General features: G+C 43.1%; 3 protein-coding genes across 3 annotated transcripts; 1 reads left to right on the plus strand and 2 right to left on the minus strand.

Annotated features, from left to right (window-relative positions):
* Positions 1-1,343: 1,343 nt before the first annotated feature.
* LOC133018728 (tripartite motif-containing protein 16-like) lies at positions 1,344-3,017 on the minus strand. Its single transcript, XM_061085160.1, has one exon. The coding sequence runs from the start codon at positions 3,015-3,017 to the stop codon at positions 1,344-1,346; it is 1,674 nt and encodes a 557-aa protein (XP_060941143.1).
* Positions 3,018-18,777: 15,760 nt separating this feature from the next.
* Positions 18,778-87,131, plus strand: adcy8 (adenylate cyclase 8 (brain)). The gene is made up of 18 exons (XM_061084488.1): positions 18,778-19,641; positions 45,113-45,262; positions 48,551-48,681; positions 49,091-49,202; positions 51,383-51,510; positions 55,774-55,932; positions 58,536-58,806; positions 67,246-67,443; positions 69,626-69,726; positions 70,183-70,384; positions 71,936-72,025; positions 73,359-73,531; positions 75,690-75,768; positions 78,520-78,678; positions 83,502-83,648; positions 85,164-85,256; positions 85,549-85,663; positions 86,632-87,131. The coding sequence occupies exons 1-18, from the start codon at positions 18,778-18,780 to the stop codon at positions 87,129-87,131; spliced, it is 3,672 nt and encodes a 1,223-aa protein (XP_060940471.1).
* A 4,999-nt stretch (positions 87,132-92,130) lies between these two features.
* On the minus strand, positions 92,131-98,222 carry LOC133018387 (perforin-1-like). Its single transcript, XM_061084747.1, has 5 exons — positions 98,114-98,222; positions 95,326-95,598; positions 94,921-95,192; positions 93,774-93,915; positions 92,131-93,636 (listed from the first exon to the last, which is right to left on the minus strand). The coding sequence occupies exons 2-5, from the start codon at positions 95,590-95,592 to the stop codon at positions 92,752-92,754; spliced, it is 1,566 nt and encodes a 521-aa protein (XP_060940730.1). The 5' UTR covers positions 95,593-95,598; positions 98,114-98,222; the 3' UTR covers positions 92,131-92,751.
* Between the last annotated feature and the right edge of the window lie 18,652 nt (positions 98,223-116,874).

A 116,874-nucleotide genomic window follows, 5' to 3' on the forward strand; every position in this document is an offset into this window, starting at 1 on the left:
AGCATCAGGATGAGATCCACTACAGTCCACAGTCATTGTCCACCGCCGCCAGTTAGAATCCATTATCAGCTGCCGCCTCGGTCGTGGTCCCTCATCATCCGATGCCAACGCGACAAAGGATCCTCCATTACCACTACGATCAGCTGGCACGATACAGAATCCACCGAACTGGATCCACCATTGCGACCTCTGACGCGCGATCCACAATCATAATCCATGGTGCGGCCACAGCTGTGGCCCTGCATCCGCGGGCGCTAAGGCACAGAAACTCCGGGGAAAGGGGTCAAGTTAGTAACATGTACTGATCAGATAAGAATTATCTTGATGTGATAAATATGGAGAAAAGGAAGGAGAAGCAGGAAAGAGAAGCTCCGTGTGTCTTGTGTCATAAATTCCCTGTGCGTCTTAGCATCATCAGGGGTTTTTGCCATTTAATCAATTTTGGAACATCGCACTAATTAGCTCTAACTATAAGCTTTATCAAAAAGGAAGGTTTTGAGTCTACTTTTAAACGAACAGAGCGTGTCTGCTTCCCTAACTGAAAGTGAGAGATTATTCCATAGCAGTGGGGCTTGATGGCTAAAAGCTCTGGCTCCTACTCTACTTTTAGAGACTTTAGGGACAACAAGTAAACCTGAGTTCTGGGATCGGAGTGCTCTAGTAGGTTGATATGGAACTAACATCTCTTTAAGGTAAAGAGGTGCCATATCATTAAGGGCCTTGAAGGTGAGGAGGAGAATTTTAAATTCTATTCTAGATTTAACAGGAAGCCAGTGTAGCGATGCTAATACTGGAGAAATGTGCTCTCTTTTCTTAGTTCTCGTCAGGACACGTGCTGCGGCATTTTGGACCAGCTGCAGAGTCTTTAACGACTTGCTGCTGGAGCCTGATAATAGTGAATTACAGTAGTCCAGTCTCGATATATGAAAAGACATATGTCCCTATATATTTTTGTAGATGTCGGCAAATCTTATTGCCCGGGGCTGCCCTTTAGGGGGCGCTAGTCAGTTATTTTGCCAGGCCCATTCCTTAAAACCATCTGAATGTCTGTGGGGGGGGGGGGAGGATCTTGAGGGAGATAGACCCATATACAATACAATACAATAGGGCCCCCCACCGCTTGGTTCTTGGGTTCTTTCAATCACATTCATGTCAGTGTAATTATAGATTTCTGTCTTTACAAAGTGAGAACTAAATATGTGTGATAAAGGAAGGTCAGTGTTTGATTGACAGCTGATCTCTGTGCGGAGCAGAAAAGTCACCATGACGAACTTTATTCAACAGAAAAAATAAGTTAAAGATTTAAACACAGAATCTAAATCACTGCTTTTATTGACTCAAGTCTATTTGAGTTTACAGAACTCAGCTGGGTCTCCAACATAATAAACCCTAACTCCAGCATAGAGAGGCTGAGTGAATGTGGTCTGGACTCTGCGGAGGAGAGTCATGGTGTCAGAGACGCTGTAGAAGGACAGAACACCTGCTCTGTGATCCAGGTACACTCCTACTCTGGAGGGCCAAGGACCTGACACTAGAGTCTTGATGTTGTTGTAACAAATGTAATAACTGTTTCCATTCCAATGGAATGAGCAAGATTTATCATTGTATCCAAATACACATTCATTTACGTTTCCTGCTCTGCTGATATTCTTGTATGTGACACCTACACCAACTTCTCTCCACCCGACTTTCATCTCCACCTCCCAGTAACAACGTCCAGTCAGACTCTCTCTACTCAGGACCTGACGCCAATAAGTGAATCTGTCTGGGTGATCAGAATAAGACTGATCTTCTCTCATACATGTTACTTTTCTGTTTCCCTTAAATGATATCAGACCTCTGCGAGCTGTGTTTGGATCCAGTGTGATTTCCTGTGAATATTTTAAGAAGTCAGCTCTGGTCTCTGGTTGTCGCAGTAAAACATCCACTTGAGACACAGTCTGTAAAATCTTTGTCCTTGTCTCACTCAGAATGTCCTGTAGTCGACCTCCGACCTGTGACACAGCTGCTGTCACGTCCTCAAAGTTCCTCAGAGGACGGATCCTGAAGCTGGATGAGTGTGTAGATTCACTGAGTGGTGCCAGTGAGGGGTAGTTGTGTAGAAGCTGGTTGTGATCCTCTGTGTCTGAGAGCTGCTTCAGTTCATGGTCTTTCCTCTTCAGCTCAGTGATCTCCTGCTCCAGTCTCTCCTGAAGCTCTCTGACACGTCTCACTTCAGTTTCCTGCTGGGATCTGATCTGCTGCTTCACATCAGAGCTTCTTTTCTCCATCAGACGGATCAGCTCAGTGAAGATCTCCTCACTGTCCTCCACTGCTTTATCAGCAGAGCCATTGACGGCCTCCTCCTCCTGTTGAAGCAGCTTCACGTCTTTCTCTGTGTCCTGGACTCTCTGCTGGATTGTTTGTCTCCTCAGCCCAAGCTCCCTCTGCCTCTCAGTCCTTTCTGCTGCAGCTGTCACTGTGTCGTGATCTTTATGTTTCTCCACAGAGCAGAGAGAACAGATACACTGCTGATCAGTGCGGCAGAACATCTCCATCACCTCGTCGTGACAAGAGCAGATGTTCTCCTGGAGCTTCTCCGAGGGCTCCACCAGCTTGTGCTTCTTCAGTGGAGGTGACTGAAGATGATGCTGGAGGTGTTTTTCACAATAAGAGGTCAAACAAACCAAACAGGACTTGAGAGCTTTCAGTTTTCTCCCAGTGCAGACATCACAGGCCACATCTTCAGGTCCAGCATAGCAGTGATCAGCAGGAGCAGCTTGGAGTCCAGTCTTCTTCAGCTCCTCCACTAAAGCAGCTAACATGGTGTTTTTCTCCAGGACAGGCCTCGGTGTGAAGGTCTGTCTACACTGAGGACAGCTGTAGCTTCCTCTCTCCTCCTCTTTGTCCCAGTGGGTGTTAATACAGCTCTTACAGTAGCTGTGTCCACAGACAGTAGTCACCGGATCCTTCAGTAGATCCAGACAGATCGGACAGCAGAACGTTTCTCTGCCAAGTTGATTTTCTTGCTGCGCCATTTCAGCTGCTGCCAGAGACTGTAGAACAGATTCACTTCCTCCGAACAGAAACAGATCTCTGCTCCTCCCTTTCTCCTTCACCTACTCTTCTTACCACGTTTTAACACACTATTGAAAAGAGCAACAGTCTGGTCCCTCAGCAGCTGCCGCCTTTATGTCAAACTGTTTAAAGGCAGCTACCTTTAGTGTAGCTGCCTTTAAACAGTGTGACATACTGTTGTATTTTTAGACTTTGATGCGAGCCAATTAATAGTGGATGGCAGGCCGCAGTTGGCCCGCGGGGCCGTAGTTTGGACACCCCTGGTCTTGGCCCTGAAAAAGCTGTAAATGGCCACCAAATCCAAAATGGTGGGCTTCCTGTTTGGTCTAGCATATGTATCCAAAAGACGTCTTTCTTTGTAATGTAAAGACACATGTCCCTATCGATTTTTGTAGATGTAGAGCAATCGTAGTGCCTGGGCTGCCCTTTCGGGGGCGCTAGTCAGTTATTTTGCCACATCCATTCCTTAAAACCATCTGAATATCTTCGGGGGGGGGGGGGGCTGTTAATACACACATGTAGTTTGAGGGAGATGGACCCATGAACACGGAAGTTACAGCAATTTTGTGTGTCATGGCGAGCTGATGAACTGTGATGCCACGCCATTAATAATGCGCTTTATGAAAAGTCACAGTAATCTTAAGTCTTCATTATCAATGTCTTGAGACCCATTTGATAGAGTTTGACATGGTTGAGGTCAATGGATGAGGAGGAACACATCCAAGTGTAAGACATGCAAAAAAAAAGACATTTCCTGTAGCCACCAGGGGGCGCTGTGATTTTAAGTCATGATTTCTGTGTAGATGTCATCAGGCCGGGACTCTTGTCCTACATGTCTAGTTTGGACTCGATTGAACCAAATATGTCCGAGATACAGAACCTCGTGTTTTGATGGCGTTTAATCAAACTTTGACGCCACGCCATGGTCACACGGTGTAATGAAAAATCGATCTCTAAATCAGTTTTTTTCTCCATCTTGTTGTGATGACACTCATTTAAATTTGAAGTCGATCTGATGAAAGCCCTGGGACAAGTACGTCAAAGTAAAAATGTGGAATATGGCCAAAATGGCCACTAAATAGAAAATGGCGGGCCTCTCGTGCCTGTTTTTCATAATGCCCCTTGAGACTTTTTTGTTTGTCTGGTCATGATACACGTAGGCGACGATTTTTGTGAAGATCGGTCAAAGGGAAACCTAAGGGCTACGTTCCAGGGGGCGCTGTTGAGCCATTTTGCCACGCCCAATTCAACTTACTCCAGAATACTAAAATATCCATAGACCTTGAATTTCCTGCAAAGTTTCATAACTTTTTGAGCATCTGAAAAACTCCCCCAAAGGGAAATAATAAAAATCCTTACAGTTTCAATAGGGCCTCTCACCATTCGGTGCACGGGCCCTAAATACAGACATGTCCATATCTACAGGTAGTTTACTGAAAGTCTCTGTTAATCTGTGCACATCACTTTCCTATTGATGCTGATTTCACATTATGCTTTTACATTCTTGTGCATGTTCTGTATTTTGTTAATCTGTTGACTTCTTTTATATGTTTATTCTCTTGTCTCCCTCTGACCTGTCTGCTGCTGTGACCAGGGGATTCAAAACAGTTTCATCTCATCTTATCTTTTCTTATCAGTGTGATAAAATTGACCTAAAATGACAGAAGCCATATTTGGGGAAATCAACAGCTCGTAGAGGTGAAGTGACGGAGGAGGAGTTAGAACCCGGTCTGCTCTCTGGCCTCCAGGACAGCGTCATGTTCAGAGGCTCCTCCCTCGGACCTGATTTGGTGAAGATCACCGGAGCAAACCGAAGCTCTTCCTGTTCGTGACGCTGCAATTGTGCTAAAAGCCTCTAAATCCGTCCGTCGTTAGCAAAGCTCTGAGCTCTTCTCTGATTGTTAATCCTGTCACAACAGGTTATATTTATATTTTGGGCAGAAATGTTCCTCGAGTTTATTGTGGAATATCCTCAAAAACTCAAAGAGCTTAGAATGGTCTGGACGGGCGTTGGAGGCGGATCTTCACCTGAGGAGGAGCCGAGGCCGAGCGGCTCCTTCACACACGACCTCGGGCTTCCTGCCTGAGTTAGTGAGCAACAACCAATCGATGCTGAGCACAAAGTGACACTTGATAGCATCAGTTCTGTGTTTTGCACTCGATCTCTGTCTCAGCAGATTACAGGCTGAGCTCTGATGAATGAAAACAGATTCTACTCACAGGGAACGGTTCCCTCTCCGCTCCGCAGCTGTGCCGGGTCGGAGTTATCGGGTTCAGTCTGTCGGTGGGAAGAACGTATCTCCTCATTTTCCAGTATCTCTGTTAAAGAAGAAAATCGCAGGTCACAGGCGACAGGGAAAGAAAAAGCACTAACGACTCTGAGGGTCGTCCAAGGTCGCCTGTTGATGACAACACAAATGGACTTCCTCTCAAAGCTCCTCTCGACACGACAGCGTTTACGACAAACTCCACATTCCTGTAAATACCTGAAGCAGTGAGTTTCTGATTCGATATGAAATTAAACAGACGGGAAATCAAAGAACTGTCGGGGAAGCTGAGCAGTTTCTGTTGCCAAGTTACGTGATTTCTTCAATGTTCGTAAGTTTATTAGAAGAAGTTTATTCTTTTTTTTAATGAACGTAAAGATTGTTCTTGTCAGCTGGAGTCTGGACGTGATTAGCTTAGCTTAGCATAACGAGCTTGTTGAGTCACATCTCCAGCAGATCACTGGAAACAGCTGATCGGGCTCCTCCTCCTCCTCCTCCTCCTCCTCCTCCTCCTCCTCCTCCTCCTCCTCCTCCTCCTCCTCCTCCTCCTCCTCCTCCTCCTCCTCCTCCTCCTCCTCCTCCTCCTCACTGCATCTCATTAAGCGAGTGACATTTGAAAGTCGTCTCCTGCTCTATCTCCTCCTCCTCCTCCTCCTCCTCCTCCTCCTCCTCCTCCTCCTCCTCCTCCTCCTCCTCCTCCTCCTCCTCCTCCTCCTCACTGCATCTCATTAAGCGAGTGACATTTGAAAGTCGTCTCCTGCTCTATCTCCTCCTCCTCCTCCTCCTCCTCCTCCTCCTCCTCCTCCTCCTCCTCCTCCTCCTCCTCCTCCTCCTCCTCCTCCTCCTCCTCCTCCTCCTCCTCCTCCTCCTCCTCCTCACTACATCTCATTAAACAAGTGACATTTGAAAGTCGTCTCCTGCTCTATCTCCTCCTCGTCTTCATCGGCTCCTCTCCCTCCTCGTGGCGCCCGGTTACCGACGGTTACCGGCCCCTGCCCCTCCCCTGGGTCTCCTCACGCCAGCCTCATGGGGAACGTTAGCGTTTCCTGTGATTGTGCGATCTGATGTATTCAGACGTCTCAGACCGTCTTGGGTCAGCGTGAGAATAATTTATCATTGATTGTGTGATCGATGGCTCCCGGGACGAGCCCCAGGGGGCGTGGCAGGTCGTTGAGGCGAGGGTCGAAGCCGTCACGCGGTTCGTAAACCCCCCCCCCCCCCCAGCCTCTGGGATGCATATCAAGCGTGACATTGAACCCGTCACATGTGAGTCTCTTCCTGCTCTGAGGGCGAGTGGATGATACAAAGAACTTGAGCTTTCTTCAAATGTTGAGTTCCCTTTGTATCCCGAGGTTCTGAGGGGGGGGGAGGACGACCTCTGACCTCGCTGGTCAAATCTGAATGTATGTTGTACTTCAGGAGGACAAATCTGAAGAAAAGTCTTTATGAAAAAGTGAAAATACCTGGAGTTTGTGAATCACTTTGTAATCTCGTTAAGAAAAGTGCAAGAAGTTTTAATATAGTTATCAAATATCATTATTTTATCTCCTCTTTAAAAGCAGAAAAAAGTCCAGTTCCAGTTGGACGATGCTTTAATCTGTAAATGAGTTTCTGCTGAAACGTTCACGTGATAAAAGACATAGAAGAAGAAGAGTCGTGACTCAAAGTGAACACGAGACGGAACCAGAGCAGAAACACTGGACCACGGAACAGGAAGTGTGTGAGAGTTGATTTTTAAGATGTGAACGTGATGTCTGAATTTCATCGGTTCTGTTTCTCATATTCAGACTCGGCCTCAGGTGTGAGAAATGAGTTCTCCCCAGGATCCATCTGATCGATGTCGTCTCCCGGCAGCTTCTTCACTCGGCTTCTGAAACAACATCGAGTTGAAGAATGTGCAGCAGGAAACATCAGCGCTGAGGACTTCAGCTCCGTGTCCTTCTCCTGCTCACACAAGCATTTTATCAAAGTGGAAGTTTGCTGATGTTCTGTGACGGCTGACCTTGACCTTGACCTTTCTGTAATTGGTCGTCGTGAAAAATGAGACGACAGCTATGAAGCCTTCACGTCTTCACATCAAATCACCATCAACACATGAAACTGTAACTGTTTCCTCTCGTTAACGAGGTCGTTCAGAATGTGTTAATTAAGATGAAATCTGAATGATTTTGGTCAAAACGTTTCTCCAGCTTCTCTAATGAGTTCGGTGTCGAATGAGCTGCAGAATGAACTCATGTTAAATTGATATTCAGGGTTCGTGATGTGATTCTGTGAAAGATTCAAACGTTACAGTTAAAACCAGCTGAGCTTTTCTCATCATATTGACGTGTCTCAATCTGAACATGAGAAACCCGACCAATCAGTGAACTCGTATTCATTCTGATGGGTCTGCACAGGGACTGATATCAACAACAATAATAATAATAATAATAATACTAACCCATTATCTGTATTGATTACACTGGGAGGGATCTGGAGCCAGTCCCAGCTCACACTGGTCACCAGTGGATCCTCAGGAACTGAAACAGACGATCGTCTCCTCCGTCCTTTCTGAGCATTTATTTCCTCTTCTGTGGTTTGTTTGTTGGGAGAGAAGCCGGCGGGTGTGGGGGGGGCTGGGAGGGGCTCAGACGTGGTCCCGCCGCCGTGTGGCCACTGACCCGTGACCTGCATCAGTAAACACATCATCCTCCATCAGCCTCCTGTCGCCTCGCCGCGCTCCAGCAGCTTCCTGCGAGACAGAACGCCAGAGACGAGACAGCAGAGCCACGTTAGTGCGATCACCTTTTTGTTCCATCAGGACAAACCAACCCCCCCCAACACACAAACACACACACACAAATACACACACACACACACACACAATCATATCATATTATTTTATCCCATTGTACAAAAGGGAAGCTATAATATCTGAGATCTGATTTCTCTCATCTTGTGCTATCGACGTGATCGTGGCGTGGAGCTGCGGCATCAAGGTCCCGCCCACACACAACCTCGACCAATCAGGAGTCAGTCTCAGCTGTCAATCATCACCTGTTTTTTCATATTATCAAATAACGAATTTCAAACCAAACTGATCAGAAACACTTGAACAAACATCAGAGAGAGAACGAGCTGAAATGACAGAAACCATCTTGTTTTGATTATTTCAGTTTGGTTCATGTCCCATCTGCTGACACGGAGGAGGCGGGGTTTATGACCTACACTGCAGCCAGCCACCAGGGGGCGCTCCAGATCACTGGGCTTCACTTGTGGGAGCTGCCATGTCGCCCATCTTTACTTTCAGTCGATGTGTTCACAGTACTTTATAATAACTGCTGTTTTCTCACGGATTCGTGATGATGATGATGATGAAGGAGGTGAAGATGAGGAGGGTTTCCTAGGTGAGGAGGAAGGTAGCTGTTCCCATCAGGTCCAAAATAAGTTACAGACAGACGGAGAGGAGCCGGGGATCGAACCATCGAGCTTCTGGGAAGTGGCCGACCCGCTTTACCTGTTAGTGGAACTCAGAGTGAAACTCTACCCGACTTGTTTGTCTCCTCACAGCTAACGAAGCATGAAGAGAAGATTCTAATGGAACTGATGATTCAAAGGGAACTAGGACAGAAACCCTGTGTGTGTGTGTGTGTCTGTCTGTGTCTGTGTGTGTGTGTGTGTGTGTGTGTGACTGCTGCAGGGTGCTGGTGAAGTGAAGCAGTGATGAACTCGGTGTGTTGGCAGCTGGTCCACACAGAGTTTACAGGTGTGACCTTGACGTGTTGCAGAGGACAGACTCACACAGCAGACACACAACTCATCCCCACAGCAGCTGGAGCCAGTGGATCAGAGCCTGTGTGTGTGTCTGTGTGTGTCTGTGTGTGTGTGTGTCTGTGTGTGTGAGAGCTTTAATTCTTGATAATCTAACATCCAGTCCCCAGTGTTCCCAGTGATGAATGATGATAGAATCCCAGTTGAAGCAGACTTGTTGTCCTGCTTCCTCCTGTGAGTCTCACAGTTTACTCGTCCTCGCTGCGTCTGATTGGCTCTCAGCTGCTCTGGCACGCCGCTCCTCCCGCAGCCCAAGCCGTTAATTATGGCGGCGGCCTCACAGCTTGGATAGCAGTGCTTTGGCGCCCGGCGCACGTCCCAGCTGTCAGTGTAATCACAGAGCACGAGGACCAGGACGCCGTCAGAGAAACATCCAGACGGGAAGTCCAGGCACCTGCTGCTGCTCCCGAGGATTTATTAAAACTCATCTTCGGCAAAATAAATGTGCTTTTCTGTCTTCTGCTCTTTTTGTGTTTCCAGATTTCAAGTCTCTGCAAACAAAGAAAACTTTTCACAGACGGAACAGTTGGATTTGCTCAACCTGATTTAGAGAAATCAAACTTCAGACTGGGACGATGCCTGATTCATTATTATTATTATTCTGAATCAGAATCAGAATCAGAAAGGATTTATTTCCAAGTAGGTTTACACCTACCTGGAATTTTCTTTGGTAAATAGGTGCATACATTTATCAAAATAAAGCATAAAGCACAATAAGTACTTCACATAAGAAAGAAATAACTGTATATAAAACAAAACAAAAATATATACAAGATATAAAAAGTTAAATAAAGAGTAAAATGCAAAACAGGAGAGAAATGTGGATGTGCAATATGCAATATACTGTTATGTGTGTTAGAATCAAATCAATTACGATAAAAGTCGTTAGTTATTGTGGGGAAGCAGAGAGGGATCATGGGAGTTGTAGTGTTTTCCTCGTGAGATTCCTTCAGTGTTGATGGATTTTTATTTGAATCCTCAGACGTCTCCTCCTCTGAAACAAACAAACCTGATTCAGTCCAGTAAGAACAGAGGTCAAAGAGGTCAAAGTCAATATGACCTTTATATATATATATAATATATTATTAATATTATTAATATATTTATATATATATATATAAAGGTCATATTCTGTTATTCTGTGTTTCTCTGACACGTAGCTGACGCTCTGCGTGTTTCTCTGAAAGCTGAAGATCCAAACGTCCAGGACTCAAATCCTTCAATCGAGTGAAAACCACCAAGATTCAAAGAGAGAATGGTAAAAGACCCAAGTGGAGGAGTGATCTGTCAGCTGACAGGAAACCATGCTCCTTGTTCTCTTCTTCTTCTGCTGCAGCTGCGACTCGAGACCACGACACTAAAATTAGCTCCGGACATCGTGTGAAATCAAACTGTGACTCTTCATCAGCAGAGAATCCTGTTTGTGTTTTGTAAATTGCTGTCGGTGTGTTTCAAAGATCGCCCAGTGTTCCTGTTGGGTTTTACACAGAGGCCCCCCCCCAACACACACACACACACACACAGACACACACATAAGGGCGTCTGTTTGACGGCTCATTAATGGACCTTTTCTGTTTGTGTTGATTTGACGTGTGTCACCCGCCGCCGCCACAGAGTCACGGCAAATCTGACATCCTGTCCAGGAGAGAGTGGAAATAGCTGCTCATTAACCACATGCACACACACACACACACACACACACACACACACACACACACACACACACACACACACACACAAGCAGTTGTATATGGTTTTAGTCGAGAACACATGAACACCTCCCCCCTACGCAAAATTTGAGTCCACACAGACATGACTCATCATTCAGCAGTGGGGAATCTTCACTCGGCTGTAAACACACACACACACAGACACACACACACACACACACACACACACACACCTCCATGACTTCAGTGGACGTTAACTTGATGTCCCGGAGATAGATCCTGACTTGACGACAGAAGTTTATGAAAACAAACCAACACATATTCAAAGAGGGAAAATCCCAGGTGATGAAATGAGAATTGTGACCGACTCAAGTTTCATTTACAAACAGAACCAGCAGCTCTTCAGAGTTCAGGTGGATCTGAAGGAGTTCTGTTGTTCGAGCAGCACGTGAAGCACAGCAGGAAAAGAGGTTTCTCTTGCCTAACAGAAAATATATTTTCCTACATTAATAATCAACCTTTATTTGAAGGTTTACGACTCTTTTACTGCATCTCACGGATAAAAACAAACCAGAAGCTCTCATGTTCGGTCTCTGCATTCACAAGTCCAGTAGTGATGCTGTTACACAAAGTTACACAAAGTTACACCAACACTTGTCGCCACAGGCAGCTCTACAGCACAAATGATACAAATCATGTGTAACTTCTGAGGTTTTTCTTCTTTGCTGCAGCAAACAGCAAAGAAGAAAAACCTCAGAAGAAAGTGTGAAACTAAACGATTATTCTTCCTTTTACTCGTCTACATTTTTCCTGGAAGTTTCCTTGAAACATTGATATGATTAAAGGAAGAATAACAGGAGGATTATTTTAGTTAAGCTGTTTAACTTGTTTAAAGAACTTTGTATTTTTTATAAATATGGTTTATGGTGTTTTAATGGGTTTGGGTGACACCTCTGTTCAAGTCTCTGTTCAACAGCGTCACAGTTTCCTGTATTTCACCCAAATATGTTCTGATGTGTCTGGTAGTGGTTTCACTGAAATTTATTGTGGTCTCCCCACTTTAATTAATGAAATCTAATCATTAATCATTCTGGCTGCAGTGGATCTGGAGAAGCTCGACTCAGCAGCTTTTAGATTAAAAGGAGGAAGTGCTGTCGACCAATCAGAGCACAGCGCTGCTCTGACTCATTCAGGAAAAAGCCTTTAAAGAAGAAGCTGGATTTAAACCTGCGTCGGGAGAACTTCCCCAAACACGTGTTCTGTTGTCACGACGACCAAACAGTGACCGTATCAAGGAGATCCCTCGTGTGTGTTGACATGAACAGTGATGTAGCCATCACGCACAGACACACACACACACACACACACACACACTCAGTCCACAGAAACACAATGGAAGCAGGCCTCTCTTCTCATGCAGCTTCTCTTCTCTGTTCCATCCACTGATGAGTTCTAATCCTTCAGGGAACAAACACTCAGTTTCCTTCTTGATTCTTAGCAGAAGAGTGTTTTCTGCAGAGCCCTGGTTTCTAACCCTGATGATCCCGAGCGGCAGAGAGAAGCACGAACCTGTGTAATAATTAACCTTTATTTGACCAGAAGAGGCTGAATGACCCTATTTCTCTTTTTCCACCGGGCATCAGGCCAGAACAACCACAGCTCCCACTGGAGATGCACTGGAGTGAATGAGCTGGAGATGTCCAGTTATAAATATTATAAATCACATATTTATTAAATTATTCACCTTCGTATGAGAAAGAGTTTGTTATTTTCTGTTTGTCAGCTCTGCTTATTTCTGTTTCATTTGGAAATACGACAGTGAACCTGGCATCTGTTCTGGGTGCAGAGCTGCAAGTCTGACATTTCCCTTTTCCAACAGGTCAGTTCCAGGCCGGTTCGGAGCCAGTGGCCGATCTGGAACCAGTTTGAGTTTCCACGGCCAAAGATCTGGCTGTTGGTCAAAAAAACTGGTTCCAGAGGCTGGACCAATAGGACCAAATCAAAACTTACCAGTTTAAAAATAAGGAGCTGGAATGAAGAGTTTCATGAAGGGTTCAATGAAGGGTTTAATTCCAGCTCTGTTACTTTGATAATTAATATTAAATAAAGTCTGATTCAGTGAGTTTCCTCTCGGAGCATCGAGACCTGAGCTCACTACGTCACCAGGAGATGTTTCACTTGTATGATGATGAAGAACAAACGGATGATGAAGTGACTCGTGTAGTTCTCGTTGGATGCGTCTCATCCCAGCAGAGCTAATAGTAAAATGTGAGATGTCAGATCAGTTGTTCTTCATTATTCTCTGTTTGTGGAGCGACTCCTGATGAAATCATCACCTCCGTCTGTTTCTCTGCTGCTCAGCGTCCGGCTTCAAACTGGGACAAAAACAAACAATATGACCGTGGATGATTGATTCACACGTAAATTTCCTTTGGATGTTCCTGATATGTAACATTCACAGGAACATGTGGTCCCTGTGACCTTGACCTTCGTTTGGTAAGGTCAGATTGACTTTGACCTCAAATCCTCGAAACTGAATCCGCTCCAGGACAAAGGAGACGTTACCTTCTTTACCTCCTTCCTCCTTCCTCCTTCCTCCTTCCTCCTTCCTCCTTCCTCCCTCTTCCTTCCCTCAGATGAAATATACAAACCAAGATACGAGATTATTTAATGAAACTAGAGTCGAATCAATCTTACTGAGACTTTTACTGCTGTATACGTTGTTTCAATGAATTCCTTATTCCGTATTTCCCCGATGTGAAAATCTCCTCCATGTGAACTGTGTCTGCAGTTCACCAGAATGGGATTTATCAGTTAAATTAAGTTAAATCTGGATAAATCACCAAGCTGCTCCCGACAGGATGAAACCACGAGCGCAGACAGATGAAGAGAATGAAAGCTCAGAACTTTCCCACGTCTCCCTCTATTATTCAAATTAAGGCCCATGTCAGCAGCTAGCTGTGGGCGTGGCCTGAGCCGAGACTGTAGCTTTGACACGCGGTCAGGTGACGGCTCGGGGGGGCACATTCGTCTCTCATTCTCTGTCATCTCTCTTCATCCAGACCTCAAATTACAGCGCTGGGGAATTGATGAGCTGTCGGCCTGAAATGAGACAGTTCGGGCAAAACGGCAAACGGCTTAATGTGCCAGGGGGGGGGGGTCGGACGCCACAGAACGTGTTCAGGGTTTAATGAGACCGGGGGGGCAAAGTGAATCACGGGTTTCACTCTTCATGCACAAACTACATTTCATCAGCGGCCAGGAAGTCACATCGATGAAATCTGCTGATTTGCTAAATGTTTGAATGTTTTAACTTTATCAACAGGAACAAGTGACAGAAGCTTTTACAAAAATGGGACAAAAAGAATCAGATCTATTGACACTGTTCTGTATTAATGCATCAATCATGTGATACTAACAGAATGCATGGTTCATGTTTGCATTATTAATATATAAGTAATATGTTTTTGAGTCCACAGGAAGGATTTCAATATAATTTGCATATTAAGTGTAAAATCCTGGATTAAATTAATATCTATATTATTTTTAATGAGTAAAGTTCCGCCACATGGTTTCTTTAATAACACCCGTGCAGTTTTATAATGATATGTGCAGATGTCATGTGACTGTAAACACATTTAATTATGCTCCGGACTCATTTATAGAAACTAACACTTCATTCTGTCGACTGCATAAATTATGGAGCTGTGAAAACGTCTTATAATCGTGATTGAGTTTTCACCTGGTGTGAAACGACAGGAACAGGAAGTGAGAAGATGCAGAGACGTAGTTTCATCTGCTCAGACTCCAGCTTCCTACATGTCTCCTTTGTGTTTTCATTCTTTCCCATCCCTCCACTCATAAGGACAAATAAAGAGCATTTTGAATAATAACCGTCTCTTCCCAGCGAGTCTCAGTTTGGAGACGATCTCAGTAATTCTCCTTCCTGGGAATCATCTGGAGAAACCAGGATCTGCGGTGGAGACACGGCAGAAGAACCGGGGGTAAAAATAGACTGAATAGCAATGAGGCGACTTTCCTCTCGCCTGGAGCCGTGCGTGAGTCAAAGTGGGGGGTTGCTCCTCCTCACCAGGACCTCCTGCACCTCCTGCAGCTCCTCCAGGTTTAGGAGGGAGTCGTTTCACCCGGTGGAACCCAGAGGGTCCGGCTCCTCGGCCTCCTCCTCCTCCTCCTCCTCCTCCTCCTCCTCCTCCTCCTCCTCCTCCTCCTCCTCCTCCTCCTCCTCCTCCTGCTGCTTCTCGGGGAAAAGCAAAGTGGGACAAGCCGCCCACACGCAGCCGAGGAGGAAGCAGCTGCCACCAAGAACAGTTCCTTCTCCAATATTCTGTCTGGATTTCTGGCATTTAGCTGCAGACTCTGAGTTAATCTGAATTAATCTCGCTTTAACGAGACCCCCCCCCCTTCCCCTTGGCAAGACAGTGAGCAGAGATGTGTGGAGGTTGATTGTGAAAACATCTCTGGGGAGCCCTAACCCTCCTGATGAATCTGAAGTTGACTGTTTGTGATTAACATGTGACGGCCTGCGAGCCTCAGATTAGATTCACGCTCGGGTTCTATCGCTGAGAATATGATTCACACTTTAGTTTGTGCGTTGACTGTGATGACGCTTTACACCCGAGGGCGACGGCAGGAGGAACCTTGAGTTTAAAGATTACCATCATCACTGGTGCTGAGTTAAAACGATAATATAGGAATACGATATACGTGAATAAATATCTTTAGCTTTATAGTTCAGGGTCGTCCACGTGGAAGAAGTTCACAGTGACTTCCAGAATAACCTGTTTATAAACATTGGATGAACTCTGTGGTTATAAAGGCTCATTCATGATGCATTCACACACTTCCACGTGAAGTTTACGTTGGGATGGTTGTTTTTGGGAAGCGTTTAGAACACGTGCACGAATACGAATGAAGAGAACGCTGCTATTGGCTGACGGTTTTCTACTTCCTCTTTGCTACAGGAAACAGGAACGACCTCTGAGCTGCAACACGACACAGTTTCTTAGACACGAGATCTGCCATCTTGTGCTTCTGACTTCATTTGTAGTCAGAGTCTAAATCAGGGGGCGGAGCTGACACTCATACTCGACCAATCACGAGTCGGTCTCAGCCGTCAATCATGACATTTTAGCCTGTTTTCATGTCATGTAAAACAAATAAAAACCAGACTGATCAGAAACATGAAGTCGTGAACAAAGTGTGATAAGAACTACCCTGAAATGTAAGAAACCACGTCCCATCAGGTAACACGGAGGAGGCAGGGTTCATGACCTGCACTGCAGCCAGCCACCAGGGGGCGTTGGAGCTGTCATGTCGTCCATCTTTATTCACAATCTCTCTCTCTCTTTCCGTCTTTGTGCCAAGACGATTTTCTCCGGAACATTCCTGAACACACACACAGGTGGAGCTGAACTCTCTTCTAACTGAGACTTCCTCAAGAGAACCGGTCATTTCTGTTCCACTCAACGTGGACCAGTGAGTGTGTGTGTGTCTGTGAGTGTGTGAGTGTGTGTGTGAGTGTGTGAGAGAGGGTGAGCGAGTGTGTGTGTGTGAGCTTTGCGGCACCAATGAGTCTACAGATGACTCATTTTCCTGCTGCACCAGCTGATGCCTGCTTGCCTCCTGCAGTCGCTCCCGTTATGAAACAGCCGATCTCAGAGTCGCACTCCGGACTCACACGTTACACACTCCGGACTCACACGTTACACACCACACACACCAGGAGGGAGACGCACAACAGGAAAACCACCCGAGTGTGTTATTCTAAGTGTTCTCTATTTACACTGCACAGACACACACTCGCCCACAGGTGATTGTTGAGCATGTGATAACAAGGCCTCAGGCGTGAATGTGCTTCTGCAGATGCTGGATCCCGGTCACAGGGATTCTACTCCAATTTTTATATAATAAAATAACCAATTAAAACCAAACAGATCAGAACTAAATGACAAACATTTATTTAACGTCTACTTTGATGGATTTATGACCTGTACCGCAGCCAGCCACCAGGGGGCGATAGAGATGCTTCACTTTTGGCCACTCAGCACATTGTTCAGTTCCGTTGAAGCCGCTAACTTCTTCTACACACGCTGACACTACGATGTCATGTGTCGATGTTCTTCAACAACACATGACATCATCACAAGGGATCGAAACTGACGCAGCAGAACCAGATATTACCCACAATGCAACTCAAGCGCGTTAACTGGTAGCAGCTAATGTGGCGTGGCGAGCGCAGTCTGCGGCGGAGACGAGGAGCAGCACACACACCCCCCCCCCCCGGGCTGTGTTTAGTTTTATTAACACCTTATGTCAGAAGTGAGTCGGACTCAGGTGACATCACTGAGGGTTTTGGGGGGGGGGGTGTCACATCTGGATTGGGGGGGGGGGAGGATATGATTTTATGATTCTGCATTATAATAAACAATAAGGAGCAAACCAGGACAAACCAGACAGTGGAAGTTTCATTGAGCTGCAGAAGAATGGAGGAGAAAGAGGAGGTGGGGGGGTAATATGAAGGGAAGGATAAATGCTGGATGGGGGAGGGGGGGGAGAGAGAGAGAGAGAGAGAGAAAGGAAGGGAGGAGAGAGGGGGGAGAAAATGGGGATAAACGGAGATAAGGGATGAGGAGACGGTTTAAGACACAGGGAGGAGAGAAGACACACACACACATGCACACACACATGCACACAGACACACGCACACACACACACACACACACACACACACACACAAGAACACACACACACAAACACAGATGCACACACACACATGCACACACACACGAACACACATGCACACACACGCACACACACATGCACACAGACACACGCACACACACATACACAAGAACACACACACACGAACACACATGCACACACACACAAGTGACGTCACACCGCCGTGTCTCTGAACGCGCTTCACACAACGAGGAGAAGAAGAGGAAGAGGAAGAGGAGGAGGCTCCGCTTGGGTGCGTGTGCGTGTTCGTGCGTGAGTGTGCGTACAGGACGTTAGTGTTGCCCCCCCCCCCCTTCACGCACACAGGTGTTGCGTGTCCGGTCCACGCTGCGGAGCTTCAACAACAACTTGATGCGACCCGGTGTTTCTCCCGCAGGCGCGCGTGCACGTGTGCGTGTGCGCTGAAGAACCCGGTCGAGCACGCGCATCTCTCTCTCTCTCTCCGCATCTTCCGGGATTCGTCCTCGCGTGGTGGACGTGACCGGAGCGCGGGAGAGTCTCCGTGATGCCGGAGTGACCGGAACCTGCTGCCGAGCCAGGGGGTCGCACCGGGAGAAGCCTCCGCAGGGGGTCGCACCGGGAGAAGCCTCCGCAGGGGGTCACACCGGGACCTGATGGAGCGGACCGGCGGCTCGCGGGTGGCTCGCGCCGCCCGGTGATCCGGGTCGGTGGACCGGGAGATGCTCCTCCACCCGGGACTGGTTCCGCACCGGGATGGATCCCGTGACCGTGACGCCCCGTGCGTCCCGAGAGAGAAGCACGCGCCCCCGGTTCCATGCGCACGAGAGGACGTCGTTCCCGGTAACCCGCTGAGCTAACCCCCCCACCCGGGAGGGAGGGAGGGAGGGACACACACAAACCGACACTACCGACACACACGAGACAGCACCGGGACCTGCACCGGGTAACGGAGAGCAGCACCAGGGACCAGGGGAGACCAGCACCGGGGACCAGCACCAGGGACCAGGGGAGACCAGCACCGGGGACCAGCACCGGGGACCAGAGGAGACCAGCACCGGGGACCAGAGGAGACCAGCGGCACCGGGGACCAGGGGAGACCAGCACCGGGTACCAGCGGCACAGGGGACCGGGGACCAGCACCGGGGACCAGGGACGACCAGCACCGGGGACTGGCACCGGGGACTGGCACCGGGGACCGGCACCGGGGACTGGCACCGGGGTCTGGCACCGGGGACCGGGGACCACCGGGCATGGAGCTGTCCGAGGTCCGGTGCTCCAGCGCCAGCGAGGAGCTGGGCACCGGGGGCCACCGGACACCGGGCGGCGGGTCGCGACCCAAGCGGCTCCTGTGGCAGAACGCGGTGCGGCACATCACCGAGCAGCGGTTCATCACCGAGCAGGGGGGGGTGCAGGACCCGGACCCGGGCCAGGACCCGGACCCGGGGTCCCGGAAGCAGTCCGCGGGGGGGGCGGCGGGGGACCGGCACAACGGCACCAAGGTGTTCCCGGCGGAGCGCGCCAGCAGCGACCTGGGCTTCCTGCAGATCGACCCCCCCCCGAGCAGCGCGTCCGACTTCTTCCTGAACCGGGGTCACGTGGTCCGCGGCGTCATCTTCCCCACGCTGCGGGACGCCTTCAAGTCCCGGGACCTGGAGCGGCTCTACCAGCGCTACTTCCTGGGCCAGCGCCGGAAGTCCGTGGTGGTGATGAACCTGCTGGACCTGGTGATGAAGCTCACGCTGCTGCTGCTGCACCTGGGCCTGGGCCACGCCCCCATGGACCCCATCAAGGGGGGGCTGCTGGGCTTCTTCACGGGCATCGAGGTGGTGATCTGCGCCCTGGTGGTCGTGCGGAAGGACACCACGTCGCACGGATACCTGCAGTACAGCGGCGTGGTCACGTGGGTGGCCATGGCCACGCAGATCCTGGCGGCCGGGTTGGGCTACGGGTTGCTAGGCGACGGGGTGGGCTACGTGCTCTTCACGCTGTTCGCCACCTACAGCATGCTTCCGCTTCCGCTGGCGTGGGCCATCGCCGCGGGCCTGTTCACTTCCGGCCTGCACGTGCTGGTGCAGCTGCTCGTCTCCCACAATGCACCGCTGTTCACCAACCAGGTAGGTCCCACAATGCACCGCGGTTCACCAACCAGGTAGGTGCGCACCTGGCTCGGTTCCTCCAGCCGCATGGTGAGGAGCCGCCAAGACTCTGCTTCCATACATCCAGCTCTCCTCTCCTCTCCTCTTCTCCTCATCCTCTACCTTCATTTCCTCATCATCTCCCTTCTTCTCCTCATCATCTCCCCTCTTCTCCTCATCTTCTACCTTCTTCTCCTCATCCTCTCCCTTCTTCTCCTCATCATCTCCCCTCTTCTCCTCATCTTCTACCTTCTTCTCCTCATCCTCTCCCTTCTTCTCCTCATCATCTCCCCTCTTCTCCTCCTCTCCTCTCCTCTTCTCCTCATCCTCTACCTTCATTTCCTCATCATCTCCCTTCTTCTCCTCATCATCTCCCCTCTTCTCCTCATCTTCTACCTTCTTCTCCTCATCCTCTCCCTTCTTCTCCTCATCATCTCCCCTCTTCTCCTCATCTTCTACCTTCTTCTCCTCATCCTCTCCCTTCTTCTCCTCATCATCTCCCCTCTTCTCCTCCTCTCCTCTCCTCTTCTCCTCATCCTCTACCTTCATTTCCTCATCATCTTCCTTCTTCTCCTCATCCTCTCCCTTCTTCTCCTCATCATCTCCCTTCTTCTCCTCATCATCTCCCTTCTTCTCCTCATCATCTTCCTTCTTCTCCTCATCATCTCCCTTCTTCTCCTCATCCTCTCCCTTCTTCTCCTTATCTTCTCCTCATCCTCTCCCTTATTCTCCTCATCATCTCCCTTCTTCTCCTCATCATCTCCCTTCTTCTCCTCATCAACTCCCCTCTTCTCCTCATCTTCTATCTTCTTTTCCTCATCATCTCCCTTCTTCTCCTCATCCTCTCCATTCTTCTCCTCATCTCTTCTCCTCATGCTCTCATTTCTTCTCCCCATCCATTCCCTTCTTCTCCTTATCTCCTCCTCATCCTCTCCCTTCTTCTCCTCATCCTCTCCATTCTTCTCCTCATCTCTTCTCCTCATGCTCTCATTTCTTCTCCTCATCCATTCCCTTCTTCTCCTCTCCTCATCTTCTCCTGTCCTTTCTCCTCTCCCTTCTCCCCCTCTCCTTCTTCTCCTCATCCTCTCCCCTCTCCTCCTCATCCTCCTCCTCCTCCTCCTCCTCCTCCTCCTCCTCCTCCTCCTCCTCTCCAGAAGCTTGCTCCTCAGGTCTGAGGAGATGCTCCTGGTAGAATCTGGTTTCCTCACTGTGATGTTCGGGTCTTGAACAAATCAGATGTTTCTGCCTTTGCTGTGAATCTGATGTTTATAAACCCTATTATCATCATTATTAAATATTCAAGCTTCAGTGATGAGATCATGTGACACCAGCCTGGTCTGAGGTTTCAGCACCAGGAGCTGTCCAGCACACACACACACACACACACACACACACACACACACACACACACACACACACACACACACTTCTCTTTAGCACCCTCTTCTGGTGAAGTTAATAAACCTTCCTTCTTGGCAGTTTTAACACATCCGGTGCTTTATGGTCTTTATTGCTTTATGTTTGACTCTAAATGATCATAATTCACTAAATGAACTTCAGCTGTTTGAAGAAGAGTTGAAACTAGAGACTGAGACATGAACTCCTGAATGTTTACTGTCGTTATAAAGTGAGAAGAAGAGTCACTTTCTATAGAAACTACCAGTGGAGTCGCCCCCTGCTGGTCATTGGAGAGAAGACGGGTTTCAGGCCGTGGCTTCACTTTCCAGACCCGGAGTCTCGGTCTATTTTAAATCATAGTCTGAAGTTTACTGCTTTTCGAGCAGATTTCAAACAATCTACAGAGGTGGTGTGTGTGCGTGTGTGTCTTCTACACAACAGACATCAACACGGACTGAACGTGTGTTGTTGACGTGTTGGACGAAGCATCGATTGTGCGTCTGTCCCCGGAGACGGATCCCTCGTGTTGAGGGTGAAGAACAGAGACCACATCTCGTTAAGATCCGTGAGACCAAGTGTGATTTGTGAATATGGACCACACGAATATAATATGATTGAAAGATAAGTTCTTTCAAGTTGTGAGAGAGAATTGCGTTGATGTCACTCGCTGCTATTTGTCGTTATTCAGTCATTACTGCGTAGAAAAATACGACAGCTGATCTTTTATTAATATTTCTGGAATGGTGCCTCAGTGGAAAATGTTTCAGCTTTGACACTGATATCGTGTTTAACTTCACATTTAGTTATTGTTTGGTCTGAAAAGTAGAAACTGATCCATAAGTCAAACACTATGGAATAACTCTGCAGCTCTTCTCGCTCTTGGTGTTGTGTGTCTCTACAAAGTGAATATCGTTGTTATTGTCGGAATGTGCGATCAACTGAGGAAAAAGAAACGAGATAAATCAACGATAGGAATATTTGTTATTCGCAGGAGGAAGAAGGAGACGACACACGGAGCTGATTCATAAACTGAAATGACCACGTGGAATTCAACAGCTTCACTCAGACAAAGAGACGTAATAAAACAGAATAATGAATAAATGATAATCTATCACAAATAAAGAGGCAGTGCTTCTCCTTCAGAGTAAACAAGCTGCTCACTGAGCTTCTGACTCATGGTTTATTTCCAGCCGGCTGATGTTGCTCCGAGTCGTGAGCGTTGTGACGTGCAGGAGAATCCTCCAACACTCCACTTCCTCGTGTGCAGCAGCAACACAAAAAAAACACAAAGAAACCGTGAAACGACAACCGAGCGCGACCACACAACTCCAACGCTGAGACGAACCGAGTCCCTCCCACGGTGTCACGCCCAATCCCATCATGCACCACTGCGAGGTCTCAGCTGACCCTCCGCCTGTGGACGTGAGGCAGCTGACTGTGGGTCGCTGTGTGTGTGACTGGTGTTGTGTAGCTCGGGGGGGGTTTCCCAGCTCCCCTCGTGTGTGGTTCAGCTGTGTCGCTCCGCCGGCAGCCGGTGACCCTCGGAGGAAAGGTCGGAGGTCGAGAGGTTTTAAAGAGGCGGCGGTTATCTGGATTCAGACGCTCGGCTCTGCAGCGGAGGATCGATTCAGGATTTTACAGATTCACTTGAAACTGTTTGAAAAATTTTCAGTCAACACTAGGGTTGACTGAAAAATTCAAACTCTTGTTTCTCTCTCTGTCCTGACTAGGGTTGCAAAATTCCGGGAATATTCAAAGTTGGAAACTTTCCACGGGAATTAACGGGAATATACGGGAATATACGGGAATATACATGAATATACGGGAATATACGGGAAAATACATGAATTAACGGGAATATACGGGAATATACGGGAATATACGGGAATTAACTGGAATAAACTGGAAATGTTGTGGGTAATTTATACTAACTGTATTTACCTTGTCATATACAGACATAAATATAAACATTTTGTTTTGTCATAGGCTGATTTGAGCCCTGAGGAAACTTTGGGCACTTGACTATATGCTTCTGCATCGTTGTGTCATTCTTAACATAGGTCTTTGCACAGTATTTGCAAATGTACACAGCCTTTCCTTCTACATTGGATGAGGTGAAATGTCTCCACACATGAGAGAGTGCACGTGGCATTGTTCTGTAGAATAAGATGAGAAAAAAGTTTGTAAAAAAACACTAATGCAATGCCAGAGATATAAATAGTTAGCCAAACAATTGGAATTCAACACAAAGTTGTCGTTTCTTTCATCATCAGCTCAGAATCTCCTTAGTCAGGTGTGTTTCCTCTGAGCAGTTTGTTTTCTCTCCTCTGGTGTCGAGGAGCGTTCATCCAAACTCGAGTGAGGAGATGGAGATGTTCAGAGACGCCTCCTCAAACTCTCCTTTCTTTTTTCTTTTTTTTTATACCTTATTTTTAAAGAAACAAAGATACAAAGAAACATAAATACATACAACGAACAAAAAAAAATTGGTCACCTATACATTTATACTGAAGGAGATAAATGTCAATTCCCACAGTAACAGATCAGTGATGATCCTGTGAGGTCACAAACAAACAAACACAATCCATTTTATGCCCAATACTGCAAATATTTGTCAAACTGTAGATTCAGCGAAAAAAATATTCTCTCCATATTTTGAATATCAGTTTCCATATCTATCCAGTCAGTCTCTGTTGGGGGTTCGGCCTGTAGACATCTTCCTGTTACAGCTTTCTTTCTTGCTGCTCATAGAATCTTTAACAATCCTCAGACTCTCCTGATGAATTCTGACAATTTCCGGAGACTTTATGAACCAAAATGGTTTCCAGAAGATTCCATATTTCACTGACATGTTGGAGTGTTTATAGTTTTTTGACGAGTCCATTAATGAGCTTCCACTCGTGCTGCGATGACTCTCAGCTCGTGTGGTTATTATAAGTATTCGCTGGGTGGTATTAAACCCTGTGGGTGGTGGGTGGGGGGGATTACTCTGACGTTGCGTGCTGGTATTAGTCGACCTGCAAAACGCTCGGAGATCAGCTCTTTACATGTTGTGTCTTTAATGCGGCTGCGGTGACATGCGAGCGCCTGTGTGCAGCTGGACGGACGCGGCGCTGGAGGCGGGATTAGAGCGGATCACCAAACGCTCCTGGGGTTAGAAGGACTGGACGCGCTGCTAATCCGCTCTTATTAATCGTGTTTGTTTAAGGATGTAGTGAACGTGTAATATACTGTTTATAATCACAGTGACACTGGATGTTCAGAGGTGGAGGCGGAGCCAGTAGGACGCACGCTGGTGCTTTGAATTGAAGTGTATTTCTGGTCGGCCGAGAGGTTGATGTGGTTGTAGAAGTTGATGATGAAGGAAAGGAACGTGGACCCAGTTCTTACAAGTATAATAATGTTTATTACACAGAAGTTTCACAGGTCAGGACGAGCTCTAGAACTCGGAGAAGTCACACAGCCAAACGGTGAAGTCTGACCGGCCGTGGTCAAACACACATTATATAGAGAGGTTAGCTCCGCCCATGGCTTCGGGTAATATGTCATCTCACCTAAGGCCTCCTAACAAGGACGTGTTTCTTACATGAAGATGAAAATACAATGGTCAAGGATCTTCCCTTCACCTCCATCCATTTGCTGGTCAAAGGTTATTCCCTAGGTCAAAGGTCCTTCCAAACAAGGAAATACCTACTTGAATAAACAACTGAAGGACTCTCTGAGAATGTCTGAGAGTCACGAGAATAGACATCATAAATATCAGCCTGTCATTATATTTAAACACATGCTAAAATCTTTAACTCAAGTGAATACACTACATAACCCCCCTTCGAGACTAAATAAAGTCTCGACAGAATCAAAAGAGTAAAACAGATAGGGGTATTATCATGACAAAAATAACAATCCGTCTACAGCATGATTTTAGCAACATAGCAACAGTTATGAAGTTTAGGAGTGAGAACAAAAAACCTGTCTGGCAGCTATCTTTCTTGAAATATCCATCAAACAATTTAGACTAGGGCTGGGCAAGTTAACTAGTTAATTTCGAGTTAACTCATCACTTATTTAACTCAGACAATTATTTTATCTGGCATTAACTCAGGTTTGATTATTTATTGTTTTATTGTGAAAGTCATGCTTTTATTTTTATTACTTTTTTTTTGAAAGTCTGTTGCTGACTGCTGCGGAACCGGAAAAAAGAAAATAATTGGCGGATAAACAACCATGGATAAGGCTACGGAGCTTTTACATGGTTTCATTTTAAAGTTCTTCCAGACGACGGAGTCGACAGAACCAAAGTAATTTGTAGCCACTGCCAAGGTGAATTTTCTTATCACCGGAGAACTTCCAGTCAAAAATATCACCTGAATGCAAAACATACAGTTGATATCAGCAAATCACTCAACGAAACAGTGAGTGGAGCGAGGCTTCGGCAGACTACGTTAGACGCAGGGAGGAGGATACATGTTTCATAACGAAGAGGATAACATTAATGCCCTGGCAGTGGCATTGACCTTTAATTTTATTTGCTTTGATAACATTGTTAAGTTGAGATTTACACTGAATATTTTATTTAACTGCTACTGTATTAAATGCTGATGTTAAAAGGGTTTGCACAACAAATGTTATGGCACTTTTGTTCATATGGCAGAACATTGAAAATAAAATTGCGCTATACACTACTTTTTAATTCATTATTGGATTTTGCGTATACAAATGCGATTAATCGTGATTAATCAGGGAAATCATGCGATTAATCGCGATTAAAACTTTTAATCGTTGCCCAGCCCTAATCTAGACAGGAAAATTCTCTCACGGCCCCTCTGCCTAGGCGACCATACATAGTACTCCTATACCGTTGAAATGAGGAAGTTTGGCAAATTGTGTAAGGAAATTATTCATGTGGAAGCTTCACATCCATGAAGCTCCACGTTATTTTAATATATCTTCAGAACCAGCGTTTATGCACCATAATCTGGATTTGATAAGGTGTTGTTAGACCCGACCTGCTGCTCCTGTGGCCTCGTGTGTCTGAACAATAACCAGAGCTCATCACTTCTGCTCCTCATCTGTTTGCTGTCATGTACTGATCCAACAATCTTTAATATAGAAGCTTGTTGGTTCAGAACATGACACCAAACAAACGAGGCTCATTGTTAAACCTCGTCGCACCTTGTTAAAGCCCTGGGAGGCATATTGTGATTTGTGAATATGGGATATTCATATAAAGCTTGATTGATGACACTGAGCTGTCAGGTTTGATTACTCCACTCAGCTCTTACACTTCCAGAAGGTTTATGGCACAGAATCAGTTGATCACATTCATTCTCATATTCACAAATCCCATCTTCTGCCCTGAACCCTCGAGTGAGAGAGAGAGAAAACTACAGAACAAAATCTGTAACACGTACAATATGATTTACAGCATTGATGAGACGTGTATCAGTGTTCTCAGGATTTGTACATGTATAAGAAAATGTGCTCCAGAGATGAAGGAGCAGCTCTCACCACAGATGTGTCACATGTGAGCAGGTTCATTGTAGATCTGATCCAGTTGTTATAATAATGCTCGATCAGCTGCAACATGATCACAATCACACGTTATTCTTTCTATAAGAACTCGTAATGTGTTGATTGATTTCAAGATGTTGGTCTGGTGAGGATGTGATTGGATCTGTAGACTGATCCTGTGTGTCTTCCCTCCTCCTCTTCCTCCTCCTCCTCTTCCTCACCATCCTCATCCATCTCCTCCTCCTCCTCCTCCTCCTCCTCCTCCTCCTCCTCCTCCTCCTCCTCCTCCTCCTCCTCCTCCTCCTCCTCCTCCTCCTCCTCCTCCTCCTCCTCCTCCTCCTCTTCCTCATCATCCTCATCCATCTCCTCCTCCTCCTCCTTCTCTTCCTCCTTGTTCTCTTCTCATCTTCTTATTGTCCTCGTGAACTCCATCTTCTCTCCTTTAAGACCCATTTACAGACTCCTCCTCCTCCTCCTCCTCCTCCTCCTCCTCCTCCTCCTCCTCCTCCTCCTCCTCCTCCTCCTCCTCCTCCTCCTCCTCCTCCTCTTCCTCGTCAGTCTGTGAGCCTCATTCTTCCTCCTCCTCCTCCTCCTCTTCACTTATCACCACATTAAGATCTGTATTAACCAGAAGAGTGAGTGAAGCTTTCATCTACAGTTTAAATTAATATAAAACCGTTGAAACTAAAAATCTGTGGTCAAGGTTAAATCAAGTTTATCTGTTTTAACTCCTCATTTAATTTCTCTCATTTCTCCTCCTCCTCCTCCTCCTCCTCCTCCTCCTCCTCCTCCTGGTTCTCTTCTCATTGTCCTCCTGAAGTGAGCATCCGCTGTGACAACTCCATCTTCTCTCCTTTAAGACCCATTTCCAGACTCCTCCACCTCCTCCTCCTCCTCCTCCTCCTCCTCCTCCTCCTCCTCCTCCTCCTCCTCCTCCTCCTCCTCCTCCTCCTCCTCCTCCTCCTCCTGGTTCTCTTCTCATTGTCCTCGTGAAGTAAACATCCGCTGTGAGAACTCCATCTTCTCTCCTTTAAGACCCATTTCCAGCCTCCTCCTCCTCCTCCTCCTCCTCCTCCTCCTCCTCCTCCTCCTCCTCCTCCTCCTCCTCCTCCTCCTCCTCCTCCTCCTCCTCCTCCTCCTCCCCTTCCTCCTCCCCCTCCTGCTCCTCCTCCTCCTCCTCCTCCTCCTCCTCCTCCTCCTCCTCCTCCTCCTCCTCCTCCTCCTCCTCCTCCTCCTCCTCCTCCTCCTCCTCCTCCTCCTCCTCCTTGTCACTCTATGATCCTAACTCTTCCTCTCCTCCTCAGAATAGCCTCCATCGACCCGGCTCTGTCTCTTCACAGCGTCTCGGCTCTGATATTGACCGTCGCTTTTTCCTTTAAAACCTTCAGACCAATACAATCACCCACCCCCCCTACCCCCCACCTCCCCCCCCCATCTTCTCTCTCTCTCTAAACAATGATCTCATCTCGACCGGCCGGGCGAACAGAACCGACTCTGAGGAGACGGGTCTGTATCGACTCCTCCTTTGTGCAGGAGTCACTTAGCCTTCTCACGTGCTGCTAAATAAACAGAGGCGTCAGTAAAGAGCAGATTAGAGTTGTGGGCAGTGGAGGAGTGTGTGTGTGTGTGTGTGTGTGTGTGTGTGTGTGTGTGTGTGTCAAATACTGTGAGTGTTTTGGTGTGAGGGGAGTGTTGTTGTGATGCTAAGAGCATTATAAAACCGTCAGTAGCACTATATCTTTCCCTCTGTTCACACACACACACACACACACACACACACACACACAGACACACACACACACACACAGACACACACACAGACACACACACACACACAGACACACACAGCGAGGGCTTTGCACCCCCCGATGAGCCGTTCTGCCAGCCTCCTCTTTCAAGGTCAAACTCAGCTTTACCTGGAGCGCCGGCTGCACCGAGGAGATAGAGGAGAGGGGGGGGGGGGGGGAGGGAAAGGGAAAGAGATGATTTCATGAGACGACTACATGTGTGTGTTCTGAACCTGCAGCCGCTGTGAGTGTGACCTGAAGAAAGTGTTCAGTGCATTTCACCGTTAGGAAGGCGAAGCTGGTTTCCAATCAGCAATCAGACGTCCTCTGTCTCTCCAGAGAAAGACAGAGGACGTCTGCATTTACATTTTAGAATATCTGGCATTTCTGTGAGAAGGGTTTTTCAGTGTGTGTCTGTAACGCTGGCTGATCATAAAGGGCTGATTGACAGGTTTATGGTTAAACTGTAAAATATCAAGTCAAGTCAAATGAGTTTGATAAAAACATCTGAGGAATCTCTGTTTCTAACGTCCAAAGAACGGGAGGAATAATGTTTACTAGGGGTGGGAATTGGCAAAAATGTGACGATTCAATAGTATTGCGATTCGATTCTGCGATATATTGCGATTCATGACCCCCATATTATTCAAAGGCATTACAAAAAATGAGGAAAATAAGACTGCTCACCTCACATCAAATCTCACATTTAATTCATTTAACATTGTCTTCTACACATTAACTGAAGTGCAAAAACTAAGAAAGGGTAGTGCCAAAACCTTTGTCCTTGAACATTCAGGACACAGGACCTTTGTAATTTTTGAATAGGAGACCTCTCACATGAACACTGAGCTCCCTACAATTATTTAAATACAATACAGTAACATCAAGCAGACATAATAGAGTAACATAAACCTGAGAATAATCATATAAATAAGAGTAACCTAGAGCTTCAATCAAATTGAGAAAAATAAACAAATGTGTTCTACTAGAGTCCAGTCCAGTTGGATGCAAGGTCATGACCCAAAATGTTAAATTCATTTGGGAATATTGACATTTTTGTTCAGAAAAAGGAGTTGGTCAACATGCTCAGATGTTAAAGTTCCTCTGGAACGTTACTATATCTCCTGCAGTGGAGAACATCCTTTCCTCAGACACACTAGGTATCTGTTAAACTCTGAAACTCTCCTCGTCATGCTTTGCCAGTCAGGGGCTGTTACATATATAATTGTAAATAAAGTATTAAAAAAATATATATATTTTTAAATATTGCAATACTTTGTGCTACAGTATCGATATAATCGCGGGCGCAAAATATCGCGATACTGAACAGAATCGATTTTTTCCCCCACAACTAATGTCTATATTTATCCGTTTCTGATTTGTTTTACCTTATTATCAGTATTTCCGCAACATCTTTGTGTTGGCTACGTTAAATAGGTAGAACACGCTCCATGTGGTGGGGGGGGGCAGTAGTTCACGGCGAGCAGGAGCAGATCCTCGTCGTGTCTCAGACTCCACGACGGACGGATTCCCTCACCCCCACAAAACCTTCCTCAACAAACACTTTAAGAGAACCGGAGATTCCTCCTCCGTGAGTCTGGACAGATCCCATTGGCCCACGCTCACTTGTTACCGGGCAGAAATTCTGCTTCCCTAAAACCCAGAGTAGCGTGACGGGCGGCCATGTTGCTCCTGAACGCTGTGACCTTCGAGTCCCGGTCGACATTGAGACGCAGCTTTCTCTCTGCAGCGTCTCTTCTGACTCCGTGAAGAATCCTCTCTGCAGGAGGAGGAGGACACGAGGAGGAGCGATGAAGCACTGACTCCATCCTCTTCCTCTACCTCTCGCTCACCCTCCTCCTCCTCACCCTCCTCCTCCTCACCCTCCTCCTCCTCCTCCTCCTCCTCCTTCTCGCCGGTTTCCTGCGGTTGATCTCGGACCATCTCCCTGTTTCCAGACACTGCACTCAGCCGCTCTTAATATTTAATGAAGCATCGGGACCATCAGCCGCAGCTTTCTGAGTTTTCCATTGACGTTTTTACGGCGTGACCTTTCAGCATTTCCCAAAATTGCTTCAGACTAAAAAAGCTTTTAGCGTCCTGCGTCTCTCTTTCCTGAACCTTGAAATCGGGGGAAGGAAACAAACACTTTTCATCCATTTATAAACCAGCAGGTGTTATTAGACCCAGACGAACAGCACGTGCTCCTGAAGAGTGTCTGCTCCACGGCCAGAGTGGAGAAGTGTGTAATTTAAACATTATGAGATTCACCAAAAAACTCTTAGAAATGTAGAATAATGTTCTGCTGGGTGGGAGTCGTACCCGGTTCCACCAAATATTAATTTTATATTCAGAAAACTTGAACAGTGAGAGAATCCGAGGTTTGTGTGAAACCGTCTCTCGTGTTAAAAACAATTCTCTCTAATGTTCCTGATTCAGAAGCTTCCATCATCTCGTCCTTGTTTCCTGATCTGCTCCTCCTCTCATCTCCTGCTGAGGCCGTTTCCTGTTCATAGAAACAAACTCGTTCTCATTCAAATCCTGATGAGATGAGATCGTCTGAATTAAAACTTCTCCATCACTTATCACCACATTAAGATCTGTGTTATTAACCAGAAGAGTGAGTGAAGCTTTCATCTACAGGTAAATATAAAACCATGGAAACTGAAACTCTGTGGTCAAGGTTAAATCAAGTTTATCTGTTTTAACTCCTCATTTCATTTCTCTCACTCCTCCTCCTCCTCCTCCTCCTCCTCCTCCTCCTCCTCCTCCTCCTCCTTCTCCTCCTCCTCCTCCTCCTCTTTCTCCTCCTCCTCCTCCTCCTGGTTCTCTTCTCATTGTCCTCGTGAAGTGAACATTCGCTGTGACAACTCCATCTTCTCTCCTTTAAGACCCATTTCCAGACTCCTCCTCCTCCTCCTCCTCCTCCTCCTCCTCCTCCTCCTCCTCCTCCTCCTCCTCCTCCTCCTCCTCTTCCTCCTCCTCCTCCTCCTCCTCCTCCTCCTCCTCCTCCTCCTCCTCCTCCTCCTCCTCTTCCTTGTTGTCTTCCTATCTTCTCATTGTCCTGAAACTTGGATTGAAACTGAAACTCTGTGGTCAAGGTTAAATCAAGTTTATCTGTTTTAACTCCTCATTTCATTTCTCTCACACCTCCTCCTCCTCCTCCTCCTCCTCCTCCTCCTCCTCCTCCTCTTCCTCCTCTTCCTCCTCTTCCTCTTTCTCTTCCTCCTCCTCCTCCTCCTCCTCCTCCTCCTCCTTCTCTTCCTCACACAAACACTGCTTCAGAGAGATGAGCTTCCTCAGTTTCCTCATGGAACATTTCTGCTGCAAAATTAAGGATTTGACTTGTAACAAAAACCGACAAATTAACAAAGTATTCTTTTCTTAATTTATCACATAAATCCATGTCTCAAAGTCCTGAAAATGTCCAGACCCACTTTCCGTACATGTTTCATATTTGGTGCTTCAGAAAGGAGGCGGAGGTTCAGTAGCAGCAGCTGTTGATGATGAGCTGTCGTGAATAAGCCTGATTCTACTTTGGAGGTCGTGACCCCAGAAGGTTGAAAATCGACCAGGAAAACTGATTTGAGGCAAAGTGAATTGATTCATGGATTTATGGTTATATTGAGGCAGCATCAAAGCAGTTATTGTTGTTCATATTTCCCCCTGATCCAACGTGCTTCATTAGACCAAACCTGATCACACACACTCAGAATGTGAATTATGTTTTAGTGGTAAAAGTTTCATATGCAGGTGACTGAACTTTATTTAATCATATAAAAATACAGCTTCATGTGGAAGGTTAAGGTTTTTTAAGAAATTCTAAAACTATGATATATAGGAGAGGATATAAAAACTATATTGCAATCAAAAACTGTAAAACACAGTGGAGTGTTTACTCGAGACTCGCACGTGTGAGTGTGAAGGATTGTGTGTCCGGCCTGTGATTGGCTGCTGACACGTCCAGGGCGAACCCCTTAAACATAAAACTATAAATACATAAGTATAAAATAATGATTTGCTGCTTCAGAGACACTAAAATACAAGGAAATAATGATAAATAAGTAATAAATGTGCCTAATTCAAAATGTTTTTGATTAAATAAACAAGCCGTTGTAATTCTAAATCTAAATCTCCCTTTGTTCTTTGCCTGGACCGTGGAAATCTGAAAAGCTTCGGGTTCAGAAGCCGGAGGAGTTTTGTTTTTGTGCAGAAAGTTGAGTTGAGAGGATTAAAGGATGAAAAACATCGGTGATAGAGGAAGAGAAACCATGAAGCTCCTCCCACTCGTTATTAACTAGATCTGAAATAGAATTTAAAGACAAACTGGAAACAAAGCGACCGGAGCTGATTAACCAGGTTTAAAACAACGCCGCTGAAGCTCCTCCTCCTTCTGCTCCTCCTCTTCCCCCTCGTCCTCTTCCTCCTTTTCCTCTTCCTCCTCCGTGTAGTGTTTCTTGTTTTTAGCTCTCGACCTGGCTGGAGGTCGGGTCAGGAGGTTAAAGGTCAAAGGTTGATTATCTCACACAAATAAGGTCCTTCTTAATGAATGGTGGTTGGGGGGGAGGGGGGGGGGCTGAGGGTCATGACTGCAGATCCACATGTTCAGAGATTCATCCATCTTCATCGAGTCAGGAGCTTCTCCCTCCTCCTCCTCTTCTTCCTCATCTCTTCCTCCTCCTCCTCTTCTTCCTCTCCCTCCTCTTCCTCTTCCTCTTCCTCTTCCTCTTCCTCTTCCTCTTCCTCCTCCTCCTTCTCCTCTTCCTCTTCCTCCTCCTCTTCCTCCTCCTCCTCCTCCTCCTCCTCCTCCTCCTCCTCCTCCTCCTCCTCCTCCTCCTCCTCCTCCTCTTCCTCCTCGTCCTCCTCTTCCTCCTCCTCCTCTTCCTCCTCCTCCTCCTCCTCCTCCTCCTCCTCCTCCTTTTCCTTTTCCTCCTCTTCCTCCTCACCTCAGTGAAGTAAAACTGATTCCAGGTCGAGTGTTTCATCAACAACACAAAGGTTAACGCAGCAGCTTTGATACACGACCAGTATTATTATTATTATTATTAATATTATTATTATTATTATTATTATTAATAATATTATTATCATTATCGTGTGAATGTTTCCGTGTGCAGACGCATCCGAGGGCAAACTGAGGTTTTCAGATCGGAGTCGAGGTGATTTCCGGATTATTCTTCACATTGAGGATGATTCAGACGGGATTACCCCCCCTCCCCCCTCACTCTTACACCCACCCCCCCCCACCTCCCGGCGGTATTCTATTCCCAGCACCGGGCCCCCCCCTCCCGCCCCCATCCTCTGCTCTGGGGTCAGCGTTTAATGAGATTATTCTGGATTACTGTTGATCTGTTTGGAATGTGGAGAAACAGCAGGTCCAGTGGAAAACGTCTGAATCCAACATGAGGGAGAATGTTTGACCACAGTTAGAAACTTTCCACTCGCGGGTTCTGGAGCTTTTTCTCTTTCCTGTTTGAAAAGTGTAAACAACACGAGGAACTTTACGCTGACTCGACAGAAAAAAATCCTTTCAGGAGTTCGCTGCGGTGTGATTGGCTGAGTTGTGCGACGGCCACCGGGGACAAACCTTCTGGAACAATCACACTTTAATTGAAGCTGTTAAATGTTTGTTGCGGCGCCTCGTATTGATTTCTCATCAGGAAGCGATTCTTGTGTGGGGGGGGTGCAGGCATCGGTCTGACCCTGAGTCTCCTGCAGCTGCAGCTCAGACTCCAGATCGACTGTGAGACACGACGGGAAACCGATGTTCGTCCTGAATCAACACACAACAAACACACAACAAACACACACATGACTCGTTCTAATGCACCGACGTGTTAATGTCCTATCGGAGCCCCGAGTGATAATTATCTGTACAAACCTGTTTCCTGTTTCTCCATCTCTCTTCACATCGTCGTCCTGGTTGTTGTGTGCGTGTTTTTTTTAGAATCAGAATCAGAATCAGAAGTATTTTATTGCCAAGTACGTTCACACATACAAGGAATTTGTTCTGGTTAATGGTGCAAACAATGAACATAGAAACATAAAAACGCAATAAATACAACATAAATAGGAGAGCAATAAAAAATAGGAAACCAATATATATTTACTCACTGTATACTTCTTATTTACTCATTTTTTACCAATATTTATACAAAGTAACATTAATTTTGACATAAACATTTCTGAATAAAAATATATAAAAGATATAAAAAGTGAAGTAAAAAGTGTAATGCTAAATGCACATAAGTCTTATACATAAGAAGCTGCTGTCATAATTCATCTTCATATTTTAAAAGCATTTCACACAGAGAGACGGTGATGTGCTGGTGAAACAATCAACTACAAACCAGAGAGTGTTGTGATAATCGGTTATTTAATCCTTTCAGTCAGTTGTAGAATCTAGTTAAGATGGTTTGATTTGATTATTTGTGTTTCTGATTTAAAAATATTATAATTTCACATTCACCAAACGATGGGCGTGTGGAATCAAAGCGAAGCTCACTTTTTTTATGACTGTGTGGCGAAAAAAAACGTACAATAAACATCGGTTTGGCAGATAAATTTAGAAACTTGAGTGAATTAAATGTCAAATCTTTATTTTTGTAAAAAGGCAGCTGAATACACACACGTCCAAACTAAATATAATCACTTCCTTCTGCTTTGGGCCTGATATCATATGTGTGATTATCTCATTCTATGGTTTTCAGATAAATAGAGAAGATAAATAAAGACTTAAATCTGTGGACAGTTCATATTTGTGGAGCAGAGAACAAATAAACTGAACAACGCTGATAATAAATAGTTTTTAATTAAAATCGTTCATTTAGAGAAACAGATTATAATCTTGCACTCGATTCAGTTAAATAACTTTTAAACAAAGAGGAAAATCTTTTCACTCCCTTTTGTTTCCAGAGGCTTTTAACACACGAGAGAAACTCTTTGTCACTTTGTCTTTATTTTGAAAAGCAGAGAACGTGCGGCACTTCCTGCAGAATCCAAACAGAGCAGTGTGACACTTGCTCACAATGAAACTGCCGAGCTGCCAGCGAGGTGTCCTCCGGGCCGAGTGCGAGTCGACACCCTGATACTACACAACATGACCACTTCCTGTCAGGACCGATCAGAGTCAGGGTCGGTAGAAGCTGGACTCACACACGTCTGTTCAAGATTCAAGATTCAAGATTCAAGATTCAAGATTTTTATTGTCAAATGCACAGAGATAACATGAAGCAGTCGCTGGCAACGAAATACTTGAGTCACAGGCTCTCTTTAAACAATGCTCAAGGAATTACAACCCAAAAAATAAAATAGAAATAGAAATAGTATAAAATAGAATATCTATACTAAATATATATCTTTACAGATGAAAATAAAAATAAAACGACAATAGTGCAATTTGTGCAGTAGTGCAAATATTCAAATATGCTTGTTACGGTGCTGGTGCAAAAACAAACCTGAACAGAATCACTGAAAGAGCCGATCTGACACAAGGTCACAGCAAAGCATCACAAATCAAACTACAGAGAAAGAAAATCATATTCTACACATTTAAAGAAACTAAAATCACATCATCTGTATTTTTTCCCCAGTGAAATTCAAACCATCGTCAGGACTCTGTCAAAATAATCACGTCAGGATTTCTTTTGTGCTTATATTTCTGCCTCAGTTTGAATAAACAGGACGTCGCTGAGTCTCGTGGGAGAAACTCTGGACTTCAGCAGCTTCAGGATCACAGACGCTGTTTCTGGTCTGTGAATAATAACCCTCAGCTCGCGTTTCAAGAACCAACACAGCAGAGAAACAGTCTTATATCCTGAGCTCTTAGCTGAAGCTGCAGTGTGGAGGCCTCAGGGGAAGAAGGACAACCCGGATTTCTAGTTTGATTTTTCTTTCTGCTGCAGCTTGAAGAAAGAAAACTACATATGACGACATATTGTCCTGAGGAAGAATACGGACACAACAATACAAATAACAGTATCCTAAGTTATTAAGAAGTTAACACTCGTCTCCTTCTTATGATCGAAGCTGCAGATCAGTTAACGCTCATTCAAGATGTTTGTGAAACAGTTGATTTCACGGAAGCTGATGCTGAATACTTATTGTTTTAATACTTAATGGATCTTTCAGGCTTTACTTTAAAATAAAATAATAAATAACAGTGAATGTGACTCTAGAGACGTTACAGTTTTTACAAATGTTTGTTTGATATCATTTCGTCCATCTTTTATTTACAATCTACGTTCTCAACCTTCATTTTTGTGTTATTGTAATATTTCTCAGATGTCCGAGAGAAGCAGGAGCTCACATTCCACGAGCGATATCAAATATCAGCCTCAGGAATCGTTGAGGGATCAAAATCCCAGCGTCCACACCGATGTGCGTTCAGCCAGCGATCCATCCGACTCGTTTCCAGCCGCATGGCGAGCCGGTGCAGCTCGCCACGATGGCGTCTCTCTGCGTCCCGTCCCGCCTCTCGCTCGCTCAGAGGGGAAAACAACATGTGACATCCAGGAAGTGACATTCAAGAGACGAGCACGCTGCCGGGGAAATGTCAGGATCACGATGATGCTCAGGAGAGGCCTCGCCAAAGGCCACAGCGGGGGGGGGGGGGAGCACACAGACGTTGGATGTGCGGTTCCACGTGCAGAAGGTTCGTCAGGGGTCAGAGGTCACTGTTACAAAACCGATCTGAACTCACAGCAGCCGCGTGTTAAACTGTAGAAGAAACGAGTTCTGAGCCGACAGAGGAGAAACGGTGAAGGCTCGGAGCTTAGGCCTGGTGAAAAGAGGGCGGGTCTAACGTCTGGTGGTAATGTAACTTGTGCTGATGACTAGTTACATTACAAACCAACTCACTACATCTCATGGACTGAGCCCAGACGCCCTACAAAGCAGAGCTAGTAAGGTTTGGGCGTCTGGGACACGCCCAACCGGGGTTACACCCAACCGGGGTTAAACCCAACCGGGGTTACACCCAACCGGGGTTACACCCAACCGGGGTTAGACCCAACCGGGGTTACACCCAACCGGGGTTACACCCAACCGGGGTTACACCCAACCGGGGTTACACCCAACCGGGGTTAAACCCAACCGGGGTTACACCCAACCGGGGTTAAACCCAACCGGGGTTACACCCAACCGGGGTTAGACCCAACCGGGGTTACACCCAACCGGGGTTACACCCAACCGGGGTTACACCCAACCGGGGTTAAACCCAACCGGGGTTACACCCAACCGGGGTTAAACCCAACCGGGGTTACACCCAACCGGGGTTAAACCCAACCGGGGTTACACCCAACCGGGGTTAAACCCAACCGGGGTTACACCCAACCGGGGTTAAACCCAACCGGGGTTACACCCAACCGGGTTAGACCCAACCGGGGTTACACCCAACCGGGGTTACACCCAACCGGGGTTAGACCCAACCGGGGTTAAACCCAACCGGGTTAGACCCAACCGGGGTTACACCCAACCGGGGTTACACCCAACCGGGGTTAGACCCAACCGGGGTTAAACCCAACCGGGTTAGACCCAACCGGGGTTACACCCAACCGGGGTTACACCCAACCGGGGTTAGACCCAACCGGGGTTAAACCCAACCGGGGTTAAACCCAACCGGGTTAGACCCAACCGGGGTTACACCCAACCGGGGTTAGACCCAACCGGGGTTAAACCCAACCGGGGTTACACCCAACCGGGGTTAAACCCAACCGGGGTTAAACCCAACCGGGGTTACACCCAACCGGGGTTAAACCCAACCGGGGTTACACCCAACCGGGGTTAAACCCAACCGGGGTTACACCCAACCGGGGTTAAACCCAACCGGGGTTACACCCAACCGGGGTTAAACCCAACCGGGGTTACACCCAACCGGGGTTAAACCCAACCGGGGTTACACCCAACCGGGGTTAAACCCAACCGGGGTTAAACCCAACCGGGGTTACACCCAACCGGTCGTTAAAACCCAACCGGGGTTACACCCAACCGGTCGTTAAAACCCAACCGGGGTTACACCCAACCGGTCGTTAAAACCCAACCGGGGTTACACCCAACCGGTCGTTAAAACCCAACCGGGGTTACACCCAGATATGAAACTGGTGCTACGGTTCATCAACTCATAACTGAAAGTCTCCAAGATATTTAAAATCTAACCTCAGGGTCAAACTACGTGATATCAGCCTGGTTAGCAGGGCCGGGTCTAGACAGGCATGTATGAGGGGGCAGCCACAAATCTTGAGGGGGCATTGTGCTTTATTATATTATTATTATAAATTGGGATTTAGTTTGAGGGGGCACAACATTTATTTGAGGGGGCCAGGCCCCCTCTTGCCCCTGCCTAGACCCGGCCCTGCTGGTTAGTGAGGAAAGTGAGAAATAATAAGATATGACGAGTCGTGAAATACTTCATCTGCTGAGTGGAGCCGCCCTGGACTTTGTAATGAGTTACTGTTACTTAGTTACATTACACACGTTAGGTTACACACGTTAGGTTACACACATTAGGTTACACACGTTAGGTTACACACTGCAGCGACACACAGACGATATGCAGAGTGAGTTCAGCGCCTCTTCGTCAGCGTCTGAAAAACATATTCACAACATATTGGTTTTCATCACAGCCTGTTTGAGATGAGCTGCTGTGACACACACACTCACACACACAAACACTCACACAGACACACACACTCACACATCCTCCTGCACACTCTCAGTTGTCATCTCAGTCATTCGTCCAATTTACACTTCAGGAGGAAACCGGAGGCGCTGAGAGAAGCTGAGATCAGCCCGACGTGGAAAAGAGAAAACGATCAAATCTGTCTTCATCTGTTCGGCCTGAAACACTCAGATCTGTCTGTGGAAGTCCTACAAGTACACACTGAGTCTTCTTCTTTGTGTATTCTACATGTTGTGATACACAGATGTCTTTTAAAGATCTGACATACAACTATTAATACTTGTAAACGAATCCCAAACATAGGGTTTTACTCCCTTTTCAAAAAATAACACGTTCAAATTACTAAAGGTCGAATCAGAGAAAGAACATCTGCTGCTCACATGTTCTCATTCCTCCACCAAGACCCAACAGGCGTTTAAACTCAACCAAGCTGCACCAGATCTCACACATTCGTAGATATCAGTCGTCTAAAAAGATTTGTTTCATGAAGGTCCATGAAAAATGAAACTGTAGAAAAGGTCTAATCTCAGAATGTGTCAGGAAGTGAAAAGAATCCCTGGATCTGTGTTCGGCTCCTCGTCTTCACACCCAGATGGTTTTAGATCTATTCTGAACTTAAACTTAAGATAAAAGGAACTCGTCTTCTTTGTGTTGTACAGACTCATCGACCCTGATGGTTTCTGTGAAGGTCCTGGACCCATGTGGATCAGATCCTACTGGTCCTTCAGGGGTCAGGAGGTCCTGGTTCTGTCCAGCTCACACAAACCAGTTCATCATACTCAGATCAGTTTGTCCAGGGAGTCGAGTCACGGAGCCACACACTGTCTGCAAACATCAGATTATCAATTATGGATCGAGGTCGTGTTGAAATGTGAATGTGATATCGCGTGTTGACGGTGGGATGTCTCCACTCAGTGGGGGGGGGGCGGGGTTGGGGGGGTTCCTCTGAGTGTCTCACACACGTCTCTGGATGTGTAACGTCTCGTCTCTGGAGGTCATTTCATGAGTCGGCTCATCTGCACGCAGGAAGGAAACTGAAGCTCTGACATATTGATCCCTGGCGTTCGCTCATTAATCATCAGCTGAGAAACGTAAACACAACTTCACACTTCAGGGTCACACACACACACACACACACACACACACACACACACACAGTGGGAGCCGTCCACCACTACACACATTTCTGCACACGTGCACAACGTTCACAGCATCTTCACGTAGCGTCATTACTTTTTCTTTTTTTACAAATACAAATCTTTTCGGCAAATACTCAGATTTGTATGTTACAGGTTTACAAAGGTGCTATCTGTGTGTGTGTGTGTGTGTGTGTGTGTGTGTGTGTGTGTGTGTGTCTCCAGATCAAACTAGTATTTGAGTTGGAGACGTGTTGTTGTGTTGTTGAATGTGAAAGACAGATTGTTATTTATTCCCCACCGTACTCCACTTACTCATCCTTGAATCAAACTGAAAACATTACGCTAATTATTACTATTAATAACTCTGCCTGATTATTATTTTCCATGTATCTGTTTGTGAAGCCGAGCCTCTTCTTCCCCGGCCGCTGATCTTAATGAGGCCTTGTTAAAACCATCCACATCACTGGCGTTCTCCTGTAACAAGCCGCGGCCTCCGTGCCCCCCCCCCCCTCATGGCGAAAAACAACATGGACGCTGCCACAGCCGCCGCCGCCGCTTCTGGGGTTTTTAATTTTCGTCTCTGTGGGAGGAGCAGAGGCCTTCAGGGGGCGAGCGAGAAATTGAATCAGTGCTGATGGCGTCCTGGGAGAGACTCACAACAACACACAGTGCTACACAACAACACACAGTGACACACAACAACACACAGTGATACACCGTAATGCACCGGGAGGCTCGGCAGCTCCGTGAGATCCAGGGAGGAGCCTCAGGGGAGGAGGGTGTGAGAGAGAGAGAGAGAGAGAGTGTGTGTGTGTGTGTGTGTGTGTGTGTGTGTGTGTGTGTGTGGGACTTAAAGAAAAACGAATCCTCTGATTCTCCTACGCACATCCAGTCCTGAATGTGAAACACACTCTCGCACCGTTATTTCCTTTTAGGTGAGACGGCTCCTGCAGCGGTTTGTCAGCGGCGGCGCCTCCACTGAATTAATAACTCCTCCATCGTCACGAGATATTAATGCTGATAATAAATAAAACCTTAACGACCCCGTGTGCAACAGCTCGGAGCGTATGAATCTGATGTGAGTTCACGTGAGGGAAACAAGTCGAGCTGGTTCTTCACTCGTTTGCAGATATTTACTTAAAACAGAGTCATATATTTAACCTCTGATCCAAAAATATTTGTATTTAAATTGTCTTAATTCAAGTTCTATATATCTGGTTGTATTTATAGTTATTTCTAGTAAAGTTTAAGGTTATCAAGCCTCAGTTTCATCGTGATAAAGGTTTGATAACAGAATCTGAGGAATCACTGCCATTTATTAAATACATATATTAGTGAATGTATCAGAATCAGTCTGGTTGATGTTGTGTAAATTCATTATTTTATGTTGAATCACTTTCTTTGCCTTTAATATTCATTATCTGGATGTGATGCGTCTGAGGAGCTTCAGTGTGAATCTGTGAATTAATAACTCCTCCATCGTCACGAGATATTAATGCTGATAATAAATAAAACCTTAACGACTTGGAGCGTATGAATCTGATGTGAGTTCACGTGAGGGAAGCGAGTCGAGTTGGTTCTTTCCTCGTTTGCAGATATTTACTTAAAACAGAGTCGTGTATAAAACCTCTGATCCAAAAATATTTGTATTTAAATTGTCTTAATTCAAGTTCTATATATTTGGTTGTATTTATAGTTATTTCTAGTAACGTTTAAGGTTATCCAGCCTCAGTTTCATTGGGATAAAGGTTTGATAACAGAATCTGAGGAATCACTGCCATTTATTAAATACATATATTAGTGAATGTATCAGAATCAGTCTGGTTCATGTTGTGTTCATTCATTATTCTATGTTGAATCACTTTCTTTGCTTTTAATATTCATTATCTCAGCAGTATTTAAATTGTCTTAATTCAAGTTCTATATATCTGGTTGTATTTATAGTAACTTAAAGTAAAGTTTAAGGTTAAAATGTAAAAAATCCACCAAAGGTTTGATAACAGAATCTGATGAATCACTGCCATTTATTAAATACATATATTAGTGATATATTAAATCACTTTCTTTGCCTTTAACATTCATTCTCTGGATGTGATGCGTCTGAGGAGCTTCAGTGTGAATCTGTGAAACTCAACACATCAGTTTACACACAGTTCACGACCCGAGCAGCAGCCGAGGCCGACGGGCTCTTCAGGAAATATTAATATAATATATAATAATATGCTGAGTCGCTCTCCGCAGCTCGCCGCTCGGTGGAGAGCGACAGGAATCAGAAGCTCCTCCCCCTGCTCGGTTCTCAGTGCAGCGGAGGGAATCAGCAGCAGAAAGTGAACTGTGTGTTTGAGCTCTTTATCAGCGGTGACACCTTCCTGCTTCCAGAGCACAAACACACACTCTCTCCTCCTGAACGAACACACAACAACAACAACACAACACTCGTTTCAAACCATGGAATCACAGAGGCTCTGATTCACAGCTGGTTTCATGTGAAGAGGTTCAGACCTGCACTGAACTCCAGGTCCTCTCCTGACATGTTCAGATTCAGACCTGAACCCACATCTCTGTGCTTCCTGGTCTGATGTAAAGATGTAAAACTCTCCTGACCTGAGGAATCATCTCCAGGTTGTCGACTCACTTTGTCTGAGGGACGATAAAACCTGTTCTCAGTGAGCTTCTGAAACACAGAGATGCTGGAGATGGAGGGAGCAGATGCTGAGGACCTGTCCTGACTTGTCTGTGACTGTAGTTACTCCCCATGCGGACACACACACACACACACACACACACACACACACACACACACACACACACACACACACACACACATACACAGGAGATTCATCTTAGGTAAACACAGTTTCACTCTTGCCAACTTTGCCTAAAAATAGCTAATTTGTGTGTGTGTCGGTGTGTGTGTGTGTGTGTGTGTGTGTGTGTGTGTGTGTGTGTGTGTGTGTGTCTGTGTGTGTGTGTGTGTGTGTGTGAGGGTTCTCCTCTGTGACTCAACCCCTCGGAGGACGACTCTGGTGTTGCAGAGTCTTACATCAGCTCCGCAGCTCAGATGTAGAAAACATTTTGATATATTTTGAGCCGTGTGTGTTTCTGAGTCACCGCTGTGTTTTATTGATGTGTGTGTTTTATTGATGTGTGTGTTTTATTGATGTGTGAGTTTCTGAGCTGCTTCTGGAACCTGGAACTTTAAAAGCATATTTTACGCAAAAATGACTGAACAGGTTTCCAACTTTCCACTAGACAAAGAAAGAACTCAGTAAATCTTGGCCTGGATCAGAGATTAAATTAATCTTCTTTAACATTTGGAGACATTTTCACAGATTTCCCAAAGAACAATTCATATATCTTGATGGAAAGAAATCATATTTACAGGACGGACTTCTTTGAGTGTGTGTGATTTGGTGCAGCTCGGTTTCATCTGTGTAAAAACAGTAACAATCATCGGGGGATTCTTGTTTGAACGATCCTGTTTGGATTAACGTAAAATCCAAAATAAAATAGTAAGAACATCCATTCTTCTTGCAGCAGAAAGCTGTGGCCTCGGTTTTCAACGTCATCCCATTGGTCACTAGTGATGACATCATGGCGTTTTGTTACATGTGGTGAAAACGCGCCAGAGTAGCAAGAGAGGATGGGAGACAAATGTTGATAAATCTAAAACTTCTCTTTAATCAATGAATAACACCGTTTTAATTCTGTCATAATTTAACACGGTTTATTAATTTACAGAACCTTTTAGTTTGAGTTGTACCGATTTTAGAGATATGAATCATTTGAAGAGTTGTGTTTCTTCTGCAGAGTTCAGAGGGTCAGGGTTAGCAGTTTAACATTTGGAGACATTTTCACAGATTTCCCAAAGAATAATTCATGTGTCCTGATGGAAATAAATCATATTTACAGGACGGACAGTCACATGTTCAACACGTCCTCTGTGTCCTCGAGTCTTTATTCCTCTGTCACGCTGGACAACAGACGTGTTTGTTATGAAAGAAGGTGAAGTCGGAACCGATCGGAGCAGCAGTGAACTCACAGTCCTCATGTGACAGGAAGTTGTTTTTGATCTAAATGAGTTTACACATCCTAACGTAGTGAGGCGTGAGGTCATGAGACCGACACACAGACGTGAATCCATCATGGTTCATGGTTGGTACCACACTCGTCTGCTTGAGGATTCTCTAAGAGCTCTAAACACAACGCTTGATTAATAGTTATCACCAGTTGTTTATCACCAATACACAAACATCATTGTTGTTTATTTGTTTATTTACAAGTATCCCCATTAGCTCCGCCCTAAGACAGAGCTACTCTTGGTGGGGTCCACAATTAAGACATACATACAGATATCAAACATTTAAAACATACGTTATTTCTACAAATATGAAAAGTTAAAATACATAAAAATAATGATCATACAATTTGACATTACAGATATCAAAATTAACTTAGTGGTTATGCAATTTTACCTTTGTCATGATATAAAACACTGATATATCCAATTCCATAGAAGCGAAAACTGCAAACCATGTAAGAGAATACTACACATTTATGTACAGTACATCACTATCTAGTGTCACAAGTATGCTGTACCCAAGTGTTTCAGTATTTGCTTTTTGAACATACATTTACGTGTCACGTTAATAACTTCTGTTGGTCGTAGGTTCCATGACTTCATGGTTCTGTATCCCACAGTGCGTTTAAGAGAATTGGTTTTAGCTCTGGGGAGTGAAAACCTTCCTTCTGTTGCTCGTCTCGTGGCAGAGTTATATTAGTTATAGTTATGTGAGGCTACATTATTATTTAGCTGCCTGTACTGATCTGCTGGTGTTTCATGCAACCTCCAAACCACAGGAGCTTCTAACCATCACTCACTAAAGGATGCTAACAACAAATCACATGTACTGACAGGAGGTCTGTGTGTGTTCCAGGTTGCAGCTCAGGCCGTGTTGTTCATGTGCATGAACACGGCCGGGATCTTCATCAGCTACCTGTCGGACCGCGCCCAGCGCCAGGCCTTCCTGGAGACGCGGCGCTGCATCGAGGCCCGGCTGCGGCTGGAGACGGAGAACCAGCGCCAGGTGAGTCCACCGCCCGAGAGGAGGAGGAGACACAGAACCGCTCCAGGGACGGGTTGGTTCTGCTGCTTCACACCATGCATCAAGGTTGTGAATCTGGTTCTGATCTCTGGAGGAAGTGGGAAAGAGTTTTTTAAATTGCTCGTCAACCATTTGATAGATTGGCTGAGAAATTAGCTTCATGTTCCTCAGATGATGAAAGACGACGAATATTAGGACGAAAGAAAGGAGCCGCACACACACAAGAGGAATTTGAAGACGTCAACGTGGACGCACACCCACACACACACACACACACACACACACACACACACACACACACACTCTGTTTACGCGGTGGCGAGGACCTGAAGCCACAGAAAGCTTTTATTGGCTCATGTTTCCTGGAAACTGTTGGATGATTGTTATAGAGCGGGGGGGTGGGGGGGGGGGTAGATCGTTTAAATGTGATCCAATCATCACCTGGTATTTCTGTCGACAAGCTGAGCCTCCTCCTGAGTGTGTGTCTGTTCATAATGAACTTTTTTCACATGGTTTAGTGTAAAAAAAAACAAAACGCAATAAATCCTAATATTGAATCTCGATATTTCAGAATCCTACTCCTCCACATCACAAAGTCGTAGATTTGTGTCGGGAGATGACGAATCCTTCCAGCACAGATGAATCAAACTGATGTTAAAGTTAACGAGCTGCAGTTAAATCTCATTAATTTAAAAAGTCTCTTTGTGACTCAACGTTCTTGATTCCAGTCGTTTAACCTTCTGAGCTCAGATGAGTCACTTCTCACTCTGGGAATGAGATTCATTTTTACTTTAATATGTCGCCATAATCGATCATCATTTGTTTATTTGATTCAAAAGAGGTTCATTCTATGGAAGAAAAGATTTTCAGAAACCGTTTGTCTCTTCTTAAAGGAATAAATCTACAGTTTCTCGTTAGTTATATTAAAGAACAACTCAAGACAAATGTGTGAGAAAGATATAAAATATTAAAAAACTCTTCGATCGTCATCATTTTACAGGATGAATCTGAAGTCTTATCATAGAGCAGCAGTTGAGAACCACTGGTTTATTGAGTTTAAATGATTTCGCCCTCATTCGTCCTTGTGTTAAGGTTTGAAATCGAGGGACTCAGTGATTAAAGCCTCAGTGAGAGGTGGAGGTGAAACAGGAAGTCGAGGTGAAACAGGAAGTCGAGCGGCTGGCGGATGAATCTGATGTCGTCAAAGCACCAAAAAGAGACTGGATTGTAGAAAACAGCCTTTTAAACCTGAGAGATTCTCTTTCACTCAAATCCCTGAATGTGATCATTTGAAGAATCAAAGTTTCTGTGAAGACACACGGAGACATTTCCATCGACACATCGAGAGACAGAGACGGCTCGAGACTCTGAGGTCGGACAGGGACTGAGAAGAACCTGAGAGCGACTCTGTGGAAACCCACATTTCTTTCAGTGAGTCTCCAGAACCGAACCCTGTTTGTCTGTCTCCACCTGGATCTGTGGAACCAGCTCGGCTCTGCAGCTCAGACGCCAGGACGACACGACCTCAGAGGAGGAGAAGCAGCGAGCACCGAACACGAGCTCCTGACGTCGTTCACATCATCAGCTCCGACCTCATCGGAGATTCAGGTTCTCTGTCCTCAGCCTCCGAGCGTCACAGACACTGGACTGTTTCTCCTTCAGTGAGATAATAATGAATGAAGATAGATTCTCATTGTTGAGCCTCTCTCTCTCTCTCAGGTTGAAGAGGCTCCACAGCTCTCAGACAGCGTCATTCAGAACAGACAAATCATTTCCACATTAAGAGTAAAAAGACTTGTGTACTAAAAACAATCTCAGCAAACATCTGCCTCCTCCTGACTGGTTTCTGCTCCTCGTCTGTGTGTGCTGGGAATTTTGTTTTAATTCCCTGGTGAGGAAAGAGACCATCAGACTGAGTGATCAATTCAATGATATCAAAGTATTTAATTAATGGTCAAGAAAACAATTTACAAAGAATAGAGTTGAACACAAACAGAGTTTCTGAGCGAGCACTTGGCCAAGTGGGACAGAGCTGTCAACACCACTGCAGGTGTGGAAGGTCTGACCATTTGGCTGAGAGGAAGTCTGTCTTAAAAACACAATCTGACGGTCACTACATCATCTTCCGATACCACGTGAACATCACAAGTTCAGTGGTTGGAACCTATCAGAAAAGAGACAACAGCATCCTCCTCTCCTGAGGGAATAGACATTTAGAACATCAAATAGTCCCAAGTTCATCCATGGCCAAACAAACAGACATTTTACTGGTATCAGGCAGACGCAAACATTACTTAGATTTTATAGCGATGTTCTTTAGGTCATTCCACCTGTACTTTGAGCATAGCTATGTGAGAACAACATGTTTGTGTTACATTTCAAAAGAGAACAGTTAGATTTAATAATTTCCATGACACTGTGAACCTGTTTTTCCTGCTGACGCAACCCGACGTGGTTCCCGGGCCGAGGAACTGGAGTCTCGGCTTCAACGAGCTCAGGATCTGAAGGAGGTCGCTGCTTTGGCGCCGGTGCAGATCCCAGAGCGACGCTGCTTCCCTCCCACTGCGAGTCTGTTTCTGTGTTTGCCAAGTGGCACTGAGTCAGAAACCCAGCTCAGGAGGAATGTGGCTGCTTGTCTCTGTGGAGCTTTGCATCTTCCTGCTGGAGAAGCTCCGGCTGGCAGAGTCACACACATCCTCTCATTTCTGTCTTACACAGAACTTTATGTAATGTGTTTCACAAGCTTCGGGTTTCTCCTCTCGTGTTCGATGCTTTAATACTTTTTGACGTGTTTCTCCATTTAATTCCTCTTTGACCTTAATCTTCATAAATGTGGTTTTAAAATTAAATAGAGAAATTCAAAGCTCTTATTCATACATATTATACATTTGTGTGGAAACATGCTGAAAAATAAACAAAATTCCTTGAAACTTTCTTTTGATCTATTGGAGACATGTTAATTTGGAGCTTTATTGACTAGATTAACGTGAGGTTTTAGGCTAAACACTCATTTGAGGAAAGAAATTGAGATATCATCATAATCAAGAAGACAAAAAGAAGGTTGACCTTCAAAATCTAATCAGTTCATTTGTGAGTCTCACTGAACATTTGCTCCAGGTGTGAAGAAGTTCCTTCCTGGTGTTCTTGTGATATCGTGTTCACAAGAATGAGACACAAGCTGAACACATACCGGCTCCGGCCACCAGGGGTCGTGTCCTGTTTGATGACGTGTCTGGAAACTAACTCGATGCATTCCCCCCCCCCCTGCAGGAGAGACTGGTGTTATCGGTCCTTCCACGTTTTGTAGTTTTGGAGATGATCAACGACATGACAAATGTAGAGGACGAACACCTCCAGCATCAGTTCCACAGGATCTACATCCACCGCTACGAGAACGTCAGGTGAGATGTTAAATATTGTTTTACCTGATTTGTTTCCTGGGTTACTGCCAATTAATAACTTCTATAACGAGTAAGAAACAAATATTACGAATTAAATGTTGGCAAATCAATTTCCAACATTTACTTCCAACCCATCTCTGACGTCATCAGCTCAACATTCATGTACCAACACTTTCTGGAACTTTCTGATTTGAGATGTTTTCCTGGTTTGAAACAGGATTGTGAACTAAATCTTAAACCAGGTTCCGTTTCAAACCGGCTTCTTTTAAAAGATGCTTCAAGCTGATTGACAATTTAAGAATCACAGATCTTTGTGCAGGGAAAACGTTTGAGTGTCGTGAAGTATTTGAATGGCTCTAAAAAAGACCTGACCTGGATATTAAAAGTGACATTTCCATATTTTATTCAGCATTCTTTTCGCAGATGTTAAAGGATTCACCAACCTCTCCACCACGCTGTCGGCCCAGGAGCTGGTGCGGATGTTGAACGAGCTCTTTGCTCGATTCGACCGCCTGGCACACGTGAGTGAACACAACTCACAACTCGGACACAACTCGGACATAGATAGATAGATAGATAGATAGATAGATAGATAGATAGATAGATAGATAGATAGATAGATAGATAGATAGATAGATAGATGGATAGATAGATAGATAGATAGATAGATAGATAGATAGATAGATAGATAGATAGATAGATAGATAGATAGATAGATAGATAGATAGATAGATAGATAGATAGATAGATAGATAGATAGATAGATAGATAGATAGATAGATAGATAGATAGAGTACTTTATTCATCCCTGAAGGGAAATTAAGTTGCCATAGCAGCCGGTATATTTGAATACAATAAAATACAATACAATAAAATAAAAAATATTGAGGTAGAAAGAATAAAAAACAGAAACACAAGATAAATAGGTAGATAAGGTGCAGTGGCAAGATGATGGTAAAAGTACTGATGATATGATGGTAATATTATTGTTAGACAGTATATAAAAATAGTACAGTATATATAGTATATAATATAACATAATATATATTTATATATGATAGTAATTATACCAATATACAAGCAGTATATGGTAATAATGGCAGCAACAGTATATATAATAGTAATGGTGGTATAATAATAGTAATTATAACATGTACACATGTATAAATATGTGTATATAGACTTACGTAAACAAGAATATACAGAGAGTATGATATGATATATAGTAGAAGTATGAATATGAATATAAGTATTTGACTATACAATAGGTAATATAATATACTAAGAGTCTAAGAATATGTAGACGGAGTGTGCAAAAGACAATATTATTGTATAAAATGATATGTAATATCAATATGGTTTATATGAACACATATCACATATGATGTGAAGTAAGTGTATATGGAGTGGAGTGTTGTACAGGATCCACAGTGCAAGGAGACATATCAATGTTTTTAGTTTTCTTTGTCCTCCTGTCCCTCAAAATGGTGAGGAATGTCTCAGATGGACAGAGGTGTTAGATCCTGAGGGAGACTATTTGAAACAGGGAACATCTGGATGCTAAAAGTAACATATCAAAGGAATAATTCCTGTAGACCGACCTTTGAGTCAAATCATCTTCATCGTGATCAGATTCAAACACAGGAGGAGACACATGAGGTTTTTCTCAGTGTTTCTTTCCTCTATTGGGTTAAACCTTTAAAACCTTTAAAACCTTTCAAACCTTTCAAACCTTTAAAAGCCATAAGTAAAAACAGGAGTTTCTCTCCCCGACAGGGAACACTGAAGCTCCTGAAACAGCTCTTCAGACGACCAGACTATAATTCCACATATTTGTATAATGCACCCCCACTGGCTCGTCTGGCAGGTTTTCACTATCAGGCTTTCAGAGTCGTCGGCTCACTTCCGGTCTGAGGAAGTGTTTCCTGAACATTTGAGCATGAAAACACATTCAAGTAAAATCCCAAATTAGATTCATGAACCTGAACATGAGAAGAACCCGTTTCCTTTAATGGGGGGAGTTGGATCCTGAGGGAGATTATTTGAAACAGGGAACATCTTGATGCTAAAAGTTACAAATCAAAGGAATAAATTCTGTCGACGACCTTTGAGTTGAATCATCTTCATCATGATCAGAATCAAACGTTTGCTCTGGCTTCGTCTTCCTCGATGTGACGGCCTGCGTCTCTTTCTCTGTCGCTGCCAAAGCTCATGAAAGATAAATAAAGATGCCAGGAGCCGAATACATATTTTCTTCATAACATCTCGGTAAAAAAAACCTCAACATTCACTGTGTCTGTCTGGTGTTGGACTGACGAGCGTTTCAGGACAACCAACCCCATATGGAAATAGTTTATTTATTAACTCGTATTCTCTTCTTCAGATCATATTTGGTTTATTCTTTACTGGTTTTCTTCTTATTAATTTATTGTACGTTGTTTATGTTAAAGGAGACGTATGATGTTTTGCTCAGTGTTTCTTTCCTAACACGTTTAAAACCTTTACTGTGGAAAGTCTGAGGAAGTGTTTTCTGAACATTAGAGCATGAAAACACATTCAAGTAAAAACCCAAATTAGATTCCTGAACCTGAGCCTGAGAAGAACACGTTTCCTTTCACACTGAGACGAGTGTCGTGTGTCTGTTTGTGTGTTTGTGTGTTTGTGTGTTTGTGTGTTGACTGAAGCGACTGCTCTGTTGCAGGAGCACCACTGTCTGAGGATAAAGATCCTGGGAGACTGTTACTACTGCGTGTCCGGTCTGCCCGAGCCCCGGCAGGACCACGCCCACTGCTGCGTGGAGATGGGCCTCAGCATGATCAAGACCATCAGGTGAGCTGTCCATCACTGTCCTCATGTCCTCATGTCCTCATGTCACAGCTGCAGGGGACGGACGCTTCGACTGAACCCTCCACGTCCAAGTATCGCTGAGACAGGAGGACGTTTTTTCGTTTTTTTATTCAATTTGTTTATTAGGTTTTTCAGGTAGTTAAGTACAAACAGACAAATACTATGAGTAAGTAAGAAATTATGCCAAAATGAAAGAAAAAAGAGAAAGAAAGAAAAAAGAGTCAATTGAAATAAAATAAAATAAAGGCATAAAAACAGAACAAAAAACAAACAAACAAAACTAACAACTCAAGACAAAGAAATGTATTGATGCATCGCTAGTACACAAAATACATCAAAAAAAGAGGGGAGTGGCCTATTGTGAGTCTCATAGCTGCTGTAAATCTCCATCAAACTGAACAAGATGGTCTAAGAATCGCTGCCAGATCTTGTAGAATTGTTTAAGATTGTTTGTCAAACTGTATCGGATTTTCTCCATATGTAATAGAGAAGTAAGTTCTGATAGCCACGTCTTGAAGATTGGCACTGCGATATTCAAGAATCAGTATCCTTGCAATTAACATTCCATACATGATGGTGTGCTGTACTGCGATACTTCGAGGCAAAAGAGAGGAGGACGTTTTAAGTAATGGAACGGAATTTCAGTTACAGAGTCGAGCAGATCCCACGACTGAGTTCTGGTTCCGATCGGGTGAGAAAGGAGAAGTAAAGTCTTCAATCCCTCACGTACAGAGAACTGCTGGAAAGACTCTCAGGCCTCAGAGTTAAGACTCCATTATGCTTCTACGTATCCGTTTCTCGGAGAGGGACGCACAGAGACCACGGACTCTTTTTGATTTATGCTTTTCCGACGACCGTCCGTCTGAAAACAATTCACCGCCAAACAGTAGGTGGCGCAACGGAAGATGAGCTCAGAGAAGCCTACCCCATTTCTGTGAAGAAGAAGTCCAGAAGTCGTGTGTTTATTTACCTCTGTCGGCTTGTCTCCCACACACTGAACCACTAGACGCTCTTCAATGTTGCTATCCATATTCGTATCGTAGTTGTGTTTGGATTTTAACGTGGTCGTCTTATGATATACGGAAGAAAACCGGAAGAAAACCAGAAGAAAACCGGAAGTTTGAGTCCGGAAATGTGAAATCTGGAAATGACGTTGTACGGAAATGATGTCGTTAGCGGACCAATCACAGCCAAGGGACTCTTCCCTAGGCTCCGAAATATCCATGGATAGTTACAAAATCAGAGGTGCACGAAAAGCTCTCCGAGGCACTCGGAGAGGGCGGTCCTATCTGTCCGTGTCCGTCAAAACGGAGAAGTATAAATCGGCCTTTAGTGCTTTTACAGCCAGAAGAGTTTTCACTTCCATTCTCTTCTGTGTCGTAGCAACATTCTGTGACAGCGAGGGAGAAGAGGAGGAGCGCTGATGTCGAGAGGAGAGAGAGAGAGAGGGATTAGAGACGGATAAGCTGTGAGATTTGTGCTGTTTACTATTATTATGTCAATATGCTGGAGCTGAGGACCGGAAACCACCGGGAGAGATTGTGTCCGGCTGCTGGATCCTGCAGAACATGAGACTGAGACAGAATTCATTTCAATAGGACAGAGACGTGATGAGGACAGAAGACAGTTGTGTTGAGTTGTGTTGTTATTGTGTGCTCACGTTGTGTCAGTCTCTCTTTCACTGGGAGCAGGTGAGATCTTCCTCCTCCTGCTCCTCTTCAGTCGGGTAATTTGTTTAGAACTTCGGTTTTCTTCTCATAAATAAAGTTGCTTGTTTAATTAATTCAAATTAAGATGTGAAATTGTTTCCTGTGACGGATTTTTCAGTGGGTCACATATCAATCACATGGACTAAAATACATATTACTGTCATCATCAAATTCACGTCAGGCTCCAAACTGAATAATGGAACTGGAACTCTCAGTGTTTGACGCTGGATTCATAAGAGATGTGATCTCACGTTTCGATATTTGAGAAGCTGGATGGGTTTCTGATTCAGGATCGTGGACGATAGTAAACATTTGGCCTCATTCAAGAACCACAGCACATTACATCACTCATCAACATAAATCATGTTTATAATGTTTATCATTTAATACTTTACAGTGTTTTCATTCACGTGAGTAGAAATGTTGAAATATCAACAATATCATCATGGTCATTGATTGATGATGGATTAATCGTTGATGAATCCTTCGCCTGAACTGAACAGTAACATTTCTCTAGTTGTGATTATCGACAGTGAGATGAACTGAGGTGATCGTGGCCGTTTCCATCTTTTTAATGTGGTCGTATATTATATAAACGATAATCTACGCCACGCCGCTGTGTCTCTGACCTTCGCTACAGAATCGATGAAGTTTCCCATCGTTAGCATCCTCGTCTTCATCACGATGACGAGCTGCAGTTAGTCCCAGTTAACTTCCAGCCCCCGGGCGGCGTTCAGCACCTGTCACAAACTCCCAGGATGCCTTTCACCTCGCATTCATCACTGCTGTTATGAAGCATGAAATGAGAGCGGCGTGGGGGGGGCAGTCTGCTCTTCACAGACGCTCATCAGCCACTCGTCCCCTCGTCCTCCTCCTCTTGTGCTCGGGGACAAATAACCGAGTGTGAAAAGAGAAACAGATTTTGGTAACGAGCGTGAGAAGTGGTGTGAAGACTTGGCTCCGCCTCTTCTCGGGACTCGCTCGACACCCGTGAAATGTGCTGTGTTCATTTTTCTTGGCGGATTTATGAACATTGTCTGTCAGCGTTATCTGTGTTCTCTCCTGCCAAAGGTCACTTTCATGAATATTCATTTTCTGAATTAATCCACAGAGACATTTGACTCTGACCCAACGTGACCTCTGGAATATATTAAACATAACATCTGCCTGTCAGAGGGAAAAACAGCAAATTCAAGGAAATATGGGAAACCTTCATGCAATTTTTGGAAAGCGAACAAGTGGAAATTAATTAATGAGTAAAACAGAATAAAATAGCAGCACCTAATAGGATGAATATTAATTGTAACTAACTAATATTGTGAATAAGAGAACGTTATTTCATCTAGGCTTTTGATTTGATTGATTGGAATTTAATTTATTTGTATTTGTATAATTATGTCTTTATTTACTTCCATTTATTCTTATATTTTTATATATGTATTTTTTTTAATTATTTTATTTAATCTTATTTAAGTTATTTAATTTCTGCCTCTTTTTCTTTACCCTGAGTGTTTGATTGTGGGTTGGGGGTGTTCATAAACGTTTGTATGTTTATAAATGTTTGAATGTATGTTTCTTATATGTAAAACTCAATAAATATATTGTTAAAAAAAATAAAGGCACAGACGTTAAACAGAATAAAATAGCAGCACCTAATAGGATGAATATTAATTGTAACTCACTAATATTATGAATAAGAGAACGTTATTTTATCTAGGCTTTTAATTTGATTGATTGGAATTTAATTTATTTGTATTTGTATAATTATGTCTTTATTTACTTCCATTTATTCTTATATTTTTATATATGTATTTTTTATAATTATTTTATTTAATCTTATTTAAGTTATTTAATTTCTGCCTCTTTTTCTTTACCCTGAGTGTTTGATTGTGGGTTGGGGGTGTTCATAAACGTTTGTATGTTTATAAATGTTTGAATGAATGTTCCTTATATGTAAAACTCAATAAATATATTGTTAAAAAAAATAAAGGCACAGACTTTAAACAGAATAAAATAGCAGCACCTAATAGGATGAATATTAATTGTAACTGACTAATATTATGAATAAGAGAACGTTATTTTATCTAGGCTTTTGATTTGATTGATTGGAATTTAATTTATTTGTATTTGTATAATTATGTCTTTATTTACTTCCATTTATTCTCATATTTTTATATATGTATTTTTTTAAATTATTTGTTTAATCTTATTTAAGTTATTTAATTTCTGCCTCTTTTTCTTTACCCTGAGTGTTTGATTGTGGGTTGGGGGTGTTCATAAACGTTTGTATGTTTATAAATGTTTGAATGTATGTTTCTTATATGTAAAACTCCATAAATATATTGTTAAAAAAAAAAACACAAAACATCTGCCTTGAACTAGAGAGCGTTAAAATACATTCATGTTTAAAATACTTTAAAATATCCCCGTTACTGATTTTGTTTATTTCTCATCTGCCTTCAATTTGAGGAATATTTGTATGTCCAGTGTTTTCATTCATGTTCATGGCTCCGCCTCCTTGTGATCGGTTCTTCAGATACGTGAGGTCACGCACGAAACACGACATCGACATGCGCATCGGGATCCACTCGGGCTCGGTGCTGTGCGGCGTGCTGGGACTCAGGAAGTGGCAGTTCGACGTCTGGTCCTGGGACGTGGACATCGCCAACAAGCTGGAGTCCGGAGGGATCCCAGGGTGAGGAGAACAGATTCATATTAAATCATAAATCACCGTGTTTGTTCCAGTGACGTGTGTCAGAACTCAGAGGGAACCAGGGAAGTTGAACGTTTTGTCGAAGGCTTATTTCTCCCGGTGGAGGTAATAAAAAGATTAGAAAATAAACCAATAGAATAAATCAGAATCATAATCAGAAGGTATTTATTGCCAATAATAGGTTTACACCCACCTGGAATTTGCTCTGGTTATTGGTGCATACAATGAACATAGAAACATAAAAACTAGGGCTGGGCAAGTTAACTCGTTTCAATGGAGTTAACTCGAGTTAACTCGAGTTAACTCAAGTGATGAGTTAACTCGATTAATTATTTTATCTCGCATTCACTCAGGTTTGATTATTTATTGTTTTATTGTGAAAGTCAGGCTTTTATTTTGTGAAAGTCTGTCGCTGACTGCTGCAGAACAGGAAAAAAGAAAATAATTGGCGGATAAACAATCGAGTTAACTCATCACTTGAGTTAACTCGATTAAAACGAGTTAACTTGCCCAGCCCTAATAAAAACACAATAAATACACCACCCATAAGAAAAACAATAAAAAACAATATATATTTACTACTGTTTACTTCTTATTTACTCACTTTTACTAATATTTATACAAAGTAACATTTATTTAGACATAAACATATCTATATAAAAAATATATAAAAGATAAAAGATATAAAAATTGAGGTGACATGCAGAGTGATATGCAAAGTGCAGAATGCAAAACAGTGAACAGTGTCAAATTGCAATATGCACTGTAATGCAGTATAATATAATATGTGTTAATGTAACACATCCTTGATGTGTGGAGGCGGAATAAAGTGTGTATTTACAGAATCAAATGCAACAATAACAGATAATTATGTATTAATTATACGTTATAAGATTCTTCATCATATTTAAGACGTTGTTGTTTGTAATATTTGTATAATTATTTATCTGGCTCTTTTTTGTTGAACTGTTTTTGTGACTTTTGAGATTTGATCTGTGATTTGACTTTTCATGTTGACAGAGCAGCTGGTGAACAAGTAGAAAATAAAAAATACATAAATGTTAAAGTAATAAAAAACGAAATCTCTTTCCGTGGACGATTTAGAGAGATGACTTCTTCAGTTTTGTGCGGATGTGAAATTCCCTTTGGAGAAATGGGAATAAATCTGCTTGTGATTCCAGTTGTGCGTCTGGTGATGAGATGTTTTGCTCTCATTACTTTAAAGTGTGTTTTTTTTTAATTCCCATGTTTCTGTTTTGGCCGGAGAGGAGCCGAGGGATTAGTTCTCCAACCGCAGGTTTTAAATATCCTGCCAGCTCCTGTTGTTGAGCCAGAGTGTCGCCGTGACCCGGGCTCCCGATTAAACTGGGTTGTGTAACTGGGATGGATGAAGCTGCTGGTTTCTCTGCTGGTTTCATCTCATCTCAGAAGGTCCTGGAGCACAGGAACCTGAGGAGCTGACAGACCTGAAGTCCTCTCACTGAGCAGGATTCACTTCACACCTGTCACTCCCTGCTCTGCTCTGACTGAAGGCTTCTCCATCCATCTCCTTCTCCTGCTAAACCCACTTTATTGGATTTGATTTGAAATAAAACTGCCGTGACTCAAACCCTCCAAACTGAGACCAGACGAGTCCTAAATGAAAGGAGGTGTATCTGTTCTGATTGGTGTTATTACTGAGGAGAAATCATCAAGTAATTATTTTCACCTCTGCCAGCGAAGAGGTGATGTTTTCTCTTTCTGTAGAATTAGTGGAAGGTTCTGGTTGGTTTCATGTCATATTCATAATTTTAATTCTGTTAACTAAGCTGAGAATGTAACAGTGGACTCAAACCCTCCAACCTGAGAAAAGACGAGTCCTAAATGAAAGGAGGTGTTTCTGTTCTGATTGGTGTTATTACTGAGCAGAAATCATCAAGTATTAAAAGTAATTATTTTCACCTCTGCAGATGTTTTCACGCCCGTTTGTCTTTCTGTAGAATTAGTGGACGGGTGCGGTTTGGATTTGATTAACATGAAGGATTTATCTTTCTGTTAAATTGTGAAGATTGTGAATTTCTCAAGAAATAATGCAGAAATGTGTTTTGGTGCAGAACATTGATCCATATGAATCTGATCTCAAGACATGTCGGCTGCACATGGTGATGTATATATATATATGTTGATAAAGTGGAGGAATGCAGTCTCTCTGGTTGGTTTCATGTCATATTCATAATTTTTTTGAACATTTGAACATTTGCACTAGACTGTTACTTTGTTTACTACTGTATTATCCCGCCTATATTGTATTCATATTTATTTGTATATTTGTCTTGCTCATAGTGTATTCATCGTTCCTATATCATACAATACCTCTTAATACTGTAATATTCCATATATATTTCTTACTGTACAGATCTTATTTATTTACATATTCACCTTAAATATGCACATTACACTTTTACTGCCTTTTTTTTGCACTTCTGGTTCGATGCTAAACTGCATTTCGTTGTATAAGTACTTGAACTGTGCAATGACAATAAAGTTGAATCTAATCTAATCTTAACTGAGAATGTAACTGTGGCTCTTCTCTGTTTCTGCTCCAGACGGATCCACATCTCCAAGGCGGCCCTGGACTGTCTGAACGGGGACTACGAGGTGGAGGAGGGACACGGGAAGGACCGCAACGACTTCCTGCGGCGCCACAACATCGAGACGTTCCTCATCAAGCAGCCGGAGGAGAGCCTGCTCACGCTGCCCGAGGACATCATGAAGGAGAGCGCCAGCTCGGCCGACCGCCGGGTCAGCAGCGCCACCTTCAACGAGGCGTCCTGGAGCCCGGAGCTGCCGTTCGACAACATCGTGGGCAAGCAGAACGTGAGTGTGTCTGTCCCCCCCCACCCCCCCACGCTGCTTCATGTACATGTCATGTTGTCTCTTCATCAGGACGTCCGTCTTAACCACGAACTCGTCCTCCCTCTGACGACTGAACTCTTAGTTCTGTTCAGATATCAGGGTTAAAAAAATACACAGAAATTGTAACTTTTATTCAGGATATTTTATTTGTTTCAACTAAACTGAAACAAATGTGATGATGAACTTGTTCAGACTGAGTTGAGTTCTCACTGGAGACGAAGTGGCTCGTTAAGATGGACGTGTGTGTGTGGGGGGGGTCTCGCTGTCTCGCCTGTCTCCTGGTTGTCTCGTCTTTATTTGTATCTTTTATTCTGGGAATGGACGGCTTTAGATTAGATTCAACTTTATTGTCATTGCACAGTTTAACATCGAACCAGAAGTGCAAAAAATGCAGTAAAAGTGCAGAGTATTGTGCATATTAAAGTGAATATGTAAATATTAAATAAGATCTGTACAGTAAGAAATATATATGGAATATTACAGTATTAAGAGGAAATTTATGATATAAGAAAGATGAATACACTATGAGCAGGATAAATATATATAAATATATATAAATATGAATACACTATAGGCGGAGGATAATACAGTAGTAAAAAAAGTAACAGACTAGTGCAAATTTAGGCAGAGAGGTTGTGTGACGGGGTGTGTGTGTGTGTGTGTGTGTGTGTGTGTGTGTGTGTGTGTGTGTGTGTGTGTGTGTGTGTGTGTGAGAGAGTGTGTGTGTGTGTGTGTGTGTGTCAGACTGTTTAAACGTTCTCCTCTGATTCATCGGCCCCAGAGGGATCACGTGCAGTGGTTTTGTCTGAATTGATTTAATGCATTATTATTATTATTATTATTATTATTATTATTATTATTATTATTATTATTATTATTATTATTATTATTATTATTATTATTATTATTATTATTATTATTAAACGATATGCAGAGGATGTGGATTCAAGCCGTTCAATCAAAGTACTTCTGGAAACTCAAGACTTGTTCCGTTACACAGTATTTCTGGATTTCTGGTCCATATTTTATATTTATATTTGCTCGTGGATAATATTGTTAAGATGGGTATTAAATCTTTTGGAGCCTTGTGAGTTTTCCTGATGGGCGGAGCCTCCTGCTGCGGCTCTTCTCTCTGTATTTGTGGGTTTGTCGTGTGTGACTGTATTTTGGATCAGGCCTCATTGTACAAAGGTTTTTTATTATTATAACAAACAGGAGTTTTATTCAAATGTGATATCTGAGTCCGACAATGTAGCAAATTATGTTTTCTACACGAACCAGGACTCTGTGTGCTTATTATTTACAATCCACTACAGCGACAGTAAACTAGTAAAAAGTGGAGAAACAAATTGTTGTTTGATTTCCTTTTTGGACTCGTGTTGTACAGATATCTATCATTAGTCTATAGTTACAATATGAGATGATTAATCATGATTTCTCTTGGATGCTGTGGAATGTGTCTGGACTCTGAGTCTGTGACAGATAAACTCTTTGTTACCTCTGGTGTTCATTACACCAGGATGTGATCGTCTCCACCCCCCCGACCGGCCTGTCAGGAGCTGGTGATGAAACCTGCCTTCGGATTCAGAGGAATGTTCTTTCTGAGAAGTGCCACGTCTTTGTTTCTGGCGTGATGAATCAGGACGTTTCAAAGAGCGGCTCTTTGCATCCGGATGGAAGAGAGTGGCCGTCAGACGCAGGAAATATTATCATCAGAAAGAGAGGAAAAAAAGAAATATAGAATTTTCAATTTAAGAAATGAGGAAAAGTAAAATAAGGCTGGATTGGTTCGGGCGAGTTAGAGACATGACGACTGACAACAGGAACTTCTATTACATGTTTGGAGTGACAGAGCAACAAAGAGCGACGACAGATGACTCATCTTCTTTACATAAAAACAAATGAAACCTCAGGAGGCAGCGATGGGCTGAGAACTGCTGTGAAGGAGGTTTTGTTTCTAGTGACCCTCTCTCACGACCTTTGAGTCGTCGCCGCAATCACAGAAACTCTCGAGTGGCTCCGCCTTCACCGCTCAGGCCTCGCCGGGCGCCACCTGGAGAACGAATGTCCACGGCAGAATGAGTCAGATCTGATCACGTGACCTTCATCACTTTGACCTCAGGTGCTTCTCCTGACGTGTTGAGCTCAACATCGACTTCATGGATTAAACTGTCTTCTTTAGAATCCTCTCAGGGATGAAGGTGGAGCGAGAGAAACACCAGAGAGACTGTCTCTGACCTGTAATGAGAGATTGCTCATCTGCCAAAATTCAGAAGCCTTTATGGTTTTTTAATAACACAAGCTACAAGTACGTTAGATTGTGTTACGACCTTTTGGAAATCTTCTCTTTGATTGTGTTGAAAGACACTGACAATCTTTCCCTGTGGTCAGACAATTAAACCAAAACCAGACAATATTTCCTCTGTTAAACTAGAATTTAGTTATTTCTTGTATTAAAGAGGTTGTTTTTCAGCAGATGATCCTCAAGCCTGAAATAGAGAGAAATCCCTTATTGCACCAAACCACAGATTTATGGACTGGTCTTCACCTTTCTTTTACTTTAGACCTTTCATTTGGAATATTCACCGTTAAAGAAATGATATCTGAACAGTGTAGTGACTAAAGAAATGCTCCCACTCTCTTCTCCGGTGGGTTTCCTCCGAGGAGACACTTACCCTGCGTCTTTAAACCGTGAAATCCAGGCCACAAAGTAAATGGGTTCATCCTCTCGTTCTCCGGGGGTTTCAATTTGGACTCCGAGCTGCTGCCAGGTCCCGGAGAGAGAATCTGTCTCAAGGTTGTGGAGTTGATCACTCACGGTGAACAAGTGATGAAGATTAGGGTTGCAAAGGGGCGGAAAGTTTCCGGTAAATTTCCGGAAAGTTTCCGGACACTTTCCATGGGAAGTTTAGCTCGGGAATTTTGGGAATTTTGAAGACAAAAAACCCCGCAAATTAAGGGCTGAGCAATAAAAACATTCATTTATCCATCAATTGTAAAATATGTTTACAGACGATTCCAATTGTTTGGCTAACTATTTATATCTCTGGCATTGCATTAGTGTTTTTTACAAACTTTTTTCTCATCTTATTCTACAGAACAATGCCACGTGCACTCTCTCATGTGTGGAGACATTTCACCTCATCCAATGTAGAAGGAAAGGCTGTGTACATTTGCAAATACTGTGCAAAGACCTATGTTAAGAATGACACAAAGATGCAGAAGCATATAGTCAAGTGCCCAAAGTTTCCTCAGGGCTCAAATCAGACTATGACACAACAAAATGATTATATTTATGTCTGTATATGACAAGGTCAATACAGTTAGTATAAATTACCCACAACATTTCCAGTTTATTCCTGTTAATTCCCGTTAATTCCCGTATATTCCCGTTAATTCCCATGGAAAGTTTCCAATTTGGAATATTCCCGGAATTTTGCAACCCTAATGAAGATTCAGAGGATCAACACGTTTTTTAAACATGTCTAAGAGCAGATCAGTCAAAGTCTATTTTCCTAGATATCTCACAAGTATCAGATAATCTAGAGTTTACAGCAGGAGTCAGTGACCTCATGAAGCTCCTGAGATATTAATTCTTCACGTATGTCGTCCATCTTTATTTACAGTTTCTTTGGCGCTGAATCGTGTTTGTCGTTCCATCGTTTGCGTCCCTGAGAGTCTCTGCTCGTCCGTCCCCAGCAGACACACGAGACACATCCAGCTGATGGAAGCTCTCTGACGTCCCCCTGAGCTCGACCCCCCCCCCCGGCCCTTGGTTCCACTTGCCCTTTCCTCTGCATCATATGTTGGCATTTCCCACAGCGGATAAATATAAATATGTAACATGCATGTAACCTCACACAGCCGCCTCCATGCAGCCAGCCGCTGCTCGGGGCGGCGCCGCAGCGTCCGATACACACACGAGAGAAATGTCAGAGATAGAAGCACGTGGCCTTTAGACCGGGAGCCCCCCCCCACCCCCACCCAACCCCCCCGAGTGGATGGCTGAGGGCGGGTCTCTCACCGAGGCAGCCAGGAGTTCTGTGAAGTATCAGATCCACGGTCACAACGATCTCTGTCACTGCAGAAGTTAAACATCAGAGCTTCAGTTTGAAAGTTAGAAACTCAGCAGACGAGGTCGGAGGTCGGAGGTCGGAGGTCAGAGGTCAGAGCAGCTGAGAAAACAGAATGTTAATCTGGATAAAATAATCCTGTAGCTCTGTGGAAGCTCTGGAAATAAAGGGAGATATGATGTGTGTGACTGTGGAAAATATGATTTTGTAACTGGGAGTCTATGGGGGGGGAAACGTTTTCATGTTTAAAATCCAGTTGCTTTTCTGAACTGAAAAGATACGGATACATTAAAAGCACTCGACTCATTTCAGATTCTGTTTCTTTCCCCAAACTGCCTCTTGATGAACCTGATATGGGGGTTGGGGGGGGGGGGGGTAGGGGGGGTTTGTCTAATGAAAAGCCGAACACGGCAGGAACCAGATTGTTGTTAAGCCTGATTCATGGAAACACTTGGTCCAGCACCAGTAGAGCCAGGATGTACCTGGGTCGTTGTGAAGAGGGAGTCGAGCCAGACGGCAAACTTCTGATTTACCAGAACATCTGGTTCCCGACCTTCAGCCGGGGTCATGACCTCTGGGCAGAGACCGGAAGAAGATGGTCGCAGATACGAGTTTCCTGCGTCCAGCTTTAAAAAGAGAAGAGCTGGGACGTTCAGAGCTGGAAGTGGATCGCGTGTCAGAGGTCCCGGTGGTGGATCCAGTTTGGTGGATTCTATACCGCGGGCTGATCGTAGTGGTAATAGAGGATCCTGTATCCCGTTGGCATCGGATGGTGGTGGACCAGGACCGAGGCGACGGCTGATGATGGATCCTAACTGGCGCCAGTGGACAATGACTGTGGACTATAGTGGATCAGGTCTTGATGCTGGATCATGACCAGAGACTATGATGCAGCAGGACTGCTTCACATATAGTATTGAAGTTCTCCTTCAATATGTTTCCCCTCATCATTGCTGCTAAAACCTTTCTCCTGATGATGTTCTCCTCTACACATCTGTGTCCCTTGTGTCCGTCCTGGGAGACGGATCCTCACATGTGTCTCTCTGAGGTTTCTACGTGTCTTCACCTGTTAAAAGGGTTTTTAGTAGTTTGTCCTGACTCTTGTTGAGGGTTAAGGACAGAGGATGTGTCACCATGTTAAAGCCCTATGAGACAAACTGTGATTTGTGAATGTGGGCTATACAAATAACATGTGATTGATTGATTGATTGATTGAAGTGGAGCTGCTGCTTCCACAGGAGCCGGTTGAGGAGCACCAGAATCCACCGGAGGGATTCGGAGTCCCATCGGGTCGGGACTCACCTCAGAGCCAATATATTTAAGTAGACATTAAGGAAACGTTTCTCAAAGAACGTTTCTGTCATTTGAGGTAGTTCATGGTTCTTAGTTGTAGTTATTTGCTGAGACTGACGTGTGATTGGTCGTTTGGTTTCATTCTTCCCGATGTGGAGATCAGTTTCATTGAGTCCACGATGGTGATGTGTTTCAGTCCTGGAAGCAACACTCAGGATAATATCCCGGCTCTTATGATTCCACACTCTGCCGTTTCCAATTGTCTCCGTTATAATGAAGCTGGTGAATGTTCTGCTGCTGCTCCTCGTATGTTAATGATTTGACACCGAGGCCACACGTCTTCATTCATATGCAGCAGAGGTTCTGACGAGTTCATCTTCAGTTCAACTCTCTCTCTCTCGTCCTAATCTTCACTGTTCAGAGGCAAAATGGATAATTTACATTCAGTCAACTGTGGTTTCTGGCAGATGCAGAAACCACAGAGAGCAACGTTTACTTTCATCTGCCAGGTGGAAGTCGATTTCCTCATATTATAAATTTGTCTGAAAATCATGTTGATCTACTTCTAGTTATGGTTGTTCTGTTTTCTCCAGAAAGGAAAAAGAGCCACTTCAGGTAGTTTGGGGATCTGATCAGGGGGGCTCCCAGGCTTCAGGGGGGCTCCCAGGCTTCAGGGGGGCTCCCAGGCTTCAGGGGGGCTCCTAGGCGTCTTTAACAAAGAGTCGACTCTGGTGTAGAACCAAAAGTCGCTGTAGGGTTGATTGATATCATATCTGCTCTGAGAAGGCTCCAGGGACGGATTCTCTGGTTGAATATCATGAAGTCTTTTGATTGGTCTGGAACCGACTTCCAGCTGAATATGAACATTCTCTGAATAACTGAGAATCTTGCTGCTGACATTGATCAATGATGCAATTTCCTGTGATTTGTGAGCTGCTGACCGATAAACCTCGAAACTGTAAGATCTGAATCAGCTGGTAATTATGGGCAGTGAGAGTCAGAAGGTAGAAAGAGAGAAAGAGAGAGAGAGACAAACATCCAATGAAGGAGAAATGAGAATCAGAATCTAAAAATGAACTGTTAATGATCCACGTGTGACGACTCTCACTCGGAGCCGGTGGGAGGAGACGGATCGGTTCCAGTCACATGATCTTCATCAGCACATGATCTTCATCATCACACGTTGCTCATCATCATCACTGTCATGGCGTCCGGCCCAGTGGAGCTCACACACTTCACACACTCATCTGTTTGAAGTCGAAATGCGGCTGCTTTAACTCACAGCTGATGTTGGAGAACTAATGTCCACAACAGAATGACTCAGATCACTTTGACCTCAGGTGCTTCTCCTGATGTGTGGAGCTCAACATCGACTTCATGGATTAAGCTGCTTTCTTTAGAATCCTCTCAGGGATGAAGGTGGAGCGAGAGAAACACACGAGAGACTGTCTCTGACCTGTAATGAGAGATTGCTCATCTTACAAAATTCAGATTCCTTTGTGGTTTTTTTAATAACACAAGCTGCAAGTACGTAAGATTGTGTTACGACCTTTTGGAAATCTTCTCTTTGATTGTGTTGAAGGACACTGACAATCTTTCCCTGTGGTCAGACAATTAAACGAAACCAGACATTATTTCCTCTGTTAAACTAGAATATAAATTTGGTAATTACTTGTATTATAGAGGTTGTTTTTCAGCAGATGATCCTCAAGCCTGAACTAGAGAGAAATCCCTTATCGCACCAAACCACAGATTTATGGACTGGTCTTCACATTTCTTTCATTTTAAACCTTTCTTGTTAAAGAAATTATATCTGAACAGTGTAGTGACCAAAGAAATGTGGAAATTCCGTGTTAGATTCAGAGATTCTGTTCACTTTGGAGGTGAAAGGTGTTTTTCCAGGATGTGGTCGTTCTGAAAATGTGATAAATAGTCACACCTTATATTTAGGGTTTGTTTTCATTTGTCAAATAGTTTCCTGTGGTCAGACAATTAAATTAAACCAGAAATTATTTCCTCTGTTAAACTAGAATAAAAATTTGGTTATTTCTTGTATTGTAGAGGTTGTTTTTCAACAGATGATCCTCAAGCCTGAAATAGAGAGAAATCCCTTATTGCACCAAACCACAGATTTATGGACTGGTCTTCACATTTCTTTCATTTTAAACCTTTCTTGTTCAAGAAATGATTTCTGAACAGTGTAGTGACCAAAGAAATGTGGAAATTCTGGGTTAGATACAGAGATTCTGTTCCCTTTGGAGGTGAAAGGTGTTTTTCCAGGATGTGGTCGTTCTGAAAATGTGATAAATAGTCACACCTTATATTTAGGGTTTGTTTTCATTTGTCAAATAGTTTCCTGTGGTCAGACAATTAAATTAAACCAGAAATGATTTCCTCTGTTAAACTAGAATAAAAATTTGGTTATTTCTTGTATTGTAGAGGTTGTTTTTCAACAGATGATCCTCAAGCCTGAAACCACTGATTTATGGACTGGTCTTCACCTTTCTTTCATTTTAAACCTTTCTTGTTAAAGAAATGATATCTGAACAGTTTAGTGACTTAAGAAATGTGGAAGCTCCGGGTGCGATTCAGAGATTCTCTTCACTTTGAAGGTGAAAGGTGTTTTTCCAGGATCTGGTCGTTCTGAATACGTGATAAATAGTCACATCTCATATTCAGGGTTTGTTTTCATTTTTCAAATCTTTTCCTGGGCTGTTTTCTTAGTCCTTCACAGGCTTTATCGTTTTCATTTCCACCGTTTCTCCTTCCAGTCCCAGATGAGGACACGAATAACAGCTCAGTTAGAACATGTGTGTTATTACCAGCTCCGTCACATCAGAGCAAAGTGAACGAGAGATGCATGACTCTCCTGAACGCTGCATCCTGCTCTCCCTCCTTTCTCCCTATTCCTCGGTTTCTCTTTCTCTCGTGTCTGTAATGAACGTAACCGTGTCTGTTTCTTCTTTTCATTTGTAACGTGAATGAAACTAAAGATCAGATTCATTCTATGTGCATGTGCTTCCCCCCCCTATAGACTCTGGCTGCCCTCACGAGAAATTCGATCAATCTGCTTCCAAACCATCTCGCTCAAGCTTTGCATGTCCGCTCCGGTGCCGAGGAACTTAACACGCGAATAGAGAGCGCCATCGACTTGCGGAGCGGCGATAAGTTGAGACGAGAGCATATCAAGGCTTTCTCTCTGATGTTTAAAGACTCCGGCCTGGAACAGAAGGTAGCTGCTGCTCGGGCTTCAGACAGATCTCTGTTTTCCTTCTGTCTCCTTCCTCATATCTGTTCCTAGACCAAGACTTTCAGAAGCAGAACAACATGTTTTCCTATCATGAGTAAGCTAAAGGCACCTGAGATACTGCTGTGCTATCACAGACTAAATGAATAAATAGATGTTCTCTATTTGCTGTAATTCCACGAGTCACAGACGAACAACAACGTCACTGAGGGAAATTGTTGAATTGATGGAAAAGAAAATATGAATCGAGTTCTCCAGACTTTTCTTTTTTTCGCTCAGCTCTCTCTTTCCTTTGAGCTGCCAGGGTACAGAGTGTGAAGTGTGCCACAACAGAGATATGGTCAATTAATTAAAATTTAGATGATTCGGATCAATTCAGAGTTAAAAAACATATATTTTTACATTAATTATTATGTTTTATTGTTTTATTTAAGGGGCTTAAATTAAATGTCATGAGAATAAATGTTACAGTGTCGATTCTAAGATACAATTTAATTGCCCCATTTAAAGAATTACATAAGTAGATTTGAAATAATTAACTTTTCATAAGCTTGAACAAATTAAATCACTAGTTTACAGCTGTATGTTATTGTAACTATATAATAATGCAACCTAATTGGAGTTGATCTATCTTCTTTTAATTGTTTCAGATGAAATTTAATGATAATGAATATTTTAGTGTAAAATGTAAAATGAAATTGCCTTTTTTTCAAATTCTTGATTTTCTAAACATAAATAATTTTGAATAATTGACATGCAAATTAATTTGTTTACTTCATTTAATAATGCAACCATTAAAGCCTCTCCTTACAGCCCCTCCCCTCCCCTTTATTCCAGTGGCCCACTTCTGCCTCCATATTAATATGCATGAATAAACATGGTGACCCAAATCTTCCTCTGTGTAGCATGAACAGCGTTTTTTCTGTTTTGGTCACTGTGAATATTGTCTTCAAACATTAAATCAACTTATCTATGACTCATGTGGGATTCTGAATTTACAAAAAACACAGGAATCTGCTGAGACGCTGATTTGATTTGTCACGATCACAGAAGCTTCTTCAGTTTACTCATGAGCGACCGGATGTGGAGCTTTCTGCAGTTTGGTGGAGAAAGTTGACTTCAACTTTCCTTTTCCTTTTCCTTTTTACTGGAGCACATTGCATTCACTCAAAACGATGACGATATCCTGTATTTATTCATTTATATCTCACAATTATGGAGACAGATTTCAATTAAACAGCCGACAACAGTCAAGTCACAATCATCCGATTTGTCAATACAGTAAGAAAACGTCTCTGAATGTTATTTTTCTTCTGTGAATGCAAAGCTCTTCTGTAGCTTGTTGCTCCTTGAATAAAACAACCTTTGACCTTTAAGTTGACCTTCGCTTTGGCCCCTCCCCTTCTCCTTATTTGTGTTTCCCTTTGAATCCCACTGCCATCTTCAAACCTTTTCCAGGAACCTTATTTGTATTCTATTTTATTTGACTTGTTTTGGTTTGACCTCTCTTCAGTATATGTGCAGTGAATTTCTGTTGGCCAACCTCCTATCTAGGCTGCGGGGGTCACGGGGTCACAGGGTCACGGGGGTCATAGGGTCACAGGGGTGGACAGTCGATGGCTGTCGGTCGATGGTTTTAATTATTCAGCATTAAAAGAGTTGAAGGTGGATTTGTAGAACGTATAGAAGAGAGAGGACAGATGCTTCCTCTGCTTTCTATCAAAGTTTCAAAAAAGCAGAGAATTCTTAAATCTCCGACTTTCTGAAAAGTTGCCAAATTTATCTCATTTTGAATTTAAAATCTGAATCTGCAAAGAAGCTCGTGGATTCAGTTATCAGGTAAATGTTCTGGTGTAAAACCAGGAAGTCTTCCTAGAATCAGAAACGCTCACTCAGGTTGTGTCTCCGACTCGGCTAGCGGCAAACAGCTAGCATTGTGCTTGTTAGCTCCGCCCCTTCCCCAGGACCCCACAGCCGACCCAACGCTTGTGTCTGAACCGTCGCATGAACCCGAGGCCGAGCGCTGGCGAGTTCTGGTGCTGTGTTTGTTCTTCTCAGTCGAGTCTGAAGACGTGTTTCTCCATCTTCCCTTCACCTCTCTCTCTCCCTCTCTCTCTCTCTTTCTCTTCCTCCTCTCTCTCTTCTTCTTCTCTCTTCCTCGGTGCAGTACTCCCAGATGAGGGATGAGGTCTTCAAGTCCAACCTGGTCTGCGCCTTCATCGTGCTCATCTTCATCACCACCATCCAAAGCCTGCTTCCCTCTGCCAGGTAAAAATTACAGCTCCCAAAAGTCATCGCCCCCTGGTGGCTGGTTTCAGTCTCGGTCTTAAACCCTGTGTCCTTCATGTTAGCAGATGGGACACGAACCAAACTAGAAAATCAATTTGAGGGAGTTCTTATCACACTAATGTTTGTTCAAGTGTTCGTTAGCTGACGTGTTCATGAGTCTGATAAGTTTGATAGATTCTCTGTAAACTGGATCTGTCACCATCAAATAAACATGAAGCTAAATGACATAAACATTCAGTCTTCTTAAGAGATGATGAAGGAAACTCTGTGTAGGGAAATATTTTATCTGGTTGAATAAAGCAGAGTTTTCTTAATTATGTGATCTTCATCTTGTTTAATGAGATATGGAAGTCATTATTTTGATATCGAACTTATTCAGAAGTGAATCTCAGGTCTCAGCTCACAGTGTTTTCATTATTGTAATTGTTTCTGCAGAATGGTGACCATGGTGGTCCAGTTCTCCATCCTCATCCTGCTCCACTCCTGCCTGGTCCTGGTCACGACGGCAGAGGACTACAAGTGTCTGCCTCTGGTCCTCAGGAAAACCTGCTGCTGGATCAACGAGACCTACGCCGCCCGGAACGTCATCATCTTCGTCTCCATCCTCATCAACTTCCTGGCAGCCATGATCAATATAGTGAGTCCGATTTCCAGTGGGAGATTTTTAAAATACAAAATAATTATAGAGATGAGAGTTTCCTGACTCGGCTTTGTCTGTTTTGTAAAAATCAATGTGTCAGACACAACTGCTCATTCCTGTTTTTGGTCTTTTCTTAGAATTAAATGACAAAGAAATAGAGAATATTGCCACATTTATCCTATCAGAGAACCAGAGGATGTCTTATATTAAAGTTAACTGAATTTACTTTCTACTGCAAGAACTTCAAATTAAATTTAAAGGGGACATATTATGAAAATTCCACATTTGTAGTGCTTCTACATGCTAATTTGGGGATCTAGCATGTCTACTGTCCCAAAAACTCTGGAAAAAAACAACTCCCGCGGTTTGGGGCACTTAAAACAGTTCAATCTGAGGAGGGCTGCTTTAGACAGGGTAACAAGGGGTGTTGTTTTAAATGATCCTTGTGGTATTCTGTCCAAAATATGTTTCAGACATTGCATTAAGACCCCAAGGAACCATATCAGCTGCGGTAAAATGGGCATAATATGTCTCCTTTAACCAATTTATGCCTTAAATGACATAAGATTGTAACGGACATCTGTAAGAAAGAACTTCAGAGTCTGAACAATCACACCAGGACCGTGAAAGGTATTATTACATTGAATTACATCATGGTTGAATTTTAAAACAACAAGGATTATGTGATTAGTTTGTCTGTGTTGTGGCAGCAGCTGAAAACGTGATTTCATCAAACCCAGTTCACCAGACATGGCAAACTAGCAAACTAGCTGATAATTAGCTCTTAGTGTGAGAGAGAGAGAGAGAGAGAGAGAGAGAGAGAGAGAGAGAGAGAGAGAGAGAGAGAGAGAGAGAGAGAGAGAGAGAGAGAGAGAGAGAGAGAGAGAGAGAGAGAGAGAGAGAGAGAGAGAGAGAGAGAGAGAGAGAGAGAGAGAGAGAGAGAGAGAGAGAGAGAGAGAGAGAGAGAGAGAGGCCTTTAGACCTTCGCACTGAAACAGCAACAGAGAAGTTCGTTTGTATGAGTGAATTAAAACTGGAGGAAAAACTACAATTTAAAGTGGTTCTTTGTTTAATCCCTAAACTTTACCCCTATTGTTAAAGTCAAACCTTTGCTTTAGCTCGTAAAGGCGGATTGTGTAAGTCAAATAAAATAAAAAACTGTAGACAAAACATGGAGAATCAGTCAACATTTATTTAATGAAGAATCGATGTTTTGCTGTAAAACGTTTTCAGCTCAGCGGTTGTTTCCTGTTCACCTGAGGTTCCTCTAGCTCTTCTCCAGATGACACAGCGCTTTGTAGTTTAAAACTAAACTCTCACACTAACAACGTGTCACTTCCTGTAGAACAGGAAGAGGAGGAGTTCAGTAACAGACTGATGTGGAAGTGTTACAGATGATTTCTTTACGAGGTCACAAACGAGTTGAATCTGTCAAACAAGCATCTTGAAAGATTAAAGGCTTGTTGATAAAAATGTATGAATGGAGATTCTGTGTATTTTTCCGCTGATTCCACAAAATCACTGATCCTCCCTGTTGGTCCCTCACAGCTGTGGTGCGACTTCGACCTGTCCAGCAGCTTCAGGAACCAGACGTACAACGAGTCGGCCTCCGTGCCCGACATCTGCTTCTACCCAGAGGTACCACGGGAATGCAGTCAGGTCCATCTGTTGTGTTGTTGTTGTTTCACTTCTTGCGACAGCGGCAAAATGATAAATTAAACATTCTCGACATCTGCTGGCGCCCAGCGGGGGGGGGGGGGGGGGGGTCTCGCCTCAGACAGCAGCGACGGATGGAGCCGTCAGGACGTCACAGGGAAAACATCCGTTGTGTTATTCTGCTCACACAATAAGAAGCAAATTGATGGACTCAACATTCTCGCTGCTCCGCTGCATCTACACAACGAGTTCCCTGCTGAGTCGAGCCGGCTTCAGTGTGTGTGTGTGTGTGTGTGTGAACCAGAGCTGCTTTCATGTGGGTTTACTAGTGCGAGATAAATAATAGTTGTGTAAAGTCGATCCAACTAAACATTTACTCATAAAGTCCTTAAAAAACTGAAATAGACAATATTCTCATACAGACATTAACATCTTACAGGGTTTGTACGGTCATGGCAAACCTGGAAAAGTCATGGAATTTTAAAATGTGTTTTTTTCCAGGCCTGGAAAAGTCATGGAAATGTGTTATATTCATATTTTCATGTCCTTTAATTTACGCTTTAAATGTTTTAAATAATTCATATGCTTTTAAAGAAATACGCAAAAAATATAGGCAGGCAGGTTTACTGTATGCCTTGGAATTCTCATTGTTTGTTTGAATACTACACACATCGAGATTTCACAAAATGTTCGATCATGGAAATTTGGTTTAAAGTTATTGAAAAGTCATGGAAATCCATCGGTCAAAATGTGTATGAACCCTGATCTTAGTGCGTGATAAATAATAGTTGTGTAAAGTCGATCCAACTAAATTGGATTTACTCATAAAGTCCTCAAAACTGAAATAGACAATATTTTAAAACAGACATATTATGAAAATTCCACTTTTGTAGTGCTTCTACACGTTAATTTGGGTATCTAGCATGTCTACCGTCCCAAAAACTCTGGAAAAAAACAACTCCCGCGATTTGTTGTGGTTCCTCTATCTCAGAAACGCTACGCTAGATGGCGTCGAATGGTATTAGGACCAGAACACACGTCATAGTCTCGCTACACGGCCCGGCTCTCTGGCTAGCGTTAGCTCGCTACAGAGGTAATGGATACTCGAAACAGGTCAATCTGAGGAGGGCTGTTTTAAATGATCCTTGTGGTATTTTGACCAAAATATGTTTTAGACGTTTCATTAAGACCCCAAGGAACCATATCAACTGTGGTTAAATGGGTATAATATGTCTCATATATCTTAGTTAAGCTGAATAAGAAGCTCTGGTTTCATGGACTCAGTGATAAACACGTCTTTATTCTTCCTCTCCAGTACTTTGTGTTCACCGGGGTTCTGGCCATGGTGACGTGTGCCGTGTTCCTGCGGCTGAACTCCGTGCTGAAGCTGGCGGTGCTGCTGGTGATGATCGCCATCTACTCGCTGCTGACGGAGGCGTTCTACACCTCGCTGTTCATCCGCTACGACGCCGTGCACCACAACACAGAGTGAGTGATCGGGTCTGAGCTGGTGTTCACCCACAGAACCAGAACCTGACCCGTCCAGCTGAGGTCAAAGGTCACATGGATGAACCTGTCAGTGAATCACAGAGTCACAGTTTTATTTCTCCCTCTATACCAGTAACCAGATTACTCTTGAATATCGTAAAAAATATCTAAAAATAAGAAAAATATGTCTAAAATAATATAAAGGTGCTGGTGATCAAGAGGTTAAACTTAAGTAGGCCTCAATTGTTCGTGTGATATTGTATGATTATTAGTGCTGTCAGTTTAACGCGTTATTAACGGCGTTAACGCAAACCCATTTAAACGCCGTCAATTTTTTTAACGCGAGTTAAAGCAGAGCTGCAGCTTCAGTATCTGTGTTCAGTCTGACCTGCTCTCGCTTTTTGTTTTAATATTTCGCCAACTAAAATATATATTTTTAAGCCATAGTAGCGTCCCCGCCTACACAGGACACAGAACTTCTTCGTGGTTTAGTAACTTGTATTTTCCTCTACACGAACATGTGCACTTCTCACTCTTACTCCGTCACTCGCACACATCAACAACACTTCACTTCCTCATTGATCCCTGATCCCGAAACAACCCCATCCTATTGGTCCAAACAGTCACATGTCCCACCCAGACCCCTTCACTGACCCTCTGTCTTTTATTTTGTACCGCCCTGTTTGGCAATGTTGTTTTTCAATAAAATAAAACATTTGCATAAAGCAAGCCAATCCACTTTTCCATGTTGATAAGAGCATTAAAACGAAAGTACAATTATGGAAGGAAAAAAAATAAATGAAGGGACATTTAGAATAGATAAAAATTTGCGTTTAATCGCGAGTTAACTATGACATAAATGCGATTAATCGCGATTAAATATTTTAATCGTTTGACAGCTCTAATGATTATCATTTGTGACATATTGTGCGTTACTTTGTCATCTTCCCTCTTCAGTTGTAGCCCCAGTTTATGTTGATTGTTATTGATCACCGTTACTTTAACGTTCTCTCAACATGTCAGCTACATGTCTGTACATTTGAGTCATGAACGTTATATATTGATGTTCATATGGTTCTGAGATGCAGTACAACTACAAACTGCATTTTAATTTTGTTTTCAATTCTTAAGCACTGAAAATCAACCGTTTTTGTTGTTTTTTCACAGATTTTTCACAGGTTTTTAAATAAAACCAACATGGAAAACCAAATGTTAAAACTTCCTTAGGCAACCGTAGGCACATCAGGGATTACTTTCTAGTCAGGATGGTCCCTGGGACAAAACCAGGAAACCCCTGCTCTTTACTATACAGCGTTAAAGACAAGTGCATTAATGTCTCTTCACTTGTCTCTGTCCTCACCCGGTCCTCTTCAGAACTCACCAGGGAGACACGTTGACCTTTTCACCGCACTTTAAATGCTGCAAATGTGAGAAAACTCATCTTGTAGGTGTCTTCGGATTTAGCACAGTGACCTTTACAGTGACAGTGTGTGAAGGTTTCCTGAGGATCTGAGCGTGGTCGGTTAAGAAAGAGAAAAGCAGCTGTGTAGGAAGTCGTCTCTTTAGAGCCTCAGGGAGACGAAGGGTTGAGACGAGACAGAGTCAGGTGGAGACGACTGTCCCTCATGTCTGGGTCACCGTGGCAGAAGGTTAAACAAGGATAATAATCACAGGTGGATTATTTACATCAAATTTTCTGGTTCCATCTTTTTTGTTTTCTGGTTCTGGGTTAAGGCGTGAAAGAGCCCTTCAGGTTATAATCCACTTAATTGATTTTAACATATTAAATGTATTCACTGAAGACTTGATAGGAGGCTGTGATAAATCCCAAGTTTAACCCGAGGTGTTTAATGAAGAAGTTAAAATGGAATCCAAAACATTTCAAAGTAAAAAAAAATGTAACACTCCTGCGATTTGTATTTTTTTAAAATTGTGTTAAAAGGTATTGATACGAATGTGAAAGATAAATCTATAATACAAGGATTTGCAACCCAAACCCTGTGTAGTGTATAATGTATTTTTGTTTTCCATCACCAGACACATTCTACGAGCTGTAGCATTCACAAGAGGAGCTTGTATTTATCTCGGTGAATGAGGGGACATTAACATACAGACTTGGTAAACATGTGACCTCGTTTCCCTGTTCTTCTCCCGACAGGAACTTCCTGGGAACTAAAGAGACGTCTCTGCTCCTCATGGCCATGTTCCTCCTGGCGGTGTTCTACCACGGGCAGCAGGTGAGACCAGCAGATGTTCAGCAGAAGAAACTTAATCTTCTTCATCATGCAATCCAGAAAGAAACGACCTGAACTTAAAACCCCTCATGGATCATCTCGCTCTAAAGGACATGTTGGAAAATGGAGGCCATCCTCTTTGCAGACTATAAATAGAAATGTTGGACCTTTCCTTTAAATGCTAATAACAGGGAGGAAACAATGCAGCAGGCTGGAGGAACGCAGCATCATCCTTGTTGCTAAGCAACCGTCTAATTAGCGTTAGCAGCTAACAAGAAGTAACGATGACAGAAGAGAAACAGACGACCTCAGTCCTGAAGGTGCTCAAACACAGAGAGGGCAAATAGATACTTAACATTTTATATCTAACGAAATTTGCGTGTTATTGTTATATAATATATTTTCACAGGTTCAGCTCAATAACAGGTGGATAATGAAATCCAGACAGTCATTGCCTTTTAATCTGAGGTTTAAAGTCATTGATTCTTTAATTAAATTCCAAGTGGGAAAAGTTCTCTTCTCTCTGAGTCCCGTGTGATTTCCTGTGATTAAACTCACAGCAGGTGTTATATTCACATTATTCACATTGGCTAATATGTGAAATGATGAATTTAATTTCCTTCACGATCATTTGACAGAACATGTTTCCACCAGCACAACAGGTGTTACAGAATAAAACACTCAGAGATGAGGAATGATTGGCAATAATAAAATAATATTTTAACCCTTTGAGAACGACCACAGTTCAGGACAATAACTCCAAAATGAAATCCATCGCAGTTGAAGCATTTATTCATTTTGCAGCAGGAAGCCAACGCCTCATCATGTTGTGTGCGCTCATCATGACGGCGTTACGCTTCGTTTCATACACTTTTTAATTTATAACACATTATATATATTGTTTTATTGATTTACCTAACCACTTAGCTTTGGTCGGAAAAATACCAACATAAACGTTTCTGCTGCAGTGGTCAAAGAGTTAACACAACTCACTTCTGACTTTTAAGCAACAAACACACAATAAGCTGCTTGAACCAAAGCATAATTTGGACTGAATTTAAATTCCCATCGGTTGCCGTCATTAATTCAACACGGTGTTTTTGGTACAAGCACCGTTTGACCTCTGACCTCTGCTGTGTTATCGCAACACAGATCAACAGATGAAGAAACGTGAAGAGACAAAACTAAACGCTGGAATCATAAAGCATCCTCTGCCGTGGATCTGGAGAAGGAGGCGGTTCAGCTGAACACTCCCAGCGTGAGAACACGAGTCCGAGCTTCTCTCAGCGGAGACGTTTAAGTGATTGTGTTGTGTTGTGAAGAAGGATCCCATTAGAGCCCAGAGACGGAGGACACTCACTCCTTCATTCTTCTTCAGCCTCTTTCATTACAACAACCTCACTCTCATGTGAGCTTCTTAAATGCGAGTGATTGTACAACGTCCTCATTTCACGTTTGATGTCCATAACCCAGAGAGCACACGTTTTACATTTATATCACGTACACAACAAGATAAACGTTATTTATTTTTTACACTTTCACTTTCCGGTGAGTTTTGCGTCTCCACACGAAGCAGATGAAACTAAACCAGAGACCTGGTGAATAATTAACCAATGGCAACGGAGCCCCGGAGCCAGATGAGGTCGTTCCTCATGAACACGACTTCCTGTCACAACAGTAATTACAGGATCAAGCACAGTGAACAGGAGCCGTTTCATTACCAGGAGACAAGGCTCTTATTATAACACTCTTTTGTTTGAAATAATTATAAGATCAGAATACTGATCAGGGTTGTGTAATGTAACGTTAACAGTAGTATGAGGAGAAATCGAGTTATTTAATTCAGGAGACGTAAAGCTACTTTTTTAATGTCTAAATTTATAAATAACAACTATATTAAGTTTCACTAATTGACGCCACAATTAGTCCGAAACTGTTTCCACCGATCGACAGAGAGAAAGACGAATGGTTCCTCACAGGCTCATCTGCCTTATCCAACACATTCTCAATATCATTATTAATATATTATTAAACACTTTCTCCTACAAGCACAAACTAAACGCTACCGACTTTAGCGCTAATGTATTCCAATGACTTTGTATGAATTGTTCATTAAGTAAAGCAATTAGTGTTTCTTATTAGAATCCTTCTTCCTGCACCTCAGATTGATCACGCTCGTGTTTCATAATGGATCCGACCTTCAACAGATCTTTTAATTCCGCCGCTCATTCCAGAACCGAAGCTTTGTCCTTTCCATCGTCTAAATTATATCAACAGACTTTCTACCGATAGTTGGTTCATTTGTTTGAGTGATGACGTAACGAGCAAAGTCACAGACCGGCCTGGAAGGTCAGAAACGGGTTGTGAGGGAAATAAGGAGTTGGGATTTTCAGGTTGTTGGAGGTGTGAGAGGAAAAGTGATTTTGTGTTTCACTTTATTTGGCTCTGTGAAGAATCTGTGCCTGGACACAAGACGGACATATTATACAAAGATATTCAAAATGATGATCATTCAAATAAATGGAGTAAAGACGGAGGGATTTAAATATTTCCGAAAGCAGTGCAGCTGCAAGGATCATTGAAAAGAAAGAACATAAAAACATGAAATTAGTCTAAGAGTACACGTGGACCTTCAGAGTCTGATTCACTGTTTTAAAAGATTGAAAGATATGGAAGATAATTCCCTTTAAGCAGAGTAGTACTATAACTTCTGCACTAACCTCTGTGCCTCTCTCATATTTCTTCTGTCTCCAGTTGGAGTACACGGCTCGACTGGACTTCCTGTGGCGCGTCCAGGCCAAAGAGGAGATCAACGAGATGAAGGAGCTGCGAGAGCACAACGAGAACATGCTGAGGAACATCCTGCCCAGCCACGTGGCGCGCCACTTCCTGGAGAAGGACCGGGACAACGAGGTCGGTGAAAGCTTCTCGAACACTCGCACACTGCAGACAAACTTAGAGAGTCTGGGAAAGTCACAAAACAATCACACTCATCATTTCATGGGTCGTCTGATTCGGATTTTCCTTCAGCTCAATCTCAAATTTCCAATGTGCGGACCTCCAAGTGCGTCTCCATCAGCATAACCACGTGACATCATCTTTACTTTGACAAAGTAAAAAGAAGGAGAAGCTAACTCTGGTTAATCTGAGAGTCAAAGCTAATTTTGAAGTCCCTATAAATCCATTTAAACCAGAAAGAAAAATGTATATAATTTGAAAGGAAGTGCAGTTTTATTTCTTTAAAGGCAGAGTATGAATATTTGTGGTGTTGTTATTTTGATCTATTCAGAGGCGAAACTGAAGACCCACAATGCTTCATTACTAGGGATGGGGGAAAAATCGATTCAGTTACAAATCGCGATTCTTGTGAATGACGATTTTAAATCGCCATGCTGCCTCCCAAATTGATTTTTTTTTTTTTTTTTTAACATTTTTATTGGTTTATACCGGGGGGATATATTGGGGGAGCAACATCACCCCAGAGAGCATGTTGACCAGCTCTTGTTTTTGCACAAGAATCTAAACATACCCAAGCACTAGCTTTGCATCGCCTACATGCAAACAACAATAGTCTACTGTTTGTTTATTTCAAAGTTTATATTTTAAGTAAACTTTTATTCATTCTATTTAATTTACCTTTTATTTATTGTTTAAAAGTAGCCTAGGTGGCTTACATTTCTTAATCTGTCAGTTTGTGTGCAGTTGACAGGGGCTAAACATTAATAGGGAACATTTTTATTTATTTTCTCTATTGGCTGCCCGGCAGTCATTAAGTTAATGTTAATATTTAAATAAAACTTGTAAAGTTCAAAGTGAATTTGACTGTGTTGTATTTGAAGGAATGATTCAACATTTTTCCATTGTCCAGTATTTAAAAAAAAAAATAACCAAAAGAAATCCCAGGAAATCGTAATATCGAATCGCAATACTTACAGAATCGCAATACATATCGTATCGCCACCTAAGTATCATGATAGTATCGTATCGGGAGGTCCCTGCCGATTCCCGTCCCTATTCATTACAGAGCAACAGCTGTAGGTCAACTGGTATCAACTGAAACAACGAGCTGATCTATAAACTATAGATATATTTACAGTGAGTTATGTTCTTGCAAGTCACGTTCCATAAAGCTTTGATTTGTAGTCATGTATCTCCACTCAACAAAATCGAGGTCTGGACATGAAGTTTCACCCTGTTTACATATCGTCAAATAACTAATTATAACCAAACTAAACATGAACAATTGAACGTGACGTGAGTGAGTAAAGTTTGATTATACCAGACGTAAGTTATGGACAGAATTACAGAACAGAAAGATATGACCCAGGTTCAGGTGGCGTCCCGGCTGTGGAGCTCAGTCAGTTCTCAGCTCAGAGTTTTTCTACAGCAACACCTCGTCTCACACGTCTGAACCAAAGACCTGTTCCAGAACCATCTCCGGCCTTCATTACAATTCATTCTGTGGGTCTCTGTGTTCCAGCCTGTGGAGAGAAGGCTCAGTAATTGCTTTTTAAACAACTGTACAGACAGAGACAGAGAGAGAGAGAGAGAGAGAGAGAGGATTGGTGAGGTGGTTCATTCAGCCGGAAACTGTGTTAGAGCTCGGGGGGGGGGGCTCTCTCTCTTTTGGCTGCATGCATTTTGATTTGATTTTAATAACATGTTGTCAGTCAGAAGAAGAGAACACGTTGATTTGTCTCTGACTCAGAGTCGAACTCACTGAGTTCCTCGGTTCTTCTGCTTCTTTCCTTTCATACTTCAAGTTTCCTCTGAACAGCCGTGTTGTTGTTTGGTGTTGGAACGCACATTAACACACAAATCCAAATAGATATGGATTATAGAACCACAATCCATATCGAGGAGAGGAGAACCAGCAATATTTGGGGTGGTGTTTTTTATTTTTCAAGCATTTTCTTTTTCACCAACCTTGAGACGAGCTCGTGAAATGTTTCTTTAAATTGAGTTTTAAATACATTTTGTTTCTCGTGTTCGTTTCTTTTCCAGCGTCGACTCCAATCAGCAATAAATATTGATCGAGCACATTACGATTTAAATCTTGTTCTTTTGTTATTGTAGTTCTTGCTCGATTTCTATCATCCCACTTGTATGATCCTCTTCATCACCACCAGCATGTGAAGGTGGAGGAGATTTGACCTTCAACTAAAACACATCAGACAAAGTGACCTCATGGTGACGAAGAGGTGGAGATAAAGGATCCAGACTCATTAGGATTTATTCTCTAAACGTCTGCTCCAACTTTCGTCTCAATCCACCCGATGGAAGTTTGGATATTAAAGTTTGGACCAAAGTGTCAGAGCCGCTGACAGAGGGAAATTTCTTTTTGGATTTAATGAGATTTAAAGAGATAACGAGCTTAAAAGTGTGAAAAGTTAAAGGCTGGTTGATAACTTCACTCTCAGCAATTAAGATAAAGACGGACGTGACTTTGGGATAAATCCATTTAAATATTCATCACCAGGGACTAATGTTCAAAAATAAAACAGGACAAGAAAACTTTTCCTGTCTTCAGCTGCTCGTTTCCGATTCGTCCGTCTCACTCAGCGACTCGATGAGAAGCGATTGTCTCGGTCAGCAGAGAGGACGCTTGTCTCACGCTCGGGTCAAACCGTCTCATTGTCCTCGTCCCGCTCCGTCTCTATCGACTCCTCCGATCTTCTGTCTCTCCGACAAAAGGCGAGAAACCAATGAATTATGAATGTCATGAGAGGAGAGCTGATATCATTCTGCTCCCGACGCCTGATCCTAATTAAAAAGGACACGATTAAAAATGCATCCATTAGGAGAGGTTGGGTCCTAATCACTCGTTACATTATTAATCAGGCTGTTTATTGTTCCGTGATTCAGATACTGCACTGGGTTATTAATAGGCTCCTTCACCCCTGAAGAGGTGTTGATGATCTCTGGAATTAATCAGGTGGCAACGATGAGTGTCACTGATATCAGCGTCTTCACTTTGAGACATAATTTCAGATTGTATTCCTGGATTCGCAGCAGATGTCTGAGTGCAGGAGGACAGGTTCTCTGCTGCAGCTTCCTGTTTCCCCTGCGTTGTGGGAGGAGCAAGAAGACGGGCGATCAACAAGTCTCGTTCACTTTACTCACTTTACTCGTGGGAAAGAGACGAGAACAAACCTCCGACTTGATCCTTAAAGACAAGTGGAGACGAGCCGAGAAATTCAATTAGAGTTTGACTTCTCTCAACTTTCACTTTGAGGCTTTGACGTTTGACTGAGCTCATTAAGCGTTTATAATGTCACTGATGATGTCACACTAAAGGCAAGAGCTTATATTCATAAGCGTGTAATTACATTAAAAAAGAGGAGTAGAAGTAGAATACAGAGCAGAGAGAGAGACTGAGAGACTGAGAGAGAGAGATTTTTTTTTGATTTTTTAAGCCACTTTTACAAGATTTTGAGAAGATGTTGTGCCTCAAGCAAGTTTTATGTTCTGTGAAAAAAGATCAGCTGGTTTTTGGTTATATTTTGGATTGAATATTGTTTTATTTTGATGCATCTTGTGTTTTGAGAGAGAGAGAGAGAGAGAGAGAGAGAGAGAGGGAGAGAGAGAGAGCCTGACCTCTCATGAATTATTGATCCTAGAGGTTGAACTCTGGACGTAATGTTTACCAATGTCTTATTAAAACATTCCACGAGGACACGGTTCATTTCTCTATGTGGTGTTAGTCTGTGTGAACATGTCAGTAGACCTGCTGCTCTGCTGGGTCTCTGATGTGTCAACACTGCCCCCTAGAGGAGGAGCTGGTGTAGTGAAGCATGAATGCACCTTCACCTGCTGCTACATACAGTTCAGTACCAGTATCAACCATGTAAACATGAGCTGCAAGACACTAAAGCAGAACTTCTATTGTGATGTAAAGACAATTTAACACTTATTTAGGTCTTTTATTTGTAGTTTCAGACGGTTAGTATGAGCTGATGATCAAAATCAGAATCAGAATCAGAAAGGATTTATTGCCAAGTAGGTTTACACCTACCTGGAATTTTCTTTGGTAAAAAGGTGCATACATTTAACATAAAGCATAAAGACACAATAAGTACTTCACATAAGAAAGAAATAACTTTATATAAAACAAAACAAAAATATATACAGAGATATATAAAAAGTTAAATAAAGAGTAAAATGCAAAACAGACAAAATATAAAAAGTAAAATGCAAAACAGGAGAGAAATGTGGATGTGCAATATGCAATATACTGTTATGTGTGTTAATGTAGCACAGAATTGAGGCGTGGTTGAATGTCCTTGAGTAAGATACTGAACCCAAACTCCACGATGGTCGGACCAGCAGCGTGCACACAGTGTTGTGTGTGTGTGTGTGTGTGTGTGTGAATGAGAGAATGAAGGTTAACTGTTTTCTAACAACTGGTGGAAGCTCCGGTTCAGAAGCCTGTAAACTACACAACCCTCCAAACTAAACTACACAATCCTCCAAACTCTCCACCACAACCAGACGTTATTTCTGCCTTGTCATTCCTTGTGCTCCAGAGGTGGAGATCAAAACAAACGATTTTGTGATTCTTCTCCGACCCCATTGGCCTGAAAAATAATCAACTGATGGCAAAAATCTCAATTCCAGACGTTGACATTTACACGACAGACACTCAAAAACCTCAAACTGACAGAAATTATTTTATGGTTTTTCCAGGAACACATGACACTAATCTTCCCTCCTCCTCCGTGCTGTGTGTCTCACAGGAACTCTACTCGCAGTCCTACGACGCCGTGGGTGTGATGTTCGCCTCCATCCCGGGCTTCGCCGACTTCTACTCCCAGACCGAGATGAACAACCAGGGAGTGGAGTGCCTGAGGCTGCTCAACGAAATCATCGCCGACTTTGACGAGGTGAGAGCTTTGGGACTTTGAAGTGAACACACTTCTTCTTCAGCTCGACGTCTGAGCGTGAAGGATCCTCAGTGTCTTGTTTCCATTATCATTAAAACATTCATTTTACCTCCCGGAACGATTCAGCAGGACAACAAACGGTATTTATTCCAGATGCAAAAAGAACCATAACAGGAAACATTACAAAATATATACAGAGCGCTCTTCCAGTCCGTTGCTTTCCTGTATTCAGGAACAAAGGTTCAGTCTCTCTGTCATCGTGTGGTTGAGTGAGATGTTCCTGGTTCAAGGGAATTCTGATTGATTCAGATTAGATTAGATTAGATTCAACTTTATTGTCATTGCACAGTACAAGTACTTATACAATGAAATGCAGTTTAGCATCTAACCAGAAGTGCAAAAAAGGCAGTAAAAGTGCAGAGTATTGTGCATATTAAAGTGAAAATGTAAATAAATAAGATCTGTAAAGAAAGAAATATATATGGAATATTACAGTATTAAGAGGAAATGTATGATATAAGAACAATGAATACACTATGAGCAGGATAAAAATATAAATATATATAAATATGAATACACTATAGGCGGGATAATACAGTAGTACAAAAAGTAACAGTCAGTGCAAATGTACAAATGTTCAAATGTTCAGTGGTTGGAGGAGGGTGTGTGGACGAGTCGTTCAACTTCTACAAACACCACAAAATCTGCATTTTACACATCTCGCTGATTTAAGTCAAGCATGAGTTTTAATTTTCAGGTTTAACTTTTCTCTCCTGGAATCATCAGATTTATTTGATGCCACGTCAAAACAAAAAAACAACAACTGTAAGAATCAAAATGTTGAACCAGAAACCTTGATATAACTGGTGATGTATTAATTCAAATCAATGTCTTTACTCTACAACCATTACATTGTGGAATCAACATTTAGTTCATATTAATATCTTACTGCTACTTGGAACCTGGAATCTATTTTACATTGATGGAAACTCCAACTAGATGAATAAACTCCTGTTGTAATAGCTTAAATTTTTATAAAAGATAAATAATTCCACCAATTACAGGAAGTAGAGAGACCATTAAACCATAGAAGAAGAAGAAGCAGCTGCAGTCTTCACCTCTGACGATCTAATGTTTGAACCACTTGGACATTCATTCGGTGCATTTGAACTAGTAGAGTACTGTAGTACTGTGGAGTACTGTGGAGTACTGCACCTGAAGGGGGTGATGTTGGTAGTAATACCATAATGATGTTACCAAGGCAACCCCATGAACCACTTCATTCATTTTCTCCATTCACACAGAACGACCCCCCCGACTGACATCTGGAATCTCAACAGTTTAAAAAGCAGTTCCATATTTTCCCTTTGTCTCTCAGACCTCGTGTGTTTATGATTATTAAAGTTCGACGTTTCCTCGAGTCTCTGAGATGATTCAGCTGAGACCAGGACTGGATATGACGTGTCATCAGAAAATAAATAAAATAATCTCTCACCCATGTTCACGCTCTCACAGCTGCTGGGCGAGGACCGGTTCCAGGACATCGAGAAGATCAAGACCATCGGCAGCACCTACATGGTCGTGTCCGGTCTGTCGCCGGAGAAACAGGTGAGCGCCCCCTTCAGGCTGAGATCAGCTGTGGTCACCTGCTGTGTGTAAACATGTGAACCTCAACAACCGGCTGCATGCATTGTGTTGATTCTGTGGCAAACCGCTGTAGCACTGGAAACAGAAATACGCCCCCTAGCTGTATCTCTGTGTACTGACATGTCCTGAACGTCCTGCAGCAGTCGGGTTAAATCCTGTTTTCTGTGTCACGTCAACACAGGCCGTCTCGTGTCCCTCGAGCGACTCGAGTCATGACGCTCAGCAGACTCACACTCTCCTCTGCCTTCCACAGCAATGTGAAGACAAATGGGGGCACTTGTGTGCGTTGGCAGACTTTGCCATCGCCCTCAACGAGAGCATCCAGGAGATCAACAAGCACTCCTTCAACAACTTTGAGCTGAGGATCGGTAAGAGGGCTTTATCTGTCTGGGAAGAGATTCAGTGTTTGGTTTTGAATCAGCGTTTTATCTATTATATCTAGGGTTGCAAAATTCCGGGAATATTCAAAGTTGGAAACTTTCCATGGGAATATACGGGAATTAACGGGAATAAAGGGGAAATGTTGTGGGTAATTTATACTAACTGTATTTACCTTGTCATATACAGACATAAATATAAACATTTTGTTGTGTCATAGGCTGATTTGAGCCCTGAGGAAACTTTGGGCACTTGACTATATGCTTCTGCATCGTTGTGTCATTCTTAACATAGGTCTTTGCACAGTATTTGCAAATGTACACAGCCTTTCCTTCTACATTGGATGAGGTGAAATGTCTCCACACATGAGAGAGTGCACGTGGCATTGTTCTGTAGAATAAGATGAGAAGAAAGTTTGTAAAAAAACACTAATGCAATGCCAGAGATATAAATAGTTAGCCAAACAATTGGAATCGTCTGTAAACATATTTTACAATTGATGGATAAATGAATGGAAATAGTCTAGATGAACAGATGAACAATCCTCAATCAGCATGCTAATATATTTTCCCAGTAATATCATGGAAACTTACCTGACTAGTCCTTCACTCTACAGCAGGTCTCAATAGCCCTGCTGTAGAGTGAAGCATGCTGGGAGTTATCTGTGCATGTGATGGAAGAATGCACAGTGGAGGGTTGAAACTCAACGTTCCATACATCTTTAAAATAGAGTTTTGAATGATGTTTTTATTGCTTTATTTTTTTTTTCAAAATTCCCAAAATTCCCGAGCTAGACTTCCTATGGAAAGTTTCCGGAAAGTTTCTGGAAATTTTCTGCCCCTTTGCAACCCTAATTATATCCCCCGAGTATTATATCCAGTCGATTCCCACGTGTCATACATGTTGACATCGTCTAACCTGCAGTTGTTGAAACCGATCCCTTGTCTGACTTGTGAAGGTATGGCCCACGGCTCGGTGGTGGCCGGTGTGATCGGTGCCAAGAAGCCGCAGTACGACATCTGGGGGAAGACGGTGAACCTGTCCAGCCGAATGGACAGCACGGGCGTGAGCGGCAGGATCCAGGTGCCGGAGGAGACCTGCGTGATCCTCAAGGAGCGCGGCTTCGCCTGCGAGTACCGTGGAGAGATCTACGTGAAGGGCATCAGCGAGCAGGAGGGCAAGATCCGCACGCACTACCTGACGGGCCGCGTGCAGCCCAACCCGCTCATCATGCAGCCGCGCAAGATCACCGGCCAGTACTCGCTGGCGGCCGTGGTGCTGGGCCTGGTGCAGTCGCTCAACCGGCAGAAGCAGAAGCAGATCCTCAACGAGAACAACAACTCTGGCATCTTGAAGGGCCACCACCACTACAACCGCAGGACGCTGTTAGCGCCCGGCTGCTCGGAGGCGGGGGCGGGGCATCACGCCGAAGCGGCTGATAAGACCGAGCTGTCCTGAAGAGACGGCCGGAGCTTTGGTTCCATGCACGTGTCTCTGAGGCAGAGATGCTCTTCAGGCAGAGATAATCCCAGTGGTTGAGTGAGGACCTCAGTGGGTGCAGCTAATGAACAGTCATGTTAGCACACGTCCACGATAGAACAGCTGGTGAAAGTTCCTCAGGAGTTTGTCACGACCTGGTTCCAGATTCTCAACTAAGAACCGACCAATCAGAGCATCGTAGGCTTTGTTATTAAGACGTTATCGTGACTCCAACAGGACCATCACCTGTTGGAGCACGATGGAATCCATTACGAGGTTTCTGCAAAACCTTTGAATCTTTCCAAACCTAATGATGGTTCTCCAGGGAAAGACCCCCCCCCCCTCCGTCCTGCAGGTCTATGTAGTATCGCTCACACACTGCAGAAACGTTTTGTTTTGTTCCACGAGTGACATCTCAAATTTGAAAAAGAGGAAATCACCTCATGTTGCAACCTGCATCTTGGAGATTTGATGAATTCGGCCCTTGGTGTCAAACAGGCAGATGAGAAGAGTTCAAAATCTTTAAAACCTCTTTTGAAAACGCCATAAAAGGTTCAGAAGTCTGGATCAGCTCACAGTGACTTCAACAGGACCGTTTCCTGTTGGAGCACGATGGAATCCATCACTAGGTTTCTGCAAAACCTTTGAATCTTTCCAAACCTAATGATGGTCCTGCAGGTCTCTGTAGTGTCGCTCTGAGTCCAACAGGCCTCACACGTAGTTACACATGAGCTGAAAATCCCTTTTGTTCCACCAGTGACATCTCAAATTTTGAAAAAAGAGGAAATCACCTCATGTTGCAACCTGCATCTTGGAAATTTGATGAATTCGGCCCCTTGGTGTCAAACAGGCAAATGAGAAGAGTTCAAAATCTTAAAAACCTCTTTTGAAAAAGAGTTGTACAAATATGCAAATACGCAGAGAAGCCAGTCCCGGGTTGAAAGGAACTTTACGTTGAGTTGTCCTCGAGCAGCACGATGGGTCGATGTTTGTTTTTGTGGGTCTTCATTGTTTGTCCCTGCGATGCATTGTGTGCATTTCTTCCCACTTTCATGAAGCTCCACAGATCTGCAGAGCCACCAGAGAACCCAGCAGCTCACACAGGGAAACATGGAACCAGCCAGGTTCTATGGATGTAAACAATGCAGGTTTCAAACTCAACAACAACTGGTCTCATGCAGTCAGCGAGTTCATTAGATCTCCAGGACACACACACCATGAATGTAAACAAAGTGTTTACAGGAAGCCTCCACAGGGCGACTGCAGGAGGCTGATTAGAAAGCTTCTCCTTCAACCTTATGCACATCAGGGAGGACAGAAGCTGCTTCGTTCCTCCAGGTTCTCCCAGTTAGCCTGAGTTCTTCCACTGAGGTGTAACTCAACCAAAGTGATTATTCCAGTCTCCTGAATCAACTCTGCTTCTGATGAATGTCTGTAGAACTGAAACTCCACTTTGTTCCTGAAGGAGGAGGAGGAGGAGGAGCTTGTGTGGAGGCGCGAGGGCGGGACTGGATCACACGCCCTCGGACCCGTTCGATGTTCGATTCCCTCAGACTGTCTGACCTTCCTCCGCTCGTTTCCACTTCCTGTTTTTACGTCGACTGGCCACTGGCCTTTCCTGTCCAAACCCAGAGACCCGTTCCCTCTCAGACCCTCGCCCGGTGTTGATGTTTCTTTTTTGTATTTCTTTTATATATGACAACACAATAAAAAGGGGTCTAATTTTGTATACATGGCACGTGTCTGGTTCTTTGTTGGGAAGTTTTTGTTTTAGATTTGCAGAAGTTGTCAAATGCCTGGTGGTAAAAAAATGAAAGAATCTAATTACAAGTGGACGTCTTTGTGTTCTACATGTTAAGCTTCTCGTTTTCATCCTGGACTCACTCGGACATTTCACCAGAGGTCGGCCGGAAAAGTTCCAGAAAACATCTGGAGAAAGTATTGAGACGGGTTTGGGCTTAAGTTTTTTAATTGGCTCTAATGAGAAGCATATCAAGGTTCAGCAGCTTTATTCAAGAAGAGACTTGTGTTACAGCTATAGATATATATATAGATATAGATATAGAAATAGATATAGATATCTTTTTACAGGATCTTTAAAAGCGTCTCCAGGGTCCCAGATCTAAAATAACCTACGTGGATTCAATAAGCTCTAAACATCCTGGGGCGTTCAATGTGTTTCAATGTGAGACGGATATTAAATTAAAAATTGATTTGCTGTGAGATACACATTCATCATGGCAGTGGGTGGTAAGCAGGGAACATTTTTTAACACAATTGTTATACATTTTTGCAGAGACAGATGCATTTACTGTAGTTGATTTGACAGAGTTAAAATTAAATCCAAACTGTAAAAGCTGCATAGTTGCCTTCAGACAAGCAGCAGCTGTCATCTCCACACCAGAGGAAGAACATCTCCTCACCAGAGGAAGAACATCTCCACACCAGAGGAAGAACGCTGTCGCCTCCTTCTCCTCCAAAAAGCTTTAGATGAATCGCAGACGAGTCCGAGTCAGACAAGCGTGAAGAGGAGAAGAATCTGGAAGTGAAAGCAGGCACCTGCAGGACGTCTCCAGACCACCTGGACTCTGACTGAGCTGATGGTTGATTATCTGAATTAGACCTGATCATCTGGACTGTTCAGCTCAGTAAGAACATCTGTTCTCAGATAGAACATAAAAGAAATTGGGAATTCTGATTAGTAGTTTCTTTGAATTTAGTTTGACATGTAAGTAAGTTGTTGAGCTGCTCTACTGCAACTACATCACAGATGTCAAACCCCTGACGCGAGTTCAAATCCTTCAGCCAGTGGACAGTTGGTGTGTGAGACGAGCAACAAGCCACCGGTCAGAGCTGTTCTTAATATACACTGAAGGAAATATCAAAAGTATAATATAATGTGAATAAACCCCAAATAGTTTTTGAGTTCAGCTTCAGAACCTAAATGATAATTGACGCTCAGACGTGCAGATCAACAAATCCGTCCACATTAAAGGCCATGATGATATGAGCTGGGAAATAAATCACTGGTTTGTTTTCAGACGCTTTAAACTTTTAAATTGTATTTTCTTAGAAAAAAGGATATTTACAATGTCAACATGCTGACGACAAAGCAGAAAGATAATCAGCTTGCTAAATGTTCCTTCTCATGATTCTGATGAACATTGTGATGAACTGATAATATCGAAACTCTGCATTGAAATAACCTTATTAAACTAATGTCTGCTTTGATTTCAGTCATATTGGGGTAAGTGTGGGGTAAAAATTAAACTACACAGGTTTCCTAAATGAAATGTAATTGCAATATATTAGGGCTGGGCAAGTTAACTCGTTTTAATCGAGTTAACTCAAGTGATGAGTTAACTCGATTGTTTATCCGCCAATTATTTTCTTTTTTCCTGTTCTGCAGCAGTCAGCAACAGACTTTCACAAAATAAAAGCCTGACTTTCACAATAAAACAATAAATAATCAAAACTGAGTGAATGCGAGATCAAATAATGAATCGAGTTAACTCATCACTTGAGTTAACTCGTTACTCGAGTTAACTCCATTGAAACGAGTTAACTTGCCCAGCCCTACAATATATATAGGTGCTTTCCAATCAATTTAATTATTTACTTTTTGTCCTGAATTTAAGGTACTGTTTTAATATACAACGTTTTCTATTTTATATATGTACAGCCGTGGCCAAAAGTTTTGAGAATGGCACAACATTTCGATGTTTTGTTCCCCGAGCCACTTGGTTATCACCTTTGCCTCATGGCAAGGTGCTCCTTCATGCTGGAAAAGGCATTGTTCCTCACCAAACTGTTCTTGGATGGTTGGGAGAAGTGGCTCTCTGAGGATGTTTTGGTACCATCCTTTATTCATGGCTGTGTTCTTAGGCAAAATTGTCAGTGAGCCCACTCCCTTGGCTGAGAAGCAACCCCACACATGAATGGTCTCAGGATGCTTCACTGTTGGCACGACACAGGACTGATGGTAGCGTTCACCTTTTCTTCTCCAGACAAGCTTTTTTCCAGATGCCCCAAACAATCGGTCAGGGGATTCATCAGAGAAAAGGACTTTACCCGAGTCCTCAGCAGTCCAATCCCTGTGACAGAATATCAGTCTGTCCCTGATGTTTTTCCTGAAGATAAATGGCTTCTTTGCTTCCCTTGTTGACACCAGGCCATCATCCAAAAGTTTTCACCTCACTGTGCGTGCAAATACACTCACACCTGACTGCTGTCATTCCTGACCAACCTCTGCACTAGTGGTGCCCCGATCCTGCAGCTGAATCAACTTTAGGAGACGGTCCTGTCGCTTGCTGGACTTCCTCGGGCGCCATGAAGCCTTCTTCACAACAATTGAACCTTTCTCCTTGAAGTTCTTGAAGATCAGATAAATGGTAAATTTAGGTGCAATCTTACTAGCAGCAATATCCTGGCCTCTGAAGCCCTTTTTGTGCAAAGCAATGATGACTGCACGTGTTTCCTTGCAGGTAACCATGGTTACCAGAGGAAGAACAATGATTTCAAGCACCACCCTCCTTTTAAAGCTTCCAGTCTGCTATTCTGTTTCAATCAGGATGACAGAGTGATCTCCAGCCTTGTCCTCGTCGACACCATAGATATATATATATAAGGCTAGATGTCTCGTCCGTGTTGCCGGCCAATAGAGTCGAACGTCCGCACATGGCGGCCATCTTGCTACAGGCGTCTCGCCCACCCATTACATTATGTTGTAATGATACGTACTTTTTAAATAACCATAACTTGCTCAATTTTCAACCGATTTATAAATGGTTTGGTTTGTTATAAACGTCAGAGATGTCGTTATGACACTGCATGAATTATTTATTTTTTTTAGAAAATAAAATAATTATTCATAAGTATGCAGTGTCATTACTATGAAATTTTCCTTGACCAGAGAGATAGCAAACATAAAGACATAGAGCCATGAGATTTTTTTAAATACCTTTAATAGTTAATCCATTGCTGTGTATTGCAGAAAAGCTGAGTAGTAACATACACAATTTATACAAGTATAGTTTTTAATTGCAAGTACAGTTCCAAACTGATTCATACACATATTACAAAGGGTCCACTAGTTATCTGTGAAAAACATTTGTACACGCATTTCTTTTTGATTGTACTTTTCAGTGCTGAGGTTCTTACATGTGTGGGTAAAAATGAAATGACGTTGTGCATCTGGCCCTCATGGGGGCAGCATTTGTTCACTACAGCCTTTGGAAATCACGTCTGCTTCCAGTGAATCATTTCGTAATTTTAAAAGCAGATTTAGCTGAAATCGAGTATCTTGGATGTAATTAAATGTTAGAAAGTGCAAAAGTCAAGGTAATTTCTTTAATAAATAGCCAAATTGATTCAAACCAGGAATTCTTAAAGAACTGCAACAACAAGATTTCCCTCTCCAGAAAAACTCGTTTTCATGATTCAAAGATTTCTGAGGTGACAATCAGCTTCAAATCTATATTATCATGTGAAATGTTTATGTATATCATTCAAATGCAATTATAACATGCCAAATATATTACACTTAAACATCATCTATCTAGGTATCGAAATCCATGCTGAGACATTGTCACCTAACAACCTACTCAGCATTGGGGGAGTAGCTTTCACACCTAAAGCCTGTCAAGTGAGCATCACATGTGACGGTGTAGGTGTAGTAGAGAACTCCTTCACTGAGCTGACTGGCCCCGTAGTGAGTTCCTTTCTCAGGATACAGAAAACATGTCCCAACCTTGTCATCATAGCACACATCCTTGTCCCAGACTTCTAACGTCATCGCCGTACCCCAATCAACGTAACCAAAATCATACAGTGCATACCACACTGGGTTATTGTCGTTTAATACCATCCTAGTTTCCTCGTACCTGCCTTTGTAGAAGATTTTCACGTAGGCGTCTGTTTCTGAGATGGGGTCCGAGTTCAGGCCTGTAGCTCTTTGGATCACCAGTCTGAGAATCCCTCTCCCCGCCCTTAATGGACAACAGTTGCGATCCAGGTTAGGAGTCGGGGAACAGCTCTTGGAAGCAGGATGCAGCTGGTTCTCTTTAATATAGTCAGTGACGATGCTTTTCAGATTGTCACTGATCAGCGAGTCGTCCACCAAACGGTGCAGAGGGAGGATGGCGTAGGAAACCACATCAGGTTTGTCGTGGAGGCTGTTCATCCAGCTGCGCCACGCCTCAGATGGGTCTTGCTGGTGGAAGATGTCGGAGGTGTTTGACCAACCCCCGATAACCTCAGTCTTTTGGGTCATGAAGGCTTGGTAGGAGCCCATGCTCATACTCGCACTGCCCTTCAGGATGTTTTCACACGTGTTGGACAAGGATGCTTTAGCACGGTTGAAACCTAGAGCCATTTTGAGTTCGAAGTTCAGGCATTTACTGATCTTGGACCCTGAGTAAGCATTCAGTGTGGCCAGACAGGTCCTGAAGGCAGTGATTCGCTTCACCTTTCCGCCAAGTTGGACCTAGGAAACAAAAATATTTACTTTTGGCTTTTCAGTAACTATTGTCATCCGCCTCTGTGTCATTATCTCAGTAAATCACTATGAAAAGATGCATTTATTAAAAGGCGCAGAGAGAAGAGTGTGTGTGTTTCTCTTACCTGGCGTATATAGTGTGTTCCATAGATGTCTATCAGATGTCTGTACTCGACTCTGTCCTGGCTTGTGTTTAAACTCGGTGGGAGTTGGTTCAGATGCTTTTTAAATTCTGTACTCAGCTGGGGATGATCAGCCAGCCTGTAGCTGAAGAAACAAAGGACATGCAGAGTGCCATGAAGCAATTAGAAAATAATCTTGACCTTTTTGTAACAAACACAATAAACACTCAAGTTCACTGTGTGGCCTTAAACCATAGTAACCATGTATAAAGGAAAATATAAATATTGCAATGTAACCATTATAAGTGACCATGATATAAATATAGATGTAAAGTGTTGAATATTATTGTGCATAGTAGTGATCTGAGTAGAAAAATAAAAAATAAATAAGAAAAATAAAAATACAAATACAGCTATGGTGAGAGGTTGAGTGGAGATAAAGATAAGGGAGACAGGGACTACAACATAGACACAACACGGTGTAAGAAGGAGAGATTCCGCAGGTCCTTCATCCCGGCTGCAGTCAGGCTCTACAACACCAGCACCACCTGATAATGTTGTAGTCCCTGTCTCCCTTATCTTTATCTCCACTCAACCTCTCACCATAGCTGTATTTGTATTTTTATTTTTCTTATTTATTTTTTATTTTTTTACTCAGATCACTACTATGCACAATAATATTCAACACTTTACATCTATATTTATATCATGGTCACTTATAATGGTTACATTGCAATATTTATATTTTCCTTTATGCTATCTTGTAGTATTATTTATATTATGGTCACTTACTTTTTAATTATTTTTTCTGTATCATGGTCACTACTGTTGCAATATTACTTATAATACTTTTGTTTTCATTACAATAACACTTACATCATTCCACTTTCTCCCCAGTACCTGCTTTTGCACAGTGTCTGTTTTGCAGGTTGTTTTTGTTTTCTGTATATTTTTACTCTCATTATGTGTAGTTTAGTAGTGTATATATTTTGATCTTTCTTTTTTATTGTTGCTTCGGCACTGTTATTTAAATTCTGTTTTTCTCTTTTTGCTGTAACAAGTGAATTTCCCCGTTGTGTGGATAAATAAATAAATCTAATCTAATGCCGATATATTGGGTTTTTTTTGTGTACCATTATTTCCCCTTTACCTGTAGAAAGTGCAACTGATTTCAGAGGTGGCAAAAGTGGCCTTCTCCCCGCTGTGCTGGGAACGAGCAAAATTTGCCAGTTCTGACTTGCTTCCTCCCAGCGCTCCCGTGCCAACGCTGACGAAGCCCAATTCCACGTTCCAGTTGTTGTTAACCAGGGAGTTGGAGCCGCGCAGCAGGGAGTCCACCGAGTGGTACAGGTTACTAGAAAGACGCTTTTTGCAGAGTCTGAAGGCACGCCAGTCCACCACCCCCGCTGGAAGCTTCTGAACCTGAGGAGGATTGAGAATGACCGGATGTACATGGGGATGCAGGTGTATAGGAAGAAAGCAGTTAAAGGAAGTGGACTACAACAGAGCAGGAGGTGCTCTGAGAGGCCTGAGCAGTCTGGTAGTTTGACTCTACCTGTCTGTTTTGGAACCGGTTGCGACACAGTGTGCAGGTGCGGTTTTCAGCCAGGTGAGCTTTGACGTTGATGACATACGCGCGTGTTCGACGCATCTGCACCACATCGAAGCCCTCTCCTGCCAGGTTGTGGCCTGGGACAAAATCAGCTTCACACTTTGAACCAGAGCCAGTCCAACAGCCATGGACCCTGCAGACCTCCAACATGACTGACAAGGCCATTATCAACAGAAGGAAGTTGCTCAGCTGATGTTTTCCTGCTGGCATGGTGACCTAAATGTAGCAGAGGACACAAAGGTTGAGGATGTGGCCGTTAAGTCTGGATTTTAATGATAAGCTTGTGTCGTGTTCTTTTATCCCAAATATGAGAAGAGCCGATCTCGTTTTGGTTCAACAGGTATTTATTCAGAAGCAATAAAAAGGTTTGAAAAGTACAGCAAAGCAATGGTCACCAAACGCACGGCCCCGATCCTCTAGCAGTCAAGAGTCACACCGTATCAGTGTTGTCAACTCCTCAGTAAGGAAGGTAGCTATTGGCTGTCCTAAAAGTCAAAAACACCCTCAATATGTTTAGAACTACAAATGAGCTTTATTCTACGGAAGCGTATTGAAATCACTTGAAAAACAAATTCTGTTTTTTGAGATAATTATCTCAAATATTCCAAAATAAGTTCTCAATAAAATAAAAAACTTCTGTTGATTCTTCTTTTTTTTATTTTTTATCTCGAGCTGGAGGACGAAGACAGGAACCACAGAGACTCCCCCTGGTGGTTGAGAGGGTGGTGGCGTGCGTGTGGTGACTGTGGAGGCCACAACGGAATGATTTCCATCATCTTCATACCAGAAGCATCTGGTCCTGGTGTCTTTAGCCACGTTTCTCCTCCTCCAGCATGTTTCCATATCGATCGATCGATAGATAGATAGATAGATAGATAGATAGATAGATCGATAGATAGATAGATAGATAGATAGATAGATAGATAGATAGATAGATAGATAGATAGATAGATAGATAGATAGATAGATAGATAGATAGATAGATAGATAGATAGATAGATAGATAGATAGATAGATAGATAGATAGATAGATAGATAGATAGATAGATAGATAGATAGATAGATAGATAGATAGATAGATAGATAGATAGATAGATAGATAGATAGATAGATAGATAGATAGATTACTTTATTCATCCCCGAAGGGAAATTAAGTCGTCATAGCAGCCGGTATATTTGAATACAATAAAATACAATACAATAGAATAAAATAAAAAAATATTGAGGTAGAAAGAATAAAAAACAGAAGCACAAGATAAAATAAAATAAAATAGTTAGATAAGGTGCATTGGCAAGATGATGGTAATAGTACTGATGATATGATGGTTATGTTATTGTTAGACAGTATATAGAAATAGTACAGTATATATAGCAGTATATAGTAATAATGGCAGCAACAGTAAATATAATAGTAAAAGTAATATAATGATAATAATTATAACATGTACACATGTATAAATATGTGTATATAGACTTATGTATACAAAGAATATACAGAGAGTATGAAACAATATATGATATATAGTAGAGGTATGAAGAGACTGAACTCAATGATTCATGTTTTCCAGTGACAGTGAAGATTCATTGACACTAACAACCCGCTCTGTAAACCAGGGCAGGTACTAGTAGGCTACCAGCCTCTTGGCACTGGAATCAGTATATGACAGGAACCGCTCCTAGTTTAGCCCCTCCTTCGACCCCTGCTAAGCAAATAATCATATCATGACAGTGCGATTTTGTGTTTCACAAACAAGCCTTGAATCGGCTAACGCCTTTTGAGTCTTCAGGAAGCATGCGCAGTCTCCAGACAAAACTACGCCACTCTTATGTAACCTTCAGAAGCTGATTGTCTGCTTGGATTCTTTCTAAGGCGTAAGTCATAGTTTTCTTCTAAGCGCAGTGCATTCATGTATGAGATGTTGTTAGTTATGAGAACAAGTTAAAGTATGTATCTCATGCCACAGATTCACAGACGCAAACACACACACATTCTAATTAACTTCAAGATTAACACCAGACAACAACTGCTATTAAAAGTCATTGTATGAAGGCCACATATTCTCCACATATTCAGCCCAAACTGCTCCTGGCCCCACCCCCGTCTAACGTCCTGCATTTGTTTAGAGTTCAGTTTCATTGCCATCTTCACACACACACACACACACACACACACACAGACAAACATAGATTTAATTCTTAACAAACATAGATTTAAAATCTCAACACTTGTGGGAGTACATTTTGCCACTTAATGTTCCCAACATGTCTCACAGGAATCTCAATGCAAGTAGCAAGTATTTTCCAAAGTTCCTTCAAATTAAAACACATTTTGACAGGTTTTCTTTGGGCAGGTTTTTATTAGCAGATGTCTGTTACACAGTAAATGCAAATGAGCTCTTCATCCTCTCTGCTTTACAGAAAGCAGTATTCCTGCAGCAGATGTTGTGTCAACAATTAAAACGTGACATGCACTGAAAACGGCAAACTATGCAGAAAGACTAAATGTGACTCTATCAACATCTATTTTTCTTCTGTCCGTCCTGGGAGACGGATCCTCACATGTGTCTCTCTGAGGTTTCTACATATGTTTACCCTGTTAAAAGGGTTTTTAGTAGTTTTTCCTGACTCTTGTTGAGGGTTAAAGGATGTCACACCATGTTAAAGCCCTATGAAACAAATTGTGATTTGTGAATATGTGAATAAAATTTGATTGATTGATGATTGATCTTACCTTGGACTGTATTTGTTTTAATGTCCTTCAGTCCGTCTCGTTATCTCCTTTTAGGAGTTGTCGGGCTGTAACTTTTCTGTTGGAATTGAAATAACGGCCGAGGGAGCTTTTGCTGTGCTGAAATACCTATGAGAGAGTTCCCCTGATTCACAGCTATTTATCTGTCCCTCTCTCCCTCCCTTTAATCTTTTCTCTCCACCAAAACCATAACAATTTCCTGGTACAAACCTCATGACTGGTTTCGTTTTCAAGTTCAAGACCCGTATGAATATCTCACAGCTGTGTGGTTGGTGTGCGCGTGCACATGTACAGTATATGTAAACTTGAGTGTAACATGACAGTAACCATGAATAATTAGAAGGTTCATAGATGTAAAGAATAATATTTAAACACAAATAATGGCAGCTTCACAAGCAGGTTTGATGGAAAAAAGAATCAACAACATTGAGGGTTTAAAAGGAGACAGGCAGTGTGTTGGTACTTCCACTAGATGGCAGCAGACACCAAGTCAGTGTCGTGCAGTCCCACTGAAGAAGATTTCAGATGACTTATTGTAAAATATAAAATCTCCATCGGTCTTGGCATGTTTTCTTTTCCCACCACATGTTGCTGGAGACCTGTTGTCAACCCTTGAAGCTTTGTCTGTCCCGGATGAATCACATCTCCATTCCTACAACCTCTCAGTCCTGTAGAAGAATACTGACAGAACATCAGACTGAAGAGGAAGCTCCTCCAGGGAGATGCTCCTTCTGACCGCAGAGGGTCAGTAGATAACAAAAACAAACATACAAAAACTGCTTAAAGACTATTGAGATTAATTTGGTTTGTTAAAACATCTCAATTTCATGTGCATTAATGGCAGAGAGGAAGTTCACCAGAGTTGATGAGCTTCACCGCAGGAAGTGAATGTATATTTGGCTCAGAGTCAGAATTGAAAGCAAACACGTCAAACTTCTTTCAGGCAAATGGGCAGATTAATAAGCCTCAACACACAAACTGATCAAGTCAAACTAATGTGAATAATCTATATTTTAATGTTGGACAAGTTGCATCTCAGCTGTTAAGAATCTTCCACTCTCCTCTCTGTCTCCAGTAGGTTTTTTCCCAAATAGAGAACAAGCTGATGAATAACACAAGATTCAAGATTCAAGATTCAAGATTCAAACTGTCTCCACCACGACAAACACACCTGCTGCGTGACCAGGAGAAATGGATTCAGCTTTTCGTCTCGCTTCCCTCCCTTTTATGGATTTTCTGTTAAAACGTGAAGGAGAGCGAAGGAGGAGGAGGAGGAAGAACCGACCGGAAAGAGGCAGATATGGGGAGAGCGGAGTTGCCATGGCGACCATTGGCATGTTGGGGGGTGCAGTGTGTGTGTGTGTGTGTGTTGGATTTCTGACGCTGGACCGGAGAGAACATTATTCTGCAAAGAGAACAGAGACGGAAGAGAAAGAAGAGCTTCACTGTCAACTCTTCAAAATGGGTTTTAAGCATCAGAAACACAGCTGTGCTACAGATGCTATTATTTCTGAAGACTGTGAGCGCACACACACACACACACACACACACAAACACACACCTTCACAGGCCTTCACAGTCTGATAGAGTAAACACAAACGAACGTCTGTCAAAATACATGCTAACAGGCTAATGGCTAGCTCCCAGACTCACTGTTAGCCACTAGCGGGTTTTACACTCGCTCAGTATTACAAACAAATACAAGTTCAGAGAGCAGCTTAGTGATCAAAATGATAAAATATAAAAATAAAACAATTGTGATAACCCAGCTGCTCAAAGTATCAGAGCTTTGAAAACGATTCCATTGCAAAGAACTCAGTAGATGATGAGCATTGTATTTATTTACTGAATCTACTGTACGTCGTGTGTGAGACAGTTTTTCACATATTTTGACTTGCATGGAAACAGCAGCTCTGGTGAACAGTGTGAACACGACAGGACAGGCTCTAATGGATTTAATCATCCAGGCAGCTTTGGCCTTGGGGGGGGGGGGGGGGCGGTGGGGTCAGAGGTCGAAGTCCAGGCCGATCTCGTGGACTCGGCTCATCTCCGCTCCCAGAGGTCTCTGACCCGACTGACCATGAAGCTCGGTTCTGTGGTGAAGATGAACAGCCTCACCGAGCTGCCACCACGGCTTACAGATGTTAGACATGTGCTGTTGTAATGTTTTACCAACAACACACACACACACAGACACACACACACACACAGACACACACACAGACACACACACACACACAGACACACACACAGCCAGTGGCATCACAGCTGAGCACAGATTTCTATCCCAGCAGGAAACACACTCTGTATCGTAGCTGCTTCTCTGCTCCTGTTAAATCTGAATAAACGGTTTGAAACATTCGAGCCAAACTCACAATTTTCCGAAGCCGCTTGACTGAGAATTAGCCGTCACCATGGCAACCGCCTCCCTCCAGGCCGGTGCTGCTCCTCGGTCGGAGCACAGAGTCGATCACCGTCTGGCGGGAGAGAGAGAAACACACAACCACATGCTGTTACAGGAAAAACACACACATTACAAATCATTTTTTAAATGGTTCAAACTCAAACCAGCACTGAGAATAAAATAACTCAACACCTCCAAGTACAAGAACCACAAATAGACTTGATGATTATTATAACCCAGGTGCTGATCACCGCTGGGGTTCATCTGAGGACAGAGAAGAAGATTCCACTGGCGTTGAAGCTTTCACGTTTCCAGACTCAACACGTGTGACACATACGTCCCACTCACAGTTTGTGAAATCAGTGTTCAGATCCGCAGCGTTGCATAAGATCCTTTATGATTTTTCATTTTTAAGACAAAACCTGCATCAGACACGTGATCACAAGAATCCATCTCCGTCAGTTTTTCATATTTCTGTTGTCCAGCCACTCCCTGCATAGATGGTCACTGTCACAAACACGTCCCTGCCCCCCCCAGAGACTGGGCGTTCTACATTCAACCATAAAAACCCACTGTTACATAAAACCACCAGCGCCACACAAGCAGTGCTTGCTGCCTGTTGCTAGGCAACAAGCCCTGGAGTCTTGCTGGGCCGCGGTCGTACCTGCAAGTGTTCAACTGGGTCAGCCAGGACAAAAGAGACAAACCAGGCAATGAGCAACATGGAGGAACAACCCAGGTCCCTGGGAGTGAGAGAGGGACGATGTCTTCGTCCGTCTGAAGAGACTCGAGCTGGAGGACGAAGACAGGAACCACAGAGACTCCCCCTGGTGGTTGAGATGGTGGTGGCGTGTGTGTGGTGACTGTGGAGGCCACAACGGAATGATTTCCATCATCTCCATACCAGAAGCATCTGGTCCTGGTGTCTTCACCCACGTCTCCTCCTCCAGCATGTTTCCATCTGTCACTCTGCTCCTCTGGTTTCATGAATTGGAAAAAGCATGAACTCGGAGCTTACACTCTAACCAGCCAGACGAGAGATATTAAACTGAGTGAGTGTCAGAGATCACAGAGATATGGGTTAATGTTTCGACTGAGGACAGGTCTTCAACTTCTATTTGATTTAGATAAACACAGGAAGTGGATAAAAGTGGATAAGAAATTAAGGAATCTGCAAACTTTGCAAATTTTAGCTATCAACTGATGAGTTAAATGTAAACAGCCATCGTCCAATCACATGCTGACGGACTGTATTAACTACATTTATACATGTACATATATATATATATAACAATATATGTAACTGTATATATGAGGATGAATTGAACATTCAGCAGTTTGCAACTCACCTCAGTTGATATGAAGATATGATCGATGGTTCATCTCTAATCTTCTTCTCTTGTTCTTTTCACTCAGCGAATGTTTGTTCTTCTTTGAGAAGTTGGTTTTCACTTGTGAGTTGTGTTCCTAACAAACTGAGCTACAGGTGCTAACGATGCTAATAGAGGCTAGCATGTATATAAAGATAATTCAATTAAATCCATGTTTTTCTTTACTTTTTTATGAATTTTACGATAGAAATAATAAGAAAATGTACAAGGCTGTTTTTTTTTATGTAAAGATAGTGATCAAGGTTGTGTTATTGTATAATTTGTCAATATATATTTAATTTGCTCAGTCTTACATTGAAAACCCATGTTTTCCAGTATTTAATTTTTTACAGTGGCTGATGGAAAAGAGAAGACAATGATGTTTACATTTCCAAAACTATTATAGGATGGGAAATCTCTCCCAATGCAAAGAGTGAGTAGAAATGAAAACTTTTATTGAATTTCTGTCATCAGGGATTGGAAAAGTAAATGTTTCATAAACCAACAACTCTGCAGTTTCTCAAAAAGAGTGTTTGAAAGGGAAGTACCAGACACACACACACACGCACGCACACACACACACACACACACGCTGGATCATGGTCGCTCTTTTAACTCCTGCTCACCAACAGATCTCCACACGGCCTCTGAATTATTAACGACTCCCTCATCAATGTTTGATTCCACATTTGACGATTCACTATCTCCGCTCGGCTCCTGCTCATGATCCGCTCCCTTTAAAACCTGCCGGGTCCCAGGCTGAGATTTCCCTTTATGAGTGTAAAATAAAATGGACAGTAACCTTTCATCATTAATCATATTTAGACATTAATTATTACAACTCATTAAGTGTTTGTTTATTTATTAGTAATCTTATTTGACACGTCTTCAACCTGAGACAATTCTCAGTGCTCTCAGGAGACGATGTGTGTTTCATTTAAACATTTAAATCACAACACCATGATATTTGACAATGTGATGATCCATCAGTAAAATCCAATGCAGATAAACATACATATATACATAAATAAAATGTGGGATGTGCAGCATCTTGTTAAGTTCTACTTTAGTGTAAGTTCCACAAATAACTGAATCCTTGATGTTTGGTCTCCTCAGCTCCACATGATCATCAGACTCAGAGGAAATGTTTGGTCATATTCAAAGAGTTTATTCAGATTTTCTCAATAAACAATTGGAAAAACAGTAGAAAAACTCCAGAGAGCCCAGTTCTCCTTCATGGTTATCTCCTGGAAAAGTGTTTCTTTAATTATTCTCGTACTATTTCAACTTTAATCCCTAGAAATAATGACTTCACTCTTGTATAATGAGTTCCTCCCAGATTTCTTCCACATGGCTTCGCTGTGGTTTGAGTTATGAGAAACTACCGATTCAGAGAAATCTGTCTCAGGACGTTTTGAGCTGCAGAGCAAACACAACATATGTGGAATCGCTTCCCGTCCAGGTGTCAGTGTAGATCTGAAACTTTCAGTGTGAGAGGTTTACCTGAGACGACTTCCTGTCTCCTCTCCTGCTTCTCTCCCGTCCCTGACAGGAAGAAACAAGGCGTCATGCAGCTGGAGAAGTTTGTACCAAAAATAACCTCCACTTAAGATTTCGTGACAACAGTGCCACCACAGTCTATCATCATACCTCTCCACTTGAAAGGCGCTGGAAATAGTTGCACTCTATGAATTTCTGTCACTTCTCAACCTAAAAACCTCTAAAACAGAAGCAGTCAGAGACAAATACGCCCGTCCGTCCCAGGAGACGCTCTCCAGGGACCACGTGTGAATCTGGGACAGTCGATGGCGTTGTGGTCGACTGACGCAAGACACGGTCATCACTGAGCTCCACTGTTTATAATTCAGGAGAATGGGGGGGGGGTGACGATTCAAAGCACTACTACACCAGGTTACTACACTATACACTATATAAAACACTTTAAATACACAAAGTACAATATATCACAACAGAATATTAAGCGTTGAGGCAGCGGGAAGGATTGCTCCAGGTGGTTTATGGGAAGTGTAGTTCCTTCACCCTCAAAGTAATTATGTACCGTGTATAGGGTTGCAAAGGGGCGGAAACTTTCTGGAAACTTTCCACGGGAAGTTAAGCTCGCGAATTTTGGGAATTTTGAAAAAAAAAAAATACGCAAATTAAACGCTGAGCAATAAAAACATGATTCAAAACTCTATTTTAAAGATGTATGGAACGTTGAGTTTCAACCCTCCACTGTGCATTCTTCCATCACATGCACAGATAACTCCCAGCATGCTTCACTCTACAGCAGGGCTACTGAGGCCTGCTGTAGAGTGCAGGACTAGTCAGGTAAGTTTCCATGATATTACTGGGAAAATATATTAGCATGCTGATTGAGGATTGTTCATCTGTTCATCTAGACTATTTCCATTCATTTATCCATCAAATGTAAAATATGTTTACAGACGATTCCAATTGTTTGGCTAACTATTTATATCTCTGGCATTGCATTAGTGTTTTTTTACAAACTTTTTTCTCATCTTATTCTACAGAACAATGCCACGTGCACTCTCTCATGTGTGGAGACATTTCACCCCATCCAATGTAGAAGGAAAGGCTGTGTACATTTGCAAATACTGTGCAAAGACCTATGTTAAGAATGACACAACGATGCAGAAGCATATAGTCAAGTGCCCAAAGTTTCCTCAGGGCTCAAATCAGCCTATGACAAAACAAAATGTTTATATTTATGTCTGTATATGACAAGGTAAATACAGTTAGTATAAATTACCCACAACATTTCAAGTTTATTCCCGTTAATTCCCGTTAATTCCCATGGAAAGTTTCCAACTTTGAATATTCCCGGAATTTTTGGCTTTTTTTCCAATATTTTTTTGCTCTGAATCAAATGTTTTATCATCTTGACTCATCTCATCGACTTGGTTCCAGGATTAAATCTGGGATTTATCATCATAATTCACCTCCTGAACCAGAACCGTTCTGAAAGTGGTTGCTCACGGTTACGCTGTTGAAGTTTGTGAGAGGTCAGTCCGTCAATCCTAAGGTTTCACAACCATTTCATACAATGAGATACGTAATAAACACCAAAGTGAAGCTGCGACGGGTAGACTCGATCCTCCTCAGGTTCCCGATCAAACCCAGAAGAACATCGGCTGGTTTTCAGTTTGATGGCAGCCGAACAGGAAGTAGTTCGGCCCTCGAGGAAACAGGTTCTGTGGTTATATCACAAATCAGCCGCCACTTAGTCTCGTATCGATTCACTCCCGTTAAACACACAGCAGCGCTGGTGGGTCCGATTCTAGAAGTGATTCAATAAAATTAACTTTATTGATCCCCGGGGTGAAAGTGGAGCAGAGCAGCAGACACGAAGCAGAGGATCACAGAGAAGAACCGTTTCCTCCGAGCCGACAGGACTCCGGCGTGTCGTCGTGGAAACGGGTTGAGCCGAATGACGTGGCGCTCTCTGGAGCCGACCCTACCATGATGGAGGCATGAGCGGGTTTATATTTAGCTTCACTTTGAAGAAGCTCAAAGTTCACGTCTGCTAATAAAACAAATTTTACAAGCAAACTAAAAGTCCTGTGTTTTCATCAGACAGATCAAGATTCATTCTTTCTCTTCTAATCAAAGCCCACTCAGTCTGTCTGTAGTTCCCCTCTGTGTTCCTCATGCTCACAAAGACAGCCGCTGTTGCTTAGCAACCATTACACCAATGGAAATATAATGAACAAAACTGAGAAGATGCTTTAATCTCTGAGCCTCCTGCAACGAGGCCGGCTGAAAATAACTCTGGTTTCACTGAATCGTCAAGTTCCGAATATACCTCCACACTTTATCAAGCAGGTTCAGACAGAACAGAGCATGTGAGCCAACACTCGTTTATCATGGCTGCACGCAACACACACACACACACACACACACACTCACACACACACACACACAGTGAGGTTGCTTTTGGACGGTGCAACAAACCTTATATAGCCACTATAAAGATATGGTATATCTCTGTGGCCCACTTTATGGCAGCAGGATCATCAAGAATATTTTGTGAAAACATCGGAGTTGCAAAAAAAAGGAGGAACATTGAGCCACTTCCTCTCAACACGATTAAGAGGAAGGATATTAGAAGATCAGGGAGAGAATGCAGAGCAGTGTTCAAACTGACCAATCAACAGAGGGCTGCCACTGGCCCCGCCTCCAAAGTCTCAAAGCTGCTAGCACGTAGCGACGGGCGAGTTCCCGCTGGTCTCAGCCATGAGCTCCTGGAACCACCGGGGGTCGAATCACTCGCTGGTGGATAATGTTCTGTTCTCGTATCAAACGTGCCTGCGTTGGTTTCACGTGAAATAATTTTGAGACTAAATAAATAATCTAGAACCGTCACATGACACATGATCCTGAACATGAGCTGTTTGAGCTTGAGTGTGAAGATTCAAAATAAAGAGTTGTCTTGAGTAAAATGTTCTGGAAAATGTAATTCTGTCAAATTCATCTGAATATTTGTGTGTGTGTGTGTGTGTGTGTGTGTGTGTGTGTGTGTGTGTGTGTGTGTGTGTGTGTGTGTGTGTGTGTGTGTGTGTGTGTGTGTGTGTGTGTGTGCATGATGACTTGGATTGACATGGCAGACACACAGGGCCGTGGGGAAGGACGAGCTGCTAGACTGGATGGGGGCTGGAGAGGGGGGGGGAGGGTGTGATGGTGTTTGGCTTGTCAGGTCTAAACCCTCATCAGTCTTACCCCCAACACACACACACACACACACACACACACACACACACACACACACACAGCTGCTGTCTCATACACACAAACAGAATGTGACAGGTCTGCCTCTGATCACCCCCCCACCCCACCCCCCCAGCCCATATATATAACAAACTGTCTTCTCCTAAAGTCTCATTCAAACACTTTAGATTTCAGATCAAGACTCGATCAAAAGTGTTTAAACTAAAATTCTGTCAGACAATCAGATTGTCAAAATGTAAAACTGGTGATTTGTGTCATTGATCTATTAAAATATGTTTACGTCGGCGTTCTTCTTCTTCTTCTTCTTCTTCTTCTTCTTCTTCTTCTTCTTCTTCTTCTTCTTCTTCTTCTTCTTCTTCTTCTTCTTCTTCTTCTTCTTCTTCTTCTTCTTCTTCTTCTTCTTCTTCTTCTTCTTCTTCTTCTTCTTCTTCTTCTTGGACTCGAGTGGATAAAAATTCAGTTGTTGAAAGTCTTCATGATGGAACTCAAAGCAGAAGCAAAGCACAGATTTATTACTTCAACTCTTCAAGCGAAACCTTCTCTTTAATCTCAAGAGTTTGGTCCTAAATGTTTATTTTGCATGTGTTGGAGTTAAAGGTCACTGCTTTGCAACATCTGAGTTGTAAATGATACTCTCCCTGTACATCCACTCATTCAGAGCTGACACTCCACACATCTTTAATATTAACCTGCATAAATGATCAGTATCGTTCAGTCAGAGCTCAGCAGCGTGTCACCGTCACGTCTCGGCCGAGCGCCGCCGAGCAGAACGCCATTTTCTCACAAAGCGCCGTCGGGTCTCGAGGGCGAAGGGCTGATGGGTTTCTAAGTGGGAGACAAATTGAAGCTTGTTGAGGTGAAGGAGCCAAATCGGAATGTGTTCTCTCTCCCTCTCATGGGCGTTCCGGCTGAAGCAGGAGCAGAGAAACAGGAGTAACTGTGGAAGCACGTTTACACACACACACACACACACACACACACACACACACACACACACACGCACACAAACCTATTGGAGCCATTTAAGTCAGTAATTGAGGTGACATGTAAACAGTTGGAGCTTGGAAGTTCTACCTTTGTCAACACATATAACACAATTTCAATATTTTTATGTATGAATATTATGTACAAATTCAAGATTATAGATATTTGAGGGTAAAACCATTTAGTAATTGAATGTGAAGAAAGAACAATAACATTAAACCGGTGCTGGTACATTGGCCCAAAGCAACAACTGTGTGATCACAGACGGCAGCATGCATTCATCATGTCGACACGTAAATACACTTTCCATAAATATAACTCAGAGACGTTGCTGCCTCCTCTCGCAGAGCAGCAAATTGCCAAGTGTGCGGTTGCCATGACGATCTAGCGAGCCCCCTGAAACCCGCTGACTCCCCCGTGAGACGAGCAGCAGCTGAAAGAGAGAGAGAGAGAGAGGGATGAGAAAGCAGGTGGCTGTGGTCGGAGGACGAGTGAGGAAGGGAAGGAGAGCAGGATGGAGGGATGGAGAAGTGGAGGAGAGAAGACGGAGGAGCTGCAGAAGCACTTGTTGAACCAGATCATAACAACATGAAGATGTGTTCCATTGTGGATCATGATAATAATTCACTTTATTTATCAACAGATGCTTTTCTTCTGCGTAAATCCAAAAGATATAAAGGAAGTTATGACAATAGCATGTTTAAAAAAAGTTAAGAAAAAGGCTATTTGTGCATCAGCCTTTTAATCTGTGACCCCCTCTAATCCAGGGGTTTTCAACCGGGGGTCCGCGGCCCCTTGGTGGTCCGCAACGGCATCGCAGGGGGTCCGCGAAATTTGCTTTGATATTTCAACACATTTCCAGATTACTCTTGAATATCAGGAAAAATATCTAAAATAAGAAAAATTTCTAAAATAATATAAAGGTGATGAGGGGAACCTTGAAACCGGCTTGGGGCTAGAAACCATAGACATATATAAAGACTAGATGTCTCGTCTGCGTTGCCGGCCAACGGAGCCGAACGTCACCACATGGCGGCCATCTTGCTAGGGGGCAGCTCACTCACCCATAACATTGTGTTGGTAAATAACCATAACTTGCTCAATTTTCAACCGATTTTGAAACGGTTTGGTTTGCTATAAACGTCAGAGATGTAGATACGACACTGCATAAATTATAAAAAAATTTAGAAAATAACATAATTATTCATAAGTATGCAGTGTCATATCTACATCTTTGACGTCTAGACATCTAATCTTTATATATGTCTATGCTAGAAACTGCCAGTAGTTTCCCCTGTGCATGCGTGTTAAAGGTAGATGTAGAAGAGCGTTTGAACTATAGGTAGAAAAACTCTCAGGAGGTCTATGAGATGTAGGTTGTATGATGGTAATTTTTATTTTCCCAAAAAGAAGGCCAAAAAAGCAGAATTAATAATGAGAATATTAAATAAAACAAAAGAGGTAAAAACAAATACTTTGTAATAAGAAAAATAATTTGGCATAATAGACAAAACTATTAATTGCATTAACAGTCAACTTTACCACGTTCGCTGGTTGAGAAACAAATAAATAAAACCAACATGGAAAACCAAATGTTAAAACTTCCTTCTATCCACATGCACGCACACACACGTATTACTTTGTAGTCAGAATGGGGGTCCCTGTGACAAAACCAGTTGAAAACCCCTGCTCTACTGAGTCAGGACCACCTCAGGCTGAGCAGACCCGGGTCCCTGATCCCTCGGGCCCAGATGGAGTCGTCCCTCCTGATCCAGAGCCATTCGCTGCAGCGCTCCTCGGTTTCCAGAGCTTCAGTGCTTCAGTGCTTCAGCTCTTCCCTCGCTGAGCAGCTTGATGGTGGATGCTACAACGAATCCCAGGGAGCCTGCACCTCCACAGGAAGGACCATCGCTTTCCAGCCTCATTGTTCTGCCATCTGTGCAAACTGCAGCCTCCTCCTCTCATTCCCTTCGTGAGCAGCTTCCTCTCAGGGCTCTGAAACCTGCACAGCCAGCTGGGACATGAGACCATCTCCATGTTCATTCCAGTGTTTCATCGATTATCCCACTGATCCAATCAGAGCTGGCAGGTAAAACCAGACCCCGCCTCCTCCTCCAGCAGCAGCTTCACAGGTGAAGAGGAAATTATAAATCTATTGTAGAACAGGCTCCCCACTGCAAGCACTTTTTAAAGGTAATAATATAAGTACATTTAAATTGTGGTGTCTTGACCTTTACCATTATATCGATTGATTTGTACTTCTACTTAAATAAAATGATTTGAGTACTTCCTCCACCACAGGTATGTTTCTTTTAACAATAATTGACATCAATTAGAATTTACAGCTTTATTAACACTTGATAATGTGATAATTATTGCTTCATTTATGTAGCGAGCTGGGACATGAAACCATCTCCCTGGAAACTGAGTGAGACGGACTGATCCATACATGAGGAACATTTGAAGTTGAAATCGTTGAGTCCATGTACCTGTTGTTCCTCTAAATGTCACCAGTGAACCGAGTCACCTTTTCCCCACAAAGCTTTATTCGCAAAGTAAACAAGTCATAAATGAGGGGTGATTTAAACAGGATGTAACTTATCTCCTGGTTGTGATTGAGATTCATTCTGCTGAGCTGCTAGAGAGGAGAGACTGTGTGTCCAGTTCTCTCACTTCCCTGGAGGAAGAGCACCCGATGATGAATGAGATTTAATACCGGCTGCAGAAATAATATTATCACCATCATTTACCATCAGCCCAGAGGAATGTGGGCAGCATCATTTGGAATGCACATCATGATTCTGCACACAGGGGCAGTATGGAGTCAAATCGCACCATGTCTATAAATCACTGCATTGACTCGTGTTGTTCCACATCCATCACTGCTGTGTTAGCGTTTTGTTTTATCGACCCGACCGCAGCAGAACCAGCGTTAAAGATTCCTGCTCATTTGTTGCACTTGGCGAAAAAGCAACGTTAATTATTCAGTGGATAAAGTTCAGTGTTTTGAACGTTTTCTGCCGCCGCTGCTCTTCTGATCATCAGGATCCTGTCGGAGCTTCGGCTGCTTTCAGAGCTGCCTGCGAATCAGGAGGCAACTGATCTCACTGATGTTTGGTTTTAATGAATTATTTGTTGATTTAAAAACGGAAAGGCGAAGATGTCGTGATTGACGGCGGAGACTGACTCATGATTGGCCGAGCTTGTGGATGGGCGGGCCCGCGGCTTCACTCCTCTGTCGCTGTCGCACAGACTCTGACTCCCGACGCCTTCGGCACAAGATGGCGGCGTTCGTTTCCAAGATATTTCGGCTTCATTTGCAGACAGCGGGAGAGTCGTCTACGGTCATCGTTTACACAATCTTCTGTTAATTCATCAATTTTGTTGAACCAATAACAAAGCATAGTGTAGATTAGATTGTGGTTGTGTTGAATAAAACCTGATAAATGAGCTTCAGTGGATACGAGAGGAAACCGGGTGGAGGGTGAAGCGGGGGGGCAGCGAGCAGTGTTGTGTGTTTGATTTCCTTCCAGATGCTCTTCATGACAACAGCTGTTAGCCTGGTTATGTAAGGGTTAAAGAAGACGGCACAAAATGTACTGTGTGTGTGTGTGTGTGTGTGTGTGTGTGTGTGTGTGTGTGTGTGTGTGTGTATGTGTGTATGTGTGTGTGTGTGTGTGTGTGTGTGTGTGTGTGTGTGTGTGTGTGTGTGTGTGTGTGTATGTGTGTGTGTGTGTGTGTGTGTGTGTATGTGTGTATGTGTGTGTGTGTGTGTGTGTGTGCGTTCATCCCCAGCCCTGTGATTATGTGTTTGTGTGTTCATGTACATATGCCATCCTATGTTCCTCTCTCTCTCTCTCTCTCTCTCTCTCTCTCTCTCTCTCTCTCTACATGCTGCACCCCCACATGGTGGGAGGAGTGGTGGTGGTGTGTGTGTGTGTGGAGGGGGGGGGGGACACTGCACTTGTGCCTGTTGCTAGGCGAGAGTCTGCACCATGGCCGCCTCCACAGCCAATGGCAGCGATGCAGGAAGCCTGTGGACCAATGAGGCGGCTCCGTGAGGCGCTCAGGTTCTTCATGGACGTTCCTCCACTGATGTCTCCATGGGGCTGTGATGTGTTGGACATCAAAGCGCGTCTCCAGAGCCCGCCTCCTCCTCTTGCTTCAGCAGCGTTGGGTTGTTGGTCTCGGGCCGTTAGCGGCGACGCCTCCTCACGGAGAAACGTCCCCGGAGGGATTCCTTCCCTTCATTAATTCTGTCTCTTACACGTCCTTGTTCCTCCCGTTCGCAGTTTGTGTCTCAGGAGAAAGGTTTTTGCATTTTCGTCGATTATCCCACTGATCCAATCAGAGCTGGCAGGTAAAACCAGACTCCGCCTCCTCCAGTAGCATCATCACAGGCGAAGAGGAAATTATAAATCTATTATAGAACAGGCTCCCCACTGCAAGCACTTTTTAAGGTAGTAATTTAAGGTATTAAACTACTACCATTAAACAAAACATGAGTCACACACACTTCAGTGTCACCTATAGAAAACTAAATACACACAGTACCATCACAGAGACAGTGTCTGACAGATAGGACTGTTTGAAATTACACTTGAAATTAGGGTTGGATGATATGACCAAAAATCATATAGAGATAGAAATGTTCATATCAGTTGTAATCGAAAATCATTATACATGTTGCACAATTATTAAAGTTTTAAGACGGATTTTTGCTCCTGAATGAAGGTTTAGGTTTTAAACTCTTTATTATGGGTAAAAAATAATCTTTTAAATGATTTTAGTCAGTAACCTGTATCTGTGTGGAATTTGAATCAAATTTCCTTGAATGTAAGTCCTGATACATTTGTTATTCATTTAAATGAAAGTAAATAAGAACAGAATCAAAATATAAGACCCCACAAACGTTTCTGTTGGTTTTTCTTTCTTTCTGCATGGTAGCTTCAGTGTAATTTATTTTTTCTACCTTTGCTTAAAATGCTGTTTCTAAAATAGCTGCTGATAAATCTTTTAGGTACATTTAAATTGTGGTGTCTTGACCTTTACATTTATATCGATTGATTTGTACTTCTACTTAAATAAAATGATTTGAGTACTTCCTCCACCACAGGTATCATGTTTCTTTTAAGAATAATTGACATCAATTAGAATTTACAGCTTTATTAACACTTGATAATGTGATAATTATTGCTCCATATATTTTTGTAAGACATGTTCACAGTCCACAGGGCTTCACTTGAGAGACTGAGCAGTTTAATCACATGTCAACAACGTGCAGCTTTCCTGGGTGTTTGTGTTTCCTGCTCACTGACAGGAGAACACGTCCTCCACGATTATTTCCAACAGACGTCTCTCCTGCTTCTCCATCATCGTTTGTTTCCTCTCGAGTGAATCCGACTGTCGTCCTTGTTCCTTCGGCGACAAACAAGCGCCAGAGCTTTAAATATTCAACACATTATGTAAGATTACGCAAGAACGACGGCGAGCGGGGAAACATGAGCGAGATCATGGGAAACACTGAATATTTTAACAGAGCCCTCATGCTTCAGTTGCTCCGAGGAACCGCTGAAAATATTAGTACATTAGTACAAATGCACATTTCCTTCCTGAACTGTTTTCACTGCTTCTTGAGGAAAGAGAGAAACGTTTCTGTCGATTTAATGTTTTTAAAAAAGACTAAATGCTTCAGTGTGTTTTCAAATCTGTTCATGATTTGTTAAATGATTATTGGAATCTTGGGTTTGGGGGTGTTGACGTCTTGGACGGTAAATGAAGACAGAAGTAAAAACCAAGGCGTCTCAATCGCCCCCTAGTGGCTGGCTGCAGTGCAGTTCATTAACCCCTCCTCCTCCATGTTATCAGATGGGACATGGACCAAACTAAAAAGTCAAAGTAGACGTTAAATAAAAGTTTGTCAAAGATGTTTCTGTCATTTCAGGCCGTTCTTCTCTCACTGATGTTTGTTCAAGTGTTTCTGATCAGTTTGGTTTTAATTAGTTATTTGATGACATAAAAAGGGGGGGGGGGGGGTGACGTCATGATGACAGCTGAGGCTGACGCCTGATTGGTCGAGACATTCCTCTGCCTTCCACTATCATCTTCACAGTAGCGCTGCAAATGCTAAGAGCTGAAGCACAACAACCCTCAAATCTAGTTCTGCACCAAAGAGCCGAGCATCAGCTGCTCCCACCTGATCTTTTTATAGAGTTTTGAAGTTTCCGACCGTCCAGTGCTTTCCTTCATTAACTTTGCCTCCTCGTCCTTCAGTAATAAGCCGCAGTCACTTTCGCTGATCTCATTTTGGACTGCAGCCCTTGGTCGCTCACATTTTAATGTGCGCTCTTCCATTTCATCCAAATGGCACTTTATCAAATTGAACACGTCCATTTGTAGAACGACTCCTCAAGTTTATCGTCTTTAAAGTAAAGATGGTCTGAGCTGTAAAGTGCTGTCACTTGATCTGAAATACAGACACCTGCCGAGCTGCCACTCGATCTGTTCCCGCTGCCAACACCTTCTCTAGTGACATCACATCCTGACACCAGCCCTCGTGGATATCCAACACTTCTTACGTTTAAGTCCTTTTTATTTCAGTAGAATTGTAATGATCATTAGATGCTCCTGTCTGTCCCCTGAGACAGAGACATGTCTGATATTCACACGTACGTCTGGTGACAAACGTCAGATCGTCCCCGTTGTTCGCCCGAGCAGAGGCGCTGCCAGAGACCGGCCCGAAGCCCCCCCGATCCCCCCTGGACGGAGACTGACCATGTGACAGGAGGATCTGACTGATCCTCCACAAAGCGTCGCCTGCATCTGCTTCCCTCTCCTTGTCTGCGTCTGATCCTCCCCCACAATGCTCTGCTTTGAAGACGGAGAGAGATGGAGGCCGGGTAAGAACCTGAACACAGTCATCAAGCTAAATGACACAGGCTCCTTGAAAGCAGCTCCTCGCGCAGGCTTCAAACGCCCCTGAAATGAGAGGGAGAAGAAGAGAGCGACAGCAAGCGACCAATCAGGAGCTGGTTGGTTTGAGGGAAGAGAAACTTCTCCGAGCGGAGTTTGAAGCAGCTGCTTACAGACGCTGGTGCAGACGATTCGAACCTTTAAACTGCAGCAGGAACTTAATGATTGTTATATAATAAGCAAACGACTGATGGGACGACAATAAGGCTGCTTCCAGTCACAAACTGAAGTGTGTGTGTGTGTGTGTGTGTTGTGGTTTGTCTGATTCATTCCACATACTAAAGGTCGGAGTTTCTGCTTCTGAGCATTTTTTATATTTATGGCAGACACAAACAAAGACTTACCTTTGTTTCGAAATAGAAAGATATCGGTGGAAATGTCAGGAAGCTTCAGGTGTGAAGGAGTGTGAAGGAGAGAGAGTGTGAAGGAGAGAGTGTGTGTGAAGGAGAGAGAGTGTGTGTGAAGGAGAGAGTGTGTGTGAAGGAGAGAGAGTGTGTGACCTATGACCCTGAGGTAAAATAATATCCTCATCGTCTAAGGTGTATGAAAAAAAACTGACTCCTCCGGAAGTTTCAGTCAATTTCTTATATTTTATTACTGTTGCACCATTTATACAAGTACATATAATTTTGAATGCATCAATTTCCATATCATCTTTTTGTTAGTTGGATGGACGTGTGGTGTGGGGATAGCGGCGGTGAGACATGGGATGAAGATATCGACCGTAGTCGCCATGGATGGAGACTGAGAATTCCTTTTTTTATTATTTTTATCATTTTTTTTTTTCCACTTGACCAAAAAAGACAGGACTACAGGTTCACCCAACCACGGACATGCAATTCACCGAGTCAAGAGAAGAAGAGGAGATGACCCCGGCGACGCCCAGCGCTCCTCCAGTGGTTGTTTCTGCTACGGTTTGACAAGTGTGGCGAGGAGCACGCTGCGGGTCACTGGATGCAACTGAAAAGTTTGATGGCTGAGATGAGTTCATATATATAAATACACATACGCCCACGTGTATGTACGCATAAGTGGAAAATAGGAAAAGTACGTTTATTCAAATATTGGTTTCTGGCACCGTAAGCCAATGGTTTTTATTTATTTTTCTGTCAGTTGGTTTAATTTGTAATTTACAGATTGTCGATAATAAAATATCACCGGTGTTTCTTGTGTTTCTCCTGATGCCTTTTCCTTTCTTCTGTAATTCTTTCCTTCCTTTCTCATCCTTCTCTCTTTCCTTGTTCTTTCAGTCTCTCGTTCCTCCTCCTGTCCATTTTATTTTTTCACATCATAGAAAAGCATGAATGTCTTTTTGCTGCTCGAGTCCTTCCTGCCTGCCTTCCTTCCTTCTTTCCTTCCTTCCCTCTTTCCTGCTTTCCTTCCTGCCTTCCTTTTTCCTCTTCCACTGCTGCATACATGCACTGACTGTATATGTGACATATATATTCCAGGAATGTTAAGAAAATGAATGAGGCATGGAAATCAGAGGCTGCCTGTCATGTGCAAGGCTCTTCCATCCCATAATGACGGCGAATTTATGGGACTAACACTGAGAGTGTGATTTGTCAGTTGGGCCTTGCCGGATGTCTGAGTGGAGTTCTAGTTAAAGTTTCTGTCTTTAATATCCCGGGTAAGAGAATTTCAAGGTGAGGAAACCTAAAGTGAGAAGGGTTGCAGGAGTTTATGAGCAAATAATGCTTCAACTAATCCTTAAAATAGAAAATCTCAAAATATTATAATTATTTAATTCTCAAATTGTATAAATTTGGAACTTTGTTTGGCTTTGAGTACAACCTGCTGCTAATCCTGCAGCAGAATGTACGACTGATGCGAAGGATTTGGTTTCTGCCGTGAATCTGCACAGTCACAGGAAAGAGTTCAAGAGTTGAGTCTGTTTTCCTCAGGATGTGGACGCTCCTGAACGCCACCTGCCTGGAGGAAGCATCCTTCCCAAAAACTAATCTTACTCTCCTTGAAGAGTTGGTCTTCAGATGCAGGATCAGAGATTTCCGTCTTTCTAAGAACATCGTGGACGTCTCTTCAGCGAGGCGTTGCAGGTTTTATTAGCATATTACAAATGTTAAAAAACCACTTAGTCCACTTACAATATACCTAAGGGTTTCAGTACAAAATCTAGAATCTTATCAGAAAATTCCTATGACTGTTTTTTATGTCTAAGAATGTGTTTTTCTCTGCAAAGCTCCTGAGCAACCTCCAAAATGTCTTAGAAAGCCCGGACGTCCTCACGACAAACGACAAGGCAA

This window comes from Limanda limanda, chromosome 13 (genome assembly GCF_963576545.1).
Source record: "Limanda limanda chromosome 13, fLimLim1.1, whole genome shotgun sequence".
Lineage (NCBI taxonomy): Eukaryota > Metazoa > Chordata > Actinopteri > Pleuronectiformes > Pleuronectidae > Limanda > Limanda limanda.

Coding starts and splice junctions, on each gene's coding strand:
- LOC133018728 (XM_061085160.1), bottom strand. CDS start 3,017: ATGGCGCAGCAAGAAAATCAACTTGGCAGAGAAACGTTCTGCTGTCCG.
- adcy8 (XM_061084488.1), top strand. CDS start 18,778: ATGGAGCTGTCCGAGGTCCGGTGCTCCAGCGCCAGCGAGGAGCTGGGC. Junction 49,203..51,382: donor GATTCGACCGCCTGGCACAC/GTGAGTGAACAC, acceptor GCTCTGTTGCAG/GAGCACCACTGTCTGAGGAT. Junction 69,727..70,182: donor AGCCTGCTTCCCTCTGCCAG/GTAAAAATTACA, acceptor TTGTTTCTGCAG/AATGGTGACCATGGTGGTCC.
- LOC133018387 (XM_061084747.1), bottom strand. CDS start 95,592: ATGCCAGCAGGAAAACATCAGCTGAGCAACTTCCTTCTGTTGATAATG. Junction 93,916..94,920: donor ATCAGTTGCACTTTCTACAG/GTAAAGGGGAAA, acceptor TTGTTTCTTCAG/CTACAGGCTGGCTGATCATC. Junction 93,637..93,773: donor GAACACACTATATACGCCAG/GTAAGAGAAACA, acceptor TTTGTTTCCTAG/GTCCAACTTGGCGGAAAGGT.